General features: G+C 42.8%; 3 protein-coding genes across 7 annotated transcripts; 2 read left to right on the top strand and 1 right to left on the bottom strand.

The window, feature by feature from the left end:
* Positions 1-2720: 2720 nt before the first annotated feature.
* Positions 2721-54145, bottom strand: LOC115196077 (gamma-aminobutyric acid receptor subunit beta-3). Of its 4 annotated transcripts, XM_029756597.1 has the most exons (11): positions 53686-54143; positions 26576-26623; positions 25582-25673; positions 25376-25443; positions 18341-18561; positions 16217-16299; positions 13336-13473; positions 10695-10847; positions 7056-7303; positions 6802-6885; positions 2721-6154 (listed from the first exon to the last, which is right to left on the bottom strand). In XM_029756597.1, exons 1-11 carry the CDS (start codon positions 53811-53813, stop codon positions 5798-5800), a joined length of 1620 nt encoding a protein of 539 aa, XP_029612457.1. In that variant the 5' UTR covers positions 53814-54143; the 3' UTR covers positions 2721-5797. The 4 variants fall into 4 exon arrangements, with proteins under 4 accessions (XP_029612457.1, XP_029612459.1, XP_029612458.1 ...); XM_029756599.1 differs by lacking the exons at positions 26576-26623; positions 53686-54143 and adding an exon at positions 25759-26177; XM_029756598.1 differs by lacking the exon at positions 6802-6885 and having other exon boundaries at positions 5798-6154; positions 53686-54145.
* Positions 27723-59582, top strand: LOC115196078 (gamma-aminobutyric acid receptor subunit alpha-5). Of its 2 annotated transcripts, XM_029756601.1 has the most exons (10): positions 27723-28353; positions 29006-29090; positions 29275-29399; positions 30863-30930; positions 33685-33905; positions 38750-38832; positions 51516-51659; positions 54796-54948; positions 56980-57191; positions 57469-59582. In XM_029756601.1, the coding sequence occupies exons 1-10, from the start codon at positions 28335-28337 to the stop codon at positions 57772-57774; spliced, it is 1416 nt and encodes a 471-aa protein (XP_029612461.1). In that variant the 5' UTR covers positions 27723-28334; the 3' UTR covers positions 57775-59582. The 2 variants fall into 2 exon arrangements, with proteins under 2 accessions (XP_029612461.1, XP_029612462.1); XM_029756602.1 differs by lacking the exons at positions 27723-28353; positions 30863-30930 and having other exon boundaries at positions 29007-29090.
* Positions 59583-63475: 3893 nt separating this feature from the next.
* LOC115196076 (gamma-aminobutyric acid receptor subunit gamma-3) lies at positions 63476-107890 on the top strand. Its single transcript, XM_029756596.1, has 9 exons — positions 63476-64291; positions 64874-65025; positions 74961-75028; positions 83594-83814; positions 85744-85826; positions 98797-98934; positions 101217-101369; positions 104560-104768; positions 106132-107890. The coding sequence occupies exons 1-9, from the start codon at positions 64239-64241 to the stop codon at positions 106411-106413; spliced, it is 1359 nt and encodes a 452-aa protein (XP_029612456.1). The 5' UTR covers positions 63476-64238; the 3' UTR covers positions 106414-107890.
* Positions 107891-122242: the final 14352 nt, after the last annotated feature.

Here is a 122242-nt window from a genome sequence, read left to right as displayed (position 1 = left end):
GTGACATGTCCTGACAAGAACTAGGACTGCTATTTCAGACACCACAACAAATATTGACCATATGGAGGTCGAAACCAGTGACATACACGAGCCATCACATCCGACATCGAATATAGGAAACCCTAAACTGTAACACCTCACGATAGAACAATTCAGTTCAGAGGCAACCCTGCATCAAATAACTGCACAAATGAAGTGTAGACATTCTAATTTGTATTCTAATTCATGGCAAATGTATGTAATTTCAAGTTGAAAATGTTTTCTGACACCAATGAATGGGTTTATGTGATAATGCAAGGACTGCGAACACAGCTTCCTCTCATACTCTCAACGTAAATATGTTCTTACTCCCTTGGTGACAAGCCATGTACTGTCTTGCCAGATGAGGACTTCTCTCAGGCCAACAACATGTTTTTAGCTTTTCAGGCTTTATTGGATGGTGATCCCTGTGGTTCAAAACAGCTTTGCTGTTATCAGGTGCCCTGCAAGCTACTGGCTTTTTGCTTTCACAAAGATCTGTGTTTGATGCACTTGGATATTGTCACATTGATTGATGTAGGGCCAGGAAAATGTTGGTGAGAGATTGTGAATTAGATAACAGAATGCAGCATAAAGCAGGTATTGTCAATCTGGCAGATCAATGGATTAGAACAGAGTGTTCTGGTCAAGAGGAAAGGCTGTGAATGGTCAGGGAAAGTAAGCTGACTGTACACAAACATAGGACCATTCTAGGAGGTGTTTCAACGTCTTGCAAGGGATACTGTTACAGAGAACTGCACCATTTCCTCAAGCCCCAAAGACATGTTCGTAATTGAGTTCAGTTCATTTGGCAGGCTTTGGAAACAGCAACCCAGCTGGTAATGGAATTTGGGTTGGCTCTTCTCGTGTTGGTGGGGTTATTTGCAAGGTATTGAGGTGGTATCACAAGGTCAAAGAGAGGTGAAGTCCAATAAAAAATATCTGGAATTAAAATGTTGAAGGCAACTCAGATTGGCAGAAATGATGAGTGTTCTCATGAGTGGGAACACCATTTTATTTTAGCATGGAGGTTGGAGAGAAGAGAAGGGAGGAGAAGAGAGTGTACTGTATGAGGAGAAGAGAAGGGAAGAGAAGGGAGGAGAAGAGAGTGTACTGTATGAGGAGAAGAGAAGGGAGGAGAAGGGAGGAGAAGAGAGTGTACTGTATGAGGAGAAGAGAAGGGCGGAAAAGGGAGGAGAGGAGAGTGTACTGTATGGGGAGAATGTGGATATTAAACATGCTTTATTTCAACAATACAGGACTATCATCCAGAGTTGGATGTGTTGATCATTATTTAATGAAACAAACTGTGGTGGGCAAATTACCATACCTCTGTCTGCTCAAAGTGCTGAGTCCTGTTATTCTTAGATGATACTAATAATAGTATGTTACGCAATGCAACTTTGGGATTGAGATCCATGGATCCTATTATGAAGTTTTAAGTAAGAAAGTATAGAAATCTATCATGAGCAACCTTATTGAAGAAAGGGGGGATTGAACTGCCTACCGCAGCAGTTTCCCCTGTAATTATTCATATACACTATTGTTTTTTACCTGAGAGAACTGATAGGCTGCGAAGAAATTCATTTCCACAGTCTATATGTAGTCGCCAGATCCTCACGGTACCTTAGGGTGGATAAATATTGCATACTGTATATGATTAACTCTTGAAACCACTGCATATGAGGTATTATATACCGATACTATGTAAAGTTGAATCACAACGTAGAGTGCTTGTGATTGGCTGTATTTTGTCATGGCATTAGTGCATTCATATCTGTGGAATCATAATAGTAATGGATCAAATGAGATTGATCATTGGTGTAATAAAAGTGGGAAAAGTGGGAATTAGTTCCCAATGGTGCCTATTGGTTAGTCAAAGCCTGCGTGTCACCATTATTCCACAGCTGCCTCTGTCACCTTTCTGACAGCTGTACACTCTAATGCTGGGTTGAGATCCCCTCCAGGAAATACAGAATCCTTTTCCCTCAGCACGTTACTACAGCCAATTCATCAATCGCACATCCCACACAACGTTGGCCTACTCTATGGCAACCCACACAATCACACCACTTGCCCCATAAGGGTACTGGTAATAATCAGTCATAACAGTTATGACTCCATCGTGTTATATTGCCTATATTGTATGAGTGATTTTTTATTGGTTTACATTGCAATGTCTCCTTAGATGTGCTGTTTTGTTGGCGGCAACCCCGATGAGTAGGCTGCACTTTGGCATACAAAACCCTGTTGGCCTTACTAGTAACAGTATGGTATGATAAATTCAAGAGGTGGAGTCAAATAGGTCATGGCCCAGGGCCTTTGCTTTAATCAAGCTAGATGGCTGGATGGTGGAGAGGCAGAGTGTGAAGCATTTTTTGGACATGTATTACAGTATGAATACCCAATTTGTAGGAGGCACAGAGCCTACAGTCCATGACTGCCGTCGAAGATCATAATTATACATAGCAAATTAAACTGGGACAGTGCTAAATGTAACACTTTCAGTGTGCACATGAATCCCACTAATCCAGTGTTAAATGAACCCTTTTGAGTATTGAAAAAACAACACTTCCTTGTGTGTGTACATATGTACACTGTGAGAGTTAAAATGCTATTCTATTCCGTGTACATGGCTATGAACACCTATTTTGTGTATTTAAAGTCACCGAAGGCATATGAGAACATCCAACACACACAAATTCATTGATAAATACAGTTTTAATCACAATCCAAGAATACTGGTAATCATTTGTTTATCTTCACCTGACATATAAATCATAAACTATTGGGCTTTGTCTAGATTCAATCATTCAACAGAAATGCATTAGGAACAAGAAATGTTGTCTCTGAAGTCTGTCCATTGTTCATCCTGTTGCTATAGCGTATAACAGATGTGTTACAGAAATCATTCATTTGAATGGATGCAAAACCAGATATTACTGTCATACAATTGATATTATTTCATTAACAGAGCAACATTATAACCTAAAGAAATAAGGGAGAAAAACATAAACACAGATATCTATACCTAAATACATTTATGGCAGAACAGAACATGTTGACATTCCATAATGGGCCAGACAACATTAGAAGCCAGCAACGATGACTACACTTAATGCATGAAACAGTGCCAGATTGAATGTGCCAATGTGACTGACCGGGATTCAAACCCAGGTCTTCTGCATGCCACAAGACTGTGTTAGCCCTTTGAGCTAAAGACTAGGCATTAGCTCTGAAAGGCTAACTCAAGTCTTTGCGTCTCGGGAAAGATTACTCATCTTACACCAAGACCAAGATATTTTATTCATCTTACACCAAGACCAATATATTTTATTCATCTTACACCAATACCAAGATATTTTATTCATCTTACACCAATACCAAGATATTTTATTAATCTTGCACCAAGACCAAGAGAAATGACTCATCTTACACCAAGACCAAGAGATATTACCTATCTTACGCCAAGAACAAGGGATATTAGTCATCTTACAACCAAGACCCAGCCAACACTGCCTCATCTACACAGTAGAGAAGGGAAGGGAAACCCCAGGGTCTGTAACTGTTTAAAGGCCAGCGTGTGTAACCACACACACTCTACCATTATATCACTCAAACCCAAAACACACAACAAGCTTAATGATCAAGTAGCAAAGTATATTTGCATACCAGAGATACATGTCACTACTATAAGCAATTGGCTGCAAGTTGGTAATGGTAAAATACATGGGCGCACGATTTATTCTTTATGCGTATATAAATGAGTTATATATTTGAAGACTGTCGTTTTGAATCCCAGCCATTGACCCCAGGATATGATTGGTTGCTCTGTAACCAACCAGAGAATGGCAGTTTATCACAATCTCTTGAACTGTACTTGTAACCTGAGATACAGGTCTAAGATGACAGGGTTAAGGTTCTTTTTAAAAAAATCACCACTACTCATGCGATATAACATGCATAGAGAAACAAGAGACAGTGCCATCTTGGCATGTTCTCTCGCCCAGAGCAGCATGATATGAACAACGGCAGTGTTTCACCAAATGTTAGCTACTTCCATGCCGTTGATTACATTTCCTAATGGGATGTGTTAGATGTTTTGTTGCAATCTAATGACTATGGCTCGTTGTCCTTGCCCTGTAGAACAGAATTCATGCATCAGTTGTATACTGAGAGACTAATACATCGTATATGCTTCTTTGATAGCTGTGCAGAATAGATTATAGAAATATAGAAATGGATGATGATGATATACTGTTATCGGTGGTCGCAATGCCCTTGATTTACAATGCGTTTTGTTGTATTATTTATATTGGCTGTGCATTTGATAGATAGTCTCTCATGGCATTCATTGCTTATAAATCTGAAGAAAGGAATAAAAAAAAATATGATCTACCCCATATGTTAATTCAATAGATTTTCAAGCATTTAAAGAGGACAGAAATGTCATCGGTACTTCACATTGTCTTATAAAACAGACAACTAATTAGACAACTCCAAATAAAAATTTGCACACTTACATCAAATCTGTTATATACATTATATTTACAGTTGGAGGTCATTTCAGCAGTAAAGATCAGTCAAATGCTAAAAACCAAACAAACCCTCAACCCTGCCACTTCCATGGAATGTTGTGAACAGAGGGAATCTATTTTCTACAATGCTAGTGCGCAAGAGAGGGAGTTAATATACTGTAGTTATAGTCAACGTTACACCTTACAAAAATATCCGAATATTTCACAAAGACATGTTATACAGTATATAGCACAAGGCCGTTGGCAGGAGAATTCGACAGCTATCAAAGGTGGAGCTGATTTAAAGGAATGCCGTCAATTTACTGAGTGAAATCCTGTCATGCATTCACAATATCAGGTAGAAAAGATGTGAACCATGACAGATTCATTGAGTGCAGTTATGGGTATGTTTAGATTAGCAATCAATATTCCAATTTCAAGACTGTTTGACGGGATTTTGAAAACGTAATGGTTGCCAATTAGCAAAATCCAGAACCTGAGATATTATAACCGTCAACAGTAGACATTAATTTGCACCTGTGTTAAAATGTTATAGTTCAGTATGTAATAATAATGATAATAATAATAATAGCAATACTACTACTACTATTACTACTACTACTAATAATAATACACTGTACATAGACATACATAAACAGGACCACTTCATTGCAAATACTGTATGTGCACTTGAAAATGATATTATCTGACCAAGACAAAAAATATATACGTGATAAAGATTGCAAGCATCACAAAACATGAGTATATATTTTTGCATTGATCCGCATTCATCACAAATAATATGCAAATAATGATAAAGTATACATTACAATTCATTGTGTATATGCATAATACATTACATAACATTTGTATTTTATTTGGGTTTGTTAAAAAAAAAAAATGTTATGGTTTCTTTCTTGCAGATTGCACATATTGAATTGGGTATAAAGATCTCCATTATCAAATGGCAGAGAGGGCAGAAAGACTGGGAAGTATACAGTCCCAGTCCTACAGTATGCTTATTTATCTACATAGTTCTGTACAAAATTTTAAGAATTCGCAATCCACCGATATCCACAATTTGAGTACGACTGCAAATATAAAAACTTTAACAAAGGGGTCAAAGCAGTTTGTCCGTGTTACATAGAGGCAGTCCTTTGTTTTTTTCGATAGCAAAACATTTCCTATCACGTAAAAAAGACAAAATGATGACGAAGGAGAAAAAAAAAATGACAACACCACCTAACCCTAAAATCAGTCAATCAGTTGACATAATACATCCAGTAGATTAAATTAAAGAGGGAGAAAACGGAGGGGAAGATAATCCGCGACCACCTGTCGATGGCGTTTACGTCCGTCAGGTCAGGGATTTTGATTTTGAGCTGCGACGAGCGCCGCCGCAGTTTGTGCCTCTTGAACTGGGCTTGCCTGTCGAGGCTGTGGCGAGGACCCGAGGCCCGGCTCGCCTTCCTGCACTGGACGCCGGTACCTGTGCTGGTGTTGTCAAATCCCATGACAGAGGAGTTCCTGCTGTCCGCCAGGCTGGTGGTGACCTCATTTCCTGCCACCTCGTTGTGGATCTCCAGGGTGGTCAGCAGGATATTACCGTGGGACTCCGCCTGGAGATAGAAGTAGAGGATTGATGTATGATCTGGAGCTACAACAACATGATGGTCCTGCTCTGGACAGGTTCAAGGGTGAGATGAGAACCGGAACTATGTTCATTATAGACCCATTTAGACATGTGCTTCTCAATCCTGGTCCTGGGGACCCAAAGGGGTGCACATTTTTGTTTTTGCCCTAGCACTACACACCTGATTCAAATCATCAAAGCCTTTTGATGAGTTGATCATTTGAATCAGCTGTGTAGTGCTAGGGCAAAAACAAAAATGTGCACCCCTTTGGGTCCCCAGGACCAGGATTGAGAACCACTGATTTAGACCAATGACATACATTGGAGAATCAAGATATGTGACTATGTAGGAATGAGAACAAGGCACTTTGAATGAACGTTTGAATGGATAACACAGCACAATATCTGTTTTGTAGCAACACTACGGAACATAGGGCTTGCAGACTTGCATTGGACGTGCAAATGTCAAACCAGAAGTTGAAAAAGGACAATGACAACTTGGGTAACAAGCGACACGTACAGACTCATTAAATTCTCATGCGGACATGAAAAAAAAAAACATGTAATGTCAGTCAATTGTGACAAACAAGTCAGACAGAGTGAAAAAATACGTGTCCGCTGGTCAAGACTCACCGACTGTGAGACACGGAGCGTTTTTGCTCTATTAGGCTGCTTAGTCAGCTTAAGAGATGACGTTTTACCTCCTTCCTGAGGAGACTAACCACAAGAAACACAACACCATATTTATAAAGTTTCTGATCTGCCGTCGTAAGAGTGTGCGGACTGCAAAGATAACGCCCGACAACTTCTTAACCTGAAACCCAAGAAACTTGGAAGAACTTTGAAGAAGTTAGAGCATCTCGACAGAGATCTCCATGAAGACTTACCCGATTGGTGTCATATTTGGCCACCCTCTCGTTGTTGGCCTTCTCGGCTTTCTCTGCCAGCTTCTTCTGCATCTGTGGTCCACGGCCGAAGAAGATGTAGTTGACGAAGGCGTACTCCAGCAGGGCCAGGAAGACCATGACAAAGCAGCCCATCAGGTACATGTCGATGGCCTTGACGTAGGGGATCTTGGGGAGCGTCTCTCTCAGATGGGTGTTGATGGTGGTCATGGTGAGCACAGTGGTGATTCCTGGATTACAACTGACAGTTTAAGGCAGGGTTCCCCAACTGGCCCCCCCAAGTTTTCTGAGAATTTTTCGAATTTTCATTGTTGGACATAAAGACTGTAAAAAAGCGAGGAAATCAGCTCCATGTGATTTTAATTAAATCAATCTGTTCCCAAGTATCCCCATGCTTAATGGAGAGACACGTGATCATATACAAATGTAAGCAAGGTTTGAAATAATTATGTTTTAGTCAAACATTATGTCTGTTTGAGATTCTTGTGGTCAATTTGCAGTCTACTAATTATTTGTAATTATTTTCCGGCCAAACCACTTCCCAGAACAGAGGGGAATGTTATTTGATAGAATTTTAGCCTTGGATTGCCTCGTTGTAGCCTAGTGCTCCAGTCTGTTTGTGCTTTGGCCAATTAAATCCTCCTCTAAAACATGCATGGCATGACAATGGAAGAAGAGTTGGCTACAGTATATAACAAATGGGACTTGGTAGTCTTGTTGTGCTCTGAGCCAAAATCGGAGATAATAACCTCCCCGAATAGAAATTCAAAAGTTAGTCCTCTACTTGCCCCTCGGACACCACCAACCTCAAATAACTCGTTGAATAATTGTGTACATTCAGCCTCCAGCTGTGAGTGACATTTTAACCGTGGAAGGAGTTGAATTGAATGTCTCATATTAAATATACTACACATTCTGTCCTAAAGAAAGGCCCCTAAATGGAAACAATGCATTCTTTGCACATGCTTTATCTGTTGTCCATGAAGAAACACATGTAGGAAAACTGACATCCAGCAAAATAGTAACATGTATTTTCTTTTGTATGTATCAGTAGCTAGTACTGTCATAAAGCAACATTGGAGGTAGTTAGAGTGTAGGATCAATCTGGCCCTTTCCTTGATTTATTGGAACATTAAAGGAGACAGTTTTAAGTATTACCGGTTTGCTGTCAGTGTGTGTGTGTGTGTGTGTGTGTGTGTGTGTGTGTGTGTGTGTGTGTGTGTGTGTGTGTGTGTGTGTGTGTGTGTGTGTGTGTGTGTGTGAGTGTGTGTGTGTGTGTGTGTGTGTGCGTGCGCGTGTGCGTGTATATGTGCGCGTGTGTGTTTTTCTCTCTCTGAGGAACAGCAGCATTCTCCCCTTTTGCTTTTATTCATTGCAGCGATCTCTGGGGTTTTGCTGAACGGCGGCCATGTTCTTTATCGGTGTTCCCTCTGTGGTTCTATTACTCTCTGTCCTTCACTGCACCCGCCGACCTGACAATTTAATCACAGGGCCATGTGCCCGTGGGCCTCCCTTCTTTTTCATCAGGAGACCGGACTCTCTGGGGATAAATATATTTTTTATGGAGCTTCTCTCTCTCTCTCTCTCTCTCTCGCTCGCTCTCTTTCTCTAGCCACTTTCAAAGGAGAAATGTCAGGCATTATGCATTTAAATAGTACCTCCCAAAAGTGAGAAAGTGATAAGTACTCCACATCTGCTAACATACTAGTCTGCTACTGAACAATGAACTATATGGGTTAGTCTACTGGTAATTACTGTGGTATAGAGCCTATACTGTGCTATAGAGCCTACAGTATGTGATCCTGTATGGCTCGGTTGGTGGAGCATAGCGCTTGCACCGCCAGGGTTGTGGGTTAAATTCCCGGGTCCACCCATATGTAAAATGTATGCACGCATGACTGTAAGTCACTTTAGTGCTAAGAACTGACCATACATGATACCAAAATGATAGTTGCAGCCATGTTTTTAGGCTATACAGTGTATGTTTACCATTACATTGTTTACAAACTATGGCATAAAACAAGCCAATACATTGGTTTCTGATGGGGTACGACAGTTAAACTAAGCTCATGAGGCATTTATAAGAATCAATGGGTATATGTATATATATATATCACTCATTTAAAAGTTCAAAAATGGATCCACCAGACTGCTCCTTTAATGTCTATCTAATTTGATGTTTCAGACAGCCTCCCTACTCTATTTCTGCTGCATAATCATCATGAAGGAGCCACTAAAGCCTCGTGCAAATGACTTCAGATCCTGTAGCACTCTGCTTGCTAATGGCATTATCGATACATTATTCCCATCGTCTGTTCTCTGAAATTGGGGGTTACGAGGTTATCAAGAAATGAGATTTGGTCCACACTTAAAGTGTCTCTAAGGGTCAGAAGATACTCGAGTCTAAAAGTGAGGAAGTCTGATCACAGAGCCTTAGCAACTCTAGAGGACATTAACCAAAGGAATGCAGTGCTTTAAACAGCACCAGTACATGGAACAGCGCTGGTACTTTGAACAAACATTCGGAGTGCTACATCGCTGAACACTGCATGTACTGATCCAGGTTATTGTACCCTGCTTTACTTGCACCTTGTATCCTGTACACCACTGAACACATGCAGAAGGTGAGCTACACTAAGTGTACTGTAGGTCCTGTGTGGCTCAGTTGGTAGAGCATGATGCTTGCAACGCTCAGGGTTGTGGGTTCAATTCCCACGGGGGACCAGTAGGAAAAAAAAGGATGAAAATGTATGCACTCACTACTTTAAACTCGCTCAGGATAAGAGAGTCTGCTAAAATGTACATACTGAATGGGGAGTTTTACTTCTTTTGCTCAGAGTTATTGAGTAAAGGTACACCACGAGAGAGGGAAGAAAATGTGCTGGAACAAGATTAGGGCCAAGTGGGTCGTCTGGATTTGGAATTCACTGTAACACTGCTCCCTAATCAATTTTACCTTCAAACAATTCAATTGTTTTCCCACTGCATTGATATCTTGATTGCTGCTCTTACCGGCATGCAGCCTCCACAAAGCACCCTTCTGGGTGGCAACGGAAATCCCATAACGATCCATCACTGAGGGAGTTAATGTTTTTCTCTGGTGGACTCCTTATTAGCAAGCCACCGGATATTGCATGCCTTTGCAAAGACCTCCCATTTCTCTGCTTTATGTTCATGAGAGAGTGCAGGGGAATCTGTCCATTCAGTAATACAGAGTAGACCATCAAAATCGAATTAGAATATAATTATCTCGTGGACTAGACTGTATGTGTGACCCTACAAAAGTGTTCCAAAAGCGTTCTTCGGTTGTCCCCTTTTTTTGGTTCCAGGTAGAAGAACCCTTTTTGTTCCAGGTAGAACCCTTTTGGGTTCCATGTAGAACTATCTGTGGAAAGGGTTCTACATGGAATGCAAAAGGGTTCTACCTGGAACCAAAAAGGGTTATTCAAAGGGTTATCCTGTGGGGACAGCCGAATAACCCTTTTAAGTTCTAGATAGCACCTTTTTTTCTAAGACTGTATAACTAGTGGGATGTTGGGATCAGTCACAATGATATGGAAACGGGATTCAGATACTTGTTAATATTGTACAATGTGTAACATATGGTGCTTGTACACCAACCTAATGCCACTCTTGCAGCCGAGGCATCGTAATTGATCCAGAAGGAGACCCAGGACAAGATGGTGATCAGGATGGAGGGCATGTAGGTCTGCAGGATAAAGTAGCCAATGTTCCTCTTTAGCTTGAAGCTCAAAGACAGTCGTGGGTAGGCACCTATGAAAACAGGATGTTGAGCGGTTGAATAGAATGAACGACTTCTTGGTTCGAGGAGCATACTGGAACACCTCGTGTTTTTGTTTTTGTTTCTATGGCAATGGCAGCATGGGTTGGATTTATCACCATGGAAACAAGCATCCTTGAACCATACATCACAACAATTTGACACACGTTGGCTATGAATGCGAGGCAAATAATAAAATATTTCAATACTAACTGTGATGATAGAAAATGTTGCACTTTCAATCGACATATATTATTTTATAATTTATGCATGTATAAAAGTCTTGGAGCTTGATATGTTAGGCATTTGGTAATGTATGTATTTCTTCTTTGACCTGGCTTATGAAAAACACACTTTATGATTCATCACATTTCGTCTATTGCACATTCCTCTCTGTATAGCATTAAACCAGTGATGCATGACTCTGGTCCTCAAGGGTCGTAGCGTCTGCTGGTTTTCGTCCATGTCTTGCCTTGTTAATCAGAGACGAATTAACATCTGGGTATCCAAGTGTGTGGACTCCTCAGCCAATCAATGACACTTATTGATCCATTAAGAGCCAAGGACAAACGAGTAGCAGAAGGAATGGGGAACTCCAGGGTGTCAGTTGTACACCTCTAAGCGATAGGAGGAAGTCCTTCCACTGCTACTACGACATGTTGACCTAAAAAAATATCCTCCAGACCACACATTACCGTGGCTATTTATTTAAGCATGGGATTTGAATCACGCTAACACGGATCATACCACTCCCATTGATTTGCACACGAAAATTCCTAAACAAACCAATCAAAACTCCCGGATCACAAACTATCTGGATCCATGGATTGCTGTCCATGTACTGTGTACGTGAGATGAGGCACATTCGTCATGGGAGGGAACTGTCCCTTTAAGAATGGTAACATTATGCGAGAAATAGTGGGAGGCGAAAGTAGGTGTTGAAAGAAGATTGGTGATACAGAGGATGTAGGTGTGCAACTAAGCGTTCACACTAGCTGTGTCTCTGGACGTTTGTCAGCGAGTGGGAGAGTACACCGTATGTCATGAGGAGGAGGAAGAGGGGGATGAGGAGGAGGAGAGAAGGGGATGGAATAGGAGGATGGTGATGATGGTGATATGGTAACCATGACAACACTCATGACGACCACGTCGTGAAAACTCTCATAATGTAAGGGTGCGATGTCCAACAACGTTCTGACAATGTTCACCAGTTCAACAGAGATCCCCCTTTTATCCACTACTAAAATGAGGGGGGGGGGGGGAAAGCATGTGGAAACAACTAATCTGAAACAACCAATCTGAGTTGACCTTTGTATTTAATTTATTAAAATGTTCGCAATTTCTCTATGCACACTCACGCACCCTGACACTCCAACACACAAACACTCAATTCATAATTTGCTCACAGACACATAATATGCACATACATTTACAATGACTCTACACACCCACACACCCACTCACATACACGCTGAAACTACTCTGTTTATAATATATGCCTAGTTACCTTACATATCTACCTCTACTACTCCAGTATCACTGCAATGTAAATATGGTACTGGAACTGACTGACCCTGTATAAAGTATGCTTACTTACTTTCTTGTGATTTTCTTATTTTTATTTCCTGTGTGTTTTTTTGTTATTTGTAGCACTACATTGTTATTGATTACTGCATTGTTGGGTTCAAGATAGGCATTTCACTGTACTCGTGAACATGACATTAAAACTTGAAACTTGAAATCATTATGGCAATGTTTCCTTGTGAACTTGGAGGGGAATAATTTATGCTCTGGGCCTTATTTTCCACATGCATTTCTGATGCCCTGTTTCCCAGGCTGCTTCTCCATGGCTTCTCTCTTTTAAAGAGCTGAAGAAACAGCTGGGTAATTGCCATCCTACCATCATGCACTGCTCCTGTGTGAGTCTGTGTGAGTGAAGCAAGCAACAGCAGCATATGGAGGAAAGTTGGTCTTTAGCCAGGCTCGGGGAGGGAGACAGGCCTTTGAAGTATGATGCAGGGGTCCTCAGAGGAGCCAGGGAGAGGGGAGACAGGTTACCACACTAAGGAGCCAGGGAGAGGAGAGACAGGGGGCCACACTGAGGAGTCAGGGAGAGGGGAAAGAGTATAGAGGGGGCCAGACTGGACACTAAACTTTAATGGCTGCCATCAGGGACTCAAATAAAAGGTAGGGATGGTGAGGAGTTCTCACATACAAGCAAGTGCATATACATACAAACTCTCACAACCTGACATGCATGTGCCCGCATACACGAACATGCACGCACCCACGCACCAAATGATGTCAGGGATACCGATAACATTTAATCCGAACTGGAAGATACAGCCACCAGAATACTGAAGTAGCAGTGAAGAGTTTCATAGTGGAGCACTGGTTGGGTAAAAAGCAAAATGGAAAATAACATGGTAAGGATGTGTATTTTCTGAGAACGTGATTTTTTTTTTTTTAAAAGGGCTTTACCTGTGGAAAAGACAACGTTTCTGGACACCAACTTGTAGTCCACTATGGAGAACTGTGGCAGCTCAATGCGTGTTACCCCCGTCACCGCATTGTCTCCTCCCTTCCAGTAGAACTCAATGTCATCTGTCGTGTATCCATCTGAACCGCAGAAAGAAAGACAGCGTTAGAATGAACCTACTGGAGTTGGATACCATGTGAAGAAACTAAGTCACAGATCATGAAATCTCCACTCACTCAATTGAACTGCTAAAAAGGCCCAGTGCCATCAAAAACATGATTTTCTTGTCTTTTATATACACTGAGTATACAAGTATACAAAACATTAAGAACACCTGCTCTTTCCATGACATAGACTGACCTGGCGAATCCAGGTGAAAGCTATGCTCCATTGTTGAAGTTACTTGTTAAATCCACTTCAAATCAGTGTAGACGAAGGGGAGGAGACAGGTTAAAGAAGGATTTTCAAGCCTTGAGACAAATGAGACATGGATTGTGTATATTTGCTATTCAGAGGGTGAATGGGCAAGACAAAAAAATGTAAGTGCCTTTGAACGGGGTATGCAAGTAGGTGCCAGGCACACCTGTTTGCGTCAAGAACTGCAAAGCTGCTGGGTTTTTCACGCCCTACAGTTTCCAATGTGTATCAAGTATGGTCCACCACACAAAGGACATCCAGCCAACTTGACACAACTGTAAATATGGGCCAGCATGGATGCTGGATGCTTTCAACACCTTGTAGAGTCCTTGCCCCGACAAATTGAGTCCTTGCCCAGACGAATTGAGTCCTTGCCCAGACGAATTGAGGTGGTTATGGGGGCTGGGGTGCAACTCAATATTAGGAAGGTGTTCCTAATGCTTGTATACTCAGTGTATATTTCCACACTCAAAGGTTGCAATAATACTGTGAAATTGTGAAAATTATGATAATAGCCTTTTCGTGTAGGAGTTATTTGAAAAGACCACCTGAAATTTCAGCCTGTTTTGGTGGGGTGGAGTTTTGGCCTGCCTGGTGACATCACCATGTGGTAAATTCGTATCATAGACGAATAAGAAAGAGAGTTCCAAACATCTCTGCCAATAACAGCTAGTTTTCCATTTTCCCCTCCCCATTTCCAGAGTCAATTTTTGTTTCTTGTTTCAAATTTTAATTGAAAATAATCACAGTAAGGTGATTAATTGCTACCCAGAAATGATTTGATATTGAGATAAAAACAGCTGCATAGGACCTTTAACACATCACAGTAATCTCCATTGTGATTGGATATCTTATACTAAACTCAGCAAAAAAAGAAACGTCCTCTCACTGTCAACTGCGTTTATTTTCAGCAACTTAACATGTATAAATATCTGTATGAACATAAGATTCAACAACTGAGAAATAAACTGAACATGTTCCACAGACATGTGACTAACAGAAATGGAATAATGTGTCCCTGAACAAAGGGGGGGGGTCAAAATCTAAAGTAACAGTCAGTATCTGGTGTGGCCCCCAGCTGCATTAAGTACTGCAGGGCATCTCCTCCTCCACCAGATTTGCCAGTTCTTGCTGTGAGATGTTACCCCACTCTTCCACCAAGGCACCTGCAAGTTCCCGGACATTTCTCAGGGGAATGTCCATAGCCCTCACCCTCCAATCCAACAGGTCCCAGACGTGCTCAATGTGATTGAGATCCGGACACTTCGCTGGCCATGGCAGAACATTGACACTCCTGTCTTGTAGGAAATCACGCACAGAACGAGCAGTATGGCTGGTGGCATTGTCATGCTGGAGGGTCATGTCAGGATGAGCCTGCAGGAAAGGTACAAAATGAGGGAGGAGGATGTCTTCCCTGTAACGCTCAGCGTTGAGATTTCCTGCAATGACAACAAGCTTAGTCTGATGATGCTGTGACACACCGCCCCAGACCATGACGGACCCTCCACCTCCAAATCGATCCCACTCCAGAGTACAGGCCTCGGTGTAACGCTCATTCATTCGACGATAAACGCGAATCCGACCATCACCCCTGCTGAGACAAAACCACAACTCATCAGTGAAGAGCACTTTTTGCCAGTCCTGTCAGGTCCAGCGACGGTGGATTTGTGCCCATAGGAGACGTTGTTGCCGGTGATGTCTGGTGAGGACCTGCCTTACTACAGGCCTACAAGCCCTCAGTCCAGCCTCTCTCAGCCTATTGCGGACAGTCTGAGCACTGATGGAGGGATTGTGTGTTCCTGGTGTAACTCGGGCAGTTGTTGTTGCCATCCTGTTCCTGTCCCGCAGGTGTGATGTTCGGATGTACCGATCCAGTGCAGGTGTTGTTACACGTGGTCTGCCACTGTGAGGATGATCAGCTGTCCATCCTGTCTCCCTGTAGCGCTGTCTTAGGCATCTCACAGTACAGACATTGCCCTGGGAAAATCTGCAGTCCTCATGCCTCCATGCAGCATGCCTAAGTCACGTTCACGCAGATGAGCAGGGACCCTGGGCATCTTTCTTTTGGTGTTTTTTAGAGTCAGTAGAAAGGCCTCTTTAGTGTCCTAAGTTTTCATAACTGTGACCTTAATTTCCTACTGTCTGTAAGCTGTTAGTGTCTTAACGACCGTTCCGCAGGTGCATGTTCATTAACTGTTTATGGTTCATTGAACAAACATGGGAAACAGTGTTTAAACCCTTTACAATGAAGACCTGTGAAGTTATTTGGATTTTTACAAATTATCTTTGAAAGACGGTCCTGAAAAAGGGGCGTTTCTTTTTTTGCTGAGTTTATAAATAGTATTTATACTGAAATAGTCAAATGTTATACTGAAATCTTACACTGAATTTCTTTTTTATACTGAAATACTGAAATCTAATACTGAAATAGTCATTTCAGAGGTTGATGGTATTGAGGTCACTCACAGCTCTCGATCTCCAGAGTGCAGTTCTGCTCGTCCAGAGGGTACCTCCTCAGGTCCATCATACAGGCTGCCGTCGTTGTGATCCTGAGGTCAGCACACACACACACACAAGGGGGAAAGAGGATCACATTAACTTAAGCCCACACACACATTCTCCATCCATAGTGTCTGCTGTGGATCCACCTTAACTTCTCATCTGTGCATGAAACCATATAATCACAGTATAATGTTATTCACCATGACGTTATGATATCCTGAATAACCACAGTCAACTCCACAGAGAGAAAGGATAGCTCTCTGTTCCCGCTTGTAAGCAAGAAGAGCTGAAACTGAATACATTCCAGTATAGACTATAACTGTTGAAGAGGAACTATAACTGTGCCTTGATTTTTACTCATAGTGTTTCAGTTGGTATTAGGTTCAGCCAGGTAGACCGGATTACCTTAAGATATGACGAAATAAGCCTTCAGAACCAGAACTCACGCCTTGGTTGCTTTACTAGACAGGTAATGTAACATCTGAACATTCCACATAGTAATGTCTGGAGATCCTACTCCGGCATTCCATTCCATACATTATCACTTACATTTGGACCGTATGTTTCAGGGTGAGTGATTGATTGAGTTGGGATAATAACAAGTGGACTGTGGTCCCGTATGGCTCAGTTGGTAGAGCAGGGTGTTGCAGCGCCGAGATAATAGGTTGGTTCCCCGGGCAACCCATATGTAAAATGTACGCACGCGTGACTGTAAGTCGCTTTGGATGAAAGTGTCTGCTAAATGGTCTAGATATAAACTCTAGGGGCTTAGCCCTTTTGGTCAGATCATGAGGTTGTATATTTTCGATACAACAGCGATTGATCTTCCTCACGTGCCCTCGGCTTGAAGGAGTCAGAATCGAACCATGTTTGCACAAGTTGCTCAATTCCTGGACTCTGTTAGTGAAGCTGTAACCATTAAGACAGTTTAAGCTCCACAATCTAAAACAATACGTCATATATGTCTTTATGGATAAGAATGCTAGATCAAATAGCTATACTGTCATCTCAGAATTGCATTACGTCCAGACGAGTGTGTTTGTCAGAAGCTATTAGACAAGATGGATGATTCCACCTGCGCACGTTCAACCGTGCACACACACACACACACACACACACACACACACACGCACACACACACACACACACACAGGAAGTACATGCACGCACGCGCGCACACATACAAACACACACACTTATACACACAAGCACACCCAACCACCCACACACAGCTAATAACACAACTCTGTATGAGCTGTACACAGGGTCAAGCTCATGCACCCACATACACACACGTGTTCTTTAGAGGGGGTACATGAAACAGATTTACAGTATGTTAAAAGAATAGAATCAACGCATTGTATTAAATCCAATTGATATTAAACAACTACGTATAATTCAAAACTAGCCCACTGCGAGTGATTAAAATGCAGAAATCATTGAATTTCCATGCTGGATGGCTCAATTTGGAAGAAAACCATGCATTATACATATTCATTATCCTGATGAACAAGTCAGGACTTGTCAAACAACAAAGACCAATGGTTATGGATATTGAAACAGGGAATCATAACAAAGCAACAGCTGAGCTTGCGTCATCATCTATACATTTTCTTTTTTTCATGTTTTCTTCTTACCATATATTTGAAAAATACATATTTCAACAAAGCATGACAATGTACACACTACTGCACCAATATGTCGAGGGAAAAGCTAAATTGAGCCTATAGGAAGGGATTATATTTACTAGTCAAAAACATAGCAGCTGGTGGCCTAGAGGTGGTCCAGTGGGCTAAGCCACTGCCTCCGGAACACAAAGATCACTGCAGCATGGTTAAAAATCCGGTTCACTGCTATTTCTGGACTCTCTCCTCTATTATTCCTCTCTGTCTATGCTATCCAATAAACAGACAGAAAAGAGAGGAGTGGGAATGCCCCACTTCTTCAAAAACCCATCAAAAACCTAGCAGCTCATACAGCATGTATTACTATAAAATAATCAAATAAAATATTGTGATATCCCTTCAAATGAATCAGTCTTGGATGCATTCATCTAGAACCCATTGGTTCCACTGCTTTGGAACCCACCTCAGGCCGTAGAGCACTGTCCCATCCGGGTGGAGGCGGATCATGCGGTTCTTGACCGTCACACCGTGGACAAAGGACTTCTTGTCATTCAGGAAGTAGGTGTCAGGGACCCAGAGTGAATCTGCTACCCGGTTATCCAGGGTGAGGTTCAGTGGGATCCCTAAGTACGCCAGCCTCTTGTCCCTCCAGTACTGCTGGAAGTACATGGTTAAAGTGTAGTCCTGGAAGGAGATTAACATATGGTGATGTTAGTATACTGTAGTATATTCACTTCCTTATTTTTGATTGACATACAGTGCGTGTGTGCGTGTGTGTGTGTGTGTGTGTGTGTGTGTGTGTGTGTGTGTGTGTGTGTGTGTGTGTGTGTGTGTGTGTGTGTGTGTTTCTTGAGGCTGCACCCCATAGTTGTGAGAATGATTGTGGATAGGCCTATTTTGGGAGGAGAGATGAGGGGTTTACAGTCACAAGCTGTCAGAATGGTGAGGGGTAAGGTTGCAATGTGGTGGCACACAGTACGCTACTCTGACCCATCCCCATGCCAACCAAACTGGTTTTCCAAATTTCCCCTCAGACCCACTCAACCCATTCCACTCCTCCTCAATACCGACCCTCTGTGTCAAAATGGCCGCCGCAGTAGAAGGCTTCCCACCAGGCAGCAGGAGGTGTGGCATGGCTGTGTGTGGCATGGCCGTGTGATTCAGCCACAGTCCTAATGGTGATTACACAACAGCCATACTGTAGGCAGGGCCAGGCTGTACCAGGAGTCTGTCCAAGTGGCTCCGCCACACACTCCAAAATACCCGACAGCAATGTGTTTCTCTCTCTACGCCAGCAGCACTGTTATGAGTGGAGCCAACCACATGGTCTCTGACTAAAGCCAATTACATTGTGTGGTATTGGGTCCAATATTTCAGTGCACAGCCTACTCAGTCCTTGCAGCTCGCTATGGAGGGGAGCCAGAGGCAGGACGTCATGCCAATTGAAACTGAGGGGGCACATACTCCCTCCATTTGATCAGTTTTTAGGATAAAGAGATACAAAATGTACACTAAATGTATGACTCTCTACACCTCCAACCAACTGTTCAATGATGTCCCTGGAGATTATTTCAGGTATTTCAAGATGGGAGTGTTCCAGGGGTGAGAATTGTAAACCAGTCAGGGATGTAGTTTTAGATAAGTCTTTACATGAAAGAGCATGAATGATTTAAATAACCACTGTAGCCGGGCCCTGCATTCAAAGCCGCAGCTGCCTTGGAATTCTTATAAATCTTGCACGGGGACAATCACAGAGCATTTCAAATAAAGGACTAGTTGCTCACCTTGTGAAGTCTGACTCTGAATCAGACAGTTGATCACACTGACGCTGTCATGCTACAGTGGCAATTGTGGTAATCTCCTTAAAGGAGGAATCTGCAGTTTCAATTCCAGTTCAACGTATCAACCTGGAAGGACTGAGGGGAAGGCTCTTTACACTTTCCATGTTTACTGCGCACTGTTTAGCTGTGTGTGTGTGTGTGTGTGTGTGTGTGTGTGTGTGTGTGTGTGTGTGTGTGTGTGTGTGTGTGTGTGTGTGTGTGTGTACATGCATGCTTGTGTATAGGCTTTCATTTATTTACATTCAATAACGCACCCTGTAAGGACTTACCAGTCATGGTTTTCCATATTACTGTAATTTTACTGTTACTACGTTCTCCAAGAAAGCACTTTTTTTTGTCATTCTGTAATTCATTTAGTGACCTAATGTTACTGACGACACTGGGCGCGTCCCAAATGGCACGCTGTTCCTCACGTAGTGGGCCCTGGTCAAAAGTAGTGCAGTGTATAGGGAACAGGGTGCCATTTGGGACGCAGATCCCTGGTGGGAGTTGAACCTGCTCTTGTTCGGTGGCGTCGTTTAGTCAGCCTACAGTGTGTGATGATCCCGACGCATGACCGACGCAGCAGCCTACTATTCTCATTTGTCATTGCATCTGCTCCCTGTCTCCAACAGATGCTCCTCACTATCAAACCGCTAGCTTATCACGATCATGCTTTCACACAAAACCACTCTTTATGAACTGGCCCCATCCCACCAACAACGTCCGTAATTCTATGGTCACACCCCTTGGCGGAAATCTGTGTACTTTTAGTGCATTTACAAAATGGGCTCCTTGTGACATCATGCATTCGTAGGAAGATGAATTTATGCGTAGACCCCAAGGTCATTAGCCAATACAATGCCAACTGATATTGTGAGTAGCTATGTAAGGCTTATTTGAGTGCGGTCCCCACATGCCATCATGTACTGTATGCACAAACACAACCTCTATACGGTCCTTAGCTATATATTATCATACAGATTGACATAAATACTTATAGGTCAGTGACAATAGTCAGCTAACGGTTTGTGACGGACTGATCGCAAACATTCTCCATGTTAACTACAGTATGTCGCTCATAGCTCAACTGAAGTCTCTTAGCTAAAACACCTTTGGATAGTGTGAGAAATAATAGCCACCTTAATAACCATAGCAACCATCAATAACAGCATACTATTGATGATCATCAATTATCAATCAAAACTCAGTAAAGAATAATTTGATGCAGTCGGTCATTTTCAAAGCAGTTCCACAGGCTTCCCCAAGAGATTTCTTCCTGGAAGCCCATTTTTCACCGCGGGAAATCACCCTCTCTCCCACTTCTGTGGTGAACCTCAACAGCATATTAAAAATAGCATGCATCGTCTCTGTTCTAGTCTAAGGGCCTTTAGTGGGAGGAGCTGATTACCCCAGAAATGATCTTACATACACTATGAGAGGGGAGACCCAGAGCCGTATATGGAGATGTAATGGATACTAATGGCTTCTAAACACACAGAGCTTTGGCTGCGATAACAATGGATCTCTCTGAATGTGCATTAGTGGGGTTTGATAGATAAATCAGGATTAAAATGGTGATAAAAGGCTTGATACAGGATTTACAAGTGATTCCCAAGGGGCAGGAAGCGACCAAGAATTACACAGAAGACTGAAGGGATAAACAGCTGCCTGTGTACACCGACACAAGCAACATGATATGATGCTGGACCAAAGCATTGCACCGGAAATGTGGGCACTTATCTTCAGCTTTTGCCATGCCCAAAAGGAAGCACTCGCACACACACACCCAAACACACCCAAACACACCCACCCAAACACACACACACACTCACACACACACACACACACACGCTCTATAGACTTTGTAGAGGGATCATGCTACTGCAGAGACCTGGCTTCATGGATCGATAGAATCATGTCCGATAGCAATCATAAATGATAGAGTGGGGGTCAGCGTTGAAGCATAACCCCATTACTCCTCTTTTAACTCTCCTACAGCACTCTGGGAAATACGGCCTTAACTTCAGGAGACCAATTGCCTCACAACCCCTAGCAGACCTGCCAATATTCACAGGGGTTATAATGGTGCACTTCGACATCTGATTACACATAGTCCCTGATGGAACGTTAAAATGAACCTATATGTAAATTCCAGGGTGAGTATGGTAGATAGGGCAGGATTTCTTCAGATAGACACAGAGAAACGCAAACAGTAATGACAGGAACAGTTGGAGAGAGGAAAAATCTCCACTTCATATGACAGATTTTCTGCACCCACACACCCACACACACTCTGCAGAGGGACTTGTACTGACGGCTGGTTACTCGGGCTATCTCAGAGTGAATTCAAATCATTATCTATTTCTGCTGTCCCTTCTGGGTTCGCATCTCCTCCACACAACACACAATAAGCGTGTCACACAACAACAACTTGACTGAAGCTACCCTACAGCATTTCTTCTCTTTCTTCTCCAGTTGCCTGAGATTCAACTAACCTGAAATGGACAGTCATTTAAGTAAAAATCTATTGTTCAATTAACTGCGGAAATATAACAGAGAAAGTGCACAGAGGCCATTCAGATTGTTCATCAATTTTCTTCGGTCAATACTGTTTTTCAAGTTATACCATCACCTGGGTGCAGTCAACACACAGTCATACAGTTAGTGCTAGTAATTACCCTAGTTCCCATGGTAACTGATGGCTACGGCTATGACATTCTCTCCCCTGCCTCCTCCATGCAGTGTTAAGAGTAGAGAGAAAACATCCCTTTGGAAGACAAACTGCAAATGTAGCCATCACTGAGGTTCTCACAGAGAGAGAGAACAGCTTATTAACCAAAGATCACTGACTATACACAAAAGCAGTATTTACCTACACATGTAGGCCCTGCCAGTGTTTTAGAGCTAATTCTGCCATTTCAAAGATATAGAGTCCCCACGGGACTACACATTATCTTCAAAGAGATTCTTCTATCAAAGGGAAAGAGGAGCATCTCACTTACACATTTCCTACAGGCTACTTCCATTGTCGCAGCGCAAAAGTGCCTCCTGTTCCAACGTAAACAACTGTCCCCTGGTTTCAGGAAGATCAGATCACATTAATGGTTTACTTGGTCGGGTTACAGTGCTTACTAGAATGATCGGAATCACTACAAGACCAGGATCCGTATGTGTCAAGTGTCTCAAAAGGAGGAGTGCTGATCAAGGTTTGGGTCCTCTGTGTCAACGTGACCTCATTTATTAGGATCTAAAGGGCAAAACAGATCCTCGATCAGCGACCTGAGACGCTTGAACATCCTCCAGGATGGATATTACATAATCCAAAACGTGTCTTAATTGAACATCATCCAGAACACTCATTATGTAATCGGTGAATTAATTAGTTCATCTTTTTCTTCTATTTGTCTCTCTGTATTTTCCTTTTTGCGTCTTGTTCTTGAGAATGTCACATGTATGAAAAATTGCCAAAGACTCCAGCCACCCGAGACATGGACTGTTCTCTGTGCTCCCGTGCTAAATTTAAATTGATTAGATGTATTACTCCATTACATTGCAGTCCATTGATTATTTATTGCCATTACCATTAGTATGCATCTATTTATCCTGCTACCGGTCACTATTACACTATTACATTGTCAGAGCAAAAACCAAGCCATGAGGTCGAAGGAATTGTCCTTAAAGCTCAGAGACAGGATTGTGTTAAGGCGCAGATCTGGGGAAGGGGACCCCAAAATCTCTGTAGCATTGAAGGTCCCCAAGAACACAGTGGCCTCAATCATTCTTAAATGGAAGAAGTTTGGAACCACCAAGAGTCTTCCTAGAGCTGGCCGCCTAGCCAAACTGAGCACTCGCGGGAGAAGGGCCTTTGTCAGGGAGGTGACCAAAAACCCGATGGTCACTCTGACAGAGCTCTAGAGTTCCTCTGTGGAGATGCGAGAACCTTCCGGAAGGACAACCATCTCTGCAGCACTCCACCAATCAGGCAATTATGGTAGAGTGGCCAGACGGAAGCCACTCCTCAGTAAAAGGGACATGACAGCAAGCTTGGAGTTTTCCAAAAGACAATCCTAAGCACACAGCCAAGAAAATGCAGGAGTGACGTTGGGACAAGTCTCTGAATGTCCTTGAGTGGCCCAGCCAGAGCCTGGACTTGAACACGATCGAACATGTCTGGAGAGACCTGAAAATAGCTGTGCAGCAACGCTTCGTAGTTATTTTTTAAATATTTTTTTGTCATCTATATTATTATTATTATTATTATTATTAACACTCATTCTCAAGGTAAGAATTTCACTGTACTGTTTCACACCTGTTGTATCCTGTGCACATGGCGAATAAACGTTGAAACTTGGAATATGTTGGCGCTGTCCTAAAGTGGCTTCCCACCTGAAGTGCCTGTCCCAGATAAGGGAGCAGCCCAGAGATCATTATTTCTGATAGAGACGCGAACAGCTGCTGTGCACATGCTGCGCCACTTTCCAGTATACACACTGCACAGGTACAGTTGTAAGAAGTTGAGCCCAGGCATGTGTATTCACAGACAAGCCACAGATGCATGGGGTGGTAAAGGTGTATGCAGGGTGGGGGGTGTAGAGGTACCTGTGTGTGTGTGTGCGCGTTCGTGAGAGAGAGAGAGCTTGAGAGAGAGAGAGAGAGAGATAGATAGAGAGAGAGAGAGCTTGCGAGAGTAAGAGAGAGATAGCGAGAGTAAGAGAGAGATAGCGAGAGAAAGAGAGAGAGAGTGAGAGAGAGAACTTGAGAGACAAAGAGAGAGAGAGTGTGAGGGAGAGCTGGGGAGAGAGAAAAAAAAAACGTATTCAAGGTTTCAAAGACCTCTCTGATGAGTACAAACTACCCGTCCTATAGGGGGAGGACACAGTTCGTGTGTTGGCAGCTCACTACATTGCTGCCTGCCATAAGATGGGGTACATTGTCTGTCAGACCAACCATCCTTGCTCATGTCCTCTATTCCATTGTTAGTGTTATTGGTTATTTTGACCCTTGATTATCATTGTTACTGTTGTCCCGTTGACAATAGATTATTATTATTTTAATTATGTTAATATTGTATATCTCCAAAGTAAGCTTTGGCAATATGTACATTGTTACATCAGGTCAATAAAGCAAATTGACTTGAATTGAATTGAGAGAGCGAGACAGAGAGAGAGATAGAGAGAGAGAGGGAGAGAATGCCCATGTCTATGCTTCTAATACTCCTCTTTGAAGTGTTGGAGTTGCTGAACATACTGCACTTTTCACTTTCCAATGCCACATACCAACAGTTAGCACAACTGACGCACAAGATCAAGGGGAGAATGACTCAGCAATGTTAATTGAGTTAGAGTAAAAACACACATACAAACACAAGACAACTGACAAAAGAGAACAGAGTACCTCTCCGCCATCCTAAATGTAGACCATATGTTTTCAGCACTAGTCTGATTGACAGCGGCCGGTATCTGACGTGATATTGGCCGAATAAAAACATTGTGAAACATAGTTAGGCACACAATAACTCTAATTGTAGGACATTATTGCATGATTTTGAATGAAAGTTTACGCATTACGGAATCCCAGGAGAAACATATTCAAGTACTATATGAAAGTGAGCAAAGCAAAAAGCACAATTGTGTGAGTCCCAATGTTTACAGTATTTGGGGGGCGAGTTCACTCACCATGTTGACTTCAGATACCATGTCTATGCTCGCCACATCTATACTCATGCCAACTGCAACAGGGGCCCCTGTAATGCAAATGCAATGGTATCATTTACAATGACAGTGAATTCGAAAAATGGCTGCAATATGAGCCCAAGATGAGAGAATCTGCATAGTAAACATGGACACGCTGCAACATGTTTGCCCCACTTTTGAAAACGTACCTCCAAAGTCTGGTCGAAGACGAATATCATATCCCTTTAGTAGTTTGTCCACCGTCTCTTTCACAAACGACATGTTCCCTGGTTCATTCACGCTGAAACAACAACAAAAAGGATAGCGTTTACTACAAAATTGCACGTTCGTTTTTCGGTCACACTTTTACTAGAGAAATCACTCACCTTTGTGCGCAGCACACGACAGCTACAATCACTGGTGCTGAAAGAACACTAAATAATTTTCCACTCAGAAAAGCCCACATTCCTTACTGTTTTGGTGAAAAACGTGCAACGCAAAAACGGTACAATATGTTTACAAATCAGATTATTCCATTGGCAAGTTCTCGTGGAGGAAGTCGTTGGCTTTTCAGACCCTTCAGATCTGTTCGGTTTGACATCACTCGTATTTTGGATTTCTCTCCTCTCTCTCTATGCAACCGGGAGACATGAAGAAACTATACCGCTAACTGAAATGTATATAGGCTACTGGCAAAGACACCACCGGTGGAGGCGGTACAGGTACTTGCTTGGATTGGAGCCAACCCCTCTCACTCCAGATATTCATCTAATTGACTATAAACCTGAATATGTTCTAATCCCAATACGATTTCACATAATGGGCCAAATAGATGTAGTGCCCCGGTGACAACAATTTTGGACCCCCTTGTGGCCCCCCGAAATGTGGAGTATGAAATAATTTTTACATAACTAATTTTTGATATCATTTTTTTTTACATCCGTTATTAGACAGTGGCAACGTGAAACATGGTCTTTTGCCTGCTAATGCCTGCAATGCAGTGAAGAAAACGATATGACAACAATAACGTATAATGTAACTGGCCCCTCTAACAGTACAACTGGCCCCAGCTTGCCCCCCCCCCCCCCCCCCCCCCCAGTTGAAATGGTCTAGAACCGCCACTGCCTACAAGTCCTATTCAATAATCAAAATCGACCACTCGAGCCCGTGGGGACTGTCAGTCTAACTGACTGACGTACTTACCTGGTATCATAGATTGCAAACAACTTCTTGTTTCCATCGACTGCATTCCTGGGGGGGGGGGGGACAAGAGGAAATATGACTCAGTACAACACTCATGTACACCTGCACAGTAACAGATGGTGACTATGATTTATATATACGGTGATAACTCACACCTGGTAACATACAACAAACACAGTGTAAAGTCTGTAATTGGGTCAATTTAGTTTTAGGCGTAGCTATAGCAGCTTTGCTGTGTAAATTGTTTTTGGACCATGTGATGTTCTTATAATAGCACACACTTGGCATACTCTCTTTCCCGAACACTGGAAGTGCTTTATATGATGAGCATTGTACTTTAGGAATAAGTATTTTACCAGGATCAAGTTTGTTTCAGCACCGTGGACAGCACCACCCGACGGAATTACGGAAGGGTCAGAACGCGGGGACAGAGCTGTACAGTTCAAACATAGGGCTGAAACACCTTAACACCACTTAAATAACTCACGTATACCTAGCAATTTAGAAGACAGTGCAACATGTGTCTACTTGGTGCAAATAATTCACGTATTATAGATCTGTCGAACTGAACTGTCAACTATTGATCGTAATGTAAAAAGGTTTAGAAATTGAATACCGTGCTACAGGAGAGTGAAATATGATTAGTCAGCATAATGTTCTGTCAAAAAAATATGGAGTTAGAGTACCCTCCTATGGCAATTGGTATAACGACTTTGTTTGATGTAGGCTAACTGTAAAACAAATAATTTTTAAAAAACGTGTTTTTTTTCAGTAAGATTGTGTAATCACACCTTTTGATAGACATTGATTTATTACGATCCTTCTTTTCATATTTGAGTGCGTTCATTCTCGATTTCCTCTGATCATTACCGTAATGATTCTCATTGACGGACCTTAGGCTGGTGAGTCATCGTGGCATAATAGGTCGGGATCGAAATCAAAGGCAGTACTCTGGAGGCAGCGGTACCATGTGCGTTAGAACTATAATAAGCGGTACTTCTCTTTTCAACAAAGCTGACGCATTTCCCACTGAATGAGAGAAAAGGTAAACAGAGAGGACCAAAATTGGACATGTAGGTGAATAGGTATACTGTTTTATTGGGTCCTTGGGATATAGCCATATTTTTTCTTCTTCTGGATGGATCAACCCCACTGCCCCTCATTCATTCAATTGATTACGACTAGACAGCTAATTAGCTTGCGGGAGAGGATGGCGTTTTAACTAACCACAGCAATATGCATAGGCTAGAGTAGCCTACAGTGGCAAGTAAGATAACAGGGGAAAGTTAAGTGACGCTTGGAGTTCCTGGAGGATCGTTTTCACTGTCGCACCTATGATAACGCACCGGTTAGCAAATCGTTGCAGTGTGTGCAGGTGAGCGGCAACTGGAGATGAGTGTGTTTTCTGACTAAGATGGGGCGCCGGGCCGCTAGTCCGCTCTGAGTGGACAAATAACTTGAGACCAAGGGTATGTAACACGAAAAACGTTGTTGTCACCTTCGAAGATGAGGGCTCGGCATTAAAACCTCTCATCTCCAAAAGGCGCGAAGGAGGTGGCGGCACAAGACGCAAACATCCGCTTGATATGAGTAGGAAGTCAGTCAAGCAAATCAGGAGAGAACAATACACGATCGAGACTGCCTGCGGTGGCAACTATAAACGGAGTATATCCATATCCCTCTGAAGGAGCAGCAGCATACCCTTGACTTTCATTGCTGCGGGTTTTGTATCGCTTTTCTAACCTGGATTTAAATCAAGATGATGGCTCTCTCTACAGGTAAATGATTTTCAACCCTCTTTTATGCATGAGGATGGCATCAGAAGCACCCCCACCTTCCTTCCCTCTTTTGTTAGGGGGGTATGAGTGGGGTGGCGGTTGGGGGAGGGGTGGGGGTCTGGGGAAAGGGAACAGCGAGGGTACATCATTAGCCTACATTGAAAACCTATTGCACTGCCTGCGAATTCATACGCAGTGAGGATCACCAATACAATGCAACTGCGAACACGAACAGTTGCAGCAAAATGGGGAGATGTTATAATACTGCTGCAACAAGGTGTTTAGCGTTGGGCAAAATGAATGCACGCAAGGACGTGGGCCAGGAATGTAGAAAGACATGATTGGTATATTCCCAGTTTCAAACAGTTATTGTATCAAGGTTAGCCTACTGATTACTCTTGTAGGTCCATTATAGGGCTGCTAGTTGGGAGTGTGTGTGTGGTCAGGTGTGCGTGTTGGGGGAAGGTGGAGTACAGTATAACACCAAAGTACTTATCATAAGTGAACCTTGGTATTAGTAGTACTGTAGTAATAATAGTCTGGTAGGAGTATAGTGTAGGAGTATGTTGGAGAAGGAGAAGGAGGAGTGGAAGTATGATGACGATACATACTACTGAAAGTACTGATCGTGGATTATATGTTGTTATTCCAGACACAGAGGACAAAATGCCCAGTCTTTCTACAATGAAACACATGTGGATCTCTCTCTTGCTGGTGTGTATTACATGTCAAGTAGGGTAAGTGAAACGTTTACCATCCAATCTGACTATAGACTGCGTTGCATCCTCATTTGAACAGTAGATATACTGTACATATCCAACTATGACGTGCTTTATTTACACCGACACTAGCCCTGTCAAGCAGTCTTCATGTTACAGTATGTGGAACTAACCAGTCTGATTGGTGTCCTGTCTTTCCCAGTCTTGGCCAGACCACAGCAGAGGCATTGAAAGAGGCAGAGGCTAATGACAACATCACCATCTTCACGCGGATACTGGACGGACTGCTGGACGGCTACGACAACAGACTCAGACCAGGACTTGGAGGTAACGTATACTTACAGACCACTCTGATCCAAACTCATATCACTAGAGGTTACAGTACAAAGCAATACAACACAATACAGTATTATATCAGTATTCATTTTCTTGGGGCAAATGTCATTCAGTAATACTCTTATTTGACATTACATTTCCTCAGAGTACACTCAAGCCAGGTGCAGCAGAACCATTGTAGCATGCTGATGCAGGAGATTTACATAACCAAAATACAGTGTGAAATGTGGATGTTTCTGTTTCAATGTACAGTTTGTCTTTGTTTGAATTTATACTGAATGTATTTTGGTTCTTTTGCAACTTGAAGGGATTTGATGGGGAAAGAGAAATACTAAGAGAGTGTGCCTGCGTGTGCAATGATTTAATGCAATTATATTACTGTAGCCTAAAGGCTATGCAGGTTATGCTGCAGCAAATTGACCTGTCACAAGAAAAAAAAGTTACCAGCTGATGAGACGATAAATGCATAGTGCGCTCCATACCGAGATGCGCTGTGTGTGACCCCATGTGGGACCAACTATATGTTTTGGAAACACCCCCTCACTTGCAGTGAGAGGGGGGGGGGGGTCTCTGGGGCGTTTTCTTTTTGGTTGGGAGCACCCTGGAGGCCAACCCCCCCCTCTTCCCCAGATAGCATATGAACACATCATAAGCAATGGCAAAAAGATTAGCAAATTAGCTTTAAAACTGCAGCATTTTCTCTCAGTCTCATGGCAAAATGTTTAGAATAGCATGAGATAAGCTATTAAACTTGATCGGACCTTGGGTGGATGGGGGGGGGGCTCCCGAAACTGCAGTATGCCAATGCTTAGCCTCATACATAATTTGTGATCCAGCATAGCATTTTCCCCCTCTGTAAAATCACACTCGCTAGACTTCTTGGATTCAGTGAGAAAAATAAAAGAGACTGTTCTAATATACAGAATTGCATTGACTGGAATGTATTCCAAGAGCAAAGCAATCACAGTAATATATCAATCCTAAGTGAGAAGGAACTGCACTGCCAACACGCCATATATCACACAGCCCCCCTCATGACCACCACCTCCATCTGCAAAAAGTAACCTTGAGATCCAGACCTGTATTCAGACGAGAGAGAGAGGGAGTCAAAGAGTGTTCACTGGAAGAAAGATAGAAATATCCTGCATCTCTTAGAGAAAAGAAAATGCTCTACCTCCGATTTGGTCTTAGTGATTTTTTAAATTCTTTTTTTCCCCTTCTAAATCTTGTTTTATAATGTCGCTAATGTAACACATGGATACATCCAACATGTATTTGCCACATGGGGTTGGAGAACAGAGCTGCACTCACTTCCTTAGAATGGTTTCTGTCATTGAAGGCTGTAAGAATTTCAAATGGAAATCTCTATGATGATTACTCGCAAATTGAATTTGTCCCCTGTCCCTTGTCTCTTCATGGTCACGGTCATATTCCACATTCCATTCTATCCACAGAAAAGGTCACGGAGATCAAAACCAATATATTTGTCACAAGCTTTGGCCCAGTTTCAGATACTGAAATGGTGAGTCAATTTACAGCCCATTTCATTATGCACCGTTTCAATGACATCCATTAACGTAATTCTTTGCGATAGGAGAAACACCGCACCCTCCTGTAAATGTTACAACACACAGCAATTATCCTAGACGCATATAATGGCATGTATTCATATTTTTTTGTGAAGTAATAAATCAATATATTATAAAGAAATACATCATGGGCCAGATTCCAGGATGCAGATTAAACCCAGTCCTGGACTGAAACGTTATTTCAATCTCCTTTTAGTATTTTATGTTGTTGTTGTCCAGGACTAGTTTTACAGTTTAATATTTTAATTTGACCAGTTTCTCACAGCAGGAAAAGAATCCTGCAGCAACAGGAAATGTGAATTATTACGTGGATTACAATTAATGGGCATTTTTGTGGGCGTTGATACACTTTTCGTTAGGGAAAATCAAGTCCGACATTTTAAGGTGGAAATTGCTAACTTTAAACCTTTTTATTCTCATAGTTTATACAGATTGTCAATGAAAGATTTGTTTTGCAAAAAGTATTATTATATTATTGATCGATTGACTATGACTTTGCAAATCACCCATTCTGTAGAAACTATGAGAATGGAAAGGTTCAGAACTTTTGTGAAACATCACAGCACAGTTGAAATATATATGGCAAAAATAAATCCAACATGGATGGTGTTAAGAGATAGATGGGAGGGGTTGACTGGAGCTGAAGGGTGGGACCAATAACAACAAAATAAGTAATGTAAATATATACTGTGTCCGTAAAATAGGTTCAAAACTTGTGAAAAAGCACAGTTAAAAATATATGGCAAATAGAAATCAAACTGGATGGTCTTCAGAAATAGACGGGAGGGGTTGAGGGTAGTGGAAGGATAGGAGTAAAAACAAATAAAAGATTGTAAAATATATTGTGTCTGTAAAATGTACGGTGCCTTCGGAAATTATTCAGACCCCTTGACTTTTTCCACATTTCGTTAGGTTGCAGCCTTATTCTAAAATGTATTCAATTGTTTTTAACCCCCTCATCAATCTACAATACAATACAACGACAAAGCAAAAACAGATTTTCAGAATTTTTTACTAATTTATAATTTAAAAAAACTACTGAAATTTCACTTTTACATAAGTATTCAGACCCTTTACTCAATACTTATTTGAAGCACCTTTGGCAGCGATTACAGCCTTGCGTCTTCTTGGGTATGACGCTACAAGCTTGGCACACCTGTATTTGGGGAGTTTCTCCCGTTCTTCTGTGCAGATCCTCTCAAGCTCTGACAGGTTGGATAGGGAACGTTGCTCCAGAGATGTTAGATCGGTTCAAGTCCGGACTCTGGCTGGGCCACTCAAGGATTCAGAGACTTGTCCCGAAGCCATTCCTGCATTGTCTTGGCTGTGTGCTTAGGGTCGTTGTCCTGTTGAAAGATGAACCTTCAACCCAGTTTGACGTCCTAAGCACCCTGGTGCAGTTTTTCATCAAGGATCTCTCTGTACTTTGCTCCGTTCATCTTTGCCTCGATCCTGACTAATCTCCCAGTCCCTGCTGCTGAAAAACATCCCCACAGCATGATGCTGCCACCACCATGCTTCACCGTAGGGATGGTTCCAGGTTTCCTCCAGACGTGATGCTTGGCATTCAGGCCAAAGAGTTCAATCTTGGTTTCATCAGACCAGAGAATCTCATTTCTCATGGTCTGAGAGTCTTTAGGTGCCTTTTGGCAAACTCCAAGTGGGCTGTCATGTGCCTTTTACTGATGAGTGGCTTCCATCTGGTCACAAAGGCCTGACTGGTGGAGTGCTGCAGAGATGGTTCTCCTTCTGGAAGGTTCTCCTTTCTCCACAGAGGAACTCTAGAGCTCTGTCAGAGTGACCATCGTGTTCTTGGTCACCTCCCTCAACCTATTGCTCAGTTTGGTTGAGAGGTCAGCTCTAGAAAGAGTCTTGGTGGTTCCAAACTTCTTCCATTTAAGAATGATGGAGACCACTTTGTTCTTGGGGACCTTCAATGCTGCAGAATTTTTTTGGAACCGTTCCCCAGATCTGTGCCTCGACACATTCCTGTCTCGGATCTCTACGGACAATTCCTTCAACCTCATTCATGGCTTGGTTTTTGCTCTGACATGCACTGTCAACTGTGGGACCTTATATAGACAGTTGTGTGCCTTTCCAAATCATGCCCAATCAATTGCATTTACCACAGGTGGACACCACTCAAGTTGTAGAAACATCTCAAGGATGATCAATGGAAACAGGATGCACCTGAGCTCAATTTTGAGTCTCATTGCAAAGTGTCTGAATACTTATGTAAATACTTTTTAAAAATGTATATTTGTTTTTGCAAAAATGTCTAAAAACCTGTTTTTGCTTTGTCATTATGGGGTATTGTGTGTTGATTGCGAAGGATAATAAAAATAAAAATAAAAAATTTCAGAAAAAGTCTGTAACGTAACAAAATGTGGAAAAAGTCAATACTTTCCGAAGACAGCATGTATAAGTTGGAAGTAGAAGCTTAAGTGTTGTTGTTCGTTAGTTTACTCCAATTAGGGGAGGGGTGGTAGGGTTAGTCGAAAATACAAAATCGAATAAAATAAAATAATACAAAATGAAATACTTTAAAAACTTTTGCATTTCCTCCTGCACAGGAACATTCTCAGAGTCAGAGGGATGAAATTAAAATAGCAGATCTGTATGTGTCCAAGGGTTTTGACTCAGAGTTTTATCACCATCTATCAACACCATGCTTCTCTCCACCTTAGGAATACACCATTGATGTGTTTTTCCGACAAAGCTGGAAAGACGAGCGCCTGTGTTTCAAAGGACCCATGGAGATGCTGCCCCTGAACAACCTCCTGGCCAGTAACATCTGGACCCCAGACACATTCTTCCTCAACGGGAAAAAGTCTATCGCCCACAACATGACCACGCCCAACAAGCTACTGAGACTGAAGGATGATGGGACGCTGCTCTACACTATGAGGTACCAACCACGTGCCTGTTCAGTACAATTTCAGATAGAAATGTATCACATAGAACAGATAGGAAGTACCTGTAATATAGTGTGGGGAATTGTGTCAGGTCTATTCAAATCAAATCACATTTTATTGGTCACATACACATGGTTAGCAGATGTTGATGCGAGTGTAACGAAATGCTTGTGCTTCTAGTTCCCGACAGTGCAGTAATATCTAACAAGTAATCGAACAAATTCACAATGACTACCTTATACACACAAATGTAAAGGTATGAATAAGAATATGTACATATAAATATATAGATGAGCGATGGCTGTGCGGCATAGGCAAGATGCAATAGATGGTATAGAATGCAGTATATACATATGAGATGAGTAATGTAGGATATGTAGACATTATTAAAGTGGCGTTATTTAAAGTGACTAGTGATACCTTTATTAAATCAATTTATTAAATGTATTAAAGTGGACAGAGATTTGAGTCTCTATGTTAGCAGCAGCCACTCTATGTTAGTGATGGCTGTTTAACAGTCTGATGGCCTTGAGATAGAAGCTGGTTTACAGTCTCTCTGTCCCAACTTTGATGCACCTGTACTGACCTCACCTTCTGGATGATAGCAGGGTGAACAGGCAGTGGCTCGGGTGGTTGTTGGCCTTGATGATCATTTTGGCCTTCCTGTGACAGCGGGTGCTGTAGGTGTCCTGGAGGGCAGGTAGTTTGCCCCCGGTGATGCGTTGTGCAGACCGCACCACCCTCTGGAGAGCCTTACGGTTGTTGGCGGAGCAGTTGCTGTACCACGCAGTGATACAGCCCGACAGGATGCTCTCGATTGTGCATCTGTAAAGGTTTGTGAGTGTTTTAGGTGACAAGACAAATTTCTTCAGCCTCCTGAGGTTGAATAGGCACTGTTGCGCATTCTTCACCACGCTGTCTGTGTGGGTGGACCATTTCAGTTTGTCCGTGATGTGTACGCCGAGGAACTTTCCACCTTCTCCACTACTGTCCTGTCGATGTGGAGATGCTGTTTCCTGAAGTCCACGATCATCTCCTTTGTTTTGTTGACATTGAGTGTGAGGTTATTTTCCTGACACCACACTCCGAGGGCCCTCTCCTCCTCCCTGTAGGCCGTCTCGCCGTTGTTGGTAATCAAGCTTACCACTGTAGTGACGTCTGCAAACTTGATGATTGAGTTGGAGGCGTGCATGGCCATGCAGTCGTGGGGGAACAGGGAGTACAGGAGAGGGCTGAGAACGCACCCTTGTGGGGCCCCAGTGTTGAGGATCAACCCTCACCACATTGGGACGGCCCGTCAGAAAGTCCAGAACCCAGTTGCACAGGGAGGAGTCAAGACCCAGGGTCTCAAGCTTAATGACACGTTTGGAGGGTACTATGGTGTTAAATGCTGAGCTGTGGTCAATGAACAGCATTCTTACATAGGTATTCCTCTTGTCCAGATGGGATAGGGCAGTGTGCAGTGTGATGGCGATTGCGTCGTCTGTGGACCTATTGGAGCGGTAAGCAAATTGGAGTGGGTCTAGGGTATCAGGTAGGGTGGAGGTGATATGATCTTTGACTAGTCTCTCAAAGCACTTCATGATGACAGAAGTGAGTGCTATGGGGCGATAGTCATTTAGTTCAGTTACCTTAGCTTTCTTGGGAACAGGAACAATGGTGGCCAGCTTGAAGCATGTGGGGACAGCATACTGGGATAAGGATTGATTGAATATGTCCGTAAACACACCAGCCAGCTGTTCTGCGCATGCTCTGAGGACGCGGCTAGGGATGCCGTCTGGGCCGGCAGCCTTGAGAGGGTTAACACATTTAAATGTTTTGCTCACATTGGCCACGGTGAAGGAGAGCCCACAGGCTTTGGTAGTGGGCCGTGTCAGTGGCACTGTATTGTCCTCAAAGCGAGCAAAGAAGTTGTTTAGTTTGTCTGGAAGCAAGACGTCGGTGTCCGCGACGGGGCTGGTTTGCTTTTTGTAATCCGTGATTGACTGTAGACCCTGCCACATACGTCTCGTGTTTGAGCCGTTGAATTGTGACTCTACTTTGTCTCTATACTGACGCTTAGCTTGTTTGATTGCCTTGCGGAGGAAATAGCTACACTCTTTGTATTCGGTCATGTTTCTGGTCATCTTGCCCTAATTAAAAGCGGTGGTTTGCGCTTTCAGTTTTGCCCGAATGCTGCCATCAATCCACGGTTTCTGGTTAGGGAGGTTTTAATAGTCACAATGGGTACAACATCACCGATGCACTTGCTAGTAAACTTGCTCACCGAGTCAGCGTATAGGTCAATGTTGTTGTCTGAGGCTACCCGGAATATATCCCAGTCCCTCGTGCGTCAACCTAGGTAACATAATAATACAAATATCCCCATCAAATCTGTCAGTTTAAGCTAGGTATAAGTTTCTTTGCGTTTTTCAAACCATGAGACATCCCGAAAAATCAGTCTTCTCACGAAAACCTGTGTAGCATCTGAATGATTTGGGCTACAAACTAATATGACCCCACTATGGAAAGGAGATATTCTCAAAAATACAATGGTGTTCTCCATTTTGGATTTATGATCTCCGCAAGTGTCACTCATCTGAAGGTAACTGGTAAAAAAAATAAAAATGAATGGAAGTATGGAGTTAGTTTTGTTCCAACAAAAAAAGGGGGTTAAATATGTGTCCAAAAAACAAAAGTATTTCCTTACTGTAGCTTCCTTATATCTCTAAGATAAAGGAAAGACACTTCAAAATCTTATTCCACCTTTTATTTTTGGACTGTCTGTTTGGCTATTTATGATTGTGTTATTCAATGTGTTTCTATAGGCTATAGTAGTAAAGACCAAATTAAATATTTTTGGGGAATACCTACAGGGGTCCTAAAATTCCAAATCAAATAGCTAAATGGTCCATGGTATGACCATCTTAAAACAATTCCATATGTTAGCTGAACCTCCCCACCCCACACAAAGGCTTAGTCTTATAGAGGATAATATCTGAGCTTTGTGTCTGAAAAACTAACGTTACGCTCACTGAAATACAGCCAGCCACAATTCACAAATGGCCCTTAACTGGTTTGGTTATTGTTGTTGTCTGTGTGTAGGAGGTAACAAAAGCCACAGCTATTCTACTCAGCCCAGCTCTTGGTAACGTAGGCTCAGACAATTTTCTTTTAATTTGTTCTTTGTGATGCTGTATTTTGTATGTTATGGGACACTGACCAATGTGTGGCAGGTTAGATGAAATATTCACCCTTGAATTCATAATAGACAGGAACAGAAAGTGATGACAACCATTAGCAATCATACGAAAGATCAGGACTTCCTGGTATCATTTTAGGAAGTATAATTTATTCCAGATCAATACCACCCTCTAAAATAATCTTAATGCCAGAGAAATAGAGGAACCATATTAACCCATTATAGCCACGTGACCTGGCACTATGTGGCACGATCAGGCATCGCCGTCACAGGAATCAAAGTCTGATGTGTGAAAGAAGAAGCGGATATCAGGCCCATCATTTAAAAAAAGGTCATAGATTTCCCAATGACTCAGGAAATGAAACATCAGGACGTTTCTGCTTTTAATCGCTCTGGTTTTACTACTGTCTCCTAATGTATTTCCATTACCAGGAAAGAGATTAGCGCGCTACCTAGATTTATTGCATGGCCCAGCCTTTCAGAATCCACCGACATCAGGGGAAAGCTCCTTCTCTCCAGTGGAGATAATGACTAAATGTGATTGCATTCTCACCCCCCGATTCCGAAACATTAGCCCGAGAGCAACGGAGTTTTCAGAAACCTTCAGAAAAGGTTGAAGCAAGTGAACATCATGTAGTATTCTTATTTCCAGAGCAAACTGTACCTCTGATGCAGGAAATATGCATATTAAGAAACTAGTGCAGTCTTTTTGCCATGTTCATTACTTTGAGGTGCACTGGTGATATCAACACGTAACAAGTAAATGTCCTAATGTTAATCACACAAGAAATGCAAGTGAATAATTGTGAATGCCAAAAAATGAGTCATGCGGATGATTTAGAATAGATGACACCTGTTACATGTAATTTGAGGGGGAATTTGTAGCCCAAATTTTGTAAGGGAAAAAGGCAGCTCTCTATGCATGGACCTACATTAGGATATAGCTAATCAAACCTGTATACCAATATACTTTCTTTGTGAGACAGAAAATCAGGTTCTTCAATTTCCAGTCCTGCAGTTTCTCTTGTAACCACATGATGGCAGCCTTCCCTGTTCACAATACAGACCAATGAGAATCAGAGTGGGTCTTCGTATGATCCAATAAGATCTTAAAACATGTCAGCTGTCTTTGACACAAGATAAGCAAAGTAATAACGTTGAATAAGGATGCAGTGAAGTGAACACAACCTGGGTCCATATGGTGGCCTCATTTCATTGTTATACCAATGTGTTTACATGTGTCACTATATGTGGTTACTTTGTGGACATGTTCTCTGTGAATATGTTCTCTGTGAATATGTTCTCTGTCAATACACTCTTGACGTACAGTACATGGGGGATTTGAAGTGAACCACAGCTGGGAATTCACAAATAATACAACCACCACAAGATGGCAGTATAATGAAATGTAATGCCATGTGCTTGGATCAGGGTGAATTCTTGGTGATTTTGTCCAGAAATACTACAAGGGGGGGAAAAACGACCTATAATGTAATCGTACATGCATTGTGCTATCTATGCAACTAACATTAGCACTGGAGATGAAGATGTTGGTGATGATGGCGGCACTGGAATTGAAATAAACAGGATTATTATATGTAGTATATCTGTAGGGGATTTGGGTTTTTTGTCTTGATCGTTTGTGTCTTTCTCTAGGTTAACCATATCGGCGGAGTGTCCCATGCAGTTGGAGGACTTCCCAATGGATGCTCATGCTTGCCCTTTGAAGTTTGGAAGCTGTGAGTAAAATTCCATGTGTTGATATTTAGTGTGTTACTCTTTTGCCACGCTAATAATACAACGGCACAGATCCCATACGTATAAACATTACTAGGCCCAGACTTCTTATGATCTGAGTATGAGTCAATGACAACACTATTTATACCTCGGTCAAACCTCCAACTCAGTAAAGTGCCAAATCAATTCCTCTAAAGAGACAATTGAGCTTGCACAGTATTCTGTAGGATGGTACATATGGAACAAGGAAAGAACACAGAATCCAGCCACAACCACGGCACTGCAATAAGGAATGACCTGAATCCTGAAACCGGAGGAGCTAAACCTGGTTCAGTTAAACTAGGTGGAGGGCCAAAAGGTCTATCTATCCTTTAATCAAATTGCTTGTCCTTAATTTCCTTTGGTAACCTGGCCCTTAATAACCTCTGGTAGCCAGGCCCTTAATTACCTTTGCTAACTTGGCACGTGGCCTGTGGCCTCAGCACCTGGGCTATCCTACTGTACCACCTCGCCAGGGCTCCCAGGGTTGTATTATCATTTATCAATTAGACCTAAAAGCAGATTATGGTCAGGCAGGGCCATCCCCTAGACTTTTTGGGGGCCCTCTGCGAGATTTGGTTGGGGGGCCCCCACACCTCGCTGGCAAAACATTTTGGTGGCCCCCCTCTTGACGGCGGAGAGAAAATGTTAGAGTTAAAGTACATTTCCTGCAATTGCCATGGGGCATAGAATTTCTTTAGCAATTTTTAAGCACATTTTCTGCAATTCTACACATTTTGCTATGGGGCGGAGAGAACATTTAGCAATTGTATAACTACTTCTATGCAATTATTCTCATTTTGCCATGGAGCAGAGAAAAAAAGTAGCAGTTTTACAGATAATTTCCTGCAATTCTACACATTTTGCCATGGGGTGGAGCAAATTCTTTGCAGTTTTAAAGATAATTTCCAGAAATTTGACACATTTTGCAATGACTTATGCCATGTTAATATAATATTTGAATGAGAGTGACTAACAAAATCAATGGCCCTTCGTGCCTGGTCGGTAATTCAGCCAGGATTACTACATTTACATTTTAGTCATTTAGCAGACACTCTTATCCAGAATGGCTTTTAGCCGCAATTATGGTTAAGTGCCTTGCTCAAGGGCAGATCGACAGATTTTTCTTCTAGTTGGCTCAGGGATTCAAACCACAACTGTCCGGTTACTGGTCCAACACTCTTAACCACTAGGCTACCTGCCGCTACTACTACAAGTTTAAATAGCTGGCTAGTCCTATTTACCTTTTTTTTAATGCTGACATGGACTAATTGAGTGACTGGCAGTGACTGGCATAACAAGAAAAAAACTGCTTATGCACAACCAAGTTTCGAAATTGCACCCCGTGTTTTCTGCTACTCTAATTCTCAACAGTTAGTTGAAACCCCTCAACCCCCTCTCAAGAGAACCCTAAGTTCCTAAACCCAGAGGACTTCCAGAACTGGAAACCGCTTTGTACTGTGGTATCCAGCAGTCACACCAGCATCTGCGGCTAAGCATCTTATCCTGTTATGTTAACAGTCTCCTGAAGTGATGTGGGTTGGGGCAGGGGGGGGGGGGGGGTGGTATGGGTGTTGCCTGCCTGCCTGGTTTAAGTGCTGGCCTGAAATAGCTCAGCTGTACTTTGACCTTTTAGATGCGGACACCACAGATGGATAGTCCCAGGGAAGCTAATAGGACTGCCCTCACGCCATGTCACACTATAGTAAACCCTGGGCTTTGTCACACCATAGTACGTATATAGCCAGATTACCCAGCTGATTGAACTGCTCCTACAGATGTAGGATCTTAAGTTGATCACTCTTTTGTTGCTGAGAATTTTTCTGCTAAGCAGGAAATGGAAACTTGTAGTGTATTTGAGTTTTAAAAAGGCTTCTAAAGTTTAGAATTTCACTTTGAAATTTCAGACTAGGTTTGCCCTAACGAAAAAGTCCAGACACTCAGAAAACACTTGCATTTGAGTAATTTACATACAGAGCGTACCGATACAGTTACTACAGTACAGCCAGTTGTCTGAGCACTGTGACCATAGGCTCTATTTCTCATTCCATCACCCACACATCCCACTTCACCACCAGATAAAACTGCTTTCCTGTGCAGCCCAGCTCACAGGGGATATGAAGGATGATGGAAAGTGTATCTTGGCCCACAGTTGACCTTTTTTCAAGCAGCACAGAAAAACTAAGTCTTATCAAATAATGTTCATGATAAGTAGATGGATGTGGTAGTGTGTGGGGAGGAGGGAGTGTGTGTATGTTTGTACAGATGTGGGATTGTAATTTGATCACCCTGTTGCAGGAGAACTGTTGCAGGACATTTAAAATGTGTAGTCTATTTGAGAGTTAAAAATGCTTCTGAAGTTTGTCATTTCCAATTTGAAATGTTAGACTTGATTGCCCTAACGAAAAATGTATCAACCTCTATGAAAATGTCCATTAATTATAATCCATTTAATAATATATATTTCCTGTTGCTGCAGGATTATTTTCCTACTACAGCAAACTGGAACAAATTAAGATCCTACATTTGTATAGGTCTGTGGAGTAGCATGGAAAATGTCTGACCTGATCATGCTGCTGCTGCTAAGACGAAATTCGGGAGTCAATGCAACGTCATATTTGAGACATGGGATCTGCTTCTTATGCTTTTTGACTTACATTGTATTGATAGCAGACACTCTTTTTAAGATTAACTCATAACTAGTGTACTGTACTACAAGGAACAATAAAATATAGAAATCACCAGCAAAAAAACATCACTGGTCAAAAATGTGCCCTTTTGACACTATTCCACATCTAAATTCATAAAATGGTTAAATTGATGTAAAAATTATATTGTGAAACAGAAATAATCTACAAGAGTGCTGTAATAAACAGTCATTGAAGTCTGTGGAATGATGACGACACTCAAGTCTCTCTCAGTCTTCAACCGATCAGAGCTGTGGTAAACTGAAGTGCTTTTAGGAGCTGGGTTCTCTATTGTCATCCATGCATTACTAACCCAAGGCTATCTGTATGAAGTGGAGAGATGGAGAGTACAGAGGACCACATGCGTCCCAAATGGCACCCTATTCCCTAGGGAATAGGGTGCCATTTGGGACCTGGGCACAGCCTCTTTTGATAAACGAAGCTGATTTAAATGGGTTGTATACTACAGGCAAGGCTCAATCAGTGCATTCCTGTATACCCGGCGTAGCTCTTTTCTATTCCCATGGTCAAGTAAAATCACAGGAGGGTTTTAGATGCTGTAAAACAATCCTATTGCTATTATGTACTAGCACACTCTCCTCACAGGTACAGTAGATGGCTCAAGTTTTCAGATTAAGATGTATAGGTGCGTGGACAGTATGTAAACAAAGATGATATCAAATCTGTCCATCATTTCATTTGTTCATTTGTTTGTTCATTCGTTTATTCATTCGTTTACACATTCATCCATCCATTCATTCATTCATTCGTTTACTCATTCATTCATCCATTCATTCATTCATTTACTCATTCATCTATCGCAACTCCTAATGTTCATGTTATGTAATAGATGGGTGTGTAACGTGCAATCTCAAAGTCAGGAAGAGGTTGCCGTAAAGTTGGCATATGTGGTAGGCCCCGTCTGCCAAATCCTTTAGCTCTACTACTAAATCATGGTATTCCCCGCATCATTATCCTTAAGGCTTCTAAACCCACCCAACTTTACATTTTGGCCCTGGCTTTCGGCTAAAGTCATCCAAGAAGTCTGACTGTAAATAGCAATTTACTAGGCATGGGCCAGTAGTACCAGTACTGCAGCAAAGTGCTATGACATGAAATTGAGCTTGGTTGCTTAGTTACTGCACTTTACATTGATCCATCACTTTCTTTTTCTTTGTTCTTCCCACCCAACACACGCGCACGCACACACACACACACACACACACACACACACACACACACACACACACACACACACACACACACACACACACACACGCAGTCCTTACATGACAAATGCCTTTAATTTTCCTCCTACAGCTTGGGAGAAACGCTCGTTTAGTCCCTAGAAACATTCACAGTGGACCTCATTTTGATTATTTTCTTTAATCCAGAAAGACACTTTGTCATCCGGGGGATTAAACTACAGTTACTCTTTTCATCCATAATTAGAAAAAAATAAAAGATAGAAAAAATGTACATGGAACATGGAAATGAAGTAGAAATTAAGTAGACTGGTACAGTGTATAGCCTTGAAGAACATGACTCACCCTCACATTTTCTTTCTCTCTCTGTGTTCTCTCTCTCTCTCTGTTTCCTTTTCTTTCTTCCAGGCTCCTGTGGCTCATCCTTTCTTAATCTGGTTCTCTAGGCCTTTGTGTTTTTCTATTTTATATACAGACCATCTACAAAAGCTGAGGAATCTATAGAGATGTAGGATATTCATTTGATCAACCTGTTGCAGGAGGTTGTAAATGTAGTGTATTCGAGGATTTAAAAGGCTTCTGACGTTTGTAATTTCCACTTTGAAATTCATTTTAGACTGGATTTTAACTTACGAAAAATGCCAGTCAATTACAATCCAATTAACAATTCAAATTTCTTGTTGCTGAAGGATTATTTTCCTGCTGTAGTAAATTAAGATCCTATATCTGTACCTCCACTCATTCCCCATGGTTCTGACTGGCCCATTATTCCTCACTATCCACCTTCCTCTGCATCTCCCTGCATGCTTAAAGAGACCTAAGGCCTCAAATTGATAGCAGACAGGAAAGGTGCTGTTTCTGAGGTTTCTCTCAGAATGTTGGCCCTCTATTTTTAGGACAGGTGTGGTTTCATGTCAATATCCAACACTGTTTCAACAGTGACAGTGTTCAGGAGAGGAACAGCTTGCTAGTTCTTTCAGTTTAAATGAGGTTAACGCCTCTGATAAAACGTAAATCCTTCATCTGCACTTGATTGAATTCTCTTTGTTGGACTGCAGGTAATGTCCTAGCCAGTGCTTTCCTAAATCCCGACAGTAGGTTACTGACTACCCTAAAGGTTGCAATTATACTTTACATAAAATATAAACGCAACATGCAACAATTTCAAAGATTTTACTGAGTTACAGTTCATATCATGAAATCAGTCAATTGCAATAAATTCATTAGGCCCTAATCTGTGCATTACCATGCTGAAACATGAGCTGATGGCAGCGGATGAATGGCATTACAATTGGCCACAGGATCTCTTGACTGTATCTCGGTGCATTCAAATTGCCATCAATATAATGCAATTGTGTTCATTGTCCTTAGCTTATGCCTGCCCATACCATAAGCCCATCGCCACCATGGGGCACTCTGTTCCCAACATTGACATCAGCAAATTGCTCGCTCACATGACGCCATACACAGGGTCTGCGGTTGCGAGGCCAATTGTTCGTACTGCCAAATTCCCCAAAATGACGTTGGAGGCAGCTTATGGTAGAGAAATTAACATTCAATTATCTGGCAATAGCTCTGGTGGACATTCCTGCAGTCAGCATGCCAATTGCACGCTCCCTCAAAACGTGAGACATATGTGGCTGTCACACTGATCTGTTTCACCTGTCTTGTCACTTTGGAATAAAGATGTGGAATTCTACATATGCTGCACCTTGGTCTCGTTCTTACGACAACCGTGACAGAATATCCCACCAAACCAGGACCAAGCAGCGTGTTCACCAGGTGAAGGAGTTTTGGACATGGGAAGAAGTGATGGGTGGATGCGAGACCCTTCCTTGGCGGCAGACGGAAGGTAATGATGGAGGAAGGCGATGACACCGGGGTTTGCAGCCACAGAAAGCCCAAGGACAACCCCAAGGTTTTTTGGGGGGGGGGGCACAAGGGGTGGCCGTTCGAGTCGAGGAGAGTGCCAGAGCCCAAATGGCAAACTCTGGAGGAGCGTGTCGTCAGACCACGGCCACAGAAACCCCAAGATTTTTTTTGGGGGGGGGGCACATGGAGCTGGCGGCTGAGCAGAGGGAAGAGCCAGAGACCACATGGGAGGAGATACAGAGGTGGTCGGTCGACCCAAGGAGAGTACCAGAGCCCGCCTGGGATTTGATGGAACAGTGTGTGGAGGGATACCGGAGAATGGAGTTGGCTAGGAGTATGCGGCAACACAGGCGGGCTGAAGATCGGGTCATCAGTCCGGTGCCATCTGTGCCGGCTCCACGCACCAGATCTCCAGTGCGCCTCCCCAGCCCGGTATGTCAGGTGCCTGCTCCCTGCACTCGCCCTGAAGAGCCAGAGACCGTCAGGGAGGCAATGGGGAAGTTGGGAGAGAGAGAGATGAGAGAGATGTTGTGCAAGTGTGTTCTGCTCAACATCCGACCAGAGGATCCGGTTAGCAGTCTGGTGCAACCTGTGCCGGCCCCACGCATCAGGCCTCCAGTGCGCATCCCCAGTCCGGTACATCCTGTGCCTGCTCCTCGCACTCGCCCTGAAGTGGGTGTCACCAGTCCGGTGCCACCTGTACCGGCTCTACGCACTCGGCCTCCAGTGCGCATTCACAGTCCAGAGCATCCGGCGACGGTCCCCAGTCCAGAGCTTCCGTCGACGGTACCCAGTCCAGAGCTTCCTACGATGGTCCACAGTCCGGGACCTCCTGCGACGGGTCCACAGTCCGGAACCTCCTGCTACGGTCCACAGTCCGGAACCTCCTGCGACGGTCCACAGTCCGGAACCTCCTGCGACGGTCCACAGTCCGGAACCTCCTGCCACGGTCCACGGTCCGGAACCTCCTGCGACGGTCAACGGTCCGGAACCTCCAGCGACGGTCAACGGTCCGGAACCTCCAGCTCCATGGCCGGAGCCTTCCCCTGCGCCAATGCCCAGTCCAAGCACGGCGTCCAGTCCAGCTCCAAGGCCAGAGTCTTCTGCGCCGATGCCCAGTCCAGGCACGGCCTCCAGTCCAGCTCCAGGGCAGGAGCCTTCCTCTGCGACGGTGCCCAGTCCAGGCAAGGCGTCCGGTCCAGCTCCATGGCCGGAGCCTTCTTCTGCGCCGATGCCCGGTCCAGGCACGGCGTCCAACCCAGCTCCAGGGCCGGAGCCCTCCTCTGCGCCAGTGCCCAGTCCAGGCATGGCGTTCAGCCATGGTCGGCTCCGAGGTCTGGGGGGGCTACGATCTGTACCGGAGCTGCCACCGACACTAGTCTCCCCTCCTAACCCCCCATTTGGTTTCAGGTTCTGCTGCCGGAGTCTGCACCTTTTTGGGGGGGGGGGGGTACTGTCACGCCCTGACCATAGAGAGCCCTTGTTTCTCTATGGTGTAGTAGGTCAGGGCGTGACTAGGGAGTAGTCTAGTTTATATTTCTATGTTGTGTTCTCGTTTATATTTTCTATGTTGGTGTTTTGTATGATTCCCAATTAATGGCAGCTGGTAATCGTTGTCTCTAATTGGGGATCATATTTAAGTAGCTATTTTTCCCACATGTGTTTGTGGGATGCAAATGAATTTATAACATTTTTGACATGCGTTTTTCTGGATTTTGTTGTTGTTATTCTGTCTCTCACTGTTCAAATAAACCTACCATTAAAATTATAGACTGATAATTTCTTTGTCAGTGGGCAAACGTTTCAAATCAGCAGGGGATCAAATACTTTTTTCACTCACTGTAACTCCTATTACTTGTACGCCTATCCATGTTATCCTGCTGTGGGGTGATTGGTCTAAATCTCTCCGGGGGATCATTGACCCTGGGACTGATGAGAGCTTCATGGACGCTACTCTAGTATCTGAGCTGGGTATCTCCATACAAATCCTCTCCATTCCCATGGACGTCAGAGCGCTGGACAGACGCTCCATTGGCAGGGTCACTCACAGTACGGTTCCCACTAACATGCGAGTGTCGGGCAATCACAGTGAGTCCATACAGCTTCTACATATTGAATCTCTCCATGTTCCTGTCGTTTTGGGGTTTTCATGGCTCCAGAGGCACAACCCCCTGATTGACTGGACCACATCCTGGGTTGGAGCCTGTTTTGCCACTCACATTGCCTTAAAGTGGCGCAGCCTGCCCCGGGACGTCCTCCTGCGGTCTCTGGAAAAGCATTGGATTTCTCTGCCGTTTCCGCGGAGTACCAGGACCTCCTGGAGGTTTTCAGTAAGGCTCGCACCACCTCCCCTTCTCCGCATCGTCCCTATGATTGCGCCATTGACTTTCTTCCGGGCACCACACTGCCTCATGGGCGGCTGTATTCCCTCTCTGGCCCTGAGACCAAGGCAATGGAGGAGTACACTAAAGACTCTCTGGCTGCTGGGAGCATTTGACCTTCTGCCTCCCCTGCCGGCACAGGTTTCTTCTTTGTGGAAAAGAAGGGCAAGACCCTGCGTCCATGTATCAACTCCCGGGGCCTCAATGATATCACTTTGAAGAATTGTTACCCTCTACAACTCATCTCCTCGACTTTCAAACCTCTCCAGGGGGCAACCATCTCTTCTAAGTTGGACCATCGGAACGCCTACCACCGAGTTCGGATACGGGAAGGAGACGAGTGGAAGACTGCCTTCAACCCAGTTAACAGACACTATGATACCTGGTCATGCCGTTTGGACTAACCAACGCCCTTGCAGTGTTCCAGGCCCTGGTCAACGATGTGCTCTGTGACATGCTAAATCGGTTTGTGTTTGTCTACCTCAATGACATCCTTGTTTGCTCCCGTTCTGCTCAAGAGCATGTCCTCCATGTCCGACAAGTCCTCCAGCGGCTCTTGGAGAACCAGTTGTTTGTGAAAACTGAGAAGAGTGAATTCCATTCGCTCCACTCTCTCTTTTCTGGTATACGTCATCGTTGAAGGGAACGTTCAGATGGATCCTGACAAGGTGAGAGTGGTGGAGGATTGGCCCCAACACACCTTTAGAGTTCAGCTGCATCGTTTTCTGGGATACAGTCCTTTCTACAGCTGCTTTATTTGGGGCTACAGCACCCTGGCTACTCCTCTCTCTGCACTCACTTCTCCTAAGGTGCTGTTCACATGGTCCCAAGCTGCCGACAGGGCGTCCCGTCAGTTCGTGGTGGAGGTTGATGCCTTGGACGTTGGAGTGGGGGCCGTTCTGTCCCAACGTTCGGCCCAGGACCAAATGTTGCACCCCTGCGCTTTCCTTTCTCATTGCCTGAATTCCGCTGAGAGGAACTATGACGTTGGTAATTGGGAGCTTCTTGCGGTCAAGTTGGCACTGGAGGAATAGAGGCACTGGCTTGAAGGGGCAGAACACCCATTATTAGTTTGGACCGACCTTAAGAATCTTGAATATCCCCGCACCGGCAAAATTCTCAACTCTACACAAACCTACTGCCCTGGCACCAAGAATGTTAAGCCTGATGCTCTCTCTCACCTGTATAGTTATGCGGCTACACCATCATTTCCAGAGACCATCCTCCCTACCTCCTGTCTTGCTGCTACACTTGTCTGGGGAATCAAAAGCCTAGTCCGCAAGGTGCAGCATTCCCAACCGGACACCGGGGGGCCCTGATTCGGCCCGCTCCCCAGTCCTAGAATGGGCACATTTCTCGAAGCTTACCTGTCATTCCGGCTCCCGCTGGACCATAGCTTCATTCGACAACGTTTTTGATGGCTGACTATGGTTTCTGACATCTCTACACTGTGTGCGCTCAGAACAAGACTCAGCGGCAAGCTCCGGCTGGCCTCCTTCAACCACTCCCTGTGCCTCATCAACCCTGGTCCCATATATCCCTGCCACTGGTCTCCTTCCGTCTGATAGCAACACCACCATCCTTACAGTGGTGGATAGGTTTTCTAAAGCCGCCCATTTCATTCCCCTTCCCAAGTTACCTTCAACTTACCTGCACCCTCATCATTGGGTCGTCGGCTAGCCTGTCCTCTGGGTTTCATCCACAGTCCAACGGCCAGTTGGAGCGTGCCAATCAGGACCCTGAGACGACTCTTCGGTGTCTCGTCTCGGCCAATCCCACAACCTGGAGCCAGCAACTCGTGTGGGTGGATTACGCCTGGAACACCCTTCCCTGCTCGGCCCCTGGGCTCTCACCTTTCGAGTGTTCCCTGGGTTACCAGCCTCCGCTCTTCCCAGAGCAAGAGGAAGAGGTCAGCATACCCTCAGCCCAGATGTTCGTCCGTCGCTGTACCTGGAAGAGAGCCCGGTCCGCTCTGCTTAAGAATACCTCCTGTTATTGTCTCGGGCAGAGGGTATGGTTCTCCACTCGGGATCTGCCCCACAGGGTGGAATCCCGTAAACTTTCCCCTCGCTTTATCGGCCCCTTTCCCATCTCTAAAATCTTTTGTCCCACTGCTGTTCGTGTTATGTTGCTTCCCTCCGTATACATCCCACGGTTCATGTGTCTAAGATTTGTCTCAAAGCCCTTTGTCTCCTGTTTCCAGGCCCCCCTCCCCATTTCATCGATGGCCATCCGGCATACACGGTGAGACGCCTGGTGAGTGTTCGACCTCGGTGCAGGAGTTTCCAGTACCTGGTTGACTGGGAGGGTTATGGCCTGGAGGAGAGGTGCTGGGTCCCCACTAAAGACAACCTGGACCCGGCCCTCATCGCTGACTTTCACAGCCGGCATCCCGGTCAACCAGGTATGCGCCCGGGTAGGACGCCAGGTGGCGCCCCTAGAGGGGGTTACTGTCACACCCTGATCTGTTTCACCTGTCTTGTGCTTGTCCCCACCCCCCCCAGGTGTCTCCCATTTGTTCCCATTATCCCCTGTGTATTTATACTGTTGGTTTCTGTTTGTCTGTTGCCAGTTCGCCTTGTCTCATCAAGCCTACCAGTGTGTTTTTCTAGTCCCTGTTTTCTAGTTCTCCCGGTTCTGACCTTTTCTGCCTGCCCTGACCTCAAGCCTGCCTGCCGTCCTGTACCCACCTGACTCTGACCTGGTTTACGAACTTCTGCCTGTCCTCGACCTGCTCTTGCCTACCCCTAGTCTATTAATAAATATCAGCAACTCGAACCAACTTCCTCCTTTGTCTGCATTTGGGTCTTGTCCTATGTCGTTATAGTGGCATTGTGTTGTGCGACAAAACGGCTAATTTTCGAGTGGCCATTTATTTTCCCCAGCACAAAGTGCACTTGTGTAATGATCATGCTGTTTAATCAGCTTCTTGAAATGCCACACCTGTCAGGTGGATGGATTATCTTGGCAAAGGAGAAATGCTCACTAACAGGGATGTAAACAAATTTGTGAGAAAAAAATGAGAGAAATAAGCTTTTTGTGTGTTTGGAAAAATTCTGGGACCTTTCATTTCAGCCCATGAAACATGGGACCTACACTTTACATGTTGCATTTATATTTTATAGTAGTATATGTCTGATGATTGGAAATTTGATAGTAACAATGCTTTTGTTAATTCATTTTTAAAGAAAATTAGATATGTTTGTACTTCAAATGATAACTCTCTATCATGAGTAGTGTAAAAAGTGGGTTTTTGGCTGTAACAGATCGCCAAAATCTTCATCTTGATATTTTGGTTCATAGTTCATATTTGACATGCTCTACCTGGCTACAATAAACTAAAGCTGACCTGAACTTTGTATTACTGATCGATCCAGACTGTTCTATTGATACAGCCTATTAAGAGATCCTAAATGTTGGCAGGCCTTTGTGTTCTATCTTGAGTCAGTGTTTCAGGAGAGGAGCCAATGGAACTCCTTGTGGATGTCATGAGTCTTTAGGGCTTAGCCCCAGTAGAGTGAGCTCCACACTGGACCCTCCTGTAATCCTCTAGGTAAGAGGGATGATGTCCTAAGGGTGGAAAATCGACACAGAGAGCTGACAAGAGAAATCATTCGCTTTTAGATTAATTGGGAAATAATTTGATTACAGATCACCAATTTGAGCGAAAAACTAGTAGGCTCCAATCTGAAGCTGGTGTTTGTGTGTGTCTGCCTGCCTGCCTATCTGCCTCTCCGTCTACCCATTTGTCCGTCTGTCTGCGTATGCATCCTTGTCTTTCTGTATGTCACGATGCCTGATGACCCTGTGGCAGAGGCGTAATTTGGACCAGACCTTGGGGGTCAGCGTTAGCCGACACTGTCAGCTCCAATCAGCCACTGTGGGTGGCTATGTGATTAACAAGCTGTGTTGCGTTGCAAACATGTGCTCAACCACAGCTCAAACTAAGCCTGAAGCCCCCAGAGGGGCAAAGCTGGCAGAGCCCCTTACTCTGGTCTATACTGTACAGCTTCCGGTGGATTGTCCTACTATGGTAAAGGCAAAGAGATTGGGTATAGCCGTGTCGTCTCTTAAGCTCTGTTCTTAGAGAGAAAACCATTCACCACATAATCCACAAACGCAATGGGTGCCTAGCTGTACTTAACACAGCAGGATCAGAAGCACTGAGACTTTGCATTTGATAAATAAATCAACTAGGACACCAAAACCAGGATGTAGTTTCACTTAGAGTAGGATATGAGGAACCTTGTGTCCTGGACATAAGTAACAAACTGTTCTGTTCCTTTTCCATAATGCATTTAATGCGTACACGACATAGGCCTCCGATTGTGTTGCCAGAAGAGAACGTTTAGTCCTAGTAATAGCTTCATCCTAGTGTCGCTCGACTCAACATCTGAGCTTCAACTATGACTTTGGTCTGAGACTTGCTAGTTCTGATACGTGCCCTGGCCTGTATAATATCTCATTAGCATCCTCACAGTGTCCTGTTTCTTTCTTTCAGATGCCTATCCAGTCTCTGAGGTGGTGTACCTCTGGCAAACTGGTGCTGCCAAGTCTGTCGTGGTGGCAGAAGACGGATCCCGTCTCAACCAGTACCACCTGATTGGCCAGACCGCGGGCTCTGAGGACATCTACACCAGTCGAGGTGAGGTATATACTCAAAAACCTGTCCCAGCTCTCTTCCAATATCCACACTAGCATACCCTAGAATTAAGCAATGTATTACGGCATGCATTCTAATTGGTATGCACATATGGATGTTGGAATGGAATGTAGCCTGAGACATTGATTTAGAATTGTAGGACCCCTTTAGGTATCAAAGAATATATATAAAAAATGTTTGATAAAATATTGTATTTTGGCCTTTACTACATAGAAAAATATTAAAACTATATAAATATATAAATATATAAATATTGTATTTTGGCCTTTCAATGCATTTCTATGCATTGAATAACACCTTCATAAATGACTAAGAAGACAGTGCAAAAATAAAGGTTTTGAAGTGTCTGTCCTATATCTAAGAGACATAAGAAAGCTCAGGAAATATTTGTGTTTTCATGGACACATATTTAACCCCTTATTTTTGTCGACACAAAACTACCTCCATACTTTCATTCGTTGTATGGGTTACCTTCAGACGAGTCCTGTGACACTTGTTGCGGTAGTAGAGCAAAACAGAGAGTCTCATCTTTCCATAGAGTGGTCATCTTAGTTGGTAGGCCAAACCGAAGACCGGGATGTCTCATGGTCTGACAAACACCGATATAGCTCGGCCACCTTCTACCGCAGGTGCGGAATGGCCGTCATAGGCGGACGCAATGGATTAAGACACAGCCCATGCAAATATCTCTATCTTAAGCTGACCGATTTTCATGGGGATTTTGTTATTACGTTACTTAGATTGAAGCACAGGTGGGTCAGTAGACTCTTAACGATTACGTTGGGGAAATTAATATTTTGGGGAAAGTATCCTATTCCTTTCAAATGTCATTTTTAGTCTGACTTCTCCGAACTCCACTGTACTTCACTGTAGGCTAGAGGGGGGGGAAAGGAAATATTTTGGAGAAGGAGCAAGAGCAGGAAGGGAAGTAGCCAGCTGTCACTTTAGGCTACACATGGACTCACTTATTCCTGTCCTGAGCTCCCTGGGAGTCAAGGGTTAATCCCGTGTTGACTGTCCCATCAGGCTTTTGCATAAGAGGACGAGATCACAGCGCCCGCAGGGATTGGACATCCCAGGCTCCCGGGCAAAGACACGTGGGACTGAAAGGCTTAATTCACTTATGTAAAGCGGAACTGTAATACACTTCGGCTGCTGTCTGCAGAATGGCTATTAAAAGTGTGGATTTCCCTGGTATTGTGCGTAGAATGGCAGAAACCATCCAGCCCAGTCAGAGTCATCATCACAGCCGTTTAACTCTTTGGCCATGAAAGGAAAGGAGAGGCCAGGACAGTCCCTCCATGGCAATCTCCCTTGATCATGGATAAGAACTAAAACCCTCCCTGCCTGTTAAGTAGGCAGCGGGATCCTATAAGCTTCCACTGATAAGTGTAAACTATAGTCCATTTGTGGACTGACCCCGAACCTCAGTAGGCCCGCTAGCTAAAAGTGTGTTTCTGTGGATCTCCTTTCCTCCACCTGCTCCTCTCTGCTTTCCAGCAGTGACAAATGGGAGCTGCGGAGGTCAGGCGGTGGCTGTAGGCCGTCTGTCTGGCCCAGGGCCAAGTCTGTAGAGTTCACTGTCCCCGATGGGAATCCAGTGGGTCAGTTCTGTTGTGGTTCTTCAATTAGCATGTGCCTAATCTTAGCTACAATCCCACTATGGCTAAATCAAGACGAGATTAGCAACAGCTCGGTTTAGGGACATGACATCCTATACCCCCTCACAGTACATTTACAGCAAACCAGACTGAAAATAAATACGGTACACCCCTAAAAATGATATAGTACACTGTTTGGTAAAAGAGGGAAATATAGTTTATCCTGCAAAATGGAGTCCTTTAGTTGGGTTTAGAACAGTGTGCCTTTATGCAATGTCTCCTTTGGACATATCCCAAAACCCAGCCTATTCCAGTCTTCTTTCTTTATATTTGCATATTTACATGTAAATGACATTTTCTTAAGTATTTCAAGAACTTTCTGGGACCACCGTTGCCTTAGTACTCACCAGTTAACCAACATGGCTGCGTTATTGTCCGCAATGAATGGAAGTTCCCCATAAACGCTCCAAAATCCGTGCAGTAAAATCCACCAAAGGTACATGTTCATCCCTCTATGAGTCTCATCGGGCTCCATGCATCAACAGCAAATAGTCCGGATGGGGGATCGGTCCCCGGTCGGTCGGTCGGTCGGTCGCTCGGGGCGGAGAGAGGCTGGGAGTCATGGGTGTCTCCCCGGTGGGCCGAGAAGACGCCGGCTAGCTGGGGCTTCTGGGGCTGGAGACATGATGGTCCCTGCGTTAGCCCTACGTCCGTTTGGCTCACAGAATCACAAACTTCCCATGGGGCACCAGGTCAGCCCCCCTCCATCACACCCCTGGGAGAATTGTTATTAACTAGGAGCTAAGGTGTGTAGATATCTGTCCGTCAGTCACTGGAGATTTGGTAGCGTCGCGTCCTTGTCGAGTGCGCGAGGCCAGAGCACAGCAGAGCAGAGCCAAGCTGAGTGAGTGGGCAGGACTGAGCTAGCGTTTTCCCTGATGGCAGGATGCAGATTGTTACAGGGGATTAGTGAGATACAAAAATCCGATTTTGCCTGGAGAACGCAGCAGTCATCAGTGGATTTTCTATAGTTTATCAGGCGCCGGCTGTGGGAAGCTAGAAAGGATTTTGTAAAAGCTTCAAATGCAATCTTCAGTTGGTTAACAGGATATGTTTTTTTTTTCTCTCCGCTTTTTTACCACAACACATTTACCTCACACAGCAACCGTCACATTATTGAGCGTAACATACATATTTTAGCGAAGCCATTTTATATCATATTTTATTCATCTGATTAATTGTTTTCTTAGATAATTAAATTTGTTGGCGATTGTTGCATCCTTGTCATGTGTTTTTTTATATATAACGTTTTTTAAATATATATTTATATTTTATATAAAAAATTTTACAAAAATGCATATTATTATAAAGTTCGATAAAATTATCAAATATATAATACAATTAGATAAAAATGCAGGGTGACTTTGCGATTCACTCTCTTTCTACTGTACATCTCTATCATTGTTACCACTGCAATAATTCATTTATCTTTGTCCTACTGTCCTCTAAACCAACAGGACAGTACACAGTTATGATGTGTCACTTCTACCTGAAGAGGAAGATTGGTTACTTTGTCATTCAGACCTACATGCCCTGCTTCATGACCGTGATCCTGTCCCAGGTGTCCTTCTGGCTCAACCGTGAATCTGTACCAGCCAGGACCGTCTTTGGTTAGTATGACCGCACCACAACCATTTGAATCAACTCTAACTAAAAGTGTACTTTCAACTCAAAATGGACAGTATGTGTTGCCCCGTCACCCAACACATACAATTATCACAATTTTCATGAATCCTGTTTTTTTTATTTATACCTTTAGTAAGCCGGATAAGTCATTGAGAACACATTATCTTTCACAATAACGACCTGGTTAAACTGCAATTATCTATATCATCCATGATGATGCCAATTTGAAATAGATTTTCAGGCAATTATAGACATCACAGGTGATGACCATCTTTCTCTTGTCCCTAGAAACCCCCTGAATGTCTACAGTAGGGTTCCCCAACTGTCAGGGGGATTTCATTTGGCCCCCCAAGTTCTGAGCAAAAAATGAATAAATTGTTATACTTATTTTATTTATTGTTGGACATAAAAGACCATAAAAACACCAGCAAATCAGCTCTAAGTGAATTTAATTTTGAAAATCTATTCCAAAATATTCCCACCCATAATAGAGAGATACACTACATGACCAAAAAAAGTATGTGGACACCTGCTCATTGAACATCTCATTCCAAAATCATGGGCATTAATATGGAGTTGGTCCCTTCTTTTCTGCTATAACAGCCTCCACTTTTCTGGGAACATTGCTATAGGGACTTGATTCCATTCAGCCACCTGAGCATTATTGAGGCCGGGCACTGATGTTGGCCGATTAGGCCAGGCTCGCAGTCGGCATTCCAATTCATCCCAAAGGTGTTCGATGGGGATGAGGTCAGGGCTCTGTGTAGGCCACTCAATTTCTTCCACACCAATCTCGACAAACCATTTCTGTATGGACCTCGCTTTATGCATGGGGAATTGAAACAGGACTGTTGCCACAAAGTTGGAAGCACAGAAACGTCTAGAATGTCATTGTATGCTGTAGCGTTAAGATTTCCCTTCACTGTAGCTAAGGGGGCCTAGCCCAAACCATGGAAAACAGCCCTAGACCAATATTCTTCCACCACCAAACTTTACAGTTGGCACTATGCATTCGGGCAGGTAGCGTTCTCCTGGCCTCCACCAAACCCAGATTCGTCTGTCGGATTGCCAGATGGTGAAGCGTGATTCATCACTCCAGAGAACGCGTTTCCACTGCTCCAGAGTTGGCGTGAAGCTTTACACCACTCCAGCTGACGCTTGGCATTGCGCATGGTGATCTGAGGCTTGTGTGCGGCTGCTTGGCCATGGAAACCCATTTCATGAAGATCCCGATGAACAGTTCTTGTGCTGACGTTGTTTCCAGAAGCAGTTTGGAACTCGGTAGTGAGTGTTGCAACCTAGGATGCGCTACGTGCTTCGGTGGTCCCGTTCTGTGAGCTTGTGCGGCCTACTGTACCACTTCGCGGCTGAGCTGTTGTATGACGGTGCCACATTGAAAGTCACTGAGCTCTTTAGTAAGGGCATTCTATTGTCAATGTTTGTCTATGGAGATTGCATGGCTATGTGCTCGATTTTATACTCCTGTCAGCAATGGGTGTGGCTGAAATAGCCGAATCCACTAATTTGAAGGGGTGTCCACATACTGTTGTATATAGTGTATACTGTATGTTATCAAATACAAATTTAAGCAAGGTTTGAAATGATTATGTTTTAATGAAGTATTATACTTGTTTGGTCTTCTTGCGATCAATTTGCAGTCTACAAATTATTTGTAATTATGTTCCGGCCCCCTGACCATCCGCTCAATAACAAATCAGCCTGCGGCTGAATCTAGTTGACGATCCCAAAATGTCTACAGCTTCCACACGTCACTACAGATCATGTTAACCACTCTATTCCCATATACTAAAGAATATATTACAACCTGTTGCTCACTCATCATACAGGGGTAGTGTTCATTAGGCAGAGAATGGAAGAAAATGGACTGAAACAGGGAGGGAATACCTGGCCTTGTCCAATTAGAAACTCTTATTTTATTTTTTCTGTTGCAAAACGTTTGAAACCCTTTTCCACTGTGTGCCCTAATGAACATGACGTGTCTGTTTTTCTACCAGGTGTTACTACAGTGCTGACTATGACTACTCTCAGTATCAGCGCTCGCAACTCGCTGCCTAAGGTGGCCTACGCCACAGCCATGGATTGGTTCATCGCTGTGTGCTATGCATTCGTCTTCTCCGCACTTATCGAGTTTGCCACCGTCAACTATTTCACTAAGAGGAGCTGGGCGTGGGATGGTAAAAAGGCCATGGAGGCTCAGCACCCAAAGGTGAGTCCAGGTATCCCACTCTCCATTTAGAAAACTGTCTATGAAACACTATTGAAAAGTGATAGAGCTATGGTTGTGTTTTTGGGATGACGTAATGGAAACGTTGATGCTGTACATGCATAATAATTACCGACAGAAATCGTGAAGTTAAAATAAAAACCGTTTTGCCCCGGTTTGTGTGGGTCTCCATGTAACACGGACTATTTGTATCCATCCAACACAAATAGTACCGTATTAAATATTAAAATGATACATTTTAAATGTTTTATCTCAACAGAAAAGGGACCCTATGGTGCTTTCTAAGAAGCCCAACAACGTCTGTACAGCAGGAGTGAACTACACCCCCAACATCACTAAGGATATCTCTATCTCCACCATCTCCAACAGCACCTCCATACAACTAAGATCGTCTGAAGCGGAAGTCCTGGACCCCAAGAAAACCTACAACAGCGTGAGCAAAATCGACAAAATGTCCCGGATAGTTTTCCCTGTCCTGTTTGGAACCTTTAACCTAGTGTACTGGGCTACTTACCTCAACAGAGAACCGGTCATCAAAGGAGTCAACATATTGGCTCCAACATAGTGTCTTTGTCAAACACACGACCCTACCTTCAACCATATTGGCCTACAAGCTGCTAAAAGAAAATGCTACTGTGTCACAAAGGATGGGAGATGTCATGGGTTCTGTAATTCTCATACTGTCATTTGCATGAAGCTTTTTAGAGAGATACTCTAACCATGTTTGCCTTGATATTCCATCTTTATACCTACTGTATATTGCTTTAATTCAACAATGACATTTTGAAAGTGAAAATCAATGGCATTTTGAAAGCGAAACTCGACAAGGAGATTTTGAAATGCTGCAGTGTGGACATTTGTCCTGGCCTCAAATGAATTGAAAACTGTCATGGCATTGATGTTGTTGTTTATAACCCTGTCATCTTGAAGAATAAGAGACTGAGAAACACATGCTGTGTTAGTAATAAGATATCGGAAGCTAGGATGGTAAGGAAAGTGGCGAATAATGATTTTCAGTGTCATTTCCAGTCAATTTGTAAAGTTTGTATAATACTGCAGACAAATCTCTCTTATCTCTATTGGATACATATGTTGTTATACTTTTGTCATTTTTGCCCATCTCACATGTACTGTTTGTACAATTTAAAATGTTACTATTTCTTACCTCTATCTATATAATGTACAGATGAATCATTTTTGACAAACGTGGGTCTAACTGTGGAGACAGAGGCCAAATAAGCTAGCAAGATACAACGCTGTGACGTAATTGATGATACAGTCTAATCAACCTAGGTGAAAGTGCACAGTCGGAAAATTCTAATCATTGCCAAGTTATAAAATGGTTGGTTTATAAGGTCTGACTTTTTCAATTGCAATGAAAGCGTTTTCCCGAAGCTAGGGGGAGTGGATGCCTACTTAGAAGTTTTGAGCTGCCCTTTGTTGTGAAAGGTTGAACTCATGTACCGTAACAGGATCCGTTTTCAGGGTCGTGTTCCTTAGGCATCAAATGGGGGGGAAATGGACTGAAACAGGGAGGGACTTCCTGGATTTGTTCAATAAGAAACACTTATTTCATTTACCGTTTCAAAACATTTTGCTACAGTTTGCCCTACTGAACACAGCCCTTCTACACTGCTGTCCTATCCTCATTGTGTCATGACCAGATTGGCCCCAGTCCCTGAAGTCCGCTAGGATTTAATTAACCTGGGATAATGAGCTTGTACCTGTTAAACACTCTATCTGATATGGCCCCTGGAGAGAGAACCAACCACATGGGACTGACCACCCACCCTCACCCCAGGCCCAGAGCGCTTTGTTCAGGGTACGGAAAGGAGAGCATGTGGGTAGGGCTCTGGGGCATGGTGCCTCTGTGGTAACACCTACTTTCTTGTTACAGACTCAAGAGATCGAGATACGGTGTCTTTTTTTAAAGAGAGAAAGAAGAATAATGGATGAAACACAAAATAATAAGTTTGTGCTTCAAGGCCACCATACTGGAGAGAAAAAAGAATCCCCACTTCAGTAAAAGATGGAGATACAGCCTATATGAAACAAGCTGTTCCTGAGAATCATATAAACTCGTTGACACAGCATGTGTACAGAGAGAAAATACTGGATAATTATGGATATGATGATGGATAATATTGGTGACGGATGGATACTTTAAATGTCACTGACTTTACAGTTCTCATTAAAGTATCATGTTGTAGATAACGCAATAACTGTACATGTATCATTATTAATTATTTTATATTCAAATCTCCTAGGCATCAAAGACATTCTTCATGTATATAGAGACAGTGACTAAAATACCTCTTTATTTGTATGTCTCTGTGTGACATCTTGTGTTAAAGGAATAATCCCCCCAAAAAACTTGTAAGTCATTTTTTCATTAGTCCACATTTGATACAGTCCCAAAATTGTTTCGCATGTCAGCAATCATGTTTTCAAGATAAAGGACTTTCACAAAGTAAATTGCCACTTGCCACATCATTAAATGCTGTCATTCCATTGCAAATCGAATCTATTTAATTTAATGTCAGATACAGTATATTAATTAGTTAAGTGTACTATTCTCCTTGTACTGGTGTCAATGTGCACATACTTTGAGGTTGCAGTCAAATGTTGTTGTTTTTTAAGCACTTGACAGTTAAGCATCCCTCTGAAAAGAAATCCACCAATCAGACTTAAAGTACATCTTAATGGAACAAATGGGACATGACCCCATGGAGGTGTCATGTATGAGCTATCCCTTGTCACTAATAGCAACTAGCAAAGGATAGGAGAGGAGGGGACTGCACTGATGACTCGATGGATTATAGAAATACTGGCCCATGAGGTCCTGTTGTGTAGGGAGAGAGAGGACTGATTCCATCCCATCAGTCACTGTGGCAGCCACATCTGCCATACATCTGTTTGTCAAGGATTTAGTTCCGCTTAAGTTGCTTTTCCATTCAGGAGCCCTGTGTGTTTCCCTCCAATTTAAGCCCTAACTGATGACAAATGGTGGTGCTCCTATGCAGTGGACAGCTGGGGTGCGTGTCAGCAGGCAGGGAGAAATGTAAAATTGCAATGCTACACTGAGACAAAAACACATGATAGCTCATCGCTATGAGGTTGTAGCTTAGCATAGTGCATACACTACCACCCATGTCTGATGCATCAATGGCTTATGTGACTAAAAAGTGTCAATAAATGTATGTACATTATTTGATTCAATTAGTACACTGAAATCACTTTTTACCATATTATTATATTCTGTTTTCAGGGGAGAAATTATCGAATAGAATGGATGGTTTTCAGTCACAGTAGCCTATATCCTCTGTGTATGCATGTTGCATGTAGATAGACGATACAGTAGCCTATATCCTCTGTGTATGCATGTTGCATGTAGATAGGCGATACAGTAGCCTATATCCTCTGTGTATGCATGTTGCATGTAGATAGGCGATACAGTAGCCTATATCCTCTGTGTATGCATGTTGCATGTAGATAGGCAATACAGTAGCCTATATCCTCTGTGTATGCATGTTGCATGTAGATAGGCGATACAGTAGCCTATATCAGGCAATTTGTATTACACAGTATAATCCATCTATTTGAATCAAACCTGTGAGAAAGCAGGGGTACTGGTCTACTGGTTGGAGGATTTGGATGAATACATCCTGAATCAGATGTATTTATATGTCATGAACATCTTTCAAATGCATTAGCTTGGCATAATGGGAGAGATGGGTGCTTGCTTTTTTTAACCTTTATTTAACTAGGCAAATCAGTTAAGAACAAATTCTTATTTTCAATGACGGCCTAGGAACAGTGAGTTAACTGCCTTGTTCAGGGGCAAACCGACAGATTTTTACCTTGTCATCTCGGGGATTCGATCTTGCAACCTTTCGGTTACTAGTCCAAAACTCTAACCACGAGGCTACCTGCTGCTCTGTTTCTAATTGGTGTGGGATTATAATATGCATCCAGGGAAAAATAAGCCTCTCTCTCCCTCTTCTGTGGCTGCGTTCCTGCTCCACACATGGGAAGCTGCTATTTCCTACTAGGGCAGATTATATCTTGGGTCTGAGACATCAAAAGGTAAATCCTCTGTACAGTATTATTCCACTGGCATACAGACCAGCCTGGTCTCATAGACTAGACGTAAGATAGTAAATGTAAATCTGGGACTCTCAAATTAGTACGATATGTTGCGTTTGGTATAAGACAGATGGTTACTTAACCTGTCTGGGCGAGGTGGGACGCTTGTGAAATACAAATACCTAAAAAATGCTATAACTTCAATTTCTCAAACATATGACTATTTTACACCATTTTAGACAAGACTCTCGTTAATATAACCACATTGTCCAATTTCAAAAAGGCTTTACAGCGAAAGCAAAACATTAGATTATGTCAGGAAAGTACCCTGCCAAAAATAATCACACAGCCATTTTCAAAGCAAGCATATATGTCACAAAAACCAAAACCACAGCTAAATGCAGCACTAACCTTTGATGATCTTCATCAGATGGCACTCCTAGGACATTATGTTATACAATACATGCATGTTTTGTTCAATCAAGTTCATATTTATATAAAAAAAACAGCTTTTTACATTAGCATGTGATGTTCAGAACTAGCATACCACCGCAAACTTCTGGTGAATTTACTAAATTACTCATGATAAACGTTCACAAAATACATAACAATTATTTTAAGAATTATAGATACAGAACTCCTTTATGCAATCGCGGTGTCAGATTTTAAAATAGCTTTTTGGCGAAAGCAGATTTTGCAATATTCTGAGTACATAGCCCGGCCATCACGGCTAGCTATTTTGACACCCACCAAGTTTGGGGCTCACCAAACTCAGAATTACTATTAGAAAAATTGGATTACCTTTGCTGTTCTTCGTCAGAATGCACTCCCAGGACTTCTACTTCAACAACAAATGTTGTTTTGGTTCCAAATAATCCATAGTTATATTCAAATAGCTACGTTTTGTTTGTGCGTTCAGGTCACTATCCGAGCGCATTTCGTGACAAGAAATTTCAAAATATTCCATTACCGTACTTCGAAGCGTGTCAAACGCTGTTTAAAATCAATTTTTATCCTATTTTTCTCGTAAAATAGCGATAATATTCCAACCGGCGATGTTGTATTCATTCAAAGGCTGAAAGAAAAAAATTGAGAATTCCCGTGAAAGCGCCTCTCAGTCTCACTGTCCCCAGGCTGACCACTCACAAATTCTCCTGCTGTTCTTCGCCCAGAGACAGCAGACACCCCATTCCACTTTCTGGCGCCTTCTGAGAGCCAATGGAAGCCTTAGAAAATGTCACGTTACAGCAGAGATGCTGTATTTTCGATAGAGATGCAACATAAGGACAACAAATTGTCAGTCAGGGCACTTCCTGTATGGAATCTTCTCAGGTTTTGGCCTGCCATATGAGTTCTGTTATACTCACAGACACCATTCAAACAGTTTTAGAATCTTTAGAGTGTTTTCTATCCAAATCTACTAAATATATGCATGTTCTCGTTTCTGGGCAAGAGTAATAACCAGTTTAAATCGGTACGTTTTTTATCCGGCCGTGCAAATACTGCCCCCTAGCCCCAACAGGTTAAGGCAAAACCAAAAGTATGGTGGTTGGTCGGGGGGGATGAGTAGGTGTATAACGAGAATGTCTAGCAACCCAAAGGTTGTGAGTTTGAATCTCATTACGGACAATTTTAGCTAATTAGCAACTTTTCAACTACTTACTACTTTTTATCTACTTTGCATCTACTTAGCATGTTAGCTAACCCTTCCCTTACCCTTACCATAACCCTTTTAGCTAATCCTTCCCCTAGCCCTAACCCTAATCTTAACCCTTTAACTTAACCCCTAAACTAACCCTAACCCCTAGCCTAGCTAACATTAGCCAACTAACTAACGTTAGGCGACTAGCTACCTAACAAGAATTTCGAAACATATCGTACGTTTTACAAATCCGTAAATATTGTACATTTGTATATTCGTAACATAAAATAAGAATTGTAATGTGTAACATAACATACGAAATGGGTGGTGGACATTCACTAGTTAATACATACCATACAAAACGTAAAATATCGTACTAAAAATAGTATGTGAGATTTACGTACAGAATAAGGCGAAATGCTCTGAGACCAGGTTGGACAGACAGATATAGTAGCCCTAAATTGCAGTACCGCCGCCAGCCGCAGGGAGGTGGTCTGGCTTCTCAGTGCAAACTTCCTTACGTTTTGTTGATTATTTTTACAGGTTTAATCGAAAGTAGGCTACTAAAACGAACGCTACCAACACAAATGTGGCCAATAGCATTATGTGTCAGGGTTTAGCCTGCGATAGTTAACTGTACATTATTCGTGTATCCTAAAAACAGGGAGAGCACGACTTTGGTTGGGAAAGCATTGTAGGGAACCAGCCTTTTCTCAGAAAGGGAGCAACTTTGAGAGGATATGGTGCCATTTTCCATGGCTTTCTGCTTGAAATGTATCAAGTGATTATTTATCTTAAAGTAAAAGCGTGTTATAGCAATATTGATAATGATATGTGATCTAAGGAGCTACAATTTGCAATGAAAAACATTTGAAAGTGAATAGGCTAGTCAAAGTTAAGATGCTGCTTGCATACTTTTATGCTTTTTAAGGCTTTTTTACGAGTCTCGTTCTGTAGGTAGACGCCCTACTGTATCGTGTGAACGATAACGTCATCATGTCGGTGCATAAACTGGTTACTGTAATTGAATGGAACGGAAGAAGGTGGGGTGCTGCTGTTTAAGACATTGGTCATTGACGAGCGGCTCAAACAATCTCGGCGAGTTCCGGAACGCGGATGAATTCAACCTAATCCATGGTCGATCATCAGGAGATTTGATGGATTTCCTATAGGAAACTATACACTGGGTGAATAGTTCCAGTTTATATATACCGCTCCTTCTCCTCCCTGGCTCCCTCTACTCACCGCTCTAACAACGCAGAAGTCTCCACCGTCTTCATCATAAGTCATTTTCATGAACAATGACAACCAAGTTGCTGGTGTCTTTCTTACTTCTGTCAGTCCAACGGGTGCGGTAAGTCTCGTGACTGTTATGATAATAGGTGTTGTTTTTACATAGTCGAAATGTGAATTGTGGTTAAATCAATTAGAGCTTATTATGTGCTGTGTATGTCACGCGCGTCTGTGATACGCAACAACACCGACGCGCTTGCAGAGTATTAATTGAACTTCAGAATCATTGTTTGGCCAAATAGCTATTTATACTTACCATTTGCATTATTAATTGTCGAACGTGTTTGCATATTAATAGTCTATTCTATCACAAAATAAATAGGTAGCCTAAGTAGTTAAATTCTGTCGGTAGCGTAGTTTAATTACTGTAACCGGGACCGGGAACGTCCGTAATAATTGGTTTTGTGTTATGATGTGTTTGATTTTGGATTATAATTTTTTCTGTTCAATAAATTACTTATTGTACGATTTCAGTTTAAAGTTTGGTTTCATCTGCGCCTGTTATGCACTGAATTCAAAAACCTAGCCCTGTAAGACTAAGACTGATCGACTTTTAATGCATGAATTATAATCTAATGTCTGTGATACTGAGATTTTTTTTTTATTATTAATAAAACGAACTTCTTTTTTATATGATATTTAGTTCCGACCCAGACCCAAGGGACTACGATGGGGACTATGAGGACACTACTGTCAATCAGATGCTGGCTCCCAAAAACCACCAGGCAGAGGCCACGCGCATATTAAATAACTTACTTAAGGACTACGACAAGACACTACGCCCTGATATTGGAGGTGAGTTACATTTCTGTATTTTTACTGCGGATATTACGAAAACGTTCAATGGAGTGTCTAAATTGCTTTGGTGATACGCGCACCTTCAATGGCTATGTCGGAAGCGCGCTGTCCATGGTGTTGAAAGGGCCTCCTCGGGCGCGGTGCTCGCTCACTGGTGGGTTTGTGCGTGTTTTTTTTCTCCACCAACGCGCTCAGAGCTTCACCTGACAACCTAATCAACCAAGCAGGAGGAGGAAATCATTCCAGATAAACAGATAGACATTTGGGCAGCCTATTTGTTTACCGGTACATGGCCAACCCAGATTACAGGAATAAAAGTAGCGCATTAACGATCAGTGGTAACGATGAGTGGGGCACTGTATTGTATAGTAGGCTTAGGTTAGTTTCCGTGACACAACCATCTCCCCATCTGTCCCTTGTTGATTACAAATGGAATCCAGATGAAAGGCAGTTGTCAGAAACTCAATGCTGGTCATAAAATATTAACATTTGCACTTGACACAACCATCTCATGCAGCCAAAGACAGATTCAGGATATTTATGTTAATTATCTCGGTAGTGAACTGAGTTCTTCCCACAAGTCTGTCTTCATACAGTAGACACACACTGTTTCTCTTAGCTCCCTGAGTCTGACAACTAAATGATAGAGCTATACTGAACTATTCCGAACAAAAATATAAACGCAACAATTGAATTGATTTTACTGAGTTATAGTTCATATGAGGAAATCAGTCAATTTAATGAAATGAATGAGGCCCTATTCTATGGATTTCACATGACCGGGAAGACAGATATGCATCTGTTGGTCAGAAAATGGCCCTCACAATGGGCCTCACAATGGGCCTCACAATGGGCCTCACAATGGGCCTCAGGACCTCATCACGGTATTTTTGTGCATTCAAATTGCCATCGATAAAATGCAATTATGTTCCCTTACGCCTGTCCATACCATGACCCCACCGCCACCATGGGGCCCTCTGTTCACAACGTTGACATCAGCAAACTGCTCGCCCACACGCCATACACATGGTCTGCGGTTGTGAGCCTGGTTGGACTTACTGTCAAATTCTCTAAAATGACGTAGGAGACAGTTTATGGTAGAGTTTATGGTAGAGAAATGAACATTCAATTCTCTGGCAACAGCTCTGGTGGACATTCCTGCAGTAAACATGCCAATTGCATGCTACCTCAGGTGCACATTTTAGAGTGGCCTTTTAAATGTCCCCAGCACCAGGTGCACCTGTGTAATGATCATGCTGTTTATTAATCAGCTTCTTGATATGCCACACCTGTCAGGTGGATGGATTATCTTGGCAAAGGAGAAATGCTCACTAACAGGGATGTGAACAAATTTCTGTACAACATTTTTGAGAAATAAGCTTTTTGTGCGTATGATAAAAACAAAAAGCATGATAATCACTGTATTAGGTTGCACATCAAAATGTATTGAATCATACCTGATTGGATGTATTAGATGATGTGTTGGATGAAACAACATATTACTTGATTACCTCAGTAGTCTATTTATAACACTTCTTAATAAATCACTATGAATGACTTCATTAGATGATTGCTCATGATTTGGGTCTGACCAAATCACGGGCTGGTGCCACCAACTGTAAAAGGTAGTGGCACCAGTTACACCATGGTATAATGCTAGTAATTAGTAATTGATACTTAGGGTGTGTGTTAATTCAGGGGAACACACATGACAGGCTCTAATTTGCAATATATCCTCAAGTCATTAGCTTGGCTTTTATAACGTATAAAGCTTAAAGGAATAATCCGCTTAAAATGATATGTTGCTATTTTTTTTATTAGTCCACTGTTGATACAGTCCCATAATGTTTTGCATGTCAGCAATCACGTTTTCAAGGTATAAAACTTTCTAAAAGCAAATTGTAATTTTCCACCATCATCATCATGATGATGTGGCAAGTGGCAATTTGCTTTGAGTTGGTAGTGCGCTCAGTGATGTGGGCTGGTGTGGATAAAATACCAGGACCAAATTTTTGTCCCATCCCGCCCCTTTTGCATGTAGGGGTTTTACAGTAATGTCTGAAGGTCAGATGTATTGTATTGCAAATAGGGCCAAATGTACTCTTTATTCTGTTTTTATTATGTATTATTGTCTCTTATTCATGTGGTTATGTAAACCACATATTTACTATAGACATATGGTCCTTTTGAATGCTGTACAATGCCATAATATGCATTGTATATTCATAAACATGTATGAATATATTACATGCCTGTTATACAAGCTGTATACTACAATGCTTTGCGCCCTGGGACATTGTATTCCCTGAGTTCAGAGCTCCAACATCACCTCACAGATTATGGATATTGATGCATCTCTCGGTTCAGCTCACATGAGGGAAGTGGCTGCTTTTGTGTCCTTATTATGTCAGCTTCCTTTTGGGTTGTCAGGGGATCCTAGACAAAGTGGGTCAGAATATTACTCCTCAGCATGCCAAGATGATGCGCCACCCAGTTTGGGAATCACACCACGGTACATCAGCATCAAACTCAGGAAGTAGCATTCCTCACGTGGCACTCCTCCAGTGCAGGCACGGGCACAGCGGAGGATTCAGAGGGGTTCATTCACAGAGAACAGAGTTGAACCTTGGCTGCTTCTCTAGATCTCTATGGGGCTAGGCTGGATGTGTTGGGCTATGTTTGATGACTGTCAGGGCATGTCCACTTGAAAGATGTAAGTCACGGGTTTATTTCAAGGTTGAAGGGTGTGAGAGTGTGAGAGTGTGAGTAACACTTGATGTTGCTAATTGTCTGAGTGGCATGGCCACCCACTGCCAGCTGTTGTAGCACATGGGAAAGTGTCACGTTCGTTAGACACGTACCTACACCAGTCTGTGTTTGTGTGTGTGTGTGTGTGAACTTGTTTTCCTATTTGTCCGGACCAGAATGTCCTGAAAAGACAGGAACTTATGAACAATTCTGAAAAGTCAGGACATTTTGCATGTCCTGTAAAGTAATAATGCTATTTTAGGTTTAAGGGTTAGGTTTAGGGTTAAGGTTAGGGTTAGGTTTAGAGTTAGGGTAAGAGTTAGGATTATGATTTTTAATGGGAATACATATTTACTTCCCAAAAAGTTCTGACAAGTAACTAAAACATGGCTTTATATGTGTGTGTGTGTGTGTTAGCGTGAGCGAGAGAGAGAGAAAGTGTGCCTGTGTGTTTGAGCATGGCATGTGAAGGTGTGTGTGTGAGTGTGTTTGAGCATGGCATGTGAAGGTGTGTGTGTGAGTGTGTTTGAGCATGGCATGTGAAGGTGTGTGTGTGAGTGTTTGAGCATGGCATGTGAAGGTGTGTGTGTGTGAGTGTGTTTGAGCATGGCATGTGAAGGTGTGTGTGTGAGTGTGTTTGCATAGAGTGGGTGGGTGGGTAAGAGGAGATCCTCACTCCAGTCTATCTTTTTGAAGTGTGAATTAACAACCACGGCATTAGTCAGGCTGCTGTTGGAAATGATTGAAGAGGGACTTTGATTTCTGACAAAAACGCAGGTGCATCACTGTTAAATATAAATTGCCCTCAGACACGAATGGATTTAGAATGAATGCGGCTGCTCTTCTCTGAACATCCCTGTTCCTGGTGGCCGATTTGTTAAAACGGAAATGCTTATCCCTTCCCAAAAGATGCATTTTAAACATTAGTTATACATTTTCATCTATGACAATAACTCTGGAGGGGGCAGCATCGCTGTAGTTCAGCACAATGCAAAGTTTGACCCCACGTTGAGTTTGAACCATTTTCAAAATCACACCATCCAGATTCACAATGAAGACAATCCAAGGTCGACACTCATTTTTCTTTCTGAACTTTGGATGGCACTTATTCAGGGAGATGAACCTTGCTCACCCAGACACAATGCAAGACTGGCTGAACAGCACACCTACTAGCCATTTCCACTGGCCCATTTCCACTGACCCATTTCCACTGGCCCATTTCCACTGGCCCATTTACACTGACCCATTTCCACTGGCCCATTACCACTGGCCCATTTCCACTGGGTCAGGTGTGACTGCACAGCCTCCACATTTGCCCTCAGCAAATGTCTTTAGACAATCTCTTCAGAATGGAGATTCCAGCGCTAAAGCTGCATTGGCTGGATCACAATCCGATGGAATCGGTTTTAGATATTTCGGCAAGGTTGGCCCGCAGAAAGTGGTGCAGCTTTACCTGGATTGTATAGACTGTTAGCTATTGGACGGTATTGCCATTGATTTTCTTGTGCTGTTTGCAGGGCTATCAGGCGTTAATATCCTTGACGATAGCTATGTATTCTTCCAGAACCGTTATCCCCTGTTTTAAGTGATGTCATCAGAGACACAGCACCCAGTTTTCTATCGAAATGATTTTTGAACGGAGGGTCACAAAATTGGTCTGGACATTTCATCCACTCGGGTTTAGTAGATGGACAACGGTCAGAGAGTGGTCAACTTGTAGAATCTTAAAGGTTTGGCTTGGCTGCACTGGATAGTCTTAGTCCTCTCGCAAAATCCAGTTTTCTATTGAATTGATTTCAGAACAAGGGGCCCACAAAATTGGTCTAGTCATTGTATCTACTTCAGGTGTAGTAGATGGATAATGGCCGTAGATTAGTAGACTTTTAGAATACTATAGGCTTAGCTACACTGGGAAAACTCAGTCCTCTCAAGCTTCTCCACAGTGACACATTGACCAAACCTTTCAGCAGACAGGGAATGCCTGATACCCCTTTCTCTATTTTAAGCCCCCCGAAATTTCATTAGATTAGATCACCCACCGGAGAGGAGAGCCGAGATTCCCAGACAGACAGACAGACAGACAGACAGACAGACAGACAGACAGACAGACAGACAGACAGACAGACAGACAGACAGACAGACAGACAGACACAGACAGACACAGACAGACAGACAGACAGACAGACAGACAGACAGACAGACAGACAGACAGACAGACAGACAGACAGACAGACTCAATTAAATAGAACCTACATCTGATCAGGGGAGCACTCATCTCTGACTCCTCATTTAGTTCCACCATGGCCATCCCCACTTCCTGAATCTAGCAGGTGCCCAGAGAATCATGCAAGACTTTGGTTGGTTTGATACGGGCACTGCTGAGGTGCAAGGGTGTGAATGGAAGTTATTCTTATGGATGTTCAACTTCTTAAGAGTGTCTTCCACCCTCCCATTGTTAGGGATTACTAGGGTGTTTAAGGGGGGAATACAAATTATTATTTCCACAGTTGAAATGCAAAGGGCTTTGGAACCAGCTCAGTGTAATCCCCAGACTTTCTGTCAGAATCGACTGTGAAATATACAGTATAATACAAATGGAAGCCATCTGACGACTTTAATACACAACTAATCTTTATTCAGATTTTTTTATGAAAGAGGCGATGTAATATGGAACTGAATATGCTTCGGGGTGGGTGGTGGGGTGTGTGGGGGGCCTCTGTGTGTGTGTGTGTGTGTGTGTGTGTGTGTGTGTGTGTGTGTGTGTGTGTGTGTGTGTGTGTGTGTGTGTGTGTGTGTGTGTGTGTGTGTGTGTGCGTGTGCTTACTCTTTACATTCCTCATCTGCCCTTTTAGAATGTGTAAGACGAAACATCTTGAATACAGTACTTTCAAAGTGCTTGACATTTTCTGGATTGACCTGCCTTCATGTCTTAAAGTAATGATGGACTGTTGTTTCTCTTTGCTTATGTGAGCTGTTCTTGCCGTAATATGGACTTGGTCTTTTACCAAATAGGTCTATCTTCTGTATACCCCCCTACCTTGTCACAACACAACTGATTGGCTCAAACGCATTAAGAAGGAAATAAATTCCACAAATTAACTTTTAACAAGGCACACCTGTTAATTGAAATGCGTTCCAAGTGACTACCGCATGAAGCTGGTTGAGCGAATGCCAAATTTGTGCAAATCTGTCATCAAGGCAAAGGTTGAATACTTTGAAGAATATAAAATCGATTTCGATTTTTGGTTACTACATGATTCCATATGTGTTATTTCATAGTTTTGATGTTTTCACTATTATTCTACAATGTAGAAAATAGTAAAAAAAATAAGAAAAACCCTTGAATGAGTAGCTGTGTCCAAACTTTTGACTGGTACTGTATATCAACCAACTTGTCCCACTTCTGGACCGTACAAGATTGATGCTATAAATTACCCCCAGACACATCGAGGAAACTCCTCACTGGTCATATCAAGCAACTGAGCATCCATTTTGGATTCCCCTCCATCAGAAATTAACCGAGATCACTTGACCTAATGTCACCTGTTTCCCATCAGATAAAGTTCAGCCAACTCCTCCGGCTCTACAGTGATCAGGTTAGCAGGAGCCACAATGGCAGGACCTGAAACAGAACCAGACATCCTAATGAAGATAGGATCGCCAGAGGTGCACAATACATGTTCAAAGTCTCTCTCATATAATGAGCACTAGCCGTATGCCCCCTCCTATTCTGCTAAACTTAATACTGTTAGTGTGGGCCTCACAGGTCTCAACTCCAGTAAAGCAGGGCCTGGTGGATTGATAGGCTATTAACCCATTCCCTGTGCTATCGTTAAAGGGACGCTCAGCAATTTAGCCTGGGCATTCGCAAACATTGGAACCCAGCAACAGATTAATTTGCGGTTGTTTTGTTCCGAAGCAGCCCCATATCCTCATGCCATTTGGTGAGTAATTGGTGAGATTAGATCATGGTGTCCCCAGTCTATCTATGTCTACTTTTCAAGAAAATGGCCTAATAAGTCTTGTTAGGGACTCTAACAAGACACGGGGAAGCAGATGAAAATCAATTCAATGGTTAGAGGCAACAGGAAATGATGTGGACTCGGGTCCCTAATTCAATCAATTGCAGATAAAGGAGAAAACACATTGCAGGTTCACTCAAAATGTTAGTCAGGGGCTGCGTTTTGACAGGCAGCCAAAACAGACCAATCAGATCAGCTCTGAAAAAGATCTGATGTAAAAAGATCTGATGTGATTAGCCAAAAGACCAATTAGTGGAAAAACAATGAGAATTGGCCTGCCTGTGTAAATGCAGCCAGAGTGTTAATTGTGACAAAACCAACACACCACATATCAGGTCTTAGAGATCCTATATGGATTCTATATGTATTTCTCTGCAAATGAACTACAAAAACTACACCTGTCCTTACTGTGTTTACATTATGTATATACACATATCATTTATTTTCCACCATGTGTGATTGATTGAATTGGGTCTCATTAACATTTTCAAATGTACTTTTTAAAATTGTACAGCAATACTGTCACCAATACATGCTTTGTGGTTATCAACTACAGCTCTCTCTGGCTAGTCTCTCTTTTGATAAGGACAAGTAGAGGATATTAGTTTCAGGTTGCAGCGGAGGCCAGGGACACAGCCACCTGAGATGTCTCACTTCCTGTTTTAATACAGTCTGTCCCCAAACTCCCAGAACACACTAGGTCATGTCTGTCTACCACCTCGCTTTTAATGACCTCTGTCTGTCTGGCAGAGTGAAGTAGAAGACAGTTAGACAGAGTGCAGTAAGGATTGATCTAACCCCGACCGCGTCCCATGTGGCACCCTGTTCCCTATGTAGTCCACTACTTTTAACCAGAGCCCTATTTAAGGAATAGGGTGCCATGTGGGATGCAGACACTGTTAACACGACTCCTAAGACGGATGACAGATATCACCCGGCGCCCATTGAACTCGTCTGAAGATGTTTGGATTGTTGTTGTGAAAGATGAAATTAGCTTGTCACGATTCCAGCTGACAGGAGATAGAGGGGAAGAGAGCCATTGGAGGCTGACGAGAGTGGCTTTACGGAGGGTATTGTGCTCATTTACTGGGCTAGAGACGCAGACCTTGGACAAGGTATGACGTCCGTCACGCTGCGCACCGAGGCTCGAACCCAGGACATCTGCTTTGCTAGCACACGTGACCACCCTCCCAAATCATCTTACCAGTCGGCACCACCGAACAGTTAATGATTCAGCAGCGCAAGTGGCGACACTTCAGGCTGAGGAGTACGTTTCACACATCCCCATGTGCTACAAAGACACTGGAGAGCCTGTCACATAGCTTCTTACCATCTCAAAATAGGAGTGCTGACCTAGGATCAGGATCCCACTGTCCATGTAATCATATTCAATGTAATCTAACAGTCAAAACTGATCCTAAATCAGCACTCCTACCCTGAAACACGCCAGCTCAGAAAAGATCAGACCAGACAACAGCAATGCAAAGGCAACAGAAAACATTTTAATACAATGTAAGAGGAATTAAACTCGGAGAATTGAGCGGTCATGGTGAATGAGACCGGCAGGGCTGACGAGGGCAAATGTATTTCTCATCACATTGACAGGTTAACTGCGTGTAAAAGACGCTCCTCCATTAAAACCCTCATGGGGGCATTTTACTCTGCAGATGGGGAGTTCTAATCATACTTGCTTGATAAGAAAGGGGAGGCAGGGAGGGCGAAGTGTGTGTGTGTGTGTGTGTGTGTGTGTGTGTGTGTGTGTGTGTGTGTGTGTGTGTGTGTTTGTGTGTGCGTGCGCCGGCGCGTGTGCTTGCGTGTGTGTGGTGGGGTGTGGGGTGTGGGCCGGCCTTGGTGCAAATAAATCTCTGATAACAGTAACAGTAAGTGGACAAACTCAAATCAAAGCAGCGTAGAATGAACATGTGTGGAAACTCTACAGAGGATTCGTGTGGGCAGTGCATTCACCTTCCCATATGTCATGATTATATTGAATTTGACAGTAAAACTACTCTACTACTACTTTGAATAAAATTCCAATAGCGCCATTTTACTTCAATTAAAGCAGGGTTTCCCAAACTCGGTCCTGGGGCCCCTCCTGGGGACACATTTAGTTTTTTTCCCTAGCACTACACAATTGATTCAAAGCTTGATGATGAATTGGTTATTTGAATCAACTGTGTAGTGTTAGGGCAAAAAACTAAATGTGCACCCAGGGGGGCTCAGGCCTGAATTTGGGAAACCCTGAATTAAAGTACCTTACCAATGACTTCAAAAAGTTGCTGCCATAAATGTACATTGTGTTATTTGATGATAGTGGCTAAAGTGGAACTTAATAATGTCCTATCAAATCATATAGTATTTGTCACATGCGCCGAATACAACAGGTATAGATAGACCTTACAGTGAAATGTTTACGCACAAGCCCTTAACCAACAATGCTGTTAAGAAGAAATAAGTGTTAAGAAAGTATTTACTAAATAAACTGAAGTAAACAATAATTAAATAACAATACATATTTTAAAAAAGACAAGATGTACTCTGCTATTTTCTTGCATCTGAATTCTACAAAACTGTCAAATATCTATTTGTCCAGTACACCCTGTTGCAATTAAATACGTCTTTTTGCAGATCTTTCTGTCATAGTCTGATGTGAGTGTACTGCACCACCTCAACAGTTAATTGCCGAAGTTGCCAAAGCCTATGAAAGAGGCTAATGTGCAATGACAGAGGTGCACTTAGCCACACAAGCGTGAACTGCTAATTACAGCAACGCCTTGTAAGATTAGTTATAGAGAACAGGCTTTAAATTGTGAAATGTAGGGTTGGAATCGTGTATGGCATGTTATTCAATAGATCTGAGCCGTGTGGAAAACAGTTTCCTACATCTCCAGTGAAAGGTGACTGCCTGGAATGAAACTGGTGAACCAGTGAACCACTTCATGTATAGGCATCACTTAAAGTGATAGTTCACCCCCAAAATCAATATGTGTCAGGTGTTTTCTTCCCTCAGACATGGTTGAAAGTCGACCAGAGTCAACAACAGATATGTAGGCATGTCCTTATAAACACTTTTGACATGGCACCCTAGGATTGGCAGTGTTACTACACTTGGTTGTGGTTAAAATGTGCTTTTACAGTGATTTCTCTTTCTGTCTTTTACAGTTAAACCAACGCTTATCGACGTTGACATATACGTCAATAGCATCGGACCTGTATCATCAATAGACATGGTAAGTGAATGTGAATATCTCTCTCTCTCTCTCTCTCTCTCTCTCTCTCTCTCTCTCTCTCTCTCTCTCTCTCTCGCTTATCATGAACATAATTTGATTACTTTGTTTTTCTGTGCTGCTTGAATAAAGGTCAACTGTGGGCCAAGAGAGTTAAGGCAAGATACATTCCATCATCTTTCATATCCCATGTGAGCTGGGCTGCACAGACAGGAAAGCAGTTTTATCTGGTGGTGAAGTGGGATGTGTGGGTGTTGGAATGAGAAATAGAGCCTGTGGTCACAGTGCTCAGACAACTTGTTATACCGTAGTAACTGTATCGGTATGTTAATGCTCTGTATGTAAATGACTCAAATGTAAACGACTCAAATGTACATGACTAAACTTTAAATGTTTTCTCAGTGTCGGGCCTTGCATTGTAATACTTAGTAGTGAGAGCGTAATGAATATTGAATACATATGATGGTGTAATACAACTCTGGCTTCCACTGTAGTAAGAACAACCAGTGTGTTATTCATGATATACATCGGGGTTCTTAAGCCTTGTTGCTTATTTACTTAATCAATCTTATATGTAATGTCCCTATGTTTTGTAATCAACTTCATGCTGGTCTTGGGTAGTATAGTGTGCTGTTATTTTTCATTGTTGTGCAGTTCATTCAGGGCATACAGCCATTTTTTGTTTAGAATCAACAGCTACACCTTCTAGTGAGTCACCAGACCATCACATAACTGAACGATGTTCACCCCACCTTGGATTTTTACCAGATTATTTCAGGTACACCGTGATTGGTGAGTCACACAGATCTCCACCACGATGTAACTTTGGCTAGACTACGATAGCCTATAGGATCATCCAACACCCTCCCTTAGCCCCGCCCCTGTAACTGTTTGTCCTGGCAACATTACAAAGCCAGGAAGAAAAGAAAAACAACAGATTTCTTCAGCTCGGCTTGGCTGCAAACCCCCGTCACACTTCAGTGCACACCGAGCATCACTCTGTGAACTGTGGAGTGATCTCCCATGCCTTGAATGTCCATTTAACGCATTTAGATCATCAGAACTCTGTTTCTGGAAGACGAAGCAGCAGGTCAAGTCGATGGGTTGTATGGAACAGGGCATCCATATTGATCATCTACTATAGTTGTTACTTGTTCATATACAGTAGTGTTAGTAGTCAGTGGTATGATATTCTATGGACATAGTTAGTGATCTAAGAGAATGATAATATACTTGCTATAATTTGGAACTTTGTGTGATACCCATCCGTACAATAATACAGTTGAAGTCGGAAGTTTACATACACTTAGGTTGGAGTCATTAAAACTCGTTTTTCAACCACTCCACACATTTCTTGCTAACAAACTATAGTTTTGACAAATCAGTTAGGACATCTACTTTGTGCATGACACAAGTAATTTTTCCAACAATTGTTTGCAGACAGATTATTTCACTGTATCAAAACTCCAGTGGGTCAGAAGTTTACATACACTAAGTTGACTGTGCCTTTAAACACCATGGAAAATTCCAGAAAATGATGTCATGGCTTTAGAAGCTTCTGATAGGCTAATTGACATAATTTGAGTCAATTGGAGATGCCCCTGTGGATGTATTTCAAGGTCTACCTTCAAAGTCAGTGCCTCTTTGCTTGACATCATAGGAAAATCAAAAGAAATCAGCCAAGACCTCAGAAAAATAATTGTAGACCTCCAGAAGTCTGGCTCATCCTTGGGAGCAATTTCCAAACGCCTGGAGGTACCACATTCATCTGTTCAAACAATAGTACGCAAGTATAAACACCATGGGACAACGCAGCCATCCTACCGCTCAGGAACGTACTTTTGTGTGAAATGTGCAAATCAATCCCAGAACAACAGCAAAGGACCTTGTGAAGATGCTGGAGGAAACAGTCACAAAAGTATCTATATCCACAGTAAAAGAAGTCCTATATCGACATAATCTGAAAGGCCGCTCAGCAAGGAAGAAGCCACTGCTCCAAAACCGCCATAAAAACGCCAGACTACAGTTTGCAACTGCACATGGGGACAAAGATTGTACTTTTTGGAGAACTGTCCTCTGGTCTGATGAAACAAAAATAGAACTGTTTGGCCATAATGACCATCGTTATGTTTGGAGGAAAAAGGGGGAGGCTTGCAAGCCGAAGAACACCATCCCAACCGTGAAGCACGGGGGTGGCAGCATCATGTTGTGGGGTGCTTTGCTGCAGGAGGGACTGGTGCACTTCACAAAATAGATGGCATCATGAGGAAGAAAAATTATGTGGATATATTGAAGCAACATCTCAAGACATCAGTCAGGAAGTTAAAGCTTGGTTGCAAATGGGTCTTCCAAATGGACAATGACCCCAAGCATACTTCCAAAGTTGTGGCAAAATGGCTTAACGCCAACAAAGTCAAGGTATTGGAGTGGCTATCACAAAGCCCTGACCTCAATCCCATAGAACATTTGTGGGCAGAACTGAAAAAGCGTGTGCGAGCAAGGTGGCCTACAAACCTGACTCAGTTACACTAGCTCTGTCAGGAGGAATGGGCCAAAATTCACCCAACTTATTGTGGGAAGCTTGTGGAAGGCTACCCGAAACGTTTGACCCAAGTTAAGCAATTTAAAGGCAATGCTACCAAATACTAATTGAGTGTATGTAAACTTCTGACCCTCTGGGAATGAGATGAAAGAAATGAAGCTGAAATAAATCATTCTCTTTTCTATTATTCTGACATTTGACATTCTTAAAATAAAGTGGTGATCCTAACTGACCTAAAACAGGGAATTTTTCCTGGGATTAAATGTCAGAAATTGTGAAAAACTGAGTATAAATGTATTTGGCTAAGGTGTATGTAAACTTCCGACTTCAACTGTATGTATTGGGTTTATATAGTCAATGAAGGCTACTCACTCAGACATGATATTCTAAGTTTGTGGCATGTACTCTACCGTAATTGTTTTTGTTTAAGCCATATATACAGTATAAGCCTAATGTGTAGTCACCCAGACCTGATGTTCCATCGGCATTGTTAGCGATCCAAAGAGAAGGAGAGTCTTTTTTTGCCATCGGGGAATGGTTAGGGTTTATTTACACCGACGGTACTGAGTGCTCGGATGAGTCAACGTCACTGAAGCAGATATTAATCTAGGACAGAGTGTGATGGGAGCGTGTCTGATTAAGTACCATTAACTCAGAGCGCGGTGGTCATAGTTGCTGGTGCTATGCAGAGAAGATAGCACGTCGAATTAGTTGACCAAAAGAGGACACTATGCCAGAGTAATCTCGGCCTACAGTCCATCAGTTAAAGATAATGCCTCTCTCTCCATGAGATCTCGCAATGCTACAGTGCTTCATGGGGTGCCATTGAAAAATTATGGATATATGATGTTATTTGGTGCATTTTTCGCTGAGTGAAAACAGATTGTGTTAATATGAAGAATCAATATTCTTCCACAGGGCATGGTTATTTTTATGTTCCACGGGATTAGTGCCAATAAAGACAGAAATAAGATCTTCAGAACCTGTATGATTGTTTTCTCTCCTCAGAATGAAAATAGATTGATTGAGTCTGCCAAAATGTCTAGCCCAGATAACAACGGGTTACATAATGTTAACTAGTGAGGAGCCACCCCACAGAGAGGAAGAGAGAAGTTTGAAGACGCCATGTTTAAAATGGAGTACATCTAAAATGTGACACCATGTCTCAGGGGAACAACAGTGGGTCGGTGGGTAGTGTTTACTCGACCAACAGAGAACTCATTCTATTAATAAGCAGTCTGTCCAACCTTCAGTTTCTGATAGATCTCTAAAGGATTGCATCATGACATCTGTCTCAATATCCATATGATACCACTTATATTGACATTTTAGTCATTTAGCAGACGCTCTCATCCAGAGTGATTTACAGTAGCATAAGGGTTAAGTGCCTTGCTCAAGGGCATAGACAGAGTTTCCAGCGACCTTTCAATTATTGGCCCAATGGTTTTAACAACTAATATTTCTAATTTGGTGTGTATTCTATGCGGTGTGCTAGTAGGAACTTTAGACTTTGTCTACTCTCCTCCAGATTCCAATACATCGTTATTGGATTATATGGGACTATAGGATTATCGTATCTCTCCTTTCTAATAATTGGTGTCATCATACCTTTGTCATCATAGAGCAATGAGCATAGGAAATATTTTGTGTGTTGGATTCCATTAGCTTTGGTATCCAATATCCATACACATACAGTTTCACAGCTGTCAGCTAGGATTTACAGTTACAATTAGTGTAAAAAATATATACATATTATTTTTATCGTTAGCCAACACAGGAATGCAATGGCTCCCTTGGACTAATCCAATACCATCACTATAGTACATATCAGAAAAGAAAAATGTGAGACATTTCAAACATTTTCATTGTCTTGTTTTCAACAATTGTTTTCACAGATTCTCCAAGAATCCACACATTCTGAGTTTCTGGAATGTAGACTTCAGCCACAATGACACTTGTTTAATGACACTGGTTTCTTGACGTACTCGTTGAATTATTGACACATTTTGTTTGAAGGGACATCTTCACAATTTTCTGCGAAAGGAATTGCTATTTTTAGGCTATATATCTGGGAGGCTCACTCCGTGTCCAAGGCAACAGGGCTACTCGTAGCAGAAGCCACAGCCAGCCATACACAACATGCAAAAGTTCAAAGCTCTCTACAAGCAAGCTGCCCATTGTTGGCCAACCTTTTACACTGACCTTTTGGTCCCTCTCTCAATGTAAGCCTTTCTAAAAAATAAAAAATAAATAAAAAAAAGTTTGGCTTGACAATGACAGCAATGGAGTTGGCAAGATCGAACAGATCTGGGACCAGGCTAAATAAACAATGTAGAATAGAAATGTGTGTGGAAGCAAGTGTAATGAATCATACACAAGGCTGTGAGTACTTCTAATGGGTTGATATTGTGGATTCACAGATTGTGGCATTGTACTGTAATGCTGTAAGTCCTTGGAGCATCTTTTTTTCCCTCACTTGACCTTTCATAATGTGGCATTTGATATGCTCATTTTAGTGCCTGCTGTTGGACTCTAAATTCATGAGGGGCACTTAGTGTTTGCCTGGATGTCGAGCTGTGGGAGTAATTCTTAGCCTTGTAACGACGGACAGAGAGGCCAAGACACATTCATAAGTTACATGTTTAATTTGAACCCACGTTCATCGTGGTAAGACTGTTGCTTTGCCTTTTTCTCGTCTTGTAGCGTCAGTCATTAAAAGCGTGGGTGTGAGCTTTCGTAACGATTTCCATAATAGTTAATGACACAGAACGAGTAAAGAGGGTGTGTTTTTTTCCATCCCTACATTGATAAGCTGTTTGAGCACAGCGTGTATTTTAGAACCAAATATGAATCGCCAGAGTGATGATTTGAACAGTAGTAATCATATCCCATTCATATCCCGCTGCTTATGGCCCTCATCTGAGGAAGATAATAAGGCTTTTTCTAAATTCTTTACATTTAGTGTAGAGATGGAATAGACTCCAGGGTAGACTTAATTTGGAAAACGTAGTCCCCTACAGGCGTGTTAAATGGCTAGGGGGCAGTATTTTCACGGCTGGATAAAAAACGTACCCGATTTAATCTGATTATTAGTCCTGCCCAGAAACTAGAATATGCATATAATTATTAGCTTTGGAGAGAAAACACTCCACAGTTTCTGAAACTGTTTGAATGGTGTCTGTGAGTATAACAGAGCTCCTATGGCAGGCAAAAACCTGAGATGCTTCTTTTCAGGAAGTACCCTGTTTGAACATTTCTTGCCCTTGTTGATTCTCTCTATCTATTACAAGGGATCTCTGCTGTTACGTGACACTTCGCACGTCTCCAATGAAGTCTCAGAGCCCGGGAAAAACAGGAATGACGTAATTCAAAGCCCTGGCTGAAGCACACGAGAGCAAAAGCTGAGTGGTCACTCAATGGACTAAGCCTTACGCTCGCGACCCGCCCCGCCCCCGGCTTTCGGTTTTTCCCTCAGTATACAGACAGGCAGATTCCCGGTCGGAATATTATCGCTTCTCTACGAGATAAATTGCATAAAAATTGGTTTTAAACAGCGGTTGACATGCTTCGAAGTACGGTAATGGAATATTTAGAATTTTTTTGTCAAATTCTGCGTCATGCTCGTGGCTGAGATTTAGCGTTGGGATAGTGTCTAGAATGCACGAACAAAACGTCGTTGATGGAACATAACGATGGATTATTTGGGACCAAACCTACATTTGTTATTGAAGTAGAAGTCCTGGCAGTGTATTCTGACGAAGAACAAGCAAGGTAAGAACATTTTTCTTATAGGAAATGTGATTTTGGTGAAGGCTAAACTCTTTGGGTGTCTAAATAGCTAGCCCTGTGATGCCGGGCTATGTACTTAGATTATTGCAAAATGTGCTTCATCCGAAAAGCTATTTTAAAATCGGACATATCGAGTGCATAGAGGAGTTCTGTATCTATAATTCTTAAAATAATTGTTATGCTTTTTGTGAACGTTTATCGTGAGTAATTTAGTAAAATCACCGGAAGTGTTCGGTGGGAATGCTAGTTCTGAACGTCACATGCTAATGTAAAAAGCTGGTTTTTGATATAAATATGAACTTGATTGAACAGACATGCATGTATTGTATAACATAATGTCCTAGGTGTGTCATCTGATGAAGATCATAAAAGGTTAGTGCTGCATTTAGCTATGGTTTGGGTTTATGTGACATGATATGCTAGCTTGAAAAATGGGTGTCTGATTATTTCTGGCTGGGTACTCTGCTGACATAATCTAATGTTTTGCTTTCGCTGTAAAGCCTTTTTGAAATCGGACAGTGTGGTTAGATAAAGGAGAGTCTTGTCTTTAAATAGCTGTAAAATAGTCATATGTTTGAAAAATGGAAGTTTTCGGATTTTAGAGGAGTTTGTATTTCGCGCCCCGCCCATCATTGGATATTGGAGCAGACGTTCCGCTAGCGGAACGTGTAGATGTAAGAGGTTTTAAGACCTTAATTAGAGACCTAGGCTACTCGCGATGAGTGCACATGCCTGGATTGATTAGCTCTTCCCTAATGTGCGCATTTTGTACTAGGATCCTAGGGACGTCCAACTCTGACATCACCGCTTTGATGTTGAAATGTTAAATGGTTAAGGTAAGGGTTAGGGTTAGGGTAATGCTAGGGGTTAAGGTTAGGGTAGGGACGTCCCAAGGATTCCGGATAGCACTAACCCTTGCAAAAGAGACTTGGATCTCAGTGCGACTTCGCCGTGTACATAAAGGTTAAATAAATAAAACGTAACCCTGATTTCCTGTCTGATGACATAGTAGCCTACTGTACACACCCTCGTGATGTAAAGGAAGCCAGGTTTAACAATGGTTTAGGAATCAAATCATTTTCGTGTGTTAACAATTTTTTCAAGACTATGAAATGTCATTGCCGTCTTAAGGTTGTAACGAATTTACTGAAGTGAAACTAATTGTGATGCTTCTGAGGACAATATCTATTCATATTTATACAGTTTATTAACCTTCATCTTACATTTAAAGGGTATTACAGGACTACACAGAGGCTGTTAGAGGGGGAGAGAGCGGAATAAATGCATACTTGGTATTTGGGTTTTTTAGATTTCCTTAGAGATGAATCACTGATTTCATATCACATTCATCTTCATAACTTGCTAGTGAGAAATTCATGGGTGAAATAACATAGTCAAATGTTATATCAGCATTATTAATTCAAATGTAGTCATCAGTAGTTAAATGATCTACCTTATCTGTGATACTAGCTTGTCTGATCAAGCCGTTTAACTTTATTTTTTCATACATTAATGTATGCCTTTTAGCAGATGCTGTTATCCAAAGCAACTTGCAGTCATGCATGCATACGTTTTTCTTAGGGTTGCCCCAGCGGGAATCAAACCCATAAACCTGTGCTATGCGCTATGCTCCACCAACTGAGCCAAACAGGACCTTATATATTACAGTGGCTATTTTCTGTGAGGCTTGAGGAATAGACTCTTTAGCTGACGTGTTGTTTGATTGACTGTTCCTTTACTCCTTAAGGTCATGGTAACAGCTACAGTCGGGCTGCTCCCATCACACTCTAATTAGTGCTGTATTAAAGTCAGGTCCCATGTGCCTGTAAAAGTTTCCAAAAAGGTCACCCGTCAGAATCAAAATGCGGTTTCTGGGGGACGTCAACATAAGGGATTAGGAAAAGAGAAATGCTTCTATTTTTTAGCACTTTTAAATGTTAAGGCAATTTATAATTTATGCTTGTCTTATCATATAATCATTTATGGTATGTTTTGTCTAAGAGAATAATGGTCTTGTCTCGTCCTGTTCGGGTAGACCATCAACACAGCCGATCCGCAGCTTCTCTCAATTAAAAGAAAATGAACATCTTAAAGTTAAATATATAGCATGACTGTGGATTGTAGATCATTTTTTTCTGCCAGAGTTGGGACCAAAATGTATCATGAAAGATGTAATAATATATGAAATATGTATAATATATGTAGGTTAAAGGTCAGTTTCTTCTGTTTTGTTACAGGAATATGAAATTGACATCATTTTTGCACAGACGTGGATCGACAGCCGTCTGCAATACAACAGCACTATGAAGATCCTGACTCTCAACAGCAACATGGTGGGAATGATCTGGGTCCCTGACACCATCTTCAGAAACTCCAAGAACGCAGACTCGCATTGGATTACGATGCCCAATCAGCTTCTGCGGATTTGGAATGATGGGAAGATATTATACACGCTGAGGTAAAAATCAATGGCTTTTCTTTATCAGATATCACAGACATTGTTGATTTGAACAGCCGACTATCGTTCCATCTTTGTTCAGAATTTACAACTCAGCAAACATTGGGTTTTCCCTTTCAAGGAAAGATAAATAGACAATATAAATGAAAACAGTGTCATTACTACCCGTCTTTGTACTGAAGATCACATCTAGAATATTCTAACTTCCTCAGAACTCAGGTGGAGTTCAACACAGTGTAAGAAGGTGGCACAAACACACTGACATCTGTGCCACATACTGATGCTACACCAATAACCAAAAATAAAAATCTGTCTATTCTACGATAAGACTAACATTGTTTTGTATCTTTCATCGCTGCTCTGCTAAGTGGGTTAGCACACTTGGTACATTCGCGTTGCACACTGTGGTACACTGTCTTCGGGAGATCATGCTTTTTAGGGCGTAAATGTCATCCTTTCAGTCCTTTTTAGCTAAGTTTTCAACCGTGGATTCACCTCCGCTGAGAAAAAGAGAGACATCACCCTGCTGTTTGCATAACTGACTGAGGTATTCCCTTGGCAACAGGCAAAGCGCAGGACAAAGGAAAAGAATGTGTGGGCAGGTTAATTATTGTCAGGACTGACCTGGCTGGCTCCACAAGGTGGAATCATACAAGATCCGACATTATCAGCCATTCTCAGTGAGCTTTATCGGTTAGTGTATTATCTTTGAGCATTATTGTTTAGCATTATACAGTACATGGGCATTATCACTGAACATTATTGTTGAGCATTATCAAAGAGCATTGTTAGTTAGCATCATATAATGCCCAATAATGTCTATACACACACCATCATATACATATACATTTATATTTTGGACTCTGACATTGCTCATTCTAATATTTCTATATTTCTTCATTCATTCCTTTCCTTTTTTTTTAGATGTGTGTATTGTTAGGTATTACTGCACTGTTGGAGTTAGGAACATGCGCGTTTTGCTACACCCACAACATCTGCCAAATATGTGTACGTGACCAATAAAATGTGATTTGTTTTATCGGTGATGCCTATTGTTGAGCATTATAATTGAGCATTGTCAGTGAGCAATATCAGTTTGCATTATCAGTGAGCCTTTTCAGTAAGCATTCAGTTAGCATTATTCATCAGCGTTATCACTGAGCAGATCTATAAATCTTCTTGAGTGGCATCCTGGTCTGATTAAAACAATGGAGCGAATCTAAGCTCCCATTAATTCCTCTTCACTGTGAACTTCAGTCAAGCCAACGTAAACAAGAGTGACATTTTATCAGGGAGACAGAGGAAGAGGAGGAGGAGGAGGAGAAGAAGAGAACGAAAAGAGGAGACGAATAGGGTGAAATTCGGTCCGATGACCTACATAACTCCGGGACGAGAGCATTTCTAAATCCGTTCATTTTTCTTAACTAGTCTGTCGGAGTTTGTTACTCAAGGAAAATACCAATTTGCAGGGCTCACCAGACTCGGAGGCGACCAGCCGGCCGGCTGACCCACAATCTCCAGCCCCCTGGCACTGGCAGTCATGTCAGGATAATAGGTGGCCCATTAGGTCTCTCACAGGCATGCAACAAGGTGCCAGTTTGTTAACCCCGCAATCACTCATTCTTTTCACACCAACAGAAAAATGGAAACAGCATAGCAGCGAAATTCAGCATTATGGCTATCTGTCTCTTTCTCAGCATGTGCAGCATGTGAGAACAACATCAAGAGCCAGGCTTCCCTTATTTCACACCCTATGCTGTCTTCATCAATAAATGACACGTCCACATCACCAGTGGTGTATGTGTTTAGCGCAGCGGCGGCGGTGGTGGTGGTTGTTGTTGTAGCACTGCTCTCTCCGAGCAGAGGTGAACTATATGTGAGAAACGATGGCAATGCTCACTCACGGCCTCTCTCTGACTCGTGCTGTAGGTTGACCATCAATGCCGAGTGCCAGCTGCAGCTTCACAACTTCCCTATGGATGAGCACTCCTGTCCCCTGGTCTTCTCTAGCTGTGAGTATTGTACGGCTAGGCAAAAATGTCACCCGTTCATATGTCATATATTTTGTATAAACATATCAAAAAAAAGAAATTAGGAAATCATATATTTAATATATGAACAATACATCAGGAAACATCATATTTCATGTAGATGTATGAAAAATACATGAGAAGAAGTCATATATTTCATTTAAATTGAATAATTGGCACCGCAACATACAATTTAAGAAAGTAATCTAGGGTAACACAATGGAGCTTGAAAGCGTATTTCTGTTGTGATCCTTTTGAAGGGGGAAGGGGGGCGTGGGGGTGCAGGAAGGTTAGGCAGCAATGGTAGTGGCAACAAACAATGACAGACAAAATTGTTCTTTCATAAATTGAGAAAATTAGTACAGTTCCATTTCCTACTAAATATCTCTGGACAGGTATATCTCCCTTGTCCCACATACTCCTAATATATACAACAATCAATGTCTTATATATGCACAAGACAATCACAGTATGATACACAATGGACACCATAGTATCCCGGGCATTTTCTTCTCCCCCACGTACTGTAGTCTCCCAACTCACTTTTATATAAACGATGGAGGTACCTGCAATGAACGCCATTGGTCACTACAGGTCCATTGTACTAGATCTAAATGGTACCGTGTGTATTCTGTCACAGTAGGAGGTCGATGCACATAAAACTGTTTTGAGTAGGAGGCTTGTTGGGCAGATTCTCTGAAAGGTATATAGGTGTGTAGCCTGGAAGAGAAGGATTGTCTGCAGCTTTTCATGAGAATGCGTGAGTCACCAATGTGAAAGCTTGATGCAAAGCTACTCTGTACCTCTATACCGTTCTTTAAAGCCACATTGAAAACCAGGCTTTCTGGGCCGTCCATTAACAACACAACAACAGCACGTCACCTGCAATAAAATGGGACAAAATTCAGTTCAGGCAGAATGGCAAGGGAACATAGAGCATTATTGTTAAGTGAAATAGAACACTGAATTTCTACCCTTATTAAGGGTTGGTGGGAACAGGATGTGAAAGCCATGCACGCTGGAGCTAATGGATTTCCAGCTGTTTCCCAGATAAAGACCTTGATCTTACTTCTATTCAGTCTACAATAAATCACCCGCCCCCCCGTGTAGGTATGCCCCCTCCATTTCCCCACCCTTCCAATGCAACACCACTGCTTCTCCACCCACAGCCAATGTACATCCATACAGTAAGTCATCCTCAAGTGTCACCTTCGGAAAATAGTCCTATCATATTATTATGGTTTGAATGTTTTTTTGTTGTTGTAAGTAAACATCTTGGTCTGATTGCCCAGACACAGATGGAGCGTAGTCCTGGGTTAAAAAGCATGCTCAATAGAAAATAGGCTTAATCTCTGTCCTGGAAACAGGGGGTCTGAAGAGTTAACTTAAGCAAAACGGGAAAACTCAATCCATTCCTCCACACCACCCACCCACTGGCGCAACAGAGCCAACAGACACATCCTCGCTGTTGGATATTTTCACTTACCCCAGGGAAAAGAACATTGGACATGTGGCGTGCTGTGTTCCCATGGCGATAATGACTGCAGGTAGCCTAGCGGTTAGAGCGTTGGGCCAGCAATCGAAAGTTGCTGGTTTGAATACCCGAGCCGACAAAGTGAACGATCTGCCGATGTGTCCTTGAGCAAAGCACATCATTTGTTCTAAGGGCACTGTACTGCTATGGCTGAACCTGTAAAACAACACATTTCACTCACAGGAGTTTGGTGGCATCTTAATTGGGGAGGACAGGCTCGTGGTAATGGCTGGAGCAGAATGAGTGGAATGGTATCAAAACACATGGTTTCTATGTCTTTGATGCCATTCATGCTGTTCCAGCCATTATTATGAGCAGTCCTCCCCTCAGTAGCCTTCACTGATTTCACTGCACCTTTTATTAGTTAATCAAAGTGGACTTTCTCACCTTTCAGATCTTTAAAGGGATAGTTAAAGTTACAGTTACCCTGTAAGCAGCCTAGAAATGACAGCAATCCATGCTTTGGTTTACCTTTCCTGGCACTGTTTCCAAATGCTCATGTTTTAACATTTGTGGCACAAATCCAATTCAAATCACGGGACCGATATAACACTTTTTTGTACATCGTCCAAATCATCCCAAAGTATCTTAAATGTATTGTGAAGCTCAACAAAGTCACGTGTAGATGATTTGAACATGAGTCGCGAAAAATGCTAATATCGGTCCCATGACTTGAAAGGGATTTGTGCCACAAACGCTAAAACGTTAGCATTAGGAAACAGTGCCAGGGAAACTAAACCAAAGCATGGATTGATATCATACCTTGTCCATATACTGCTTACAGGGTAAGGAAACCAATGTAATTGTGTAATTTGGGAGGAAGTGCATCGTGCCTCAATCTAACGAAAAAAAAGAGAATCCCACATAAGAGATGAGTAATTTCTGTCGATTGAAGTGTTTATATATACGACCAAACCTAGAGCACAGTGGATATAGGCTGCTATACAAGGATTCATAGACATCTGTCCCTTTTACATTCTCTTTGCTTTGACCCGAGCTATTATCTGTGCAGAGGAGGAGAGAGGAGTTTGGCTGGGCTGTCTACCAAGGCTCGTTTCTATGTAACCTTACAGTACAGAGTGGGATATGTCAATAACTGACCAGTGAAGAGTCAATCCTACCTGTGCACTGACTGTTCTCCTATCATCTTCATTTTTATTTTATTTTATTTCACCTTTATTTAACCAGGAAGGCTAGTTGAGAACAAGTTCTCATTTACAACTGCGACCTGGCCAAGATAAAGCAAAGCAGTGTGACACAGACAGAAACATAGAGTTACACATGGACTAAGCAATAAACAAGTCAATAACACAGTAGAAAAAAAGAAAGTCTATATACAGTGTGTGCAAAAGGCATGAGGAGGTAGGCAATAAATAGGCCATAGGAGCGAATAATTAACCAATCTAGCATTATTAACACTGGAGTGATAAATGAGCATATGATGATATGCAAGTAGAGATACTGGTGTGCAAAAGAGCAGAAAAGTAAATAAAAACAGTATGGGGATGAGGTAGGTAGATTGGGTGGGCAATTTACAGATGGACTATGTACAGCTGCAGCTATCGATTAGCTGCTCAGATAGCTGATGTTTAAAGTTGGTGAGGGAAATAAAAGTCTCCAACTTCAGCGATTTTTGCAATTCGTTCCAGTCACTGGCAGCAGAAAACTGGAAGGAAAGGCGGCCAAATGAGGTGTTGGCTTTGGGGATGATCAGTGAGATATACCTGCTGGAACGTGTGCTACAGGTGGGTGTTGTTATCGTGACCAGTGAGCTGAGATAAGGCGGAGCTTTACCTAGCATAATGGAGATGGGAGAGTATGTGGTTTCAATTGTGTATTGGGTATAGTTGTTGTGGGCATTTTAAAGAGTGTGCACAGACACTCCCATATATAGCGTGTCTGACCCATAGGTGTAAAAGTTCAGTCACCTGCCAACATGGCGTTTATGTTTATTGCCTGCACCATGGAGTAAATAGCCTAAACTTGCCTTTCCGCCTCCTCGTTATTGGATTGTACTTTCACTATGTCACGGACATACAGTGAGGGAAAAAAGTATTTGATCCCCTGCTGATTTTGTACATTTGCCCACTGACAAAGAAATGATCAGTCTATAATTTTAATGGTAGGTTTATTTGAACAGTGAGAGACAGAATAACAACCCAAAAAATCCAGAAAAACGCATGTCAAAAATGTTATAAATTGATTTGCATTTTAATGAGGGAAATAAGTATTTGACCCCTCTGCAAAACATGACTTAGTACTTGGTGGAAAAACCCTTGTTGGCAATCACAGAGTTCAGACGTTTCTTGTAGTTGGCCACCAGGTTTGCACACATCTCAGGAGGGATTTTGTCCCACTCCTCTTTGCAGATCTTCTCCAAGTCATTAAGGTTTCGAGGCTGACGTTTGGCAACTCGAACCTTCAGCTCCCTCCACAGATGGGATTAAGGTCTGGAGACTGGCTAGGCCACTCCAGGACCTTAATGTGCTTCTTCTTGAGCCCACTCCTTTGTTGCCTTGGCCGTGTGTTTTGGGTCATTGTCATGCTGGAATACCCATCCATGACCCATTTTCAATGCCCTGGCTGAGGGAAGGAGGTTCTCACCCAAGATTTGACGGTACATGGCCCCGTCCATCGTCCCTTTGATGCGGTGAAGTTGTCCTGTCCCCTTAGCAGAAAAACACCCCCAAAGCATAATGTTTCCACCTCCGTGTTTGACGGTGGGGATGGTGTTCTTGGGGTCATAGGCAGCATTCCTCCTCCTCCAAACACGGCGAGTTGAGTTGATGCCAAAGAGCTCCATTTTGGTCTCATCTGACCACAACACTTTCACCCAGTTGTCCTCTGAATCATTCAGATGGTCATTGGCAAACTTCAGACGGGCATGTATATGTGCTTTCTTGAGCAGGGGGACCTTGTGGGCGCTGCAGGATTTCAGTCCTTCACAGCGTAGTGTGTTACCAATTGTTTTCTTGGTGACTATGGTCCCAGCTGCCTTGAGATCATTGACAAGATCCTCCCGTGTAGTTCTGTGCTGATTCCTCACCGTTCTCATGATCATTGCAACTCCACGAGGTGAGATCTTGCATGGAGCCCCAGGCCAAGGGAGATTGACAGTTCTTTTGTGTTTTTTCCATTTGCAAATAATCGCACCAACTGTTGTCACCTTCTCACCAAGCTGCTTGGCGATGGTCTTGTAGCCCATTCCAGTCTTGTGTAGGTCTACAATCTTGTCCCTGACATCCTTGGAGAGCTCTTTGGTCTTGGCCATGGTGGAGAGTTTGAATCAGATTGATTGATTGCTTCTGTGGACAGGTGTCTTTTATACAGGTAACAAACTGAGATTAGGAGCACTCCCTTAAAGAGTGTGCTCCTAATCTCAGCTCGTTACCTGTAAAAAAGACACCTGGGAGCCAGAAATCTTTCTGATTGAGAGGGGGTCAAATACTTATTTCCCTCATTAAAATGCAAATCAATTTCTAACATTTTTGACATGTGTTTTTCTGGATTTTTTTGTTGTTATTCTGTCTCTCACTGTTCAAATAAACCTACCGTTAAAATTATAGACTGATCATTTCTTTGTCAGTGGGCAAACGTACAAAATCAGCAGGGGATCAAATACTTTTTTCCCTCACTGTAGTACTGAACACGAGGTGGATCCGAACTAGAATGTTTGTAGAGGATTCGTGAGTAAACATAAAATGGGCTCCCGAGTGGCGCAGCGGTCTAAGGCACTGCATGTCAGTGTTAGAGGCGTCACTACAGACTCTGGTTTGATTCCAGGCTGTATCACAACCGGCTGTAATTGGGAGTCTCGTAGGGGGGTGCATAATTGGCCCAGCGTTGTCCGGGTTAGAGTTTGGCCGGGGTAGGCCGTCATTGTAAATAAGAATTTGTTCTTAACTGACTTGCCTAGCTGAATAAAGGATAAATAAAAGTGGATTTTCCTTTTCTGAGGTGATCATGGCTTTTTATGGGAAGATTAAGGAGTTTATTGATGAAATGCATAGCTCTTGGAAGGAGTATGTTGAAAGGCTGGAATGTTTTTTTGTTGCTAATGACATTGAAAATGACAAAAATATTTGCACTGTGCTGCTCTGTGTGTGCGGAACGGTGACGTATTCTACACTGAACAAAAATGCATCATATATACAAAGTATATATTTGAGCCACACCCGTTGCTGACAGGAGTATAACATTGAGCACACAGCCATGCAATCTCCATAGACAAACATTGGCAGTAGAATGGCCCGTACTGAAGAGCTCTGTTACTTTCAACATGGCAATGTCATAGGATGCCACCTTTCCAACAAGTCAGTTCGTCAAATTTCTGCCCTGCTAGAGCTGCTGTAAGAACTGTAAGAGCTGTTATTGTGAAATGGAATAGTCTAGGATCAACAATGGCTCAGCCGCAAAAGAGTAGGCCACACAAGCTCACAGAACGGGACCGGCGAGTGCTGAAGCGTGTAGTGCATAAAAATCTTTGGTTGCAACACTCACTACTGAGTTCCAAACTGCCTCTGGAAGCAACCTCAGCACCAGAACTGTTTGTCAGGAGCTTCATGAAATGGGTTTCCATGTCCGAGCAGCTGCACACAAGCCCAAGATCAACATGCACAATGCCAAGTGTCGGCTGGAGTGGTGTAAAGCTCGCCACCATTGGACTCTGGAGTGATTAATCACGCTTCACCATCTGGCATTCCGACGGATGAATCTGGGTTTGATTGATGCCAAGAGAACAGTTTGAGGAATGCCCTTTCCTGTTTCAGCATGACAATGCCCCCATGCACAAAGTGAGGTCCATACAGAAAGGGTTTGTCGAAATCGTTGTGGAAGAACTTGACTGGCCTGCACAGAGCCCTGACCTCAACTCCATCGAACACCTTTGGGACGAATTCTAACGCTGACTGCGATCTAGGCCTAATCGCCAAACATCAGTGTTCGACCTCGCTAATGCTCTTGTGGCTGAATTGAAGCAATTCCCCGCAGCAATGTGCCAACATTTAGTGGAAAGCCTTTCCAGAAGAGTGGAGGCTGTTATAGCAGCAAAGGGGGGACCAACTCCATATTAATGCCAATGATTTTGTAATGAGAGGTTTGACGAGTAGGTGTCCACGTACTTTTGGTCATGTACTGTAGAAACTCAGCATTGGTTTCATGTTTCATGAGCTGAAATAAAAGATCTCAGAAATGTTCCATATGCACAAACAGCTCATTTCTCCCAAACAAATGTTCACACATTTCTTTATATCCCTGTTAGTAAGCATTTCCCCTTTGCCAAGCTAATCCATCCACCTGACAGGTGTGGCATAGCAAGAATCTGATTAAACAACATTATTACAAAGGTGCACCTTGTACTGGAGACAATAAAAGGCCACTCTAAAATGTGCAGTTTTGTCACACAGCACAATGCCACAGATGTCTCACGTTTTGAGGGAGTGTGCAATTGGCATGCTGACTGCAAGAATGTCCACGAGAGCTGTTGCCAGAGAATGTAATGTTCATTTCTCTACCATAAGCCACCTCCAACGTCGTTTTGGCAGTACGTCCAACCGGCCTCACAACCACAGACCACGTGTAACCACATTGTCGTGTGAGCGTGTAGTTTGCTGATGTCAACGTTGTGAACAGAGTGCCCCATGGTGGCAGTTGGGTTATAGTATGGGAAGGCATAAGCTACGGACAACAAACTGAATTGCATTTTATCGATGGCAATTTGAATGCACAGAGGTACTGTGAAGAGATCCTGAGGCCCATTGCAGTGCCATTCATCCGCCGCCATCACCTCATGTTTCAGCATGAAGATGCACGGCCCCATGTTGCAATGATATGTACACAATTCCTGGAAGCTGAAAATGTCCCAGTTCTTCCATGGCCTGCATACTCTCCAGACATTTCACTCATTGAGCATGTTTGGGATGCTCTGGATTGAACTGTATGACAGCGTGTTCCAGTTCCTGCCAATATCCAGCAACTTCGCACAGCCATTGGAGATGTGTGGGACACCATTCCTCAGGCCACAATCAACAGCCTGATCAGCTCTATGCGAAGGCGATGTGTTGCGCTGCATGAGGCAAGTGGTAGTCACACCAGATACTGACTGGTTTTCTGACCCACGCCCCTACCTTTTTTTAAGGTATCTGTATCTGTATTCCCAGTCATGTGAAATCCATAGATTAGGGCCTAATGAATTTATTTCAGTTGACAAATTTCCTTATATGAACTGTAACTCCGTAAAATCTTTGAAATTGTTGCATGTTGCGTTTATATTTTTGTTTATTGTACATTAGGTTCTCTACTTGCTCTGGCCCTGCCCACTGCAAAGAGTTATGATCACATAGTGGCATGTTTGAAGCGGCCTTTCAGCCCAGATCCGTCAGAAATTGTGCAGAGATTTTATTTTCATAATTGTAAACAAAATGCAAATCAGAATATCTCCAGTTTCATTGCTGGTCTGCGCAGCCTTTCGGTGCACCATCATTTTGGAGATCAGCTGGAGCCGATGCTGCTTGACAGAATTGTTAGATGAGTCTATTGGCTGAGCCCAATCTGATATTTAGAGTGGCTGAGGTAAAAGCCTTGGCAGCTGAGACTGCTGCAAATAATGCCTGCCTGCTTCACCCTGAAAGACCAGGGGCCTCATTTATAAACGTTGAGTAGGCACAAAAGAAGGTGTACGCCACTTTCTAAGGAAACTTTGGGATTTATAAAAAACAAACTTGACGGGAAAATGTGCGGTCCTCCACGGACACTTTGACCCATACGTACGCACATAACCTGGAGAAATGACAAACTGCGACTCCGATGGCAGAAGGATGAAACTCGAGAAACGCTTTGAAATTGATACCATTGTGTAAAAAAAATTGAAATATTACATCTCACGTATTATATATGAAGAGTTCCCTGGAGTGCACACAAAAAAAACACACAAAAAACATGATTTAGGATAATAAATACAAACGGAGATATCTGTTTTTGAAAAAGAACCCCTCAAATATGTTATACAGTTTAATCGGGAATCATATTTAATTGGATCTGTAATTATTAAACAATACTTGCATGTTGTGAAATTTATTTTCATAAACAATAAGGTGAACAGTAAGGCAAATTACGTTTAAACTGATTCCGTTTTCGATGCCTCAGTCGGGCAGATACGAGTGCACAGTTTCATGTATTGTTATCACATGTTCGTTGCGCAGAACTGTCTATGTGATTTTGGCCCAGTCATTGTCAGTTACAATCAGGGTAAAACCATACCTGAAGGTGTTACGCAATTGGGTAGCTTTGACAATCAAATGGGTGGGTATAAAAAGGCATGCAATTACAATGCGTAATGACGCACAATGGCTGCTTTGGCACTGTTGGAAGATTTGGCGAATGAAAGAATTCGGGGAGAGCGAATTTTACTGGTCAATGATGATGAGTGGCTTATGAGCCGGTTCCGACTACCAAGAGATGTTCTCTTGCATCTCTGTGCTGCAGTGGGCCCAGCTTTACAGAGAAGCACCTGCAGAAACCAAGCCGTGCCTGTCCCACTTCAACTCCTAGGCAACCTCGTTAAAAGCGTCTATGGTGTCTATTTGCGTTTGCAGGATTCCATCTGTGAGGACACGGCTGCTGGAGGGTTGTGACGCACGAGGTGCAGTGGAGATGCCGGGGGTGGGCACACTCAGCTCCTGCTCAGCTGCAGCACCGACACCACTAGAACACGCAGCGACTAAAATAGATGTAAATTGTTTGTAAATAAATGTTTAAACACAACTTGAATCCATTTGGTTTACTCTTTTCAAACGAGGGAATACTAATTACATACCTGGATCATCCGGTGCGTCTTGCATGTCTATGTCTACCTCCGTCACTACTCCACTCTGGAGGGATTCCCCTATAAAACTGGCCATCGCTCATCAAGGGGCTTGAGCTCCGGTGTCCCCTTTCCCCCGCCCGTAGCACGAACACTTTGTCTGTGTAAGGCAATGCGCCTTTCAGCCTCCACTTTAATGTTGGATAACGTCTTATTTCTGAGAGAGTCTGAACTTCTGAGCCAGCGGCATTCACAGCGTCCGCCACATGCTGCCACTCTAACGCATTTTTGGTATTTGTAATGCCCACACTGTGTCCACCAAACAATATATTTTTTCTTGTTTCAACCTCCCCTACGAGAACTTCCGTTTCACACTGGGTGAAATTTCTTTTTTTAACCTTTCTGTCGGGATTTGTTGTCATGCAGTCAGTATGGATGAATATTAATTAGGGGCATTTCACTGACTATCTGTAGGCAACTATGGGCGTTAAAAGGGTAGGACAAGACGTTCGCTCACGTGGGCCAAATTTCGAGTTGATTGTGATTTATAAAGGGAAACTGGCGTGGGAAGTGCGTGCGCACTGTGTTATAAATCAGAATATTTTTGTGCATAAGCACTTTCTGTGTTTCGTCCGTACGCCACCTTTTGACGTGAATCCTCCGCACAGTTTTATAAATGAGGCCCCTGGTCCTCCAACTATGCCTGACATTCATCTCGCTGAACGTAGTAGGCCGGTGCGCACGGAGGGGGGGCAGTCAGAGTCTAGAGTCTAGATAGGACTTCAGAGCCTGTTTCAGATGTGGAGGTGCCCATAATTCCAACAGCTGTAGGTTTAGTGTTGCAACCTGTCACTACTGTAAATGGAGGGGACATATAGCTCGACTTTGTTTGACAAAGGTCCCAGTCCCAGGCCTCAGGCAGCTCAGCCATGCCCGCTAGGCCCGCTCAACAGACACACTTGGTAAACTCTCACCCAGACCCTGAGAAGTATGTTGTCTATAGTACCCATGGGAGGCCACAGCCTGAAAGGGAGAAGTCAATTTTTGCTGCCCCAGTGTTGAGTTCCGGAGGTTCCACATTGACAGGGATGGCGTGCGACCAACCCAGGATAAGGTAAAGGCCATAAAGGCCTTCTTCCCAGAACAAGTCTGAGCTCCAGTCGTTTCTGAGGCTTCTCAGCTTTTACAACTGCTTCCTGCTTGATAAAGCTACAGCCCTGGCATTGCCTACTGGACCCGGCCGCTCCCTGGAGTGGGAACGACACTCATGAAGAAGTCTATAAAGAGGCTAAGCAGCTGCTGCAAGCAGATGGGCTGCTAGCCCACTATGATGATAGAAAACCCCTGTTACTGGTCTGTGATGCGTCTCCATATGGGCTCGGTGCCTTGTTTAGTCATGTGGAATCTGATGGTCGGGAGGCACCTGTGTGCTACGCATCTAGGACCCTAACTGTCACTGAACAGTACTCTGCACAGCCGGATAAATAGGCCCTGGCGAACATTTTCGCTGTCAAGAAGTTCCATCAGTATTTGTGAGGTCGCCATTTTGTGGTCTACACCAACCACAAGCCCTTGCTGGGCGTGCTTCATCATATGAAGCCCATGCCACAAAATTATTTTCACTTGCATGGTCAGATGGAGCCTAATACTGGGACCCCATAGTTATGAGCAGGGAAGCAGTTGGTTAATGCAGATGCCCTGAGTTGCCTGCCACTCACTACCCCTTTGTCTGAGCCACCACCTCACTGGGAAGTGATGCTGTTGGAAATGGTGCCTAATGCCCTTCTCCATGCTTCTAGGATAGCCGCACTGACCTTCAAGGATCCTGTCCTGTCCCGAGTTCTTCGCTGGGTGCTGCATGGATGGGCCTCTGAAGTTCCTGGCAGAGAGTTTGGGCTTTAATGTTATCGTCGGAACGAGCTGTCGGTTCACAAGAATTGTGTGTTGTGGGGCAGTCGGGTTGTGGTACCTGGCCTGACGAGGGAGGGGGTCCTTTCCATGATGCATGATATGCATCCTGGAATAGTGAGGATGAAGGCACTGGCACAGAGCTATGTGTGGTGGCCTGGGAATTTAGGCTGTGGTGCGCAGCTGTGTCACCTGTCAGGAGTCACACCATGCTCACCCAAGGCTGCCTTGCACCCATGGGAGTGGACAACACAGAAATTGTTGTCTTCGTATAGACTTTTCTGGGCTATTCAAAGGAAAGACTTTTCTCGTCATGGTAGATTCCCTTTCAAAGTGCATGGAAGTAGCCATGGTCATCTTGATGCCCTCTGGTGCTGTAATAAGCACCCTCCATTTGCTGTTTGCCATTCATGGGTTGTGTGACGTTCCTGGTGTCAGATAATGGAGCTGCCTTCACTTCTGCGGAGTTTAAGGGGTTCGCTGGGCGGAACTGAATCAGACATGTCACCACAGCCCCATAACATCCGTCCTCCAATGGCCAAGCTGAACACATGGATCAGACAACCAAGGAGGCTCTGTCTATGATCTCGGTGGGTGACTGGCAGGCCTGACTGTCAAGGTTCCTGCTGTCTCAACATGTTACGATGGCCTCTACTGGGAAGAGTCAAGCCGAGCTGTTAATGAACAAGCGATTGACAACTGCTTTAGATCGGCTGCACCCGGACATGGCAAGTGACATGCGTCTAAGGCAGGAGGGTGATGCGGACAGGGGCCGTGATCATTTAAGGCATTTTCTACCTGACGAGTCGATGTGCATGAGGAACTACTCTGGAGGCCCTATGTCGGTCCTTGCAGTTGTGGAAGAAGCCACTGGACCTGTCTCTTACAGGACGCGGACGCCTGATGGTCAAGTGTACTGCCGCCTTGTAGATCAGCTGCAGGGCCACGAAGCTGCAGCCCCCTCTCTCATTGGCCTGGATGCCCTGGACACCACGCCTTTAGGAGGAAGTGCCAACTTTAGAGCCAAACCCTGATATCCAACTAGCAGCTGAGCCCTAGCCTAAACGTACCTTTCTGCCTTCTCGTTATTCCATTGTACTTTCACGGCATAATAGTTTCTAAGATATTGACATACACTCAGCACACTCCACATCATCTCACCAGCTTTCCTTTGTTGTAGCTTGTGCTAGTGTGAATAACATTGTCGCTTTGTGTGTGTGTGTGAGAGACACACCTCATAATAACATGTTAATGGGATACAGTTCACCTGCTTGAAATCATCAGAGCACAATGAAGTGATTCATTTCCATTGCATGGCTTTCAAATTAGATTTCACAGGCACACACACACTTCTGTGAAAAGTGAAGGTCAACTCTAGCATCAACACAATGCTCTCTCACAGTAACTCAAAGTATCCTATTACACTCTGTTGTGCCCCTTTTCATCTGCTCTTACACTACTTTACTATGGCCCTGTTTTTTACTTTTTAACGGTCTAATGGTGCTCTACTCTATACTGTGTGTCCGTGTGCTTATGTGTGTGTGTGTGTGCTGTTCCCATATTTAGGTATATTTAACAGTATGCAATTAGTAGGTTTTATAATACATACATAGGAATATGTCCAGTAAGACCCATCAAACAATAAAACATGTATTGGTCAGATTGAAGCGTAAATACACAGGGTCACTGTGTATTTACTTGACTTACAGATGGTTACCCCAAGGATGAAATGATTTATAGATGGAAAAGGAACTCCATCGAAACCTCCGACCAGAAGTACTGGCGCCTCTACCAGTTTGACTTCATGGGCCTGCGGAATACCACAGACGTCCTAAAAACAACAGCAGGTACAGTAAATTAGTTATCGTACATTTAATACCCAAACAGCTGACTTTCTGTTTTTCACAATCAATAAAATCAATCCTCATCACAGCCCTTCATTGGCTCTTGTGTTTTCCATCCAATTTCTCTCTGAATTATTAGATACTGACTCGTAAAAATTCCAAGGAAAAAGGACAAAGTGTTATTTTTAGCTGTTTTTTAATCAAATGGTCTACATTTACTCTAAATTATCGGTCATATTCTCCTGTCTATTAGCAGCGGGGGACAGCAGGCATTACCAGCTGGTGTCTTGAGGTCTGGTGCCACCACTCTGGCTTAAGTCAATTGCTTTTCCAGTCTTTGTAAGCTATTCTATTGCAAAGACAATTGCTTTGCCAGTTTTGCAAGATATTGCCAGAGAGCAAAGACAATGCCTTCTCTTGGAAGATTGTCAAGATATGTAGTATTATAGTACCATGGAAATGACAAAGACAGCATTTGGCAGGGCAGAAAACAGGTTGAAATTGCACTTAGGAGTAGTACTCGGGTAGTAGACTTAGAAGTAGTAATTTGGTAGTGGATTTAGGAGTAGTACTTTGGTAGTACTGTGGTAGTAGACTTAGGAGTAGTACTGTGGTAGTAGACTTAGGGGTAGTACTTTAGTAGTAGATGTAAGTGTAGTACTGTGGTAGTAGACTTAGGAGTAGTACTGTGGTAGTAGACTTAGGAGTAGTACTTTGGTAGTAGACGTAAGAGTAGTACTGTGGTAGTAGACTTAGGAGTAGTACTGTGGTAGTAGACTTAGGAGTAGTACTTTGGTAGTAGACTTAGGGGTAGTACTTTGGTAGTAGACTTAGGAGCAGTACTTTGGTAGTAGACTTAAGAGTAGTGCTCAGTGAGTAGACGTTGTCTTTATCATTCACCGTGTAATAAAAAAGGGCACAATGAAAGTGCATTTACCTGTCTTCATAATTCATTGTGACATTTAACATATTGTTTCTCTGTAGATAGCTTGAAGCTCATCAGTAGTCCCCTCCGGTATAAAGGCAAACATATTTTTACACAAACCATCTGGATTAAAGATTCAAAATATTTAATTATTCACTTAAATGATTTTCAGCGGCCCAGGATGTGGTTTGGTTTTAATACTGAAATCTACATCTATTTATTTACAACAATCATTCCTTGCGACTAAGGTTGTGTTTTACAAACAGGTATCTAATTAAACTCATGAGTGGTGCTTGCTGTGATTACTTTGTAATACATTTGTAACGCATTCATGAGAGCATTGACGATAATGTAGCAGCGTTTCAAGGGGCTGATAAATTGATCTCATGTATGAATCCTCAAGCTGTAATTAACCCATACTGACCCTATTCTCAAATTTCATAGTTGACATTGTTCATGCTGTACTTTATTTGTTTTGGAGAACGATGATTTCATCTCCATTTTGAAAATAAAGTCTTAAACTCAGGTGATCCTATAAATGATTATGTTCTACATATGGTGCACTGTGATACAAGTCCAAGTTCTGAGTGGAGAACTCATGAAAGCCAGAGTTCTTCCACAGATCTTCCTTCAGTTCTGTTCAAGGAAATTAGACGTTTCTTATCTTGTTTTCACTTTTTCCTGACTCCCAGCTTGCATCATGCTGCATGATGATTAGCTAGCTTGCTCCTGCAGCTAAAAATAGCATGTCATTAATTTACATCTCAACAAACTCTGGAAACAAAGCGTTAAATTTCTTCTTCTTGTTTTTCATCCAGCATGAAATGAATAGGTATTGTGCTGTAGCGTGGTAATGAGGACAGTGGCGAGTGGACAGTTCCCATGCCACCGTGCCATCGGGGACTTCTGATTCTACCACTGTTATATCTGCCTCCTTTTTTTTTATTGTTACAGCATCCCTCTTCAAAACCCACCAAAGTGGACTCCCTGAAGCATTGTGTATGGTGCCTTGTTCTGTGGTTCCCCCTGATGCCAGCTCTCATGATTATCTCTCTCTCTCTCTTACTTTCCCTCCCTCCATCCCTCACTCCCCATGCTGGCTTGTTCTTGTTCCACCTGACGCTCTGATTCTCCCTCAATCTCTCTCTGTCTCCCCCCCCCCTCCCCACGCTGGCTTGTTCTTGTTCCACCTGACGCTCTGATTCTCCCTCAATCTCTTCTCTTTCTCCCTCCCTCCCTCTCTTCCTCCTTACCTCGCTCCCTCCCCCTCCTCGCCCCTCACTTCATATACACCCCCCCTCTTTATCCCCCCCTCCCTCTCGCCCCCCCCCCCCCCCCCCCCCCCCCCCCCCTCTCCCAGGTGATTATGTGGTCATGACAGTGTACTTTGACCTGAGCAGGAGAATGGGTTATTTCACCATCCAGACCTACATCCCCTGTATCCTCACCGTGGTGCTCTCCTGGGTCTCCTTCTGGATCAATAGCGATGCCGCACCCGCCAGAACAGCGCTAGGTACCTGATCTGAAGAATACCATTTGGCAGGATATACACTGATATTATAATAAGTAGATGAAGGAAACCCAAGGGTTCAATCTAACCTGTTCCACCAGTGTTCATGTAGTGTACTGTGTGTTCAGAAATGACTACCTCTGCATGTGTTATTCTGAAAGGAAAAAAATACATCTGAGTCTAGCTGGTTTGTTGAAAAGATGGTTACCAACTCTTGGTACCACAATGGAAGATTGCATGAAAATCTATATTTTATTGTTTAGGCTAGAGAACAATCTGCATGTGTTTATGCAATGTTATGTTCTGCTTTCAAGATTCTTGTACCGTTTTATTTTGTTTATGCGATGTGCTTGTAATTTATCAAGGCTCAACAATGACCTTTTTGTTAACATTTGTAATTCATTCATGATTTTTCCCCCCGAAGCATGCTTTCCATTAGTGCATGTACATTCGTCTGGATTATGTTGTTGAAGGTGATTTGGAGTTTGAGTTGAACTTTGCGGTAAGTATGATTCAATTCCTCCAGGCAGCTCTTGTAGTGGACCTTGACCAGGTCATTTTCTTTCTTCAAGATCAAATATATCACATTTAGTCCAAATTACAGTATTAGCATTATACGTGGCCTTTAAGTGACAACACAAGCACATTTGCAATGGTGGATAAACAAGTCAAAGCTTAAAGTGTATTAACGAGTCCGTTTCATCACCAAACCATCCTTGAACCACCACAATCACATCGAGTAGTCTCCCTCGACAGCCTTGACACCTGTTACGACACAGTACAAAGATAAGCCTGGAAACATGTTTGTCTTTCCCCTAGCTAACAGGTAAGGATGCTGACTGTAGGAGTAAAGATAAATATCCCATTCTCCTTGATAAAATACATTATTTAGTGTCTATTCTGGGGCATGAAAGCGCAGCGTGGATTTTTCCGGGCCTTCCTGCTGATCAATAGCGGGTTGAAAGGAAAGAGGAGTGATAAGGAAAATGGGCTTTGACTGCAAAGAGCAGGAGATGTGGTGGTGGTGGTGGTGGTGGTAGGGGGCTAAGGAGGAGGCAGGTGCTGACATGCAGGTGCCCCCTGAGAGTGTAGTGTGGTTGGGGGGCAGTGACAGGGTGTAGTGGGTGGCATTCCCAAAGAGTCAGGTTCACAAGGGCCACCACAGATGGTAATGACAATCAGGCTATACCTGACAGGAAGTAAGGGACAGGGATGCTCAGTTCAGTGACTCATATAGTGTGACCTCTCCCACTTTTTTGTCACTTTCTTTTCTCTCTCTCTCTCTCTCTCTCTGTCTTTCTTTCTTTCTCTTTCTCTCTCTCTGAGTCACGACAGCACTGTAGACTGATATCTTTGTACAATGTTCTTTGTATCTGTATTATTTTCTATGTGTTGTATCTGTTCATATGACATCTATGGGTCTTTTTGTCCCTAATGTAGTGTAGGTGTACTGACATCTTTCTACATGCATTATTTGTATCTATTTTATTTTCTGTTCTATTTTGTGTTTTTACAACGATACCTTTTTCTCATTTATTACATTTCTGCCATTTTATTTGGAGGAACCAGTTAAAGTTGCTCTTACACCTTGCCTGTTTGAAAGTTATGAAGGACCTAAGTACCAAAGTTATGAAGGACCTAAGTGCCAAAGTATGTATAGAAGGTAAGGGGAATAGGTGAAGGTAATCACCGTGGCCAGCAGAGTCTGAAGGAAGGAAGGAAGGGGGGATTGAGTATGAAATATCAGCTCAAAATAGATGGGCCTTCTTGTCTCCATGGTAACTGCTTGAAAACAGCACAACATTCAGTCATCAAATGAGAGGTTCCTGGTGATGTGCATAAAAGAGCGAGAGAGAGACTGTGTGTGTGTGTGTGTGTGTGTGTGTGTGTGTGTGTGTGTGTGTGTGTGTGTGTGTGTGTGTGTGTGTGTGTGTGTGTGTGTGTGTGTGTGTGAGTGTACTGTATATAGTGTGTGTGTGTGTGTACTGTATATAGGGTGTGTGTGTGTGCATATGAGTGTGTGTGCGGGTCACACCCAGAATTTTATATCAAAGGCTCTATACATGCAAAATCTCAGCTGGTACATTCAGCTCACTTTTCAATATACACCAGAGCAAAAATATAAATGCAAAATGTAAAGGGTTGGTCCCATGTTTCATGAGCTGAAATAAAAGATCCCAGAAATGTTCCATAAGCACAAAAAGCTTATTTCCCTGTTAGTGAGCATTTCTCCTTTGCCAAGATAATCCATCCACCTGAAAGGTGTGGCATATCAAGAAGCTGATTAAACAGCATGATCATTACACAGGTGCACCTTGTGCTGGGGAGAACAAAAGGCCACTTTTAAATGTGCACATATGTCTCAAGTTTTGAGGGAGATTGCAATTAGCATGCTGACTGCAGGCATGTCCACCAGAGCTGTTGCCAGAGAATTGAATGTTAATTTCTCTACCATAAGCCACCTCCAACGTCGTTTTAGAGAATTTGGCAGTACGTCCAACCGGCCTCACAACCGCAGACCACGTGTAACCACGCCAGTCTAGGACCTCCACATCCGACTTCTTCACCTACGGGATCCTCTGAGGGGTGGTGCTGAGGAGTATTTCTGTCTGTAATAAAACCCTTCTGTGGGGAAAAGCTCATTCTGATTGGCTGTGCCTGGCTCCCCAGTGGGTGGGCCTGGCTGCCAATTGTGTGGGCCTATGCTCTCCCAGGCCCACCTATGGCTGCACCCCTGCCGAGTCATGCTTAATCCATAGATTAGGGCCTAATGAATTTATTTCAATTGACTGATTTCCTCATATGAACTGTAACTCAGTAAAATCTTTGAAATTGTTGCATGTTGTGTTCATATTTTTGTTCAGTATATTTAAGCACTGACAATGTATTAATGTAAACGTCCATTTATTTCAAAAGTTAAAACTACATAGAGACACAAACTACCGTCGGTAATTAAAAAAACATATTTGCAAAATACATATTTGCAAAAACATATTTGCAAAATATATTCAGACTATTGGCAGAGAAAACTATTGCCGCCGTTTTGCCAAGAGAGGTATCAAACAGTTAGTACGGGGTGGCAGGTAGCCTAGAGGTTAAGAGCGTTGGGCCAGTAACCGAAAGGTTGCTGGTTTGATTCCCTGAGCCGACTAGGTGAAAAATCTGTGTTATGACGCTGACTTTGTCCTTTCAGGTATCACCACAGTGTTGACAATGACCACCCTTAGTACAGTGGCCAGGACGTCCCTACCCAGAGTCTCCTATGTGACAGCTATGGATCTCTTTGTCACTGTGTGCTTCTTGTTCGTCTTTGCGGCCATGATGGAGTACGCCATCCAAAACTACTACGCCTACAGGGCGCAGAAGCCCCGCTACAACAAGACAAACAAGACGCAGAGACTGGTGAGCTTTCCTCCGTACGATGTAATGGTGTACCTTTCCTCCGTACGATGTAATGGTGCACCTTTCCTCCGTACGATGTAATGGTGCACCTTTCCTCCGTACAATGTAATGGTGTACCTTTCCTCCGTACGATGTAATGGTGCACCTTTCCTCCGTACGATGTAACGGTGTACCTTTCCTCCGTACGATGTAACGGTGTACCTTTCCTCCGTACGATGTAACGGTGCACCTTTCCTCCGTACGATGTAACGGTGCACCTTTCCTCCGTACGATGTAACGGTGCACCTTTCCTCCGTACGATGTAACGGTGCACCTTTCCTCCGTACGATGTAACGGTGCACCTTTCCTCCGTACGATGTAACGGTGCACCTTTCCTCCGTACGATGTAACGGTGCACCTTTCCTCCGTACGATGTAACGGTGTACCTTTCCTCCGTACGATGTAACGGTGCACCTTTCCTCCGTACGATGTAATGGTGTACCTTTCCTCCGTACGATGTAATGGTGTACCTTTCCTCCGTATTACGAAATGGTGTAACTTTTCTCAATGCAGTGTAATGCTGTTACAGACATGAACCGAGGTTGTTTGTGTTGTCACAGTCAATAGTTCTAGCCAGGGTAGCGATTATGGTCTCAGTGGGTGGAGGTCTAGTCCATCCTTCATATCTCCATCCTCTTGCATCAGTCACACTGTGCATGGGCTGTGATAGTATTACAGTCAGTGGCTCTGACCTGCATGGTAGCAAATTGGGATGCCCCCCCCCCAGTGAGGATTGAGATCTGGTCCATCCACCATCCTTCATATATCCATCCACTTGCACTGCCGACCGGTCACACAGTGTACTTGGTAAATGCCGTGTCATAGCGTGTCATGTCTTCACGTCAAGTCGTGTAGTGCTGTCGAGCCAGTGAGTGAGTCCCAGCTTCGGTAGAACACTAAGCCGAGGGGTTCTATCTCATTGCCGGCCTGGGCTATGACAGCGTCCTGCTGGGTGTGGGAGGACACGGCCCGCTGCGGAGCTTTAATGCATGACAGCACAGCTCCACTCACAACGCATCAGATCTCTTTCTCTCTTCATCTCTTTCTGTCTGTCTCTTTTCATCTTTCCATCTGTCTTTCTCCCTTGTTTGCCCACATGTATTTCTTGTCTCCTGTCTGGCTTTTGTTGTCCCCCCACCCCCTCCCTGTTGCCTCACTCTCTCCCTCTCAGTATCTAATTATGAGGCCTTCCTTCCTCTGTCCCCTCATCACATTTCTTGCCCCCCCACCCTCACTCTCTCACCCTCTCTCACACTCCCTCTCTTTCTCTCCCTTTATCGCTTACGCATCTAAGGAGATGGCCTTCCTCTGTCCCCTCCCACAGACCTACTCGATGCTAGACATGGGGCCCAGGTCCCCCACGACCGTGGTTCCGTTGAACAACAACTACTCATACTGGCAGGACTATGAGGACGTGTACGAGTGTCTGGACGGGAAGGACTGCCAGAGCTTCTTCTGCTGTTACGAGGAGTGCAAGGGGGGAGGGTGGAGGAAAGGACGCATCCATGTCGACATTAAGGAGCTGGACGCTTACTCGAGAGTCTTCTTCCCTACGTCGTTTCTCCTGTTCAACATCGTCTACTGGGTCTCTTATCTCTACCTTTAGCAGTTTCAGTTGGATTTGATAGAATTCGTTTGGACAAATATGGAAAGACTCAAATGGGAAGAGGAGATGTCACAAGACATAAGATGTCACTCAGTGGCAGCTTTGTGCACGTTGACACTTGATTGGTTGGTGGGTTAGTGTAGCCAGCCAATAGACAGCTGTGAGACACTAACACCAGGATGCTAGCCAGATAAGAGGTAATGAAGCATCCACAGTGCCTTCTTCAGGAAGGGGCCATCACCTATACAGAGGTGCAATAAGGGGACTAGAAGCTTTGGGAGTTTTTCCTACGTAGGTTATTCCACATACGTCATTTCAACGCATGCTATACTGTTCATTAAAAACAATGAAAAGCTAGGGTGGACTGCACTATGAAATTATTCTATTGTTGCTTTGTATTAATTAGTCAGTTTGCATAGTCATTGCAAGCCATTTGAAATATATAGAACCTCAATATGATTTATTTTAGGCATCAACAGGGTCTTAAATATTAGGTCATTGATAACATTGATTTGGTTTAGATTAATAGACATTTATATCATAAACATTTGAATGATGTTTTCTACCAAGGGTGATATACAACAAGAACATGCATAGTATACCTTACAACACACCATAACATAGTAATTTAAAGATGAAAATACTACTTTTGTAAAATACTGTATCTAATAAAGTTTTCTTTTGTAACATCTAGAGTTTTCCAGAAAGTATTAATAGACTATTTGATAATTAAATCAATTGTCTGAGGACAAGGTATGGTAAGGTTTCAAACTAAAGTGGTATGGAGGTAGATTATGTTGTTTAATTAATTTACAGAATCTGGACATACATTTATCTCCATACAGCAGGCCGACAATACATCATAGGCTGAGGGCCAGGGTAGCATTTGGGTCAGTACAGTACTGTATATATTGTGCTAGTATTCAGTACAGTACTAATAAAAAATGTATGGTTTCTCTCCAGCAACACTATTGCTATTTTCTTGAGCAAGAACATGTATAATTCATGTTACATCATACAGTAGCTGTTGTACCAAAACAGACAACAACATCACAAATAATTGTAAAAGGTGTGTTAATGGAGTTAAAAATAGTTTTATTTACTGTACTGTAAGTAACACTGTTGTTTCTGCGGTGGTTTGACTTAGAAGTATGGTAGTACCCTGTATTCTATGTTTTAAGAGAACGTGTATGTGAGAGATGTTTTCATGCTATTTTCATAGTTGAATGTAGATCATACTTAGACCAACAACAAATAGTGGTTTTCAACTCTGTATAACAATACAAATATTGCACTTTATAAGTGTCTTAGTTTGATATAATGTATTTACAATAAATCAAACACTATTTTCTAAGTCTGATGGAACGCACCCTTTTGTTACAGCAGATCTGAGAGAACCACTTTCTATGTACAGCTATGCTTTTTAGAGAATTCAGTCTGTGGTATTGCTTAAATTAATAAAACTATCTTTGCTTAAGGTCTGGAGTGTGTGTGTGTGTGTGTGTGCGCATGTGAGCATGTGTGTGTGTGTGTAGGTGCGTGTATGTAGGTGCTTGCATTCATATTTAGGTCATTTGAATCATTAGCAAACTGTGATCTTTCTTACACACTTTAGAGTTATTTAGATATAAATATATTTCAAAATGTAGGAATGGTTTTGTCTCTGATGTGGTTTTGATAGCCCACTTCAAACCTCACACTGTGCATCCTGTTGTTTCGAAGTAAGGAGGCAAGTCAATGAAAAGTCATTATGTACAATAATCACAGTTACTAGGAAGTAGGCTAAGGAAATCCAAAACAGACCCTTTTATTCACACAGAAGGAAATTAACTTTACACATGATTCATGTCTATTGCAGAGTAGATCATTATACAATTAGCATCCCCATATAGAAATAACCAGAAGTTATTGTTCAGGACCTGTATTCACAATATTTCAGAGTAGCAGTGTAGATCACATGAGATCATATACACAAGGGACACCTGATCCTAGATCAGCAGCTACTCTGAGATACTTTTTGAATGCGGTCCTGGAGCTCACCACAGAATATTTATACCCCTGGTATGTTGATACCCTGGTATGTTGATACCCCTGGTATATTGATACCCCTGGTATGTTGATACCCCTGGTATGTTGATACCCTTGGTATGTTGATACCCCTGGTATGTTGATACCTTTGGTATGTTGATACCCTGGTATATTGATACCCCTGGTATGTTGATACCCTTGGTATGTTGATACCCCTGGTATATTGATACCCCTGGGTATGTTGATACCCTGGTATATTGATACCCCTGGTATGTTGATACCCCTGGTATGTTGATACCCTTGGTATGTTGATACCCCTGGTATGTTGATACCCTTGGTATGTTGATACCCCTGGTATGTTGATACCCCTGGTATGTTGATACCCTGGTATATTGATACCCCTGGTATGTTGATACCCCTGGTATGTTGATACCCCTGGGTGAGATCTGCAAAAGTGCTTCACTGTTAGACTGACTGTATATTTGCTGACCTAGATTGAGACAACACTGAGTATGATACAAAGAGAAGGAAATCAGTGGAACGCCATCAAAAAGTGGATGCAGTGCTGAGCGGGAACTCAATCAAAGAGCTGGAGGAACACCTTGCCAAAATAGTAGCCTACAATAGAGAGATCCCATTCAACTGAAAGGGGGGGAGGGGTGTAAATATGCTCACATACAGTACTTAACAAATTAACTTAGTCATGCATACCATTTTCTGAGAGATAGGACACCTGGACAGGAAATCCCAGGGGTGTTTGTGTGAGTAGGGATATGAGATGATGGGGGTTGTGTGGGTGTTAAAGGTCCAGTGCAGTCAAAAATGTGATTTTCTAATGTTTATATATATTTCCACGCTATGAGATTGGAATAATACTGGGAAATTGTGAAAAGTACGAGAATTCCCTTTTAGTGTTAAAACTGTTCGAAAAGACTGCCTGAAATTTCAGCCTGTTTTAGTGGGATGGAGTTTTGGCCTTCAATGGTGACATCACTATGCGGTAAATTAGACCAATAAGAAAGAGAGTTTGAAACCTCTCTGCCAATAACAGCTAATTTCTGTTTCCCCTCCACACTCAGACAGTCCTAGCAAAATTTCCCTTTGATAAGAAGCTATTTTTCTTTATTTTTGACCATTTAATTGAAAGAATCACAGTAAGGTATTTAATTGTCACCCAGAAATGATTTGATATCAAGATAAAAATGGCTGCGTTGGACATTTAAAGCTGGATCTGGAGACTAACTGGGGACGTACTCCTCCACTTAGGGAGATTCTCCTGGAACAGCAGGCTCTCACAGATGCTACTGCTGACCTACTTTATGACATACAGCTATATACACTACCATTCCAAAGTTTGGGGTCACTTAGAAATGTCCTTGTTTTTGAAAGAAAAGTAAAAGAAATTGTCCATTAAAATAACATCAAATTGATCAGCCTTCCCTGTAGCTCAGTTGGTAGAGCATGGTGTTTGCAACACCAGGGTTGTGGGTTCGATTCCCATGATTCCCACGGGGGGCCAGCACAGAAAAAAAAAAATGTATGAAATGTATGAAATTGTATGAAATGTATGCATTCACTACTGTAAGTCGCTCTGGATAAGAGCGTCTGCTAAATGACGTAAATGTAATGTAAATGTAGACATTGTAATGTTGTAAATGACTAATAGCTGATTTTTAATGGAATATCTACATAGGCATACAGAGGCCCATTATCAGCAATCATCACTCCTGTGTTCCAATGGCACATTGTGTTAGAGTTCCTCTGTCCAGTGTCTGTGTTCTTTTGCCATTCTTAATCTTTTCCAGTCTGAGATATGGCTTTTTCTTTGCAACTCTGCCTAGAAGGCCAGCATCCCAGAGTCATCTCTTCACTGTTGACATTGAGACTGGTGTTTTCGGGTACTATTTAATGAAGCTGCCAGTTGAGGACTAGTGAGGCATCTGTTTCTCAAACTAGACACTCTGATGTACTTGTCCTCTTGCTCAGTTGTGCACCGGGGCCTCCCACTCTTCTTTCTATTCTGGTTAGAACCAGTTTGCGCTGTTCTGTGAAGGGAGTAGTAAACAGCATTGTATGAGATCTTCAGTTTCTTGGCAATTTCTCACATGGAATAGCCTTCATTTCTCAGAACAAGAATAGACTGACGAATTTCAGAAGGAAGTGCTTTGTTTCTGGCCATTTTAAGCCTGTAATCAAACCTACATATGTTGATGCTCCAGAAACTCAACTAGTCTAAAGAAGGCCAGTTTTATTGCTTCTTTAATTAGAACAACAGTTTTCAGCTGTACAAGCATAATTGCAAAAGGGTTTTCTAATGATCAATTAGCCTTTTAAAATGATAAATTTGGATTAGCTAACACAAAAAACAGAAATACATCATTTTCATAAGTATTCGAAATAGTACTCGAAATTGAGCTCAGATGCATCCTGTTTCCATTGATAATCCTTGAGATGTTTCTACAACTTGATTGGAGTCCACCTGTGGTCATTTCGATTGGACATGATTTGAAAAGGCACACAGCTATTTATATAAGGTCCCAGAATTGACAGTGCATCTCAGAGCAAAAACCAAGCCATGAGGTAGAAGGAATTGTCCGTAGAGCTCCGAGACAGGATTGTGTTAAAGCACAGATCTGGGGAAGGGTACCTAAAAATATCTGCAGCATTGAAGGTCCCCAAGAACACAGTGACCTCCATCATTCTTAAATGGAAGACATTTGAAACCTCCAAGACTCTTCCTAGAACTGTCCGCCCGCCCAAACTGAGCAATCGTGGGAGAAGGGCCTTGGTTAGGGAGGTGAACAAAAACCCAATGGTCACTCTGACAGAGCTCTAGAGTTCTTCTGTGGAGATGGGAGAACCTTCCAGAAGGACAACCATCTTTGCAGCACTCCACCAATCAGGCAATTATGGTAGAGTGGCCAGACGGAAGCCACTGCTCAGTAAAAGGCACATGACAGCCCGCTTGGAGTTTGGCACTTAAAGACTCTCAGACCATGAGAAACAAGATTCTCTGGTCTGTTGAAACCAAGATTGAACTCTTTGGCCTGCATGTCAAGCATTACGTCTGGAGGAAACCTGGCACCATCCCTACGGTGAAGCATGGTGGTACCAGCATCATGCTGTGGGGATGTTTTTTCAGCGGCAAGGACTGGGACACTAGTCAGGATCGAGGGAAAGATGAACGGAGCAAAGTACAGAGAGATCCTTGAGGAAAACCTGCTTCAGAGCGCTCAGGACCTCAGACTGGGATGAAGGTTCACCTTCCAACAGGACAACGACCCTAAGCACACAGCCAAGACAACGCAGGAGTGGCTTCGGGACAAGTCTCTGAATTTCCTTGAGTGGCCCAGCCAGAGCCCAGACTTGAACCCAATCTAACATCTCTGGAGAGACCTGAAAATAGCTGTGCAGCAACGTTCCCTATCCAACCTCACAGAGCTTGAAAGGATCTGCAGAGAATAATGCGTGAAACTACCCAAATACAGGTGTGCCAAGCTTGTAGCGTCATAACCAAAAGGACTAGAGGCTGTAATCGCTGCCAAATGAGCTTCAACAAAGTACTGAGTAAAGGGTCTGAATACTTATGTAAATGTGATATTTCAGTTGTTTATTTTCTATAATAATTTCTAAAAACCTGTTTTTGCTTTGTCATCATGGGGTATTGTGTGTAGATTGATTGTCACATTCTGACCAGTAAAGGGGTCATTTGTTATTGTAGTTTGGTCAGGACGTGGCAGGGGGGTATTTGTTTTATGTGGTTCGGGGTGTGTGTTTATGTAGAGGGGTGTTTGTTTAGAGTTTCCGGGGTTTTGGTCTATGTTCTATGTTAGTGTATTTCTATGTTCAAGTCTAGTCTATCTATTTCCATGTTTAGGTTATTGGGATTGGGCCTTCAATTGGAGGCAGCTGTTCCTCGTTGCCTCTGATTGAAGGTCCTATGTATAGGGGTGTGTTTGTTATGGGAATTGTGGGAGGTTGTTTGTGCATAGCTGTGTGTAGCCTGCATTACTGTTTGTCGTCCGTTCGTTTTCTTTGATAAGTGTTCTAAATAAAGTTATAATGAACACTCAACCCGCTGCGCCTTGGTCCACTTCCTACGACGACCGTTACATTGATGAGGAAAAAAACGATTTAATCAATTTCAGAATAAGGCTGTAATGTAACAAAATGTTGAAAGGGCTCTGGATACTTTCCGAATGCACTGTACATATGAATCATTGTTTATACATTATTGCGTACAGATTTTGTTCCAGTCCATTGTGACTTTAATAAATTCAGTAGAAACTACCCATATGGATCACTAACATGTATTGTTCCCAAACACTGAATCATAACCAATGGAAAGCAAGAAAAACACAAATAATTTACATCCTGGAAAACCAGAAACAGGGCTGAGGGCACACTCACTAAAAAAAGAATACATTGGTCTATCGTGTTTTGCTCATATAACTGATTTGTAATTACAATTAGCAGTAAATTAAGGTCGCACAAAAGACTGTGCATTGCTTGGCTGCTCTCCCAAAAGGATTATGAGAATCCATGACCATGTTAGATGGGAAAAAGTGGCCCTGAGTCATACTTAATTACACCATAAGTGAATTTGTCCAAATACCTATGACTTCTTCACATGGGGGCGACTAGATACATTAAGTCAGTGGTCGCCAACCCTGTTCCTGGAGTGTTGCAGGTACTGCAGGATTCTGTTTCAACTACGCACCACACCTGACCAACTGAGCTAATTGATCAGTTCAGTGACTGCCTAAATTCAACACACCTGGTCTTCCAGGTCAGTTAAGTCAAAAACATGAAGGGCCTGCGACACTCCAGTATCCAGGAATGCCTACCCCTGCATTAAGTGCTTATCATTAAACAGATATGTATGAAAATAAAAGGTGACATTCTGTACTGCTGCCTCATATGAAACATTTGAGCTCAAATCCAAAATGCTGGAGTATAGAGCCAATCCCAACTTTTACTGTGTCGCCTACAGCAGGGGATCCCAAACTTTTTCCACTCGGGGGCCCCCCCCTTCCAGCATTGGGGAACATCCCGAGCCGCCCCCTGCACGCGTGTGCACGCACCACGTCTTTCTATGGCCAAGAGCATTGTTCATGACACAAACTGTTCACATCCCTCTTGTTGGTGGAGAGAATTCTGCAGGTTTAATGCTTATTTCCTGCAGTTCTACACATATTGTCACGGGGTGCAAATAACATTTTGCACTTTTAATGCACATTTTCTTGCAATTCTATACATTTTGCCATGTCTAATGTGTATTCATGTGATATTTGAGTGACAAAAAAATTACAACAATATCTATGGGCAAAAAAAATAAAAATAATAGTTGATCTGGACATTTCTGACAAGTTATAAATAGCTCTCTAAGGTATGCAATGACTGACATGACAAGAGGAACTGTTTATGCACTACCCAATTTCGAAATGGCACCTTGTGCATTCTACCATTACAACTTTCAGGAGTAAGTTTAAAGCCGGACTGAGTTCTGCACCCACCCCCCTGCCGACCCTTCACGCCGCCCCCATTCAGAAGTAGTCGTGTAGCAAGGTTGTCTAGATACGTTCCTCTTTATAACCTTCTGTTTCCTGAGGGCACCTGGGTACCCAAATGGCCACTGTGAGTGTGTTATTGAGTGGCCCTTTGCCTGTTGGAAAAAAAAGAGGCTGGGTATACTCCAACTTTGACATGGCATAATGAAAACATAAAGGTTTAATACATAACTGCTCCAAAACAGAAATAAACTGAGAGAATGGCTGTATTTCACAATGTTACACACTTTACCAATTCCACACTTCAGTTAGATGTCTTGCAGCTCCAGAAAACGGGAATTCAAGCAACAAGTGTAACTCCAAGGCTGTCTACAACGTAACATTAAGCTGCAGAAATGAGATGCTGCACACCTGTCAGTCCACTAGAATCGACCCCATAACTCTGCTACTGTAGCTCTTCGTTAGCGAAGGTATATCTAGAATAATGCCATACCGGTCAGGCCGTTTTGTAAATTGTGTACACAAGCAGAAGTTGAGTAGAAGCGCAGTGAGAACAACAAGCTGAAACAAACCCAGACTTGGAAGCCTCTCTCCTTTGTCCTCTCAAGAGACACAGGTGTAAATGTGGCAGCATACGGTTCTCACCTCCAATCAATATTTTCCTCCTCACTTGTCGGAGTTGCTGCCTTTTGCAAATTGTTCTCCTGTTTGGCCACCTAATGTCTACTTGTGTACATGTCACAAAAACATGCAGGCAGAGACTCATCATTTGTCAAAGTGTCATTGACTTTTGTGTGTGGGCCAACCTCCCACAGGCTCTCATTGGCCTTTCTGGCTTCTCTCAAATGTGTCTTCTTCTTGATGAACATTGTGACCAATTGTTTCTTGACAAATGTGACTTAAGGTCAAATTCTTGACCTACAGTGGGGCCTCCATTCACCGAAATTCACCAACAGGTCTGAAATGTATGACCAAAGCTGACCCAGGCTTGCTACTGAGCTGCACGCATGGAAAAAGTATTCATTGTTGATGCTTCAATGGGAAGACTCCATAGATTTTTTTCCCCAATCTCCAATGTGGGTCAACTAGTTACAAACCTTGACGTTGGGCTTACCTACATTCATTGACATTCACCGACTGAACTATCGACACTAAGGTTCTATGAAAACAAATCTGAAAAATGTGAGAAGAACATGACAAAAAAATGTAACTTGCTCCAATGTGAGTATCTGTCAATAAAGGCAATATGTAGGTAGCACTTCAATTTACAGTACTGTTTTCAGCGGTATCTGCCTGATATCTACTACAAAAGTATGTGGTATCAATGCCCACATCAACCCACAGTCTGTCCATATACATAAACTATGCATCTGTGCAAACATTGATGTCCCTCTCTCAACACCAAACTAGTGAGAACCACACCAAACGGAGTATGTTGATATCTCTAAGGACATTAGGTGCCCACATTGATTATCATCTCTAAATTGTATATGCCAATAAAGGGGAGAGTGTTGATGAAGAATCAACCATTAGCCCTGCATCTGTTATCACCCTGTTCGTTTTCTGGAATCTGTTGGAAGACCCGAGGCTATATCATCGCATGGACCAGCTGTTTCCTCAAAGGCCTTTCCTGGAATTGGAGATTCTAAGTGTGTGTGTGTGTTCGGTTTTACTATCCTTGTGGGGAACAGAAGTCTTCACAAGAATAGTAAAACAAGGAAAAGTTGGAACATTTCGCCAGTCCCCACAAGGAAAAAAGGTTATTTTAGGCTTAGGGGTTAGGTGTAGGATTTAGGGTTATGGGTTTGGAGTTAAGGTTAGGGTTAGGTTTAGGGAGAAAAAAAATATTTGGAATTGGAATCAATTGTTTGATAGTAAAACAAATGTGTGTGTGTGTGTGTGTGTTGTGTGCATACTGGTTCCTAGGAAGGACAGGGGAAGAAGAACAGGCGATACCTATAAAACCAGACAAAATAGCTAAACCAGGGATGCAAACTGGTGAGGGCCCAAAAAGGTGACACTTTTTTTTCACTGAAAAATGCAAATAAAATCCTGCTAGGGGGAAACGCAGGTTTTAACTAATTAAACCACAAATAATATTATCTACATGAACAGTCTCTGTGTGTAAAATAAAAAGTGGTTAATGTGAACCTAACTCACAGCAAAAAAAAATGTAAGAAAGCAATCCAATGTTATTTGTTGCCTAGACTTTACTGCAAATGACACTCAAGTCTTGAGAAAAAAACAATACACTAATATTGTCACACCCTGATCTGTTTCACCTGTCTTTGTGCTTGTCTCCACCCCCTCCACGTGTCGCCCATCTTCCCAATTATCCCCTGTGTATTTATACCTGTGTTCTCTGTTTTTCTGTTGCCAGTTTGTTTTGTTCGTGAAACCTACCAGTGTTTGTTCCCCTGCTCCTGTCTGTTTCTTGCTCCTGTTTCCTAGTCCTTCCCGGTTTTGACCCTTCTGCCTGCCCTGATCCTGAGCCTTCCTGACGTTCTATACCTTGCCCCACCTCACTGGATTACTGACCCCTGCCTGCCTTTGACCTGTCGTTTGCCTGCCCCTGTATTATAAATAAACTTTTGTTTCTTCGACACTGTCTGCATCTGGGTCATACCTGAAACGTGATAAATATTGCAGTTAGACATGACAGCCTTTGTAATAGAATGCTTGTGACCACACACATCTAAATATTGCACTTGGGGGAAAAAAACATCTTAAAGTAGAAATAGAATGAAACAAACAGGCATTCTATTTTTGCTCTATTTTAGTGGATCGATCAAGTGCACAAGGCTACATGTGTGCAAAAATAATGTTTAATGTAATAATCCCCGCTCACTCACACACAAGTGTTACTGTCAAGTTCAACACAACAAAAGCAATATCTTTGGGCTACACTGCACATTATTACATTGTACACTTTCTGCCTGTGGACATCTGTTCTACAATGTGCCAGCGGAGCACGATACTCTTTGTTGGCATAATTTATCTCTTTCAGGCAGAGAGTACACCTGGCATACCCCTTTTTATCCACTGTATTGAAAAAGTGAGAAAGAGGGAAAGTGTGTGGTGTTCCTTTCACCTCTATAGTGGCATCCAGCTTAAGCCAGGCCCAGCCCATCTGATGTTGTAATGTTAGCTAGCTAACGTTAGCTGTCTGACTTCATTAGCCAGCTAATTTTCACACCATAAACTCAATTAGTTGATCAGTTAAGATGGCTAATGTTGCTCAACATTTATCTGGCTAGCTAATGAAGAATTCGATCCAGCTAGCAAGATACTTAACAATGCTAACAATACTTGTTCCACCACACTTTCCTCCCTCACCTCAAATTGTTGTTTTTCGGTTAAAGCTCATGAAGTACGCTTCATCACCTTCTCACCCACGTCTCCATGGTCAAGCTTCTCACCTACCTCTTCGTTATTGTTCAGGGGACGTAACTGTAACTGCTGTAACTGGAAAACTGCCTTTCCACTCTCTGCTGTCTTTCCAGAGCGCGCGCTGATGCTGTAAGTAGCAAATTGGTTGTCTCTTCTCTCTTCAGTCGCGTGCTGCATTCTGTTGTTATGTGAACAATTGGCTGAGCTTGATACAGCCAGGATTGCTCCAAACATGCATCACTTTTTGCTTACAGCCAGTAGTGATCCAAAGCCCCCCCCCCCCCCCCCCCCAAAAAAAAAACCTTTTCTCATCAGATCTACAAGAATCACCTATTTCGGATTCAAAACAGCAAATTTTTCCAAAAGATGACTAGTTTGCATCTCTGTAAACACACACAGCTTATGTATCATAACTAAACACACACAGCATATGTATCATAACTAAACAAACACAGCGTATTATCATAGCTAAACACACACAGCTTATGAAACATAGCTAAACACACACAGCTTATGAAACATAGCTAAACACACACAGCTTATGTATCATAGCTAAACACACACAGCTTATGTATCATAGCTAAACACACACAGCTTATGTATCATAGCTAAACACACACAGCTTATGTATCATAACTAAACACCTACAGCTTATGTATCATAACTAAACACCTACAGCTTATGTATCATAGCTAAACACACACAGCTTATGTATCATAACTAAACACACACAGCTTATGTATCATAGCTAAACACACACAGCTTATGTATCATAGCTAAACACCTTCAGTTTATGTATCATAGCTAAACACACACAGCTTATGTATCATAACTAAACACCTACAGCTTATGTATCATAACTAAACACACACAGCTTATGTATCATAGCTAAACACACACAGCTTATGTATCATACTTTATGTGTCACATCATATCACGTGTCTTTGAACCACAGGTTTATAATATGGTCACGTCTCTCAGTTTCCAAATGAGATATCTAAAATGGGTAAGTCAATAGACACACTGTGCTAGCATTACCCCAGAACACAGTCATACTCAAAATAAAATGAATGCATTCATGGATTGTTGCTTCTCATGCTTGATCTCACTTAGAAGTGAGATCACTTCGGGCCTTCCGAGTGGCACAGAGGTGGGTCTAAGGCACTCCATGCATTACTAGAGGCGTCACTACAGACCTGGGTTTGATCCCAGGTCTGTGTGGCTGGCTTCGGGGTTAAGCGGGCGGGTGTTAAGAAGCTCGGTTAGGCGCGTCCTGTTTCGGAGGATGTATGACTCGACCTTTGCCTCCCGAGCCCGTTGGGGAGTCGTAGCGATGAGACAAGATCGAAAATAGTCTACTGTATTCTTACTCAAAAGATTGTTACAGCGTATCTGGTAGGTAGAATAAGACATTTCTGTGTGACTCTGAACGCATACTGCTTTTACTCTGCTTTTCTCTGTGCTTCAAAGGCGCTTCATGAGGCAGAGACCCCCGTCAAGACTATTTATAACTCAATCAGCCATGTATTTGTTCCTTTTACTCTTTTTCTAGTGGCACTGCTGATGCTACCAAAGCTGTGAAACCACAAGAGATCTGCCTCTGACGCCTGCATGAAAACAACAGCCGCAGGTGGCGGGGCTCAAAGGAGAATCAGTAGCGAAAATAGATATTTAGCTATACACATAAAGGACCAACTGGTTTGCTTGTCACTGCCCTGTAAAATTCTTTGTCTCGTGGCATTCATCAACGTTTTTCAAATCAAGCTGCCTTTGAGTGTCACCTGTGTAAAATCTCATTCGACACATCTACAGCATGTTGAATGGATTGGATTGATTTTCAGCTGCAAGCAATTTATATCAGTGATGTAGTAAAGTCACTAAACCTCGAGGCCGAGTCGAGTCCCAGGTCCCCAGTGTTCGAGTCCAAGTCCGAATCCTTTATACTCGAGTCAAGTCACGAGTCGAGTCCCAAGTCCCCAGTGTTCGAGTCCAAATCCGAGTCCTTTATACTCGAGATACGAGTCAAGTCCCAAGTCCCCAGTTTTCACTACAACACTGATTTATACTGTAGTTTACAGCGCCAGTATTATGTAAAAAAAGATACACAGGAGATGTTCACTGCATAAATTAGAGTGCAGTTATTTTTACAAAATATTTGTTCCATAGCCTGGTCCCAGATCTGTGTGTGCCGTATTGCCAACTCCTTCTCATTGTCATGCCAAACATTTGTTAAGCAATTGTCATAGGAGTACAATACAAACAAATCTGGGACCGGGCTATTTGTTCCCCACTTTATGGTACAAATACCGACTTTGCACCTTCCGCAATATCCCTCCAGTGTAGAAATGTGACATGCCCTTTAGATATACCTGTGTAAACGTTTGGTTGGTGAGATTCCAGAGCGACACTATAATAAGACTAAAATACGATGGGAACCCGTACCAGTCGCCGACAGCAAGGCAAGATGGTACGGTCACACAAAGGGTCGATTGCTATGGTTTCCAGGCCTAAAGTGGGATGGATTTCAGATGCCTTAAACCTCAGTCTTTAGCCCGAGGGTATTGATGGCATGTTGACCAAACCATCCACAGACAGAAGTAATTTGTTGTTTTGCCGCCTATACAATAAAGTGAGTTTCTGTTGAGTTTCATGCTACCTGGTATTGTGATTTGTGGTGGCAATTTTCCGATAGCATGGCCTTGGGTTACAGTGGCATATTGATTGGTTTGAGAGAAGATAAATGCATACAGCCCCGCATCTCTTCGCGGTAGAGCTCCTTTACGGTGTCCATTTTAGGGCACCCTCTGCCTCACTCGGCTTGAGGCTGAGGGTGTCTTAAAATGGACACCGTACTAAATATCTCAGGAAAAGAGTCACACGGAAAAGCAACAGCAAAAATTGCAATTCATTGCATTTTACTGAGCGATGCTCTATATTACTGATGGTGATTACAATTTATGCACTGACTGACAGCTGCATCTTCATCTGTGATTGGGATGAGTAAATCAATAGATTAAGAGAAAAACTCTTACAGAATTGGCAGTTATGAAAATATGTGTGGAATTGGTAGATTGGATAGGAGAACAGTTCCTAGACAGTGTTTTGTATTGTAGCTTGAAGGACCATCTGAATGTCCAGCCTTGGAGGGCTGTCTAGGGAGATCAGAACTATGAGTGATGGATCGATTATAAAGAAAAGTCACAGAATGATCCTATGGTCACTATACTTTTGACACCCTCAATTCTCAAAGACATCCCCATATACACTATAACACTCTCTCCTTCACTCCTACAGATAAAACTCTTGAATTATATTGCTGAGTGATATCTGGAACGAAAATATGACCTCCTGTTCATAAACTCGCTAATAATTCAAGGCTGTGTGGTGGAGGCAGCGGTGAGAAAGTCGTAAAGCAAAGACTCTGGGACGTTTCAGTTACAGACAAACAGCATAAATCAGCGGATGGGAAATTACATTGAAATGAAAGGATGACACGGGGGAAATTGCTCCAAATGTTTGCACTCTCCCTGTAAATGCATACAGCATTCAATCAACATTGACCAAGACAGGACACTCAAAAATATGAGTTTTTCTCACCAACGGCCTATTTACACTATGAGTCCATAAGGTAAAGAATCGAAGTGGGCACATAGGAAGAAAGGAAGATAGGAGATAGAAACAATAGATGATAAAGCTTGCTTAGTGGAGAAATACCAGATTTTTGTAATTTGCAAAGTCAATAATATGCATTTTCATTTATTTCTGTTTATCTCCAACTCCTTAAAACTGTTTTAATGACATGAAAATTGCATAAGGAAAATGATCCCTGAAATATCCCCAAAACCTTGATCGATTTCATTTGGAATACTGAGATGTGCAGTTATAACCTATGACACCAGTTGGTAGCAGACTCCAGGCATTAAAGGGGAAGGACATATGATGAGCTTCCTGTTCCTGTACGGCTGACAATAATGAATATTAATGACAAATGAAAAATGCATTAGTCTGGGAGATGTTGGGTCTGCTATGTAATGTGTTTCCATGGGAGCTGAGAGGAGCCAAAGATGCCCTGTGGTAGTGGGGCAAAGAATAGAACTTAAACCAAGGGGTCTTGTCTCCACCACTGTGTGGCTAGTCTGCTAGCAGGACAGGGTTTTAGATAATAATGTAGAAACAGTCACAATGACCTAACACAACACTATCAGAATATTTCAGGATTATTCTTTTTTTTCCCTTTCATCATTTTACCAGTTTGTCCCACTGAGATAAAAAGGGGGATTTTTTTTAAGGACAAAAAGTGAATGTTTGAGACTAAACTGCTTTGAAACTGTAACGATGTGCGCTGAGAGTCGGGAAGCCAGTTCAGGGAGTGAGTGTTTTAATAAATAAATGAAACATAATACAAAACAAGAAACACGAACAACGCACAGACAGGAAACAGAAACAATGACGCCTGGGACCAAAGGGAGTGACAAACTCAGCAAAAAAATAAATGTCCCTTTTTCAGGACCCTGTCTTTCAAAGATAATTTGTAAAAATCCAAATAACTTCACAGATCTTCATTGTAAAGGGTTTAAATACTGTTTCCCATGCTTGTTCAATGAACCATAAACAATTAATGAACATGCACCTGTGGAATGGTCGTTAAGACACTAACAGCTTACAGACGGAAGGCAATTAAGGTCACAGTTATGAAAACTTAGGACACTAAAGAGGCCTTTCTACTGACTCTGAAAAACACCAAAAGAAAGATGCCCAGGGTCCCTGCTCACCTGCGTGAACGTGCCTTTAGGCACGCTGCAAGGAGACATGAGGACTGCAGATGGGGCCAGGGCAATAAATTGCAATGTCCGTACTGTGAGACGCCTAAGACAGCACTACAGGGAGACAGGACGGACAGC

This window comes from Salmo trutta, chromosome 6 (genome assembly GCF_901001165.1).
Source record: "Salmo trutta chromosome 6, fSalTru1.1, whole genome shotgun sequence".
Classification (NCBI taxonomy): Eukaryota; Metazoa; Chordata; class Actinopteri; order Salmoniformes; family Salmonidae; genus Salmo; species Salmo trutta.
This window is presented reverse-complemented; position numbering and strand designations above follow the sequence as displayed.

Excerpts from the sequence above, each read along its gene's own strand:
- LOC115196077 (XM_029756597.1), bottom strand. The coding sequence starts at position 53,813 with ATGGAGCCCGATGAGACTCATAGAGGGATGAACATGTACCTTTGGTGG. Across the intron at positions 25,444-25,581 it reads TCTTCGACCAGACTTTGGAG|GGGCCCCTGTTGCAGTTGGC; the intron begins GTACGTTTTCAA and ends TTTGCATTACAG. Across the intron at positions 7,304-10,694 it reads GGCTGCAAGAGTGGCATTAG|GAATCACCACTGTGCTCACC; the intron begins GTTGGTGTACAA and ends GTTGTAATCCAG.
- LOC115196076 (XM_029756596.1), top strand. The coding sequence starts at position 64,239 with ATGACAACCAAGTTGCTGGTGTCTTTCTTACTTCTGTCAGTCCAACGG. Across the intron at positions 83,815-85,743 it reads AAGATATTATACACGCTGAG|GTTGACCATCAATGCCGAGT; the intron begins GTAAAAATCAAT and ends CTCGTGCTGTAG. Across the intron at positions 104,769-106,131 it reads CAAACAAGACGCAGAGACTG|ACCTACTCGATGCTAGACAT; the intron begins GTGAGCTTTCCT and ends CCCCTCCCACAG.
- LOC115196078 (XM_029756601.1), top strand. Across the intron at positions 51,660-54,795 it reads GGACATCTACACCAGTCGAG|GACAGTACACAGTTATGATG; the intron begins GTGAGGTATATA and ends CTAAACCAACAG. Across the intron at positions 57,192-57,468 it reads TGGAGGCTCAGCACCCAAAG|AAAAGGGACCCTATGGTGCT; the intron begins GTGAGTCCAGGT and ends TTATCTCAACAG.